This window comes from Sinohyriopsis cumingii, chromosome 2 (genome assembly GCF_028554795.1).
Source record: "Sinohyriopsis cumingii isolate HCF-2022 chromosome 2, ASM2855479v2, whole genome shotgun sequence".
Taxonomy (NCBI): domain Eukaryota; kingdom Metazoa; phylum Mollusca; class Bivalvia; order Unionida; family Unionidae; genus Sinohyriopsis; species Sinohyriopsis cumingii.
In genome coordinates, this window is record NC_142962.1 from 62145 (window position 1) to 206323 (window position 144179).

A 144179-nucleotide genomic window follows, 5' to 3' on the forward strand; every position below is an offset into this window, starting at 1 on the left:
CTGTAGCTACCCACCAGTGTCTGTGCAGTTACTCACGAGTGTCTATGTAAGTCTGCAGTTACCCACCACTGTCTATGTAAGTATGTAGTTACCCACCAGTGTCTATGTAAGTCAGTAGTTACCCTCCAGTGTCTATGTAAGTATATAGTTACCCACCAGTGTCTATGTAAGTCTGTAGTTACCCACCATTGTCTATGCAAATCTGTATTTACTCACCATTGTCTATGCAAGTCTGTAGTTACCCACCAGTGTCTATGTAAGTCTGTAGTTACCCACCAGTGTCTCTGTAAGTATGTAGTTACCCACCAGTGTCTATGTAAGTATGTAGTTACCTTCCAGTGTCTATGCAAGTCTGTAGTTAACCACCAGTGTCTATGCAATTATGTAGTTACCCACCAGTGCCTATGTAAGTATGTAGTTACCCTCCAGTGTCTATGCAAGTCTGTAGTTACCATCCAGTGTCTACATAAGTCTGTAGTTACCCACCAGTGTCTATGCAAGTCTGTAGTTACCCACCAGTGTCTATTCAAGTCTGTAGTTACCATCCAGTGTCTACATAAGTCTGTAGTTACCCACCAGTGTCTATGCAAGTCTGTAGTTACCCACCAGTGTCTATGTAAGTATGTAGTTACCCACCAGTGTCTACATAAGTCTGTAGTTACCCACCAGTGTCTATGCAAGTCCGTAGTTGCTCACCAGTGTTTATGTAAGTCTGTAATTACCCACCAGTGTCTCCATAAGTATGTAGTTACCCGCCAGTATCTACATAAGTCTGTAGTTACCCACCAGTGTCTATGCAAGTCTGTAGTTACTCACCATTGTCAATGCAAGTATGTAGTTACCCTCCAGTGTCTATGCAAATCTGTATTTACTCACCATTGTCTATGCAAGTCTGTAGTTACCCACCAGTGTCTATGTAAGTCTGTAGTTACCCACCAGTGTCTATGTAAGTACTGTATGTAGTTACCCTCCAGTGTCTACATAAGTCTGTAGTTACCCACTAGTGTCTATGCAAGTCTGTAGTTACCCGCTAGTGTCTATGTAAGTAATGTACGTAGTTACCCTCCAGTGTCTACATAAATCTGTAGTTACCCACCAGTGACTATACAAGACTGTAGTTACCCTCCTGTGTCTACATATGTCTGTAGTTACTCACCAGTGTCTATGCAAGTCTGTAGTTACTCACAATTGCCTTTATACGTATGTAGTTACCCACCAGTGTCTCTGTAAGTATGTAGTTACCCATCAGTGTCTACACAAGTCTGTAGCTACCCACCAATGTCTGTGCAAGTCCGTAGTTACTCACCACTGTCTATGTAAGTCTGTAGTTACCCACCAGTGTCTCTGTAAGTATATAGTTACCCACCAGTGTCTACATAAGTCTGTAGTTACCCACCAGTGTAAATGAAGGTATGTAGTTACTCACCATTGTCTATGCAAGTCTGTAGTTACCCACCAGTGTCTATGTAAGTCTGTAGGTACCCACCAGTGTCTTTGTAAGTCTGTAGTTACCCACCATTGTCTATGTAAGTCTGTAGTTACTCACCATTGTCTATGCAAGTCTGTAGGTACCCACCAGTGTCTATGTAAGTCTGTAGTTACCAACCATTATGTCTGTGCAAGTCTATAGTGACTCATCATTGTGTCTGTTTGTGCTGCCTCGCCTGGCGTTCAGCATTAAGAGGTTAGTGTTAGGACTGGTCGGCCTGGATAATATGACTGGGTTGTACATCATGCTACATGTCTGCAGGATGATGCCCCAGTGCTAGGCATCACTATAAACTGCCATATTGCAGACATCATAGTGATATGACTGAAAAATTGCTAAAGCTACACTAAAAATCAAAATCACATCACACATACACACCATTGTGACTATGTATATTACCCAATTAGGGATTTAAAGCTGATGAAACAGGGTTCATATACTTCCACTGAAAATGAATTCAAGGCCTTTGTCTTGATTCTAGGGCCTCAAAAGTAAATTCCCTTGACTCAAATATTGTCAATAAAAATGAAAATCATATAAGGAATGACAAGTCTTATATTGCTAAAATGTTGAAACACCTGGTTTTGGCAATTCCATTGAGAAAGATCATCAATTAACTTAACATGCTAATTTTCCCAAAACCATATGATAAGAAAAAAGTCAAAATTAAGTTTATAGGAAACAAAATTGATTCAAAGAATTATAAAACTACAATGTTGATTTGGAAGCGTTTCAAGGGCTTAAATTTTAAAAATAAGTTCATGTAAATGTATGAACCCTCATAAAAGCTGGGTATTTGACAATTCCAGTATGTATGTAGGTAGGTAGGTAGGCATGCATGTATGTATGTGCATGTATGTATGTATGTATGTATGGTTGGATGGATATAACAGGCTCTATGGTGTAAATATAATGTAAGTAATCAATCGGTCTAATTCATCTTTATTCATCATTTGCTTGATGTATACAAATATTTTATGAAAAATACAATATGCAACATTTTATGGGACTGTGGGTAGACTAATTAGCAATTTAAGTGAAACTCTCACTCATCCCTCAATATAAGGGAACATTTGTTAAATATAATCCATGTTGATTAAGTTAGTATTTTCAGTTGACAATTGTTGACAGAGATAATTTGTTAATGACTCATGCTACATACCTAACAACTGTCCCATCTGACTTCCTCCCACTCATTAGTGATTTCAGACTGACACTGTGTGCTTGTGAACTCCTGACTCTATAGTGATTTCACACTAACATAGTATGCTTGTAACTCCCTCCCACTTTGCTACATCATACTGACATAGTATGCTTGACTCCCTCCCACACTTGGACTTCATACTGACATAGTACTTGTGACTCCCTCCCACTCTGTACTGATTTCAGACTGACATAGTATGATTGTGACTCCCTCTACTCTATAGTGATTTCAGACTGGTGTTGTATGCTTGTGACACCCTATTCTCTATAGTGATTTCAGACTGACACAGTATGCATGTGATTCCCTCTACTCTATAGTGATTTCAGACTGATAGTATGCATGTGACTCCCTCTACTCTATAGTGATTTCAGACTGACATACTATGCTTGTGACTCCCTCTTCTCTATAGTGATTTCAGACTGATGTAGTACGCATGTGACTCCCTATTATCTATAGCAATTTCAGACTAACATAGTATGCTTGTAACTCCCTCTCACACTGTGACTTCAAACTGACATAGCATGCTTGTAACTCCCTTGCACTCTGTAGTGACTTCATACTGACATTGTGCACTTGCAACTCCCTCACTGTTACTTCATACTGACATAGTATGATAGTGACTCCCTCCCATACTGTAATTTCATACTGACATAGTCTGTTTGTGACTCCCTCATACTCTATAGTGACTTTATACTGACATAGTGTGCTTGAAACTCGCTCAGTTATTTCATACTGACACAGTGTGCTTTTGACTCCCTCCCACACTGGGATTTCTTACCAATCAAGTGTGATTGTGCTTCCTTCCGATACTGGCACCTTATACTGACATAGACTGTAACTCCCTACCACTCAATATTGACTTCATACTGCCATAATATGCTTGCAACTCCCTCACTGTTACTTCATACTGACATATTGTGCTTGTAACTCCCTCCCACACTGTGATTTTATAGACCTGGTGTGCTTTTGACTCCCATCCCAATCTAGAGTGACTTCATACTGACACTGTATGCTTCTGACTCCCTTCTACTCTGATACTTCATACTAACATATTATCCTTGTGACTCCCTTTCAGTTACTTCATACTGATGGTGTACTTGACTCCCTCCAACTTTTTACAGACTATGCTTGTGACTCCCTCCATTCTATAGAGACTTTTGATTACATGGTGTGCTGTTGACTACCTCCCACTCCATATGGACTTCATACTGACAGTGTGCTTGTGACTGCCTCCAATTTTATTGCAACTTCACACTCAATTATGTGCTTGTACAAGTCCTTATGTTGTAATATATAATTTATTGATCAGTAATCTCATCACATACACATAAAAATCTCATTATGAATTTTATTACAAAATCCTGGCACACATTACTAAATGTACATAATTACTTAAAAGCAGGATTTCATATAATGTAAAGTTATAAAACCTGAAAAACATAAACAACCACAGTGTACTGAGATTTTGTTCATGTAGAGGGTGTGATGAAAACCAAATATCGTAGGAACAACCACCATATAGTGAGAGTTGTTCAAGCAGAGGGTGTGATGAAAACCAAATATCGTAGGAACAACCACAGTGTAGTGAGGGTTGTTCATGCAGAGGGTGTAATGATGAAAATGAAATACCATATGAACAGCCACAGTGTATTCAGGGTTGTTCATGTCACGGGTGTGATGAAAACCAAATACTGAATGAACAACCATACGGTAGTGAGAGTTGTTCATGCAGAGGGTGTGATGAAAACCAAATGTTGTATGAACAACCACAGTGTAGTGAGAGTTGTTCATGCAGAGGGTGTGATGAAAACCAAATACCATATGAATAACCACAGTGTAATGAGGGTTGTTCACACAGAGGGTGTAATGAAAGCCAAATACCATATAAACAACCAGTGCATTGAGGGTTTTTTTATGCAGAGGGTGTGACGAAAACCAAATACCATAGAAACAACCACAGTGTATTGAGGGTTGTTCATGTCGTGGGTGTTATGAAAACCAAATACTGTATGAACAACCACAGTGTAGTGAGAGTTGTTTATGTCGAGGGTGTGATGAAAGCAAAATATCATAGGAACTACCATAGTGAAGTAAGGGTTGTTCATGCAGATGGTGTGATGAAAACCAAATACTGTATGAACAACAATCATGTAGTGAGTTGTTCAAGCAGAGGGTGTGATGAAAACCAAATATCGTAGGAACAACCACAGTGTAGTGAGGGTTGTTCATGCAGAGGGTGTAATGATGAAAATGAAATACCATATGAACAGCCACAGTGTATTCAGGGTTGTTCATGTCACGGGTGTGATGAAAACCAAATACTGTATGAACAACCATAGGGTAGTGAGAGTTGTTCGTGCAGAGGGTGTGATGAAAACCAAATGCTGTATGAACAACCACAGTGTAGTGAGAGTTGTTCATGCAGAGGGTGTGATGAAAACCAAATACCATATGAATAACCACAGTGTAATGAGGGTTGTTCACGCAGAGGGTGTAATGAAAGCCAAATACCATATAAACAACCAGTGCATTGAGGGTTTTTTATGCAGAGGGTGTGATGAAAACCAAATACTGTATGAACAACCACCATGTAGTGAGTTGTTCAAGCAGAGGGTGTGATGATAACCAAATATCGTAGGAACAACCACAGTGTAGTGAGGGTTGTTCATGCAGAGGGTGTGATGATGAAAACCAAATACCATATGAACAGCCACAGTGTATTCAAGGTTGTTCATGTCACGGGTGTGATGAAAACCAAATACTGTATGAACAACCATAGGGTAATGAGGGGTGTTCGTGCAGAGGGTGTGATGAAAACCAAACACCATATGAACAACCACAGTGTAGTGAGAGTTGTTCAAGCAGAGGGTGTGATGAAAACCAAATATCATAGGAACAACCATAGTGTAATGAGGGTTGTTCATGCAGAGAGTGTAATGAAAGCCAAATACCATATAAACAACCAGTGTAGTAAGAGTTGTTCATGTCAAGGGTGTGATGAAAACCAAATACTGTATCAACAACCACAGTAGGTTAATGAGAGCTGAGGCATTGGAATAAAGTGCTTTGCCCAAGAACACACCACAGTTACTAACTAAGCTGACCCCGGTTGGTCTGATGGTAGGACTCAATCCCACACCCTTACAAAAGATATACCTCTCTTCTGGAGTCAATGTACAAAAATATATACCCGATTTCTGGAGACAATGTACAATTTTCCAGAGACAATGTACAAAACTACACCTCTTTTCCAGAGACAATGTACAAAAATACACCCCTTTCCTTGAGACAATGTACAAAAGACAAACCTCTCTTTTTGGAGTCAATGTACAAAATTATATACCCGATTTCTGGAGACAATGTAAAAAAATACACCACTTTCACACAGACAATGTACAAAATGCACACCTCTTCTGGAGTAAATTTAGAAAAAGTACACCAAAGTGCAACTACTTCCCAGAGACAATGTACAAAATGTTCACCTATTCGGAGATGATTTGACTAAAATTGTGAAAGCCATGTTAAAAATCCAAATCACATATACACACACATCACATGACAGGACATACATAAATGCTAGTATAAATGGTGGAGGAAGAACCCGGGAAAACCCTAGGTAGATCACAACCCACAGGAAGCTACTGGCAAACTTTTCTACATTCCCACACTGGCCAAGCCCGAGATATGAATATACCTAGACAGAGATGAGACAGCAGTGATCTATGAAGGGGAATGCTTGAGACCACTCAGACACGCGGGGCCCCTTCTAGAATGTAGAAAACAACAATGGCACATTAGATAGAAAAGCATTTTGAACTTGCACAGCATAAGTTTATGGATGAAAAAACCAGGGGTAATACAGACAGCAAATTCAAAACCATCACCAGTCAGTATGACAATATTTATACTTTTCAAATTTAATGTAAAGACGGTATAGTAATCATGTTAACTGAACAATACATTATAGTTTTTCTGGACATAACATTATTGGCATAAAAGTATGTAACAGCTGTAGAAACTATTACAAAAAATAATCCACAAATTACTCAAATCAATTAATATGAAGAAAAAAAATTACACCACACAATGAAGCAAAATTCATTACTCTAATCAGTATGCAGCTGTTTTCACACATACAAACATAGTTATATAAAGAGTAAGTAATTCATAACAGTGTATATATATATAGGTTAATAGTATTTTCTTGACTGTGCTGCTTGTATTGGGGGACGTCCATTAATTATGTCAACAATTTTTAGGCAATTTTTTTACCCACCCCCATTGTCAACAACTGTCAAACAATCAGTGACCCCCCTAATAAAAGTATGTCAAAATTTTTTTAACCCCCCCCCCAAACTAACAATATTTTATACGGCTGGCTTTTATGCTAAAAATAGAATTATGGAAATTAAAAGGTCTACAAATAAATTTTAATACATTTTTTTTACTTGATAACAGATTTCAAATGACTATAACATTTTGAATTCATGAAAAAATCGAGACTTTATATTCTAGCTTCTATCATCTTCCCATGGGGAAGCCAAATGTTCCTCAATTGTTATAATGGGCATAGTGGCTGATTCATTAATTTCTTCAGATTAATACCGTATGTGGTTAATCTGTCTACAGTCTACATTGAATAAAAACAAAATATGATGATGCAAGACTATGACTTCCTTGGCAAGAGCTCAACCGGTTTAGGATTAAACTGGTGGGCTGTTGACGGGCGAGCGTGTGCTATACCAATGCACCGACTAATTTCCTATCTTTTTATTTATTAAATTTATTGTCAAAAATAACATTGTTGACATCAATTTATCTTGAACTTCCCCTCCCCCATGTCAACAATTGTCAAACTTCTTCAACCCCCCCCCCCATTTTGTTGACATAATTAATGGACGACCCTTTGATATGCAGAGATGCTGCCAGAAATTTTCTTTAGAGGGGGAAATCCTCCACAATTCCACCAGCATACCTCCCCCACCGGGGTTAGGAATCATTGGATGTCAATTATTTTGTTTGGAGCCCTGCGCTCATCGCTTTCTGCATTGGGCCCCGCACATACTAGGACTGGGCCTGATAACCAGTGAGGAAAACCTGACCGCTTCAATGATATAGAGGTTAGTGCGTCCGCCTCGAATGCGGAAGGTCGTGGGTTCGATCCCTGGCCGAGTCATTCCAAAGACATCTTTAAAAAAATGGCACTAACAGCTGCCTCGCTTGGAGCTCAGCATTAAGAGGTTAGTGTTAGGACTGGTAGGCCTTGTGTCAGGATAATGTGACTGGGTGGGACATCATGCTACATATTAGTCCTACCTGTAAGACCCGACGCTGATATATAAAATCAAAATGTGCTATGTCTTACATGTAGGACTAGCTACATATCTGCGGCATGATGCCCCAGTGCTAGACATGATTATAAACTGCCACACTGCAGACATCGTAGTGATATGACTGAAAATTTGTAAAAGCACGTTAAAAATCCAAATCACCCAGCCACCACCCCCAACCCCACACACACCGCGGAATTCTTTTTCTTTAAAAGACTGGGCCTATGCAAAATACTAACCATTAGAGCGCCACCTATAACGGACGACTTGAACAATAATCACAACTGCGTAACACAACGGAAGTGTAACCTTCAAACTTAAGCGGCAAGACATTGCAACAGAGAAGATTCGCATAACAGTGATTATTAAATGGTCAGTCAAGTATTTTAATCGTACATTAGAAACAATTATGGGAGGTCTCCTTTGTGTTTATATACGTTACCAGTTCCTGAACATGCTGACAAGATAAAATAATTGGCGGGGAGGGGCTGATTTCAAACCATTAGTTACAGTCACCTTGTGTTCGAGTGGGTGTTGTTAATAGATTTTAAATTTAAAAAATAACTGACAGAAATGAGTGCATATGTCAGAGTGAGATGTCTCGGGTGAATTATCAAATTAACGAATAAAAATGCAAACAACTGGTAATTATTCACCATTGGTACAGAATAAAGTACATTGATGTCGACTTCGCGTCACCACACTTCCGGATTGCAAAGTATATAGGATGAGCGCGCATATTTGTTGGCTTGTTTACGTGCCGACTCCAAAATTACAGATAAATAATAAATATTTGTAAATTAAGTTTAATGAAGGATGGGAGAATTAAAATGCATCTCCCAAATCCTTACTCCCGGTACGTAGAAACATCTAAAAGCGCCGAACATCAGAACGCTTTAAAAACGCCGAAGCACGTTCAATTATATTGTATATACTATAATTTACAATTGTTTGTGTTTGTATAATTCAGTTAGTTACATAACAGAGGAACACGGCGTGCTTTTGTTACTGACGAAAACCAATGCAACAGTAAATTCTTCAGGCATGAAATTTAATTAGAGAGCAAATTGATAAGAAGCTGGAAATTAACTTAAAAATGTGAGTTGATTTTTTTTTTTTCTTTTTCATCTCCTGTTTTAATTAAGAATAAATAAAACATACAATCTATCAATTTGCTTAATGTTTGATTATTATGGCAAAGAAAGTTAATATCAATTTAGCAAGGGGAATAATTGCACAATTAGTTCTTGTGGATACAGGCTAATTTTGGCCAAATTACAGCTGATTCATGCGAAAAGTCGGGTTGAGTTGGGCCATACTGTACATTATTGTGTGTACCGCTCCGGTGGCCTAGTGGTTAGAGCGTCCGCCTCGGATGCGGGAGGTCCTGGGTTCGATCCCCGGCCGAGTCATACCAAAAACTTACAAAAATGGTACTAACAGCTGCCTCGCTTGGCGCTCAGCATTAAGAGGTTAGTGTTAGGACTGGTCGGCCCGGTGTCAGGATAATGTGACCGGGTGGGACATCATGCTACATGTCTGCGGCATGATGCCCCAGTGCTAGACATCACTATAAACTGCCGCATTGCAGACATCGTAGCGATATGACTGAAAAATTGTTAAAGCTACGTTAAAAATCAAAATCACATCACATCACATTATTGTGTCCCAGGTAAATTATTTAGTGGAAACTTTATTTATGGAGACAATTACAATTTGGATTAAATTACATTTGATTGACAGGAAGCAGCAACTGAGTGAACATGAAACATGCGTATGTAGCAGATGACTTCATACCTCAAGAATTCTAGTGTATGATTCTTATGTAGCAGATGACTTCATACCTCAAGAATTCTAGTGTATGGTACTTATGTAGCAGATGACTTCATACCTCTAGAATTCTAGTGTATGATACTTATGTAGCAGATGACTTCATACCTCTAGAATTCTAGTGTATGATTTTATAGCAGATGACTTCTAGCCTCCAGAATTCTAGTGTATGATTCTTATGTAGCAGATGACCTCTAGCCTCCAGAATTCTAGTGTATGATTCTTATGTAGCAGATGACCTCTAGCCTCCAGAATTCTAGTGTATGATTCTTATGTAGCAAATGACCTCCAGCCTCCAGAATTATAGTGTATGATTCTTATGTAGCAGATGACTTCATACCTCCAGAATACTAGTGTGTGATTCTTATGTAGCAGATGACTTCTAGCCGCCAGAATTCTAGTGTATGATTCTTATGTAGCAAATGACCTCCAGCCTCCAGAATTATAGTGTATGATTCTTATGTAGCAGATGACTTCATACCTCCAGAATTCTAGTGTATGATTTTTATGTAGCAGATGACTTCATACCTCTAGAATTCTAGTGTATGATTCTTATGTAACAGATGGCCTCTAGAATTCTAGTGTATGATTCTTATGTAGCAGATGACCTCCAGCCTCCAGAATTCTAGTGTATGATTCTTATGTAGCAGATGACTTCATACCTCCAGAATTCTAGTGTATGATTCTTATGTAGCAGATGACTTCTAGCCTCCAGAATTCTAGTGTATGATTCTTATGGATTTGTATACATGTAGCAGATGACTACATACCTCTAGCCTCTAGAATTCTGGTGTATGATTCTTATGTAACAGATGACTTCATACCTCCAAAATTCTAGTGTATGATTCTTATGTAGCAGATGACTTCATACCTCTAGAATTCTAGTGTATGATTCTTATGTAACAGATGACTTCTAGCCTCCAGAATTCTAGTGTATGATTCTTATGTAGCAGATGACTTCATACCTCTAGCCTCCAGAATTCTAGTGCATGATTCTGACCACATCTCTGGATGCAGTTGCAGGTGATAATATGACCAAATTGCAGGTGTTAATATGACCATAGAATATTGACATGTTTATTGCTGCAGTCAGGCATATAATGTATATGTGCCACTGCAGAATATGAATTGTTGACAGTGGCACCATGAACCAGTTGTTTGCAAAAGCTGTTTGATCAATGCTTTTATAACTTTAAATGAAATATATATATGTCCATTTAAATTTGCACAATGTGTGCAATACTTAAAGGGTAGTATGAAAATAAAGTAAGTTGGCTTGCTGGTTCAAGATTTTACTCCTAAGATAAACATTCAACGATAACAGCAACTTAAACTAAATTATTGTGTTACTCATCAATAACTCTTTACACAGTGTTTATTATGTACAGATTTTGGCTAGAAATTTACAAAACTAGCGTAAATTTATGAGCTAAAGGCCAGCCCATAAGACTCAGCCAGCATTTATTCAAGTATTCTTGCACTGAAGTGTTGATTATATGATCAATTGCTGTTGACTGTGATTGGATTAACACATCATTTTATTGTTTGTTTTATGTGCTACAATGTTGAAATCTGCACCATATAATGAACTAAATGAGTTTTATGAAACTTCATAATTTTGGAAATTGAAAACTTTATTCCATTTTGCATGCCAAATTATTTCGCAAACCGCAAACAGCGAATTTTATTAGTATTTATTCATTTTTTTAATTTTAAGCCATAGGGATCTTATGTACTGTTAGCAAGAAAAGCAGAAAGAAAGGAAGAAGGAACAGATAGGTTTTTTTCAAACCAAATAAAAAAAAATCTGCTTAAATTTGTGTTGAAATAAATAATCTGTGTTCATTTTGAGGAGGATATTGTATTTTATTATCTTGCAAGCATAAAAACAATGTTGTGAGTGCAAATGACAATTAAGAATAGTTTGAAATTTGTCATTATAAAAGATGTAAAATAGGAATAATACAATAAAAAATATAAAAACATCACTTAAATCCTCTTTTTTCTCAAATGCAGAAGAAATTCATTGATATCATAGATTAAGTTTTAAGTTCTTGTTGGACATATCAGTACAATGGTATCATTTTGATATTCCAATTTACATATACCAAATGGAAATTTAGTTATCTATACTTAGTCAGTAAAGAACGTAGCCAACTGAACAAATATTTGTAGGTTTTAAGAATTTTTATAAGAAAATCCATTTATTGTTTTTTTAAAAATGTAACAAGATGATGAGATAAAGGTAAATAAAAGGTGGCATGAAAAACAACAATGTTTGATTTTATTTTCATTTCATTCACTCATTCTAAATCCATCTGCCTTACTTTATATCTAATGTTAAATTATAAAAGTTGGTAATTATATGTAATGAATGATACACTATGGCAGGCAAAATGTAACTGACGTGCACTGAGGTGTTTTCAGTGCATTTTGGTGTTTTTCTGTGCCATCTGCTGACTTAAGTTTGAATAGACCATATTATCACTACAGTAATTACCATATATTAAACAAACCATGTTAATTTCATTAATTAAATCAGTTACATTGTCTAAACATGCATCAATCAAGCTTAAACCAATCATAACTAGCTTGTGCTAATCAACACCTGCCAACCAAGTTACATGTATGCCATAGAGGATAAATGATGAGTGGAGGGTTTATTTCCAACATTGAAGTATATGGGGTTGCCATCTCTTAGCATGAATTTGACATACCTTGTAAAATACCTAAAGTGGTGTCTTCTTTCATTCTATGTGCTTGATGGAATACATATCTTGGATTCATGGTACATAATAACTAGTGGATCCATTATTCATCCCATCTGTTTTATTGCCTAAGAGTAGTGAATTAACTACTTAAAGTTTCAGGGCAGTTTTATGGAATCACACATCATCCTTGCTTGCATAAGAATGGACACTTTTATGACAACACAATTCATAGACTGTTGCCTTTATGTGTAGGCATATGGTTGACAAACTTTTAATTAGAGTCCAAATCGCATTACATAAGAAGAAACATTAGCTCGTTGGAGCTTTTTGTTGACTGTAAATAGTAATATTAGAACATACTTCAACAATCAGAAATATTATTATACATTTGTCTTTTTTTTAGTTATAAAATGATGCTTCTTTGCTAAAACTGCATACCCCTGCCCTTTTATATCTTAATAATCCATGCAGGAAATTTATTTTACATGAAAAGATTCTGCTCTCTCTCTCTCTCTTCAGTCACATGTACTGTTAAAATACACGTGTAATGTCTGTACTTACAACTATGCATTGTTTTGTTCTTTTTAGTTATAAAATTAGGCTTCTTTGCTAAAACTGCAGTCCTGCCCTTTTTATCTGTCAGTACATTCTGGGGTTTAAAAAAATATGATTTTCCACAAATGATACCCATTTAGTACAGATGAAGTATCAATACACTATTTTGGTGTCTTTATAAAGATTGAACAAGATCTGAAATATAGTTAAAAATAGATAACCTGAGTTCTGAAAGTAAACTGATGGAAAAAAAGTAACTGAGTCTGGGGTGATGTAAAGTATGTTTTGACAACATAACCCACCCCCACCCCCCAAAAGAGTAAAACAGTAGCTAATATAAATGTGCTAATCAAAATGCTGTATGTTAAACTATTTAAAGTAGGCTAATATTATGTATTCAGAACAGTAGCACAGTGATTTCCTGAATGGGCAATTCACCATGAATATCTGTATTAATGCTGATTCCCAATTTGAAATATTCCTATTAAAGATTTTATATTTGTTAAATTCACCTCTCCCACCACCCCTGCAATAGACATTATTAAACAACCCTGTCTTAATTTGTTTATATTCTATATGTCTTTTTATTTAGCACAGACTTGGTTCCGCATGGAGTCATGTAGATACCATGGTGTTTAAATTACAACTATGTTCACAGCTGACTCTAAATAGACATGTTTGCATAAGTAAATTATGCAAGTGGAATCAATAAAAGGAAAAAGTACAAATGGCACTTGTTACATGTTAGAAGAAGAGTTAAAAAAATGTATGTAGAGTTTCAGCAAGAGAGGATGTTATTGTTGCTTTACTGTAACACTTTAATGGTAATACATCAGCTGGGCTGGAAAATGGATATCTGCTACAGCAGAACCATGATTCCTCAGTCTCATGGTTGTTATCTCCAATCTAGCATGCTTATTCTATATTAATGTAGCAGTCAGCTAACACACTTATTCTTCATTAATGTAGCAGTCAGCTAACACACTTATTCTTCATTAATGTAGCAGTCAGCTAACACACTTATTCTATATTAATGTAGCAGTCAGCTAACACACTTAGTCTTCATTAATGTAGCAGTCAGCTAACACACTTAGTCTTCATTAATGTAGCAGTCAGCTAACACACTTAGTCTTCATTAATGTAGCAGTCAGCTAACACACTTAGTCTTCATTAATGCAGCAGTCAGCTAACACACTTATTCTTCATTAATGTAGCAGTTAGCTAACACACTTATTCTTCATTAATGTAGCAGTCAGCTAACACACTTATTCTTCATTAATGTAGCTATCTGTCTGGTACAGAATAAGCCATGGATGACATGAAGTGATTTATATGCATATAGAGATAAAAATGTATCTATATTGCTTGTGATAGAAACAACTGAAGATTAAAAAGTACAATAATGCAATATTTTATTACATAAATATTTGGGCCCCAAGTGGTTGATTGGGTTAAACTGCTAAATTTTCCAGATCACTGCTCACTCGTCTGCATTGGTTCAAATCTCAGACTCCGCTAATGTGGGTACATGATAAAGCTTGCCAGGTGCTTCTCATAGGTCAGGGTTCTTCTTGGGCTTTCCACCAGATCTTTCTCCACCAGAATTATACTGTGTGCCTTATATAGCCTATCTAGTGTGGAAAAAATGGTATTTAAACCATAACAACAACAACATAATAATTCAGGATCCTGGCATCAACTACTCCAGTTATGTATCAGGTCTAGAATCAGTTGACAGTTCACAGCAACATTGCTAATTTGTGTAGAGGTCATGTTTAGATAAACAATACATATTTAACATTCATCACCTAGTTGGAGAAACTAGACAAACTCGGTTTAGACTATACAATGGTTACGAGATTAGGCAGAGCAAAACTGACATGATTACTGACAAACTATCAATATTCTTGTGTTTAATTTGCTTTTGAAATTGTATTTCTATCATACTTTAATTATCTAATGACAAACCTGCGGTTTATGATAATAATAATAATAATAATAATGAGGACTTTGTATAGTGCATAATCTTTAGAAGCTCTAAATGCTTTACAAAATTAGACAACACCTATAAGACAAGAAACATAATAATGATATTACAAAGCAAACAACATGAAATTAGAAAAACATTAAAAAAGAAAAAACATACTGAGAATATTTCAGGTAGGAAACTATTAGGTCTTTAAGTTTGTTCTTGCAGTCGAAATAAGTGAGTTTTGAGAGCCCTCTTGAATGTGATCACTATGTCTTTGTGTCTAAGTTCAGTGGGCAATTCATTCCACGTTGCTGGGCCATGGTATGCAAAAGAATGCTGTCCATATGACTTTGTTTTCATAGTGGGAATAATGAGTATACGATTGTCAGAAGAGGAGCGTAAGTATCTTGCTGATGTGTACACATGGGTGAGGTCAGATAGGTATGTTGGACTGGAGTCCGACAGCGAAACGTAGCACAGAGAACAAATTTTGTGTTTGATTCTGGATCAAATGGATAGCCAGTGTAGGGTACAGAGCAGCGGGGAGGTGTGCTCTGATCGTGGTACTCCAAGTATGATCCGAGCAGCTGTGTTTTGAACTTTTCGAAGTTTCTGGAGTAGATATTGAGATGAGCCAGACAAAATTGAGTTACAATAGTCCAGTCTTGAAAGTACTAATGAACACACAAGTGTTTTAGTGGCATCAACTGAAAGATATTAGCGAATTGAGCTGATGTGTCTCAGCTCAAGATGTGCAGCCTTGCATATGTTCATGACATGTTGGTGCAATGTGAGAGTACTGTCCAGAGTAATACCTAGGTTTTGTACTGATTGTGTGAATTTAATGTTGGTGTTGCTGATATTTATTGTTTGAGGTAAAGGATGTGAATGAGAATGTCTTTGTGTTGTGATCAGAATGGCCTCAGTTTTATCATCATTCATCTGCAGCTTGTTATAAGTCATCCATGATTTCACATCAGAAATGCACCTCTCTACACCTTGGATGGTAGCATCAACTTAAGTTGGGTGGCTAGATTTGTATATTTGGGTGTCATCAGCATACAGTTGGTGAGACACTGGATGATGATCTACGACACTTGAGAGCAAATGAGTGTACAGAATGAAGAGAACAGGTCCAAGAACAGACCCCTGTGGAACACCACAACATAGATCAACTGGGTTGAAGTGTATTCCATTTGCAGATACAATTTGTGTCCTGTTGACCAAGTAGGACTTGAACCACAGTAAGGCTGTATCATGAATGCCAAATACATGCTGGAGACGGTGAAGTAATATATCATGGTCTATTGTGTCAAATGCTGCAGACAGATCAAGGAGGGTGAGGACTGTAATCTTTCCGCTATCCAACGCAGAGAGAATGTCATTAACTACTTTTAGAAGAGTAGTTTCAGTACTGTGGCAAGGGCAATATGCAGATTGTACATTGCTAAAAAGATTATTTGAATTTAGATGAAATACAAGCAGGGATAGAACAACCTTTTCTAAGATTTTTGAAATGAATGGGAGATTAGGAACTGGGCGGTAGTTCTTTAAATCATTATGGTCTGGTGTTGGTTAAGACACCCCCACCACCTTCACAACACATGCGCACTTAAAGTAAATTTGGAGAAGCTGAGCATCTACAATTATAAACAAATAAACATGGCAGACCACCAGGGGCTTATCATGAGAGAAATAATGTACTAAATGGTATTTAATGGTACATAGAAGACAGTGTTCTTACTAATTGCACTAAATTATACTTATTATATAAACATGTAAAAAATGAACGCATTGTTTTATGTGGGATCCCAGTTTTCAAGGATTTTGTGGGTGCTACAAAATTTTGAATTCATAGACTTTGTGAAGAACTATCTTTCTGTTGAAAAATTATGACCGCTTTCCCAGTATACAGTTGTAAATACAAATTGAAATATCTGTTTTTGGAAAAACTGCAAAAGTTGATCTTCATAAATTCGTTAACAGTAACTGATTGATTTCATGTTTCTATATGGAATATCAATAGTTAAATTAGAACTAATACAAAAGGAGAATACTATTTGAGTGCATGTTACTGGTGTAGTGCCTGTTACAGTATTTAAAATTTAGGGGTTCAGTTCCATCAAGTACTTGAAAGAAGGGGAAGATTTTAATGCCAAAATTAAGATAGGGCTTGAAAATGTGCTGCATGATTTTTGTGCATTTTGTTGATTATTGTGTATGAAATATATGTATATATTTGACTTGAATCCTGCAGTTCCATGACCTGGAATTGGACATGCAGAGCAGCGGTGGGTCAGTGGTCAATTTCAACTGACAACCAAATTTTGTGACCTATAATTGTCATTGCGAAGACTCCCTAATTAAATTTAGACAAGAATGATGTTTTTTTAAACCAGAATTCACCTTCATGTACCTTCACTTGGTGACCACTATTTTTTGTGTCATATTTACCCCCCCTATATTTAGTTTTCTCTCTTACCCTCATAAAGCTCGCATAATTTCTGTTATAGTAATTTGATGTTGTTGTTTTTTAAAAAGGAGAATCGGAAAATGTATTGATGCTGAACTACAGTGATGATTTATCAGGGGTCAGATTGCAAAAATACTTATAAATGTTTTAATTTAATTTTATAAAATGTGTAAAGGATAAAAGATGTTTATAAAAAATTAAAATTCAAATGATTAAGATTCTGTTCAAAAATTCTAAATTCTATGTCACATACATGTACTTTGTTAACTTTTGTTCATTTGAATAAAAAATAAGAAATCTAATAGCATGCAGTACTTTATAACTTTTGGCACTTAAGGCAGTTGAATAAGATTTGTGATGAATAATATATATGGTTGTCTGAAATAAAAGTCAAAATATGACTGGTATTGTAATTAGACCCAGCATCATTGTCAAAGATCGATTTCTGTAGCCCAGGAAGGATCTTTACCGTTACCAAGAGAATAGAAACATGTTTCTGCTGCAAAAGAAGTTGTAAGGACTCAAAATAAGTTTATCTGTCATTTTCGTCAAATAGAACCTTACATTTATTCTGATTGCAGTTGAAATAACCTTTCTTTAAGATTCAATATTTCTTCAATACACCAGCATTGAATGTATGTGTGTGTGTGTGTGTGTCTGTTGTGTTTTTTTTTTGTCTATTGTTTTCTTTATCATCTTCACTGACCTCCATGATAGTCTCACTGTCAGAGTCTATATCCATGGTTTCTAGTGGGATTTCTGTTAGTTTTCTTTCCATGGTCCAGGCACTCTATGTTTGAAATCTTTGGACTTGCTTACCTTTGTTTGTAGATCCTAGCTGGAAATAAGGTGTATATTGATCCAATTCCAACATCACTGCTGCTTGAGTGCTTAGATCCAGTATTGCCTTCACTAACTGATGTTATTAATACCTCTCTCTCATCTGGGGAATTCCCATCATTTTTCAATGCTGCCATTGTAAAGCCTCTGCTGAAAAAACAATGCTAGACCATAATGATTTAAAGAACTACCGCCCAGTTTCTAATATCCCATTCATATGAACAATCTTAGAATAGGTTGTTCTATCCCAGCTTGTATCTCATCTGAATTCAAACAGTCCTTTTAGCACTGTACAACTTGCATATCACCCTTGCCACAGTACTGAACTACTCTTCTAAAAGTAGTTAATGACATTCACTCTTCTTTGGATAGTGGAAAGATTACAGTCCTCACCCTCCTTGATTTGTCTGCAGCATTTGACACAATAGACCATGATATATTACTTCACCGTCTCCAGCATGTATTTGGCATTCATGATACAGCCTTACTGTGGTTCAAGTCCTACTTGGGCAACAGGACACAAATTGTGTCTGCAAATAATGATGAGGACTTTGTATAGCACCTAATCTTTAGAAGCTCTAAGCGCTTTACAACACTAGACAACACCTATAAGATAAGAAACATAATAATAATATTACAAAAACAAACAACATGAAATTAGAAAAACATTAAACAAATAAAAAACATGCTGAGACAGTGAAATGTAGCACAGAGAACAAATTTTGTGTTTGATTCTGGATCAAATGGATAGCCAGTGTAGGTACAGAGCAGCGGGGAGGTGTGCTCTGATCGTGGTACTCTAAGTATGATCCGAGCAGCTGTGTTTTGAACTTTCTGAAGTTTCTGGAGTAGATATTGAGATGAACCAGACAAAATTGAGTTACAATAGTCCAGTCTTGAAAGTACTAATGAACACACAAGTGTTTTAGTAGCATCAACTGAAAGATATTAGCGAAATGAGCTGATGCGTCTCAGCTCAAGATATGCAGCCTTGCATATGTTCATGATATGTTGGTGCAATGTGAGAGTATTGTCCAGAGTAATACCTAGGTTTTGTACTGATTGTGTGAATTTAATGTTGGTGTTGCTGATATTTATTGTTTGAGGTAAAGGATGTGAATGAGAAAGTCTTTGTGTTGTGATCAGAATGGCCTCAGTTTTATCATCATTCATCTGCAGCTTGTTACACGTCATCCATGATTCACATTAGAAATGCACCTCTCTACACCTTGGATGGTAGCATCAGATTTGAATATTTGGGTGTCATAAGCGTACAGTCAGTGAGACACTGGATGATGATCCTTAGATTACCATGATCAGAGCACACCTCCCCGCTGCTCTGTACCCTACACTGGCTATCGATTCAATCCAGAATCAAACAAAATTTGTTCTCTGTGCTACATTTCACTGTCGGAATCCAGTCCAACATACCTATCTGACCTCACCCATGTGTACACACCAGCAAGATACTTACGCTCCTCTTCTGACAATCATATACTCATTATTCCCACTATGAAAACAAAGTCATATGGACAGTGTTCTTTTGCATACCAGGGCCCAGCAATGTGGAATGAATTGCCCACTGAACTTGGACACAAAGACACAGTAATCACATTCAAGAGGGCTCTCAAAACTCACTTATTTTGACTGCAAGAACAAACTTAAAGACCTAATAATGTTTCCTACCTGAAATATTCTCAGCATGTTTTTTATTGTTTGATGTTTTTCTAATTTCATGTTGTTTTCGTATGACTGGAGTACTGTAACTCAATTCTGTCTGGTTAATCTCAATATCTACTCCAGAAACTTCAAAAAGTTCAAAACACAGCTGCTCGGATCATACTTAGAGTACCCCAATCAGAGCACACCTCCCTACTGCTCTGTACCCTACACTGGCTATCCATTCGATCCAGAATCAAACACAAAATTTGTTCCCTGTGCTACGTTTCACTGACGGACTCCAGTCCAACATACCAATCCGACCTCACCCATGTGTACACACCAGCAAGATACTTACGCTCCACTTCTGATAATCGTATACTCATTATTCCTACTATGAAAACAAAGTCATATGGACAACGTTCTTTTTGCATACCAGTGCCCAGCAACGTGGAATGAATTGCCCACTGAACTTAGACACAAATACAGTGATTCCATTCAAGAGTGCTCTTAAAACTCACTTATTTTGACTGCAAGAACAAACTTAAAGACCTAATAATGTTTCCTACCTTAAATAATTCAGTATGTTTTTTTGTTTTCTAATTTCACGGTGTTGTTTTTTTTGTAATCATAAAAAGTCCTCATTATTATTATTATTAGAATGAATTGGATCATTAGCTCTTTCCTGAAAAAAAGTGAAAATAGAAAATAGAAAAAGTTTTTTATGGCCTACCACAGAAAACCCATACTTTTCATTGCATTATTAAAGCCCGCCCCCGCCATTACTTATCGCCACCTCACTCCTTTAAACAGTGACCAGAGTGACATAGGTAAACTATGTAAAATGTTTGATGAGTATTCCTCTTGTTATATATCTGTACATTGACTACTACCTGGGATGCCAGGCGCAGGAATCATTAATGACACTCCTCTAATTAGACCCTGCCACAATATTTCAGGAATTTCTATCCAGTGGTTTTGTGTGGAGATGTATAATGGATAGACACAGGGTTTCACAATGTCCATGATAAAAATGACATTTTTGTTATTTGTTTGAAAATCATATTGTTACTTTTCAGAGAAAACAAAATTTTTAACACTATTGTCTCTCAGGAATATTTTCAGTAATTAGTATTACATGTTACATACTTTATTAAGTGTTTGTGTGTGCATGTGTGTGATTTGGATTTTTAACATAGCTTTAATAATTTTTCAGTCATATCACTACGATATCTGCAGCGTGATAGTTTATAGTGTTGTCTAGCACTGGCGCATCATGCTGCAGACATGTAGCATGATGTCCCACCCAGTCACATTATCCTGACACAAGGCTGGCCAGTCCTAACACTAACCTCTTAATGCTGAGTACCAGGCTGTTGATAACATTTTTGTAAGCCTTTGGTATAACTTGGCCAGGGATCAAACCCATGACCTCCCACATCCAAGGCGGACACTCTAACCACAAGACCACTGGAGCAGTACTTTATTAAGTGTTGTGGATGTTTTCTTCAGATGTGACTCCTATTGTCCAAATTTTACAGGAATTGAAAATTTGATCATTTATCATGAAGCACCCCTTTTAGAATTTTTGTTGATTAAGGGCATGCAAAATAATGGTAAGCAAAAATATATATTTGGAACAACTTAAAGTAAGATGCCAAATTTTAATTTTTTCATATGTATGTTTTTGATGTATAATAGTATATTGAATGTGGAGATGTTTAAGTGGTTATTTGTAAAGTGCATCAGTTTCAAAACTTACATTAAAACATAGTTCATGTCTGTTTTGCTTAAATAGTGTACATCAGCATGGGATCCTGAATAACAGGAAAACTTTGCTTCAGGCATACATCAGTTTGTACAGCCAACAGCATAACAACTTTGTTGTCAATGTTAAGATCTTGTGTACAAGTTTTTAACACATGTTGTGGTTTTGCAAGTGTGAGGCTGTGTTGTGCAGATGCAGGTGAGACTAAGTTGTGCAGATATAGGTAAGATGGAGCATTCTGCAGAATCCTTGTTGCTACAAAATGTATCTTTTTACAAACTATGACCTTTAAAATTTGCATTTATTTCAGGCTGAAGAGTTTCGAATTGAAACAGACAGCTTTGGAGAGATCCAAGTTCCAAGTGACAAATACTATGGAGCGAACACGGCCCGGTCTCTACTCAACTTTGATATTGGCGGTCCAACTGAGAGAATGCCAGTAAAGGATTCCATTGCTTTGTTTTACAGTATAAACACTGGCTCTGACTAAATTCTACACAAGTAGTATTTCATTCTTTCCTATACATTTACCAATCAAAACTGATTATTTATTGTTTTATAATTTTTTAATGTCACATTTATCCTCATATATGCTAGCTCAGTGTTATGCAAAATGTCCCACATTATTATATGTTGAAGATGGATGCTAAAAATAAATTCAGAAAGCTTGAGAAATAATAATCCACCCCTGGAAAAGTGGTGTAAATGGAGTTATTGGGTGGCTTAAAGTCACAAGACTTCAACTGACAGCCTCAAATATTATGGCATACTTGTTTAGCAAGACATGAAAACAGGTCTGATTTCATCACAGCAGTAAAAAAAAAAACATCTCCGTTATAACATGACTGATTATTAAGTGACTGGTACTTATGTTTCGGCAGGAAAATATGTTGCAAATAATTAAAAGAAGAAAATTTCATTGAAAATTATGAACTTGCAATGCAATAAATTTACAAGTTGAGACAGTATTCTTTAAAAACATACTTGCTTTGGCAGGTATTCAGTATGTGATTGATATTCATAAGATAGTAGAAATCAACGTCAAGAAATATGACAAAAACCACATATTTTTGGGAATATTCTTTGATTATATTTAAAATCAAAGGATGAATTGAACATCATTTGTAGCCAGGACAAAAGTATTATAACAATATTCCTTCAATGTAGATATGAAAATAAAACTACTTTTCATCACAGCAAAATCTGACATCATCATAACATGGCTGATGGTAGATGTGCAAAATGAACGTTTTCATGTGTGCCCATGCTCATGAAGGGTCAAAGTTCAACAATTTGACACTGGTCATTTAATGCATGGCTGATATCAACCATTGAAAGAAAATAATATATTCTACTAAAGGGAAAAACTAACAACTACAGCTTATATCTTGTGCATTATGCATTTATAAATGAATGAAAGAAAAAAGTTTATGAAGTTCATTATGGACATAGTTTTAAAAAAAGTTTTAAACATTATTCTGTAACACTCGTGACCGCTCCGGTGGACTAGTGGTTAGAGCATCTGCCTTGGATGCGGGAGGTCATGGGTTTGATCCCTGGCTGAGTCATACCAAAGACTTGCAAAAATGGTACTAACAGCTGCCTCGCTTGGTGCTCAGCAATAAGAGGTTAGTGTTAGGAATGGTCGGTCTTGTATCAAGATAATGTGACTGGGTGGGACATCATGCTACACGTCTGCAGCATGATGCCCCAGTGCTAGACATCAATATAAACTGCCACACTGCAGACATCATAGCGATATGACTGAAAAATTGTTGTTGTAGGGTTTAATGCCATTTTTCAGCACACGATAAGCTATACATGGCAGCCAGTATTAATGGTGGAGGAAGAACCCGGGAAAATCCCGGAAAGAACCACCGACCCATGAGAAGCTACTGGCAAGCTTTCTCACATACCCACATTGGCTGAATCCAAGACTCGAACCATTGCAGACAGAGGTGAGATGGCAGTGATCTGTAACGGAGAGAGCTATAGACCACTCGGCCACTCAGGGCCCCACTGAAAAATTGTTAAAGTTACGTTAAAAATTCAAATCACACACACACACACTGTAACACTTGTAACAATTTCAAAAATGCAAAACACATTGCTTCATGTGGTTGTAAATCACAGATACTTTGATGTTGTATACCAAAGTTGATTTATTTTGTAATGTTGGTATATTTTTAACATTAAGATTGGATCTTTTACAGTACAAGAGTTTGTATCCCTCCCCAACCCCCACCAACAAAAGTTGATGGGAAGTTTGCAGTTATAAGGCAGTGATGATGTCAGTCTATCTGTTTCCCTGTTGTGGCCTTGAAGGGTTATGTGTGCTTTATCTATAAGCAGAAGGCAGTGATGATGTCATTCTGTTTCCCTGTTGTGGCCTTGCAGGGTTATGTGTGCTTTATCTATAAGCAGAAGGCAGTGATGATGTCATTCTATCTGTTTCCCTGTTGTGGCCTTGCAGGGTTATGTGTGTTTTATCTATAAGCAGAAGGCAGTGATGTCATTCTGTTTCCCTGTTGTGGCTTTGCAGGGTTATGTTTGCTTTATCTATAAGCAGAAGGCAGTGATGATGTCATTCTATCTGTTTCCCTGTTGTGGCCTTGCAGGGTTATGTGTGCTTTATCTATAAGCAGAAGGCAGTGATGATGTCATTCTATCTGTTTCCCTGCTTTGACCTTGCAGGGTTATGTATGCTTTATCTATAAGCAGAAGGCAGTGATGATGTCAGTCTATCTGTTTCCCTGTTGTGGCCTTGAAGGGTTATGTTTGCTTTATCTGTAAGCAGAAGGCAGTGATGATGTCATTCTATCTGTTTCCCTGCTTTGACCTTGAAGGGTTATGTGTGCTTTATCTATAAGCAGAAGGCAGTGATGATGTCATTCTATCTGTTTCCCTGCTTTGGCCTTGAAGGGTTATGTGTGCTTTATCTATAAGCAGAAGGCAGTGATGATGTCAGTCTATCTGTTTCTTTGTTGTGGCCTTGCAGGGTTATGTGTGCTTTATCTATAAGCAGAAGGCAGTGATGTCATTCTGTCTGTTTCCCTGTTGTGGCCTTGCAGGGTTATGTGTGCTTTATCTATAAGCAGAAGGCAGTGATGATGTCATTCTATCTGTTTCCCTGTTGTGGCCTTGCAGGGTTATGTATGCTTTATCTATAAGCAGATGCAGATTAACTTTTTGATCTGAGGGCTGCTATATATAGATCAAGGTCAAGGTCAAAAGCTGAGAATGTGATTCCCTTTCTGTATAACAAGTCAAGTTTCCTTGGCCTGATTTTCATCAAACTTCATTGGTAGACTACATTTTAGAAGAGGAAGGTCCTTATTGTTTTTAAGGTCAAGGTCACAATAACTGGAGTCAACCTTTTTGGTTTGTGCACAGTAAGTTGTGGTTCTTGGATCCATTAGGCTTCATAGGCTGTCTACACTTGGCCAGAGGCACTTTTCTGCTGATTTGGGTCCAGAGGTCAAAGTTACTGGAGTTGAAATTATCATAGGGTTTTACATGATAAGTCCACTTTCCTAACATTTCCCTCTCTCGGTTTTTGACCATCATATAGTAGAAGAAAGTGAGACACTAGTCACTTTATTATGAAGTTGAGACAATTCATTAGGTGATAAACATTGTGAACCCCTTTTATTTAAGGGTCAGGATCACAGTCATCAAAAATGTGCATTATTGATTTGTTTAAAGTTTTTCATTTGTTTGCATTACTTGAACCCCTTGATAGATTCTGATCATGTTTGGCATGAATTCTTATGACGCAGGTTCAAGTCATTCTGTGGCACACTCACTTACCCTATAACTTTTGGAGTCAAGGTTGCATTCATAGAAAAAAAATAACGTTTTGTATTCAAGTTTTTATTTACTTCTGTTTCCTAAACCCATTGATGGATTTATTTTTGTTCTTTAGATGAATCATTATGAAGCTAAGACAGTTCATTCTGCAACATGCTCACTCAACCTTTTGATTTTTGGTTCATGTTAATTTTAGTGGTTTTGTTTGTAGCTTCCGATTATCAAAGCGTTTGGCATTTTGAAAAGATGTGCAGCTGAAGTCAACCAGGAGTATGGACTTTCCCCAAACCTTGCCTCCTACATCATTGCAGCTGCTGATGAGGTAATACCTTGCAACTTCATTTTCTTTTTTTAAAAGCAAAACTAACATCTACTGAAACGTTATATTGCTTTGAGTGCAAAAGTCCAAGGCATGATCTTTCAAAGGTTTCTGTGGAATATAAAAAATCTCTTAGAGGTTAAAATGACAGACTTTGAAAACTAGTTAGATACTTAAAATGCTTAAGTTCCTTTTAAGAACTGAGCAGAAAGTAAAGATCACGAAACCTACAGGTAAAGAAGAAAATTAACAGTATTATATGACACAAGATTTGTGTTGCCAGCATGTAAGTAATATTATGATTTAAATGTACCTAAGAAATATGCAGCCATGCTTGTAAGTAATATTATGATTTAAATGTACCTAAGAAATATGCAGCCATGCTTGTAAGTAATATTATGATTTAAATGTACCTAAGAAATATGCAGCCATGCTTGTAAGTAATATTATGAATCGAATGTACCTTGGTGATGAGTACAAACCTGCATGTAAGTAATATCAATCTGGTGTACAATAGTAATATACAACCCTGCATGTAAGTAATATCAATCTGATGTACCATAGTAATATACAACCCTGCATGTAAGTAATATCAATCTGATGTACCATAGTAATATACAACCCTGCATGTAAGTAATATCAATCTGGTGTACAATAGTAATATACAACCCTGCATGTAAGTAATATCAATCTGATGTACCATAGTAATATACAACCCTGCATGTAAGTAATATCAATCTGATGTACCATAGTAATATACAACCCTGCATGTAAGTAATATCAATCTGGTGTACAATAGTAATATACAACCCTGCATGTAAGTAATATCAATCTGATGTACCATAGTAATATACAACCCTGCATGTAAGTAATATCAATCTGATGTACCATAGTAATATACAACCCTGCATGTAAGTAATATCAATCTGATGTACCATAGTAATATACAACCCTGCATGTAAGTAATATCAATCTGATGTACCATAGTAATATACAACCCTGCATGTAAGTAATATCAATCTGGTGTACCATAGTAATATACAACCCTGCATGTAAGTAATATCAATCTGATGTACCATAGTAATATACAACCCTGCATGTAAGTAATATCAATCTGGTGTACGATAGTAATATACAACCCTGCATGTAAGTAATATCAATCTGATGTACCATAGTAATATACAACCCTGCATGTAAGTAATATCAATCTGATGTACCATAGTAATATACAACCCTGCATGTAAGTAATATCAATCTGGTGTACCATAGTAATATACAACCCTGCATGTAAGTAATATCAATCTGGTGTACCATAGTAATATACAACCCTGCATGTAAGTAATATCAATCTGGTGTACCATAGTAATATACAACCCTGCATGTAAGTAATATCAATCTGGTGTACCATAGTAATATACAACCCTGCATGTAAGTAATATCAATCTGATGTACCATAGTAATATACAACCCTGCATGTAAGTAATATCAATCTGATGTACCATAGTAATATACAACCCTGCATGTAAGTAATATCAATCTGGTGTACCATAGTAATATACAACCCTGCATGTAAGTAATATCAATCTGATGTACCATAGTAATATACAACCCTGCATGTAAGTAATATCAATCTGATGTACCATAGTAATATACAACCCTGCCTGTAAGTAATATCAATCTGATGTACCATAGTAATATACAACCCTGCCTGTAAGTAATATCAATCTGATGTACCATAGTAATATACAACCCTGCCTGTAAGTAATATCAATCTGGTGTACCATAGTAATATACAACCCTGCCTGTAAGTAATATCAATCTGATGTACCATAGTAATATACAACCCTGCCTGTAAGTAATATATCAATCTGGTGTACCATAGTAATATACAACCCTGCATGTAAGTAATATCAATCTGGTGTACCATAGTAATATACAACCCTGCCTGTAAGTAATATCAATCTGATGTACCATAGTAATATACAACCCTGCATGTAAGTAATATCAATCTGATGTACCATAGTAATATACAACCCTGCATGTAAGTAATATCAGTCTGGTGTACCATAGTAATATACAACCCTGCATGTAAGTAATATCAATCTGATGTACCATAGTAATATACAACCCTGCATGTAAGTAATATCAATCTGATGTACCATAGTAATATACAACCCTGCATGTAAGTAATATCAATCTGGTGTACCATAGTAATATACAACCCTGCCTGTAAGTAATATCAATCTGATGTACCATAGTAATATACAACCCTGCATGTAAGTAATATCAATCTGGTGTACCATAGTAATATACAACCCTGCCTGTAAGTAATATCAATCTGATGTACCATAGTAATATACAACCCTGCCTGTAAGTAATATCAATCTGATGTACCATAGTAATATACAACCCTGCATGTAAGTAATATCAATCTGGTGTACCATAGTAATATACAACCCTGCATGTAAGTAATATCAATCTGGTGTACCATAGTAATATACAACCCTGCCTGTAAGTAATATCAATCTGATGTACCATAGTAATATACAACCCTGCATGTAAGTAATATCAATCTGATGTACCATAGTAATATACAACCCTGCATGTAAGTAATATCAATCTGGTGTACCATAGTAATATACAACCCTGCATGTAAGTAATATCAATCTGATGTACCATAGTAATATACAACCCTGCATGTAAGTAATATCAATCTGGTGTACCATAGTAATATACAACCCTGCCTGTAAGTAATATCAATCTGATGTACCATAGTAATATACAACCCTGCATGTAAGTAATATCAATCTGATGTACCATAGTAATATACAACCCTGCATGTAAGTAATATCAATCTGGTGTACCATAGTAATATACAACCCTGCATGTAAGTAATATCAATCTGATGTACCATAGTAATATACAACCCTGCATGTAAGTAATATCAATCTGATGTACCATAGTAATATACAACCCTGCATGTAAGTAATATCAATCTGATGTACAATAGTAATATACAACCCTGCATGTAAGTAATATCAATCTGGTGTACAATAGTAATATACAACCCTGCATGTAAGTAATATCAATCTGGTGTACCATAGTAATATACAACCCTGCATGTAAGTAATATCAGTCTGATGTACCATAGTAATATACAACCCTGCATGTAAGTAATATCAGTCAGGTGTATAATAGTAATGGATAGCTCAAATATAGCACATAAATGGATTGTCTGTTACTGACTTCATGAACAATATACAATATACATTAAACTTAACTTAAAACCTACTATTTTGAAGACCATCTGCCATGAAAGGACAGTGTCTTTTAATGCACAGATCAACTGTATTGTAACGTAATAACCTCTAATGAGATAATGCCATTCTTGCAAGACCATTGTATTGTAACGTAATAACCTCTAATGAGATAATGCCATTCTTGCAAGACCACTGTATTGTAACGCAATAACCTCTAATGAGATAATGCCATCCTTGCAAGACCACTGTGCTCTGTGTTCACTTCTTGTCAAAGTTTGTGTGTATGGCTTTAGTACATTTAAGTGTTTTTTGTGTATGGCTTTAGTACATTTAACAGTTTGTGGGGGCCCCGAGTGGCCGAGTGGTCTAAAGCGCTGTCCGTTACGGATCACTGCCATCTCACCGCTGTCTGCGTGGGTTCGAGTCTCGGATTCAGCCAATGTGGGTATGTGAGAAAGCTTGCCAGTAGCTTCTAGTGGGTCGGTGGTTCTTTCCGGGCTTTTCCCGGGTTCTTCCAACACCATTAATACTGGCCGCCATGTATAGCCTATCGTGTGCTGAAAAATGGCGTTAAACCCTACAACAACAACAATAACAGTTTGTGTGTATGGCTTTAGTACATTTAAGTGTTTGTGTGTATGGCTTTAGTACATTTAACAGTTTGTGTGTATGGCTTTAGTACATTTAAAATTTGTGTGTATGGCTTTAGTACATTTAAAATTTGTGTGAATGGCTTTAGTACATTTAAGTGTTTGTGTGTATGGCTTTAGTACATTTAACAGTTTGTGTGTATGGCTTTAGTAAATTTAACAATTTATGTGTATGGGTTTAGTACATTTAACAGTTTGTGTGTATGGCTTTAGTGTCCATTAGTATTTTGCATAGTTTTAGTGCATATAAGTGTTTGTATAATTTTAGTGCAAATAAGTGTTTGTGTGTATGGTTTTAGTGCATATAAGTGTTTGTTTATATGGTTTTAATGCAAATAAGTGTTTGTGTGTATGGTTTTAGTGCATATAAGTGTTTGTGTGTATGGTTTTGGTGCATATAAGTGTTTGTGTCTATGGCTTTAGTGCACACAAGTGTTTGTGTGTATGGTTTTAGTGCATATAAGTGTTTGTGTGTATGGTTTTAGTGCATATAAGTGTTTGTGTCTATGGCTTTAGTGCATACAAGTGTTTGTGTGTATGGTTTTAGTGCATATAAGTGTTTGTATAGTTTTAGTGCATATAAGTGTCTGTGTGTATGGCTTTAGTGCATATAAGTGTGTGTATGGCTTTAGTGCATATAAGTGTTTGTGTGTATGGTTTTAGTGCATATAAGTGTTTGTGTATATGGCTTTAGTGCATATAAGTGTTTGTGTATATGGCTTTAGTGCATATAAGTGTTTGTGTGTATGGTTTTAGTGCATATAAGTGTTTGTGTGTATGGTTTTAGTGCATATAAGTGTTTGTGTGTATAGTTTTAGTGCATGTAAGTGTTTGTGTGTATCGTTTTAGTGCATATAAGTGTTTGTGTGTATGGTTTTAGTGCATATAAGTGTTTGTATGGATGTATGTATGGTTGTAGTGCATATTAGTCTTTGTGTATTGTTTTAGTGCATATTAGTGTTTTCGCATATGGTTTTAGAACATACAAGTGTTACTAATCATTTTCATTTTTGTAGGTGATAAAAGGTAAGATGGATGATCACTTTCCTTTGGTAATATGGCAGACAGGGTCAGGCACACAGACAAACATGAATGTAAATGAGGTCATTAGCAACAGGGCCATTGAAATGATGAATGGAAAGCTTGGCAGCAAGACCCCCATCCACCCTAATGACCATGTCAACATGAGCCAGGTATTGCACAGTTTGAATGAAATTTTGGGGAAATAATCAAAAGATGTTATTAAACTTGAACAGATCTCGACAGTGGAAAAATACTTCTACTTGTTCAGTACGGAAACCTTATACAGTGTGACCCTGCTATACCACGGTAGTTGGGAGCCATAAAACCTGACCGCGTTATATACCGAACTGTGTTATATGCAACCAAGTCAGTTAGCTGAAGAAAATGTCCCCCCCCCCACCAAAAACAAAAATGGGGGGGGGGGTAATAAATGGGAGCGGTAAAATACGTGCTTCGTCGGCACAGTTACCATCTTGAATTGATGCATATTAAATGAGAAATACACCTGTAGTGAAAACAGAGAAGACATAATATAATAGTTTACTTTATTTAGAGAACCATGAATTAGTATATATACGTGAATCTTGTTTATATATAAATGTCTAATGTATAGCATGAATAGAGTATCAACACCGTGTACGCACCTGCTAACCTCATCATATACATTGAATTCAAAATACAAGTGATTCCATCGAAAATATGCACACACAGCTTTAAAATATTCATTAATTTTGTGAATTAATATTCATTAAATTTGGTCTGAATTCAGTGGAAAAACATAGCACAATCACGTAACGAATGACGAAGCACATTTACAAGTCGGTAAAAGTTAGTTTGAGTTTCACGCTATCGTTATAAACTTTTTCCCTACAAAAAGGAAACTTTCACAGCACAGCACAATTAACGTGTTCCAGTCACGTTGGAAAATGCAAACATCCATCAGATTTCCATCACTTTTATTTAAGTTTGTTACTGACTTCCTTTGAAGAAAAGTTCTTTGCTGTTATTGAAAGATTGTAGTTGGGTTTCTTTGATGAAGGGTGCATGCGCTATTGAAGTCATCGCTAAAGGACAGCTTTGGAGAACCAAATGAATGTCCATTTCTTATTGTGGCGGCAACATCAAATAACTGTATTGCATGATTGAGACTGGTATTTTTTCCATTTGCTGAGTACGTTTTCATAACAGTCGGTGCTTCAAAGGTAATCTGTTTCCTTTGAAATTTCAGCAAACTATTTTATCTGGGTACATTTTTAAAAAGGAATTGGCCGTCTTTTAAACTATTCTAGTTACTGCCCCTCCATGCCTACTAAATAAACCAATAAGTAAGATGTATTTTTTTTTACATTTGCGGTAGTAGCGTGATGCTGCCTACCACGCATGCGTCTGAAAATTAAGAAAGGGTCAACTGATGATAGAGACGCAGGTGTTCTGATGACAGGGATTATTACAGAAAATGTGAGCGTTTTGAAGGATTTAGTTCTGAGTGAAACGAAGATGAATTTTACTTACCATCCACATACAAATGTCAGTGTTTGTAAATATATTAATTATACAGAACTCATGCAAGATGTCAGGATAAGCGGATTATGCTATAACAATACACTCTTTAGATGGTTTGTCAGTATGGACAAAGAATTTGTTTATGTAACAATAGATAAATTTCAGCGCATTTTATATCCAGTTTGCGGCTTCCTTTCATGGGGCATCTGAATTTCTCCACTCCTAACAATGTCACCAACAAATAAAAAAGCCACATGGTATATTTTGCAGCCAGTAAGGAAAAACAATCCAAGTTTGCGACATTGGTGAAGACCTACGCGATCCCAGAATAAACTTTTTATGCATTTTTTCTTCTTCTTACTTTTAAGAAGAAAATTTTTTACTTTTTCGTGTACGAGAAAAATACTTATAAAATATCAGGAGCCAGACCACGATCGTCTTGTATTATTCATACGTGATCACTTCCCCAAAATGATAAGCAAATTTTTACGGGTTTTTTTGTACTTTTTAAGAATTATTTTGTGCACAAGAAAAATACATGTATATGAAATTTCTGAAGCCACGTCACGACCACGTTATATCCGAATTCGCGTTATAATGGAGCACGTTATAGCGGGGTCACACTGTAATATTGAAGTATTTTAAAGGGGTGTGGTATTAGGAATACTTACTGCTATACTTTAGTCACAGAATATTGTAATACATTTCCTTTTACCAGTCCATCTGTCCGTAACACTTATATCCTTCTAAACCACGGACTGGAAATTCACCAGACTCTTTATGTAGGATGCCATTGTAACAATCAGATTGGTATTTGTTGGTGCTCTTTTAGGTCTGTTATATAACAATTGCAGTGACCTTTTATAATTTTTTTCTTGACCAAAAGTTTATACATTTGGTCATACACAAGGATGCTTAATATATGTAACAGCTTTGCTATGAGCCCGGGCCCCCGAGTGGTCTGAAACGCTCACCGTTATGAATTAATGCCATCTCACCTCTGTCTGTGTTGGTTCGAGTCTCAGATTCGGCTAATGTGGGTATGTGAGAAAGCTTGCCAGTAGCTTCTCTTGGGTCAGTGGTTCTCTCTGGGGTTTTCCCGGGTTCTTCCACCACCATTTATACTGGCCACCATGTATAGCCTATCTTGTGCTGAAAAATGGTGTTAAACCCTACAACAACAACAATGCTATGAGCCCCAGAGTCAAGGATTGGTTGGTGATGGAAGGTTGTGTAATCAAAAGCAGAGATTTGCCTTTATGAATTGTAATAATAATTTTAATAATAATAATATTAATAATAAATAATATTAATAATTAATAATATTTATTGTAATGATAATGGATAATTAAGGGCATAATAATAGATTCTGTTTTCAATATTATATAGTTTTACTCGTTTCTGTTTTTGCCTATTGACATTGTCGGGGTGAGTAGGGGGGGATAATGCAGCATGTATACAAACTCAAAAATAGGTGATTATGAACTTACCCATTGAACATTTTATATGTCACTCTTAGATGATTGCAGTGTATACTTTTTTAATTTATTATCCTACAGTCCTTGTAGTTACATGTCATCTTTTTGTAAGATTCTTTTTGGTAAGAATCATATTTTTTAGGGTATGAAATAGGTGAAACCTGCTTATACTAGACCAGCATGGTATTTGACAAAAATTAATAGACATCCTTTGGATTCTCGTAATGTGATATTTCTATGCCCAGGCAGCAGTAAATGCAACTTTTATTGAAATTTTTAATTATAAGCTTGACATGATTTTCACATACTGAGAATTGTATTTTACTGTTCAGTGCTAGAACTTGTTGTGGTTCAAACTGCTGTCACAAGGGATGAATGTGGGAGTTCATACTAGCATTGATGACTAAGACATATTTCTTTAGGAAGAATGCTACAAATGGAGTATTCCAACTTGGTAAGGATTAAGGCCCTTTGCCCAGACAGTCTCCATTGATCTGCAGATGCATACTATCACATTCCCACCACTCACAAAATACCTACAGTTTTATCTGAATTAAGAGGTATTTTAGTTATGAGTTCTTTCATTTGGCCTTACATGTGCCCCCAGAGTCAAATGAGGGTGATGGGGTTAGTAGCAGCCCAGTTAAGGTCTTTAGGGATCTCCATCCTCCAGAATATTGATGACTGGTTGATGTACAATGTCTTAGAGGTTCTCTTTCTTGAGCCTCTCTTTCTGGATCTTGATTGTGACATGTCTTTGTCTTATTCCCAACCTTAAGAAGTCAGAAATCATCCTTTCTTTTGACTTTATATATGTGAGAATTAATTTCCTTATTGGTGATGGGAGCTTATTTGTTCTTTTGGCAGGATTGTTCAAAGTCTGTTCCTTGTAACAGCTTGTTTGGCCAAAACCATATCGGTTTGCCATTACCTATCCAGGGAAGTCTGAACTCATCTGCAGGCTTATTACACCTTACTTGCACCAGATTCGGTTCCTGCTTCAAGCATAATGGAAACTACACACAGATGCACTTCCATTTTGGATTCCCAAATGATTTGACTTCCTACACCGCCTGCATTAGTGGTTGAATTGGGATCGGTTTCTGACTTGAGTCTCAATTCACACTGCTGAAGGCCACAGCTTCTGTTCACCGACACATTAGATTCACAAAGAAGCAACTCTTTGTATAAACAACTTGAAAATGTAGGCAATGACCCTTACCTTATAAGGGTATGTCAACTTTAGAAAATTTCATTGGTAGCATGTCTGTGACCTCAGGAAGAAACACATGCTTCTCTCTGCATGGAAGTCTGGAACCTCCTCCAATAGGAAACCTTGGAGCAGCTCAGTCTCTGAGTCTCCCATATTTCAGGCTAGTGGAATATCCTAGCAGACAGTCTGTCCATATGGTACCTTATGGTGCTCATGGATTGGTCTCTTCACCAGTCAGTATCAATCAATTTTACATCTATGAGGAAGACCTTTGATATACTTGTTCACCATGAGACTGTGCAACAAGCTCCAATTGAATGTATGTCCAGTACCAAATCATAGGGCCTGGTTGGTGGATGCCTAAAGTGGGACCTTCTGTATGATTATGCCCTCCATCTTTCAAAATAATATTGCAGGTGCTCCACCAATTCAGGATCTCCAATTTTTGGTTCATCCTGATACTCCCAGTGGCTACAGATGATATGGTTCAGTGACCTACTCTACCACGTGGTAACAAGTCCAAAAGATTATCACAGAGGAGAGACATACAGGGGACCTCTCCTCCACAACAGCTTGCAGATTCTACTCCCTTAATAAATCAATCCATCAGGTCCCGTTTTCAAGAAAAGTTGATAACTGTATCATCCAGGCCAGTAGGCAATCCACTTCAGAGTTTATTGGTGCAGATAGGAAAAGCATTGACCCAGACTATCCCCATTAAATGCAGTTTTAGACTTCTAACCCTTTTCAAGGAAAGAGAATGTTCTATGTTCAGTATTTAAGCCTATGAGGCAGCCCTTTCTAACACGTTCTTTGAGTGTCAAAACATGCTTTATGAACCATTGTGTGAAGCTTCCTTTGAGAACATTACCTGTAAGATTTTTTTTCAACTCTCTTTAGTGTCAGTGAGGAGGAGTGAGCCCTGTAGCTTGTTAGAATAAAAGGATTGTTTACAGTTCAGCAGTAATTATGATTGAGTTTCTCTTCACTGCCAACTAGGATTTCTGGTTAAGAATCAGCTACCATCATTTGATCCTTGTTATCAGTCAAATCTGTCTTGGTGATGATCGTGATAGGTTTTATTTTGCTTCTTCTAAAGGGACAATAAATGTTCAGAAACATATTTCTACCGCATTGGGATTATTCTGATATTTTATTGGGGCCATTTCCAGGAGAATTGTCCCAACTCTCAAAAGAGCTTATTAGCTCTCTCCTAATTGGTAAATTCTTCAATGTGTAACCAGCAGCTAATGCATTATTGCAACTAAAAATACGTTTTTTGTGTGTGAGGGTAAAACTAATTAACTTTGTTTATCACTGCAGTAGTAGCAGGGAAGTAATACATAATTATAATTTGTTTTACACCTCCCACTACATTCAGAATATTTTAATGAGTCATTTGTTTTATTATCATTAAATTCAAAGAATTAATACAATATGAGTTATAAGGTTTTATTCCCAATTTTCTAATAATTGGTTCTTGAGTTTCAGAATGACATTTTAACACCACTCCACCCCAATCCCTGGATGATATAAATTTACAGTAACCTTTATCTTCATAACATAGCCTTAAAATAAATATGCCTTTATATACACAGAATGAAGGAAAAGAGAACACTTGAATTCTTTGCTTAACAAATAAAACATTTAAAACCAAAACTTGCTTCATCGGAGCACTTCAACCATGGCTGCATGTCTTAGTATACTAAATGTAGTGACTCTTTTTTATTAAAATAACCAGAATTTTACTGGAGGCACTTATCGTTTGCATCATCTTTACCTTGCACTCAGGTATATTATACTATCTTCCTATTGTTGTATAATTAATAGAAGTGTCTGTAGTGAATTAAAAGCTGAAAGAAATGGTGTCACAAAAGAAAAAGTCTAATAAGATATCAACAGTGTGATCACTTTTGGTAAAATAAGCATACTGGCAGAAACAGAAATGATGTCAGGGAGTACATTCACAAATATTGATGCTATTTATAGCATGTGCAGTGTGATCATGTGAATGTTGTTTTGATCTGCTGTGTCTAACTGGTAAATGGACTGGATTTGACACTATGTACTGTTACATAATTATCTCTGCTATGTCTAACTGGTAAATGTACTGGATTTGACACTGTGTACTGTTACATAATTGTCTCTGCTGTGCCTAACTGGTAAATGTACTGGATTTGACACTGTGTACTGTTACATAATTATCTCTGCTTGAAAGTGAAAAAACTTAATTACATATGGCTGTATAGCCAGCTGTGTGGATTAGGAGCTGAAATACATATGTTAATTATTTGAATATATTCATACATGGTTGATACTATTAATAATATGACATGAGTAACAAAGGTGATACATTGACTGAATATATTCATACTTGGCTGATACTGTTGAAAACTTGACATGGGTAACAAAGGTGATACATTGACTGAATATATTCATGCTTGGCTGATACTGTTGAAAACTTGACATGGGTAACAAAGGTGATACATTGACTGAATATATTCATACATGGCTGATACTGATGAAAACTTGACATGGGTAACAAAGGTGATACATTGACTGAATATATTCATACTTGGCTGATACTGTTGAAAACTTGACATGGGTAACAAAGGTGATACATTGACTGAATATATTCATACATGGCTGATACTGATGAAAACTTGACATGGGTAACAAAGGTGATACATTGACTGAATATATTCATACATGGCTGATACTGATGAAAACTTGACATGGGTAACAAAGGTGATACATTGACTGAATATATTCATACTTGGCTGATACTGTTGAAAACTTGACATGGGTAACAAAGGTGATACATTGACTGAGTATATTCATACTTGGCTGAAACTGTTGAAAACTTGACATGGGTAACAAAGGTGATATATTGACTGAATATATTTATACTTGGCTGATACTGTTGAAAACTTGACATGGGTAACAAAGGTGATACATTGACTGAATATATTCATGCTTGGCTGATACTGTTGAAAACTTGACATGGGTAACAAAGGTGATACATTGACTGAATATATTCATGCTTGGCTGATACTGTTGAAAACTTGACATGGGTAACAAAGGTGATACATTGACTGAATATATTCATACTTGGCTGAAACTTTGAATGTTGAGAATAAAACTATTGAGGCAGTTTGACCTTTGGTCATAATGTTTTTCACATATCAGGTAAAGATAAATATATATCAATACCTGGTATACAGTGTGGAGGACATTCTATCCAATTACTTTTATTTTCATGCAAGTGCCATCTATATTTGCTCAGCTAATCAGACCCAGATCTGCAATTTCATTATGCACTGGCAGGTCTGGGCTTGTGCAGTTTATTGGGAGTAATTGGTAGAAGTATAGACCATGATGTGGTTGCACATTACATGACAGCAGATCAGGGTATATGTTGTTTGTTCTACTGATTACTCCTAACAAATTGCACAGACCCAGATCCATCAGCACATTATGCAAGAGCAGAATGGGTCTGTGCAGTTTGTAGTTGGACTGATATTATTCGCAGGTATATAGTACAGGTATTTTATTGAACTTCAATTAAAGTTCAAATTGTCATGTCACTTTAGCTGGACTTATTACCAAAAAAAATTAGGAATAAGTCATTTTTAATTTTTTTTCTTCTCTTAATAGTAAAGTCTACAGCTTTTCTTGAAGGAATGCATTGCATGTAGGATTAATTGTTGTACTTATCCAGTGGTAGGCCTGTAGTTGGTGATAAGGCCACCCCACCCCCAGCCATTTCTTTCTATCAAAGTTGGCAATATTTACTTAGGATGTCTTTCATAGTTAACTTATTTATCCTTTCTGACAAATTTATTATGTTAGCCTATGGGTCTTATGCAAAATGCCATTTCTAACAAATTGTATTTACAGAGTTCCAACGATACCTTTCCCACTTCCATGCATATTGCTGTTGGAATGGAGATTAATCATCGATTATTGCCTGGCTTACAGTTGTTACACAAGGCGCTTGACGAAAAGTCCCAAGAATTCAAGGACATTGTTAAGATAGGCAGAACTCATTTGCAGGTATAATTTCATATTATTAATTATCATTTGCAGGTATGATTGTATATTTGTTAATTATCATTTGAAACAGAAGAGTCATTGGAGGTCTTTACATACGCTATTCTCTTTCCATTTTCGACTGCTCTAGTCTCAGATGTGGGTTCAAACCCTGGCCGAGTCATACCAAAGAATTATAAAAATGGTACTAGCAGCTGCCTCACTTGGCACTCATCATTAAGAGGTTAGTGTTAGGACTGGTCGGCATGGTTTCAGGATAATTTGACTGGTTGGGACATGATGTCATTTGTCTGCTGCATGATGTCCCAGTGCCAGACATCACTATAAACTGCCACACTGCAGACTCATAGCAATATGACTCAGATTGTTACAGCCATGTTAAAAATCCAAGACACACACACTTTCAGCTTTCATTACCGTATGTGGTTATGTATAAATTGGGTCCTCCTGAAAAATTCATGGACCTTGATCTGCTGCATAATGCACCAACAGATCTGGATTTATGTATTCTGTGAGACGTAATCAGTGGAAAATACAGTGGAACCCCGCTATAACGCGATGATCGGGGTCCATAAAATCGGATCGCGTTAAATCGGGGTCGCGTTAATGCGGGGTTTTACAATATTTAACTTTTTTTCCGAGAACATATACGTGTATACATGTACAATGATCAAAAGTCGGCTTATCATCAGATGAATATTAACCGGAATGCATTAATTAAGATATATTCAAAATAATCGATGGCTAATATATTTATAGGTTATTAATGTGCATTAAAAACATTTACTAATTTTTATTTGTTTGAACGATAATACAGATTGACCGATAATACCAGACTATTGCTATATCATGAAAAGTGTATCAACACCGTATGCTACCGTGCCGTCATGGCATGCAGTTCATCCATAATGGATGTAATTTCATTGAAAATCGTACAGATTTAAAATATTCAATAATTTTGTAATAGTCTGAATTCGTCGTGTAAAATATAGGATGAACAAAATATTGAAACCATTTACTTGCCGTCTGATATCGTATGGTCATTGCATGCAGCTATTCCCGGGTCTACATACGGTGTCTGTACAAATTTCATACCGCTAAAATTTTATCATATGCGACAACTGCAAGAATAATTAACAATCAACGCATGATTTAAGCGTGCAAATAACTTTTATTTCAGATTTTGTGAACATCAAAAGAAACATGTGAAAACTGCTAAATTAATCGTTGCGCAAAGTGCAAAGTCACTGTGGTTCCAAATTTAAATTTCATCATTTCTTGAAAAATATATCCAATGACATTTTCTTCTTTGCCGCAGACTGTTGGGTTCTAGCAAAGTCAAGAATGTTTCTTAATTGAAGGACTTTGACGCTGTCAACATCTTGTGTTTCCAGCCACCTTAAACTTGCTTCTAAATGTACTACTGCTTCAGACACTTTTGGTGGGGGAGTTGGGGTGCCATCGTCATCGTTATCATTATCGTCACTGGTTTCAGGTTCTGATTGTACAGCTTCATTCTTCCTGCTGACATTTGTAACAATTTCGCCATCTGATATGTGTTCGTATATAGGGCAGATGTCATCTACTGAATACCAGTTAAGGATACCATGATGACTGTGCTCGTATTTTTTGAGTGCTTCTTCTGCTAAACGTACGTCATCTTCAGTGAATCCTGTAAATTCAAGCTCATCGTCACTATCATTTTGTGTCGAGGGCGTAAAAGCTGGCCCAAGACCCTTTATCCAGCATCGTTCAATGCAGCGTGCAGTGATAGCATCCCAGGCTTTACCTCCAAGGTGACATACTTCTTTTAAGTTGAGTAATGCCAATGATGTGTCGACGGATGCGTTATTATCTGCTACCATTCCCTTTATCATTTCACGGCGATAATTTTGTTTAAATACGGAAATTATGCCTTGGTCAAGTGGCTGGATTTCTGACGTAGTGTTTTTCGGGAGGTACGAAACTTTGATCTTGCCATCACTGCTGACAAGATTTTCCGCTGGGGGGTGGGCAGGGCAATTATCCAGCAGGAGGAGAGCTTTTTCCTCCAGCTTGAGTTTTTGTAAATGAGCCCGAACATCTGGAACGAATGTTTTGTGAAACCAGTCGTCAAATATGGAGCTATTCATCCAAGCATTCTTGCTGTTAGTGTACTGAAATGGAAGTGCCTTCATATTTACATGATGAAAACATATGGGAGCTTTTGATTTTCCAATCATCAGAGGTCTGACTTTGTGGCTGCCAGACTTGTTAACACAAAATAAGAGAGTCACTCTGTCCTTCCTCTTCTTGAAACCTTCTCGTTTGTGACTGTCAGTCTTGGTTGCAAGGGTGCGATCGGGTAACATTTTATAACATAAACCAGTCTCATCGCAGTTGTAAACTTGGTCGGCTGTGTAGCAACCGTCCTCCAGCAACTTTTTAAGCCCAATCGGGTAGGAATTGGCAGCCTCTTTGTCAGCGGAGCAGATTTCCCCAGACACAAGAACTTGGCTGATAGCGTGCCTTTTCTTGAATCTGTCTAGCCAGCCATTACTCGCCTTAAATTTGGAATCATCTCCATTGATACGGCGATCAAATTTCTCTGCTTGGGCTTTCAGAATTGGGCCAGAAATTGGAACACCTTCTGAGCGAGCTTGTACAAACCATTGGTACAAAGCTGAATCTAGGACATTGTCATTAGCTAACTTAACCCTTTTACACTGTAAACCAGTTTCCTCTTCAAGAATGTTGGGTAGACTACGGAGCTTTCCTTCATCTGTTTTCTACCCTCGCAAAGTGGACTCGCTGATTCCTAGATCTCTGGCAAGCTGAGTTTGTTGTTTGCCCTTCTTTAGTTGATCTAGGGCATACAGTTTCTCTTTAGCAGAAAACGACTTGCGTTTTTGAACTTGCTTTTCCATAACAGTAAAATATTTTTTTATATAAGCAAACAACGTACACAGATAAAGCTCGATAACTAAGTAATGAAGGCCTGCAATGGTTACGAATCACTTTTTATATAAAACAAAATTAAGCTGAACAGATGTACAATTTCATACCCTTTTAATTTACAGATAATAAAGTGGATATTTACTTTCAACTGTTTGTTGTTTGATCACACCGCCAAGCACAGCATACATGTTGGCGGCTTTCGTCCTTTGATGTTTATTAAATTGTGCGACTCTTGTATCAACCACAGCTTTGTCTGCTGCTTGGCTGTGATTGCAGTTAAATAAGAAGCCCATGTCGGCTATTGTTTGAGCAACGACTGTATACATAATTCATGGAAGACAATCACAAAGACGATTTATTGGCTTTACTCATGGATCCGTAATAAGTAACACTTCCGATAATGTTTACTTCGGCTTAACAATTCAAAAACCTAATGAAACCAGTTTTCTCTTCTAGAGTAGAATACGGAGCTTCACCACAACCTGTTCAAATTGATAAATTTCAGAAGCCAAGCGTTGTACACACTATTTCTCGTACGTTATATATATCGTATTATTTTAGAATTCATACACGATCACTTCTCCAAAATCACTTAAAGAACCTGGATAAATTGTTAAGTTCCGATCGTTTATTATTAAAAGTCATACGCGAATTCTTCCACCAAATTATAATAAATGTTTTACACACTATTTCTCGTACGTTAAACAAATATTTTCACGGTCCGATAAAAATACACGTAAATGAATTTCAGATTTCAGGAACCATGCCACCATCATATTATTTTAAAAGTCACAACTAATCTCGTGCCCAAAATGAAGTTAATTTCTTGTTTTGTTTTTTTTTACTTTTCTCCAAATTTTTTTTCTCCATGTGTGAATGAATATACGAAATTTCGGGAGCCATGCTACGACCGCGTTATATCCGAATTCGCGTTATGGCGGGGCGCGTTATAGCGGGGTTCCACTGTACAACATTGTTCCTGTTCTGCTGGTACATCATGGGATGGGTCTATATTTGCAGTTGGACCTGACTTACAAGCGAGTACAGTTCCACATTTCATTTAATTGCAAAAAGCACAGTAAATGTATTTTCAGTAAATCATTCTGTCAGTTTCCTTTAAATTTAAGAATTCTTATATTCTTCCCGTTTTTATATTTTGAATTCCCAAAAATTCCTGTAAGTTTTAATTTTCAAAATAGCAATTTTTAAATGGTTGATATAATTTAATGATTGTATCATTTGAACTCTGTGTTTACACATCTGGGACTAACACATTTTGTTTCAGACTACTTAACTGTAAGATTCTAAAACCTGCAGGACACTCTGATATGTATTTTTGTGTTTTCTTAGCAGTGAGTAAAATATATAGTCCTGCAATGCTAGACATCAACCCAAATATTTATGGTTAACATATTGTTACTTTTCTCTAATATGGCTAATTACATTTTACTAAATGTTCTTGAGAGTTTGTTTTTCACTTTATTTAAAATGAATTGGTACTTAGCAGTCAGTGCTCAAAACTTTTAAAAGACTTTTTTGGAAAGTTGAACATTTCTGTTTTTGACAAAAATGAATGTATATTGTCATCATATGGACCAAGCTGTTCTCCATCACAGACCTTTTTATTCAGGTTTACAATTTTATTTTCATTGGATTTTCAGTTTAAGCTACACTGTTTATTTCATTAATGTTAATTTGTTTGTAAGAAACAAAAATCGCATTTCTAATGTTTCAAGCCAGTGTACTTTCTTGTAGCCATCAGGCAAAAACAATATCACACGATTGCTTGTGAATTTTAAGTTAAAGTTATTTGAGTACTGAATATTTAAAAAAACATAATATGAACTGTTTTATTTTTCCACTCTACAATTTTAACTATGTTTTTAATGGCATGTTAAATAGAAATGTTTATTGATTGAAAAATTTAGGTTACCAAAGTTTGTTGTGGTGTTACAACTCTTTGGGACCGCTCTGGTGGCCTAGTGGTTAGAGCATCTGCCTCGGAAGTGGAAGGTCATGGGTTGGATCCCTGGCCGAGTCATACCAAAGACTTACAAAAATGTTACTAACAGCTGCCGCACTTGGCACTCAGCATTAAGAGGTTAGTGTTAGGACTGGTCGGCCTGGTGTCAGGATAATGTGACTGGGTGAGACATCATGCTACATGCCTGCGGCATGATGCCCCAATGCTAGACATCACTATAAACTGTCACACTGCAGACATCGTAGCAATATGACTGAAATTTTTTTAAAGCTACATTAAAAATCCAAATCAAACACATACAGCTCTTTGGTCTTAAAATAAGTAACAAGAAAATCAAAACCAACAAGTTTTGTGGCTTTGAAAATACAATATATTTCTGTAAAATACAAGTGCTAAAGTTAAAATAACTTACAGTATGGTGAATGAAATCCTAAAGACCTAAATGTTAAATCAATTCCAAGAGTATCAAGTAATGCAAAGTGCTTTCAAGTGGTATTTCAAATGATGGTCAGTAGTGTGCTGATGTATCAGCAGTACAAAAGAATTACTGTCATATAATCCCAAAATATCTTTAAATGAATTCATACTAATCCTTTGACAGCTACAAATCCAAATAGTCTTTAAATGAATTCAAAGTATTACTGTACAGCTATTATTCCATTTAACCTGAATATTTTGAGCACTGTAATTCCAATGAATGATTAAATTAAATAAATGAATAAATCCTCCCAATATAACTGAATAACTTCCAAGACTGGTGGTACTACTAAGAATGCCTAATGCTAAGTATTAATTCTCTTATAAGATGTAGTAAGTAAAACCATAAAGACAGTTCAATGACTCATTTACATTACACATCAATCCAGAAAACAGGATCATGTCGTTTACACGAGCTAATTAAAAATTTAAATCAGTCTGACTTTTCAGAAAAACCCATGACCTCCATTCACAGCAGGGGATGTTCAATGGATTCAACCTTAGAACTTTTGAATAAATCTTTGCATTTGATACATGACTCATCACCAAAGTGCACAAACTATGAACATAGGATATTAGTATTTGTCACAAGATGAAGCCGGGTTGGGACTGGATTAGGGAAGACACCAAAAGCAACTGTGTTTACAAGATGTTTATTTATAAATGCAGTTTAAATATTAACAAATCTGACACCATTATAAACAAAAAGATAAGGAAAATTATAAAGTTCCTAACATGGAACGATCAACAATAATTAACTCAACGAGAAAAAACTCAACATGAATTTAACAAATGGAATTTCAAAACTAATGTGAATTCCTTTCACTGATCAACAAAATAAAAGTGATTACACCGCAGTATAAAGAGTCTTTAATGTATCATTCATACAATGATATTGAAATGCAGGTAAATTTGAATGTATTGTTCAAATAATGATTTAGAAAAGAATGTAAATTTGGATGTATTGTTCATATAATGATATTGAAAAGCAGTGTAAATTACGAACCTATCGATCATTCACATAACGATTTAGCAATAGGAATGAATGAAATTACGAAACTATCGATCATTCACATAATATTGCAATAGGAATTAATTAAATTACGAACCTATTGATCGTTCACATAACAATATAGCAATAATAATGAATGAAATTATGAACCTATCGATCATTCACATAACGATGTTGCAATAGGAATGAATTGAATTATGAACCTATCGATTGTTCACATAACGATATAGCAATAGGAATGAATGAAATTCTGAAATGCAATAGTGGAAATAACATGGAACACTATATATAACTATCGTGGCGCCCATTTGATGTCAAAGATGTGACTTCGGTTCCACGTACTCTAGTCAATGGCCAGCAAAGCACCCACGCGTAGTCCGCTTCTCTCAGTCTGTTGAAGGATCCCTCGAGAGTCCTCACATCACAGACCCAATGGTCGCGAAGCCCTGGTCCCTTGCATCGAGAAAACCAGTCCACTGTTCCGATCCAACATCACTATAACACAGCATATATGTTACACGAAACCCCACAGAGTTCTGTGACTCCACATCAAACGATGTATAAGGCATGACAGGCATGTATAAAGCAGCTCTACAGCTGGTGACTCCACATCAAACCATATACAAGGCATGGCATAAGGCAGCTCTACAGCTGGAGATTTGCTTCCATAAAGGGTAAGCTTTCTGAAAAGACTCTGCGTAATGTAATTTGGTTATAGATAATTTGCTCTATATGTACACTAGCTGTGACATATGCGCAGCTAGGTACTTAGGTTTTCCCACTGCAGGCAATTTGCTCGTGCAGCATGGTCTGAGTTTTGCTCAGGATTTCGAAATAACTAGAGCCACAAAAAATATACCACCCTCGGGTGACACTGTACATGGCAACGAAACCTGAGTACATTTTTGGCAACATATACATATTGATATAACTCATACACAATTCCATGACAATACCTCCCCGCTTAAAAAAAGTGGAAACACTTAGAAAAACACGGAATTGTATCAAAAATATAACTGAAACGTTACTTACATTTGAAGAAGAAAAAATGCAAACCAGACTCGGCTTAAGTAATCGTCCCCTACGTTTTCTGACCCTCTGATTGCTTCGATCCAGAAACAATATGGCTGCAGATTCAATGCCCAACGCATCAATCTTGTGGTGGCAACTTTTGCCTTGTTCAAATATATGAGAGCCTGTTGGTCCGTTTCAAGGACAAATTCCCTTCCGAAAAGGTACGTGTGGAATTTCCCTATACACCACACCAGTGCCAAACACTCCTTTTCAATCATGGAGTAATTTTGCTCCCTAGGCAGCAATTTCCTACTAGCATAAGCTATGGGTAATGTTACCCCCTCTTGCTCTTGTAGCAAAATTGCTCCTAATCCCGTGTCGGAAGCATCAGTTCTCGATATGAATGATTTATTTAATTCTGGCAACTTTAGGATAGGTGCACTGATCAGTCTTCCCTTAAGAGCGTTAAATTCTCTTTCCTGACATGAACCCCAAGAAACTTTATTGGGCTGCCCCTTCCTAGTTAAATTCGTCAATGGACTAGCTATAGCAGCAAAATTTGGTATGAACTTCCTATAAAAACCTATCAACCCAAGAAACAATTGGATCTGGTTTTATAGCAATGATGGTGTTTTTTTATTCTCGAGTAGTGATCATGATATGTAACCCAAACAGTGGGAGATAACCTGGTGTCCAAAATGACACTCACAGGGTACCTTCAGTCCCACCACTGTCAAATGGTAAAGGAGCCACCACGCATGGCCCACCACTCCCACCTATCCATGGATCCTTTGTACCCTGCAAGCCTGTTGGTTCCGGAGCCCTGGTTCCTCTACACGAGATAACCATAATCTCCATATGAACCTAACGTCACCATCGACAGCAGCACACTAGGTACATATCAAGTCACAAAGAACCACCACTTGACACCCAAACCAGCACCATGGCTTAAACCTCCCCTCTAACATAGTTTCACAGCTGACAACACAAACACCAACAGCTCTACAGTGATCTAACAAACACGGACAGTCACTGGCTTTCTCATCAGCTCCATCACATACATCACAGACAGTAAAGTTCAGACACAAAGACAGACAGCATCGACTGCTCCTCCTGAACGAGGAATCTAAGGGCCTCCCTCTCATACCCAAACTGTTTGCCCAACTCCACTAGATCTTTGAGTGACGACATAATAAATACTGTTGATAAGAACACCAATCCTAAGTGCACTATCATATAACACATACAATTTTGGAATTACATGAACCAACCGTATATTCCTTCTAATATATGCAATATGTATATATAATAAACAGATGGCAAATAAAACTGAATAGGGGTGAGGTATTCACTCACCCGACAGAATTCTCTCTTGTCAGAAAGGTCACATTCTGAAACAGATAACTGAAAAATCTTACAGGAGTCAAGACCTGTGCAAACTAACGTCCTTACTCCTCCTCATCCAATAATCCCACTTCTGACACCATTTGTCACAGGATGAAGCCGGGTTGGGACTGGATTAGGGAAGACACCAAAAGCAACTGCGTTTACAAGATGTTTATCTATAAACGCAATTTAAACATTAACAAATCTGACACCATTATAAACAAAAAGATAAGGAAAATTATAAAGTTCCTAACATGGAACTATCAACAACAATTAACTCAACGAGATAAAACTCAAACATGAATTTAACAAATGGAATTTCAAAACTAACATGAATTCCTATCACCGATCAATAAAATAAAAGTGATCTACACCCTAATATAAAGAGTCTTTAATGTATCGTTCATACAATGATATTGAAATGCAGGTAAATTTGAATGTATCGTTCAAATAATGATTTAGAAAAGAATGTAAATTTGGATGTATCGTTCATAAAACAATATTGAAAAGCAGGTAAATTTGAATGTATCGTTCATATAACGATATTGAAAAGCAGTGTAAATTACTAACCTATCAATCATTCACATAATGATATAGCAATAGGAATGAATGAAATTATGAACCTATTGATTGTTCACATAACGATATTGCAATAGGAATGAATGAAATTATGAACCTATCGCTCGCTCACATAATGATATAGCAATAGGAATGAATGAAATTATGAACCTATCGATCATTCACATAACGATATTGCAATAGGAATGAATGAAATTATGAACCTATCAATCGTTCACATAACGAGATAGGAATGAATGAAATTATGAAATGCAATAGTTGAAATAACATGGAACACTATATATAACTATCGTTGCGCCCATTTAACGTCAGATATGTAACTCCAGTTTCACGCACTCTAGGCAATGGCCAGAGAAGCACCCACGCATGATCCACTCCTCTCAGTCTGTTGAAGGATCCCTCGAGAGCCCTCATGTCACAGACCCGATGGTCGCAAAGCCCTGGTCCCTCGCATCGAGAAAACCAGTCCACTCTTCTGATCCAACGTCACCATAATACAGCGTATACGTCACACAAAATCCCACAGAGTTCTGTGACTCCACATCAAACGATGTATAAGGCATGGCATGCATGTATAAAGCAGCTCTACAGCTGGTGACTCCACATCAAACCATATACACCACTCCCTCAATAACTCGCGCACATCGTGGTCCAGAAACATCGACCGCACTTTAAGTGAGGCGCGAGTTATCGAGGGACCTATAAAATAAGCCTAAAACCAATAAAGTGATTGACGACATAAAGGGAAAAAAGGGGGGGGGGTAGACAGATTATACTGTTGAATACTCACTTTATAATCGTGCTGAGATTAACTGTGAATAAATATCTCTTCATAATGGTGTACTTATTATTTCCTCATAGGGCAACATTAATTTCAGGATAAATTACAGTATTTTGAGGTGATCATCAAAAATATTATTCCACGTGGTTTCCGTTCACTTAACATGTGTACCACTTCACACGTTGTGTACTACGTCACTAATTTTTATGTTGAATTGGATACATTCTAGTTTTATTGTTTGATCCAAATTAGACGTTTTTTTATATACAAAAGATCAACTCTTTTCGAAAAACAGTGTCGATCGAACGATAGATAGATTTGAATGCGATAGAAGTAAAATGGAAAACAAAAAAAACAGGTTAATCAGTACTGACATATTTAGTTGGTCTACAAATTTAAAACAACATAAATTAGAACAAGTTAATACTTGCTGTTTGTGCCATGCTTGACAAATATCAATTCACTTTTTGAAAAAAATCAGTTAATTTTTTGTGTGTTACTCCTTGATTTCTCTGCCGCCTTAACAAAATCCCTCAGATTTCTCAACTGCATGAGCTTTACGTAGTCAACATTTTGGGTCTACAGCCACCTTATGGCAATATCAAAGTATCTGGTTGCTTCCTGTGCAGAGGGGTGGGGGGGTGCAACATCTGCGTCTGCATCACTTTCAACACTTGTTGTGCTCCAGTTAGAATCGTCTTCTGCTGCAAATTTGTTCATTATAGAATTAATTATTGTTTCATCTGGCATGTATTCGGCTGTGGGCAATCATTGTCAGCACAAATCCACTCCTCCATATCATCAAGAGAAACGCCCATCTCAGGACCATGAGTCTGTACGAATTTCTACCAAACAGCCTCGGCATTAATGACATCAGTTTCACTGAAACCTTCGAAGTCACTATCATCGTTGCTGTCTCTGTTACTGTTTTGCTTTACGTCAAAGGCAGCTCCAAGACCCTTAATCCAGCACCCCAGTTCTCTTGTAATCGATTTTTTTTTTAATGCAACAAACACTTCCCCAAGTTGTTGATCAAAACAAAGCCGGCATGTAATTAGGTTCTCACAGAAGTACTCACGGGTTTCGATGTGACGGTCGATTGACTCTTTTCATCTTTTCAATGAACAGAATATGTTGTGATTATTATGTTTACAATGAAACGGATTAAAGGATTAGAATGTGACTTTCACACAGGAACACGTTTAATTGGTGTTTATTTCATTCTCTGTTGCCACCTGTTAGCATTTCCCAGAAGTTTTCATTGATAGCTATTTCACCAGACTGGTTATTTACAGTATACTGACAACTATTTAACATAAAACTTACATAATATATGATATCTTTAAACAGAGGTCTCGCTAGGATTTTAAAACTGGGTCTTTCTGCCTCTGAATTCAATCACTAAATATCAGTACATTTTCTCACCTGGCCGCCCGTCAAAGCCTTTGAACTAGCCACCTAGCTATTGCATCATGTTCTTTTTTTAAAAAGTACTCTTATAAAGTGGCAACATGTATGTACATCAAAGAGTCTTTCAGTCACTGAATTCTGTAATTGTAACTCTCAGCACAGTTAACTGATCAACACATTTTCCCACAAAGCAGGTGGCTGAAACAGGACCGGCAAATCTTTGAATTTTCCCGCGCACCTATTACATGCATACAGAGGACTCCCGCCTTTGATTTTCTGTGTCCCATATCAAAAATTGGCGTCCAAATATGCGTAATTAAGCATTTTCGAGATCTCTGAAATTAATTCTTATTTAGAACTTGCAAATTTCAAAATATGGATTATATTTTTACGGGCATTAATCATCATTTTCGATGATAAAACGAGCAATGTATCAAGGTTTATCAATTTATCAATTCTTATCATAATTTTTTCATGTTCAGCATATTTTAAAAATATTTTAAATACATTTTCTCTGGAAAAATCGGGAGCCAAGACGGACACCGCATTATAAGCGGATCGCGAGTTATCCGGGTGCGAGTTATCGAGGGAGTGGTGTACAAGGCATGGCATAAGGCAGCTCTACAGCTGGAGATTTGCTTCTGTAAAGGGTAAGCTTTCTGACAAGACTCTGCGTAATGTAATTTGGTTATAGATAATTTGCTCTTTTTGTACACTAGCTGTGACATATGCGCAGCTAGGTACTTAGGTTTCCCCGCTGCAGGCAATTTGCTCGTGAAGCATGGTCTGAGTTTCGCTCAGGATTTCGAAATAACTAGATCCGCAAAATATATGCCACCTTCGGGTGACGCTGTATGCAGCATTGAAACCGAGTACATTTTTGACAACATAAACATATTGATATAACTCGTACACAATTCCGTGACAGTATTAAAATTTTCATAAACTAATAGTATGAAAATAATACACATAATATAGATATACATATCAGTGGGCTACCATAGTTTACCATTTGGTAGTCCATCTGACTATAAGTGCTTTATCCACCCCTGGTTTGAGTTCAAATAAACATATTGTTTATCTCAATACATTTCATTACTTTTTGTGTATACTTTTATACCAGTAATTTTTATTGTTTTCTGCCATGGTGATGATTTTGAAATGGTTATTTTTTGTTTTATCATTATTAGCAATTACTCCTTAGACAACTCATTTTTAAATATTCATAAAATTGTCACTATGTACTGCATATCATCCCAATTTGTTAATCCCTTGAAGAGAAGCAAATGTCAAAGTGAATCAGTGGATTTTATCCAAGAAGCAACCAAACAGCTTGTACTTTTCTAGTTTGATAAGGGCCACTTTTGCATTGTTCAAAATAATTTGCATCAGGTGTTATGTGTTTCCAAAATTCAAGCATCTTTACTAGGTCAGGGTCAGTGTTGTTTGTTGTACTGGTTGCACCTAGAAAATTGCATAGACCTAGAATTGCCAACACATTATGTAATGGCAGATCTGGGTCTGTGCAGTTTTCAGTTGGATCCAACTAGTGTAAATGCATGGCATAAAAACTGTCAATGTTTTGGCATCTGCAAAATAAATTTAAATTTGAAATTAGATGAGTATCTGTAGTTGTGATTCAACTGTTGAATGACCATCTGTGTAAAGTCATCTAAAGTTGTTGAATGACCATCTGTGTAAAGTCATCTAAAGTTGTTGAATGACCATCTGTGTAAAGTCATCTAAAGTTGTTGAATGACCATCTGTGTAAAGTCATCTAAAGTTGTTGAATGACCATCTGTGTGAAGTCATCTAAAGTTGTTGAATGACCATCTGTGTAAAGTCATCTAAAGTTGTTGAATGACCATCTGTGTGAAGTCATCTAAAGTTGTTGAATGACCATCTGTGTAAAGTCATCTAAAGTTGTTGAATGACCATCTGTGTAAAGTCATCTAAAGAAATATATCCATATATAATAGAAACATTTAAAGCATATATCTGGATAAAAGGAAATCTGTGTTGTAAACTTGTACACTTTCATGAACTTGATTGCAGATGATGTTTGAGTACTCAGTTATCTTTAAACACTCCACATGGCTGGTGGCATTCTTCATACTGATTGGTTAATGCCTTTGACAGTCACAGTCTATTGAAGGGTCAGCGATTCTTGGTATACTAAAATAAAAACCTTTTGGAAGTAAAATTTGTGTACATTCAAAATAAAAACATTTATAGATTGGTACAATCCTATTTTTTATTCTTCAACAGTTTTTATGATGAAAGCAACTTTTACTCTATCCATTGTTGTTAGCACTGCAAAATATATACCACTTTATCACATGATATTGTGTTTTTTATGTTAATAAACCTATTTAATAATTTGTGTAAACAGTCAAACCTGTCAGTGGGAAAGGCAAAATTGGCCTTTGTCCACAGGTGACCTATGTACGTAGTTTCACCTTTCAGAATTAGTTTCTGAACAAATACATGCACATATTATTATCAAGATTTTTGTGTGCATTGAATAAAAAAATCATAAAATATGAATACTCTTTGTTTTCCCCCAAAGTTTTTGATCCACATAGGATAAATGTATTCTGCTCAGTTTAATCCATTCTATAAAATAAATCATCACTGGCTTAAAATAATCCTTGTACTTGGCTTTGTGCACCATGACAAAGGAATAATTTCACTACTGATTTACTCCAACCCTAATTTAAAGGGATGTAACTCATCTCTCTTTTCAACATTTCTAATCAGAGCTTTAATTCAGTCAGGTAGCTGAAGGTATCAGTCTATACTTGTCAGAGGTTGACTTCCATTTCCCCATTTGTATAAATAGAGCAGTCATTATTCATATGATCCAGTGACCACTTAAGGCAAGGAAAGACCTTGCTCCTGACTGAAGAAGGTAGGTAACCGTTACAAAAATAACAGTGGAAATTTGCCAGGGGTGGGGGGGGTAGAATGAGTATTTTGAGCAGGTGACCATTAGGTGACTGATTTGATCATATGTAACATATAATAACACCTCATGCAGAATAATGACAATGGCATCCAAAAGTGTTTAATGATTTAATGTATAACAGGATGTAACGGGTCTTGATGGATGGTGTGTCATTAAAGTTTCTGTAGTTTGTTGGTTGGTAGTGATGGTTTTGTTAACATTGCAAATGTATAATTAAATCCAGATATTTTTTTTGTTCTTTTTCCAGGATGCCACTCCAGTGACACTGGGTCAGGAGTTCAGTGGCTATGTTCAGCAGATTTTCAATGGCATTCGGAGGGTCAAAGACACACTACCTAGTCTTTATGAACTTGCAGCAGGTATAGTGAGTAATGTAGATACAAAATATGCCATCTGTGAATTAAATCAAGTCAAACCTGTCATAAATAGTCACCGGTGGCAAGTGAAATGTTTGCCTCTTGTGACAGATGGCTGCTTGGAAAAGGTTTGTTTCTACAATAATTGAAGGGAGCACAACAAATACCTAATCATAGTAGCTGGTAATGTAGGTAATTGCATTTTTGAGGTGACTTTTAATGCAGGTTTGACACTGAGTCAGTTACAAAATTACTCAATATTCAAGGAACAAATTTGTTCAGGAAACAAAAGCATTAGACCCATGACAAAGCAAACTCTGCTCAACTTGCACTAACTGGTAGTGCATAGTTATCACTGTAAAGAAGGATTTGTCTTTAGAGAAATGTGTTTCCTTACTTTAAATTGTTATTTAATGTAACACATAATTTTAAAATCATTTATAATATGTTGAATTTGACAAGACAGTTGATATCCCTAAGTGTTTGAATCAAGCATTGCACAGTTTGAAAACCAATTGTTACATGTAAATTGCAAATCAGTTCTACTTTTATCCATGTTTCACTTTTTTAAATCTCAGCTTTTCAGAGATCAGCATAAACTTATTTCTGAATCAGTAGCATTTTCAACTGTTGCTAAGAACACATTTTAGATTGGTGACCGTTATATCCAGATTAAACTTAACATTTGTCTCCATATACTAAGACAGGGGGATGATACAAACAAAATTAAGAATACCCATCAATGGTTTGCGAGTTGGGGTGGCAGTTGTTCAGCCTGTAACAATGTGTTTTATATTGTTAGAAGTTTTCCTCCTCCTCCCCCCCCCCCATCCATTGATAGATACTCTTAATTATATATTAACTTGGCATATGAATCCTTAAAGAGAAGCTCTTCATATCAACCTTTTGGAAATGAAAGCCATACTCAATGCTTTCCACACATGCAACATTCATGAGACCTGGTCCTGATGACGCCAGATAATTTCCTTCTGATCACATACCTTTGCAAGGGCTGGAATAATCACCAGAAGACCTTTTCCTCTCACTAGGGGAATGCCTTCTTGGGTACCAAGATTTGGAAACATTAAATGCCAACACATTCCTGTCTGGCTTCAGGGCCCCGAGTGGCCAAGTGACTTTGTTACAGATCACTGTCATCTCACCTCTGTCTGTGTGGGTTCGAGTCGCCGATTCGGCCAATGTGGGTATGTGACAAAGCTTGCCAGTAGCTACTCCTGGGTCGGTGGTTCTTTCTGGGGTTTTCCCGGGTTCTTCCTCCACCATTAATACTGGCCGCCATGTATAGCCTATCATGTGCTGAAAATGGCGTTAAACCCTACAATAACAGCAACAACAACAACTGTCTGGCTCCATGTCCTTACCAACTCAGTATAAAGGGAGGACAAATGCTTATTACAAAGTTGTCCCTCCAGGAATCCTCCATCACATCCTTTGCCCTTTGGGGCCATCCAATGACCCCAGAGGCATGGGCTGTAGTGTTTTTTTTAATTATCAGGAGGGTAATGGGGGCATACACCTTCCCTCCATTGGTTGTTATTGTGAAAACAGCTAATTATTTGTGACTGCCCACTAAAATGAAACACAGTGGATCAGTGTTCAGCTCAATTTAGCAATAGATGTTCCTAGATGAAATATAGCTAACTCCACTCCACTCAAGCAGTTGAGATTGTAACTAATTGATGTGTGTACAAACTTCTCCTTCACTGCTGGCTCCTTTCAGGGATGTCCTGTTTGATAAGGAGTTTGGAGCTTCAATCCTGGAGGGAATCACAACAGTCATGTGACTGGTGTCACATAAGTGAGGACTCGGATCAATTACATGATCAGGCACACAATAAAGATTACAGCTCATGAAATATGAGCAACTTCATGATCCTGGCCCACTCTGCGTTCTCTAGTTCCATTGGCATGACATGGCCTTGCTAAGGAGAGAACTGCATTAATAATGAAAGACATGGCCTTTCTAAGGATAGAACAGAATCTTGTTGGGTTGTTGGTAGCTGCAGTGATCACTCCTCTTTCATGAAGGTGTAACCTTTGATCCAGGCATGAATTTGCCAATTTTGCTGGAATTGCCTGAGAAACTTTTGATTGTTAGACAATAATTAAATGTGGAATCACACAGGGATATCCTTTGCATGTGTATAAACAAATCTCATTGTGCTAAACTAATATTAGGAGCAGTTCATATTTTTAGTAGAGCAATCATACTTCTGCTAGGTAGAGGGAAATAATCAGCATTTGCTCTTCCTTTATCTTTTCTTCTGGTGTAATGTGATCAGGTAAAGTATTAAATGAAAAAAGCAAATTGTTTAGTTAATGGTTCTCCAGTATTATTTACCTGATAACATTACAAATAATCCCTTCCGCCTTCCCAGCAATGCGGCCATCCTTTAAGGCAGGGGTCTCAAACTCAAACCCCTCCCCCCCCCCCCCGAGGGCTACACCACCTTTGTTATCTCTCATGACACCTGTGATGCCATTCATTTTGTGGGCCACAGTATATAACTTGACGGGCTGCATGTGGCCCGCAGGCTGTGTGTTTGAGATCCCTGCTTTAAGGTGTCACTTAGTAACTTACTGGTTTGAATTGGATATAATAGAAGCCACCTAACAGGTACAGGGGAATTAACCTGCAAGAGTTTCCTCCCTTTGTCTATCTATTATTATAAACCAGAAAGCCATTTTTCCATCTTTCTGGTAGGACTCGATTAAGAGGGAGCAAAGAAATAAGAACAAAGATCATGCTGCATGAAGGTGTGAATATAGTAAGATGTGTGACACTGTATCATATTAATTTGAGTTTCATGATTTTCTTAAATTTGAAGAGCTTTAGATTAACAGAGAAAGTAAAAGTAATTATAATAATTTAGGGATTATTTTTGTCTGTGCAATCAACATATGGGGAAAATAAAAGTAATTTTGTCTCTTTGTCACAAGTACTAAAAGGCACATAATATATAAATATCTGCCATACTAATCATGTGATCATTTCAGATTATAATTTTCTCCCTAATCCACAAAATCACATGAAAGATACCTTTGTTCTCTTCATTGCTTCTGAATAATTCAGACATTGACCGTGTGACTTTTGAAGAAATTTTTTATGTTTAAATCATTATAGAGCAGTTCATCTTATTTCTTAATGATAACTATATGATTTGTTAATACTGTTATTCAGTACATAAGCTACATAGAAAGGGAACTCCCATCACCTTTGTCCCATATATCCCAGCTTCTGTTCTTCCTACTGGCATTACCACATTGTCCAATTCACTAAAATACATTTTTAAGACTGTGGCATGTTCTATTACTAACATATATTTTTATGTTTTATTTCATATAGAATATAATTTAAGTGTAAATTTGTTATTTATTTTTAAAAGGATGACATCTCAAATTTTGTGACTAACAGTTTTTGTTCTTTATATACCTCTTTGAATGTCAAGTTTTATACAAGACAGCTTATTCAGTCAATGAAGCCTGATGTTTTTCATTTTACTCACACACAAAAAGACACACTGGGGACCACTGATGATGTACCACATTTGGATGCCATAAGATTTAAGTTTTGGTTTCTTTACAAACTGAGAAGAATAGCTTTAAATGCACTGCAAGATTTTCATGTTGGAGCAAACTTGAAACAAGTGGAGCTTGTATGTAATCATAGTCTCATGTGTTATGGTGGATGCCTCAAGTTCAAAACCAAATTTATATCAATTCAACAGACTTTAACTGTGCTATTTCAAATGTGCTATTCATTCTCCAAAATTATTACATGGCATACCTCAAGCCATCACATCTGCACAACAAATGATTAATGAATCCAACACAGTTTGTGTGTGCCATTTCATAAGATCTTTTTGTTTACAGTTCTTTACTAGGCTGCTCTCCTATAACTAAAAATGTTGTGAATAAACCTTGTTAATGCAGGTATGCAAAAGATTTCACAAAAGCAATACAGTAACACAAATTCTAAAATCCAGTCTCTGATACTAGTAAATATGAGAGCAATGAATAAATTAGGAAATTTCAAATCCTGTAAATAAAAAGCTTAAACTAACTTTATTATGTTCCACATAAACTAACTTGGAAATAAATGCATGACATTGGCAACAAAACTGAGACGTAAATTACTACTAATATCATTCTGTCAGGTATGAAGAATATTATGGGATGTTTGTTTTGTTTCTTCAGTTGAGTAGCACATGCTTGTAATATTCCTATCATTATTATATCAGATAGCATAGTATGCAAATAATGAATCATTTTTTCTTATGAATTAATTTTTTTTTTAAATGGCTGTAACATCAGTTGTCAAAAGAATAAAAGAAATTGACTGGCGTCAGTTGATGAAATAAATATATGCATTTTAAGATCAGCAAGTTGTGCTATATGGGTGTGTGTGTATGTATATATATATATATATATACCACTATGTACTATGAGCAACTTGATATCAGTCATAGGAGCTCTAAAATATTATTATATCACATTGTCTTTGAACAATCCCTTGTGCCATATAGTTTTTGTTGAGGTGTGTCAGCACATTACATCTTTTTTAGCAAAATATATGAAGCCTAACCTTGAAAAAAAATTGATAGCTGCAACTAACTTTCATTACCATCGTCAAAGACTTTTTTGGGGATGTGATTAAGTATGTCAATTAGGTGTTACTATTTCCAAGTAGCAAGTCAGCTTGTCATCAATTATAAATTAATTTTTGAAAACTAGAATAAATTAAAGTACAGTTGTTGGTTTAAATTCTTTTGCATCGTTTTCTCAAATAAAAAATGCATTTTATAAATAATATGTTTGAGAGGAAACCAGTCAATCATGGAAGGATAGTAATAACACTAACACCTGCAGCAAAACTGAGAACAGAAAATGGAATAATTTTTTGGTGTATTTAATAATTAGGTATATAGATGTTTTTTCTTTTGTCTTAACTTTTGATATTTACTTTGAATGTTTTATATTAAATTTCACAAACATATGCATGTCACATGCTTTTCAGGGAAAAATGTTCAGCAGAATCAGTTTTTTTAAATCATGCAAACTCTAAATAAAACTTATCAATAGAGAGATTTGTAAGGATGAACTTTTTATTTTTTGAGATAATTAATAGCTTTTGAATTTGTTTTGAGGTTAAGATGTGCTCAATGAAAGGATGCCATAGGTTTTTACACACCTTCCACCTTTGTAGGCAGTGCTGGCATTTATTTTTAGGCTCAACAATTGTGTTTTGTGGTCCAGTGGAAGGGGATGTAGGTGGGGTCAGCACTTGTGACCCCCATCTACTTTTAACTACTTATAGAAAATAACTGGATATTCTAATTTGAATAAAAGAAAAACATGTTTTCTCACCCATTTAAGTGACTTATATACATAGTTGGTAGACTTAGAGTTGCCATGTATCATCACACACACATGCATTTATGTGCATGCACACATAATCAACAATCATACAGACATTTAAAAAAGATGCTCAGTCTTTTAAATCCATTGAACATTGGATTACATTCTTAAGTAGATGCAGATCTCAATAGTTCAGTGGAGGGTTTGGAGGTGATTGACGTGACATTAGTGACCAACTATTTAATTTGGGTGGTGGTGATCAATCATTGCTTTTACAGCCATGGTATTTATGTTGTTTTTATCTCTAGATAATTTTTATTGTCAACTGATATGATGGATACAGTTTTCTTTCAAGCTATTTGGTTGCCAAAATTCCACCCCACCATCTCTCCAGCACCTCATAAAATGAAATGGGTTGATCCCATAGTGTTCATCTTTGTGCTCACTAGAGAATGGGTGGTACTGTTGTTCAAACTTGCCCCAAAAGTTTGAAGCTTTGTATCTGACTTTCAAAGCAATGTTGTTATCCAGGAACATTTCCATACACTAGTCTGAAAAATGATCCACAACTGCATACAACAGATTTGTGCTATGTTACGAACTGTGAAATAGCACTTCAGCTCTTTTGACATGGTCTGTTGCTGGATGTGTAAACATGTTAGTTACTTTAGGACTGCATTTGTGCATTGTCCCAGTGCTGGGTGGTATTACTATGTTGGCAGATGTACACTCCAGAACAACTAATGTTTATATGGTGTTTGCAGTATGTGCAAAGAATAAAATGCTTCCACTTGCTTCTGTGCATCACAAAGTCAAAAACTTGCAACCAGGAGTTGTAAAGGTAAGGCCTTGCTCACTTCACAGATGGTTTACCCTTCCCTGATTCACAGCTGCATTTTGAACATTTTGCCACCATAAATGAATCACACATGTACACTATTGCATAGTCACACCTTGCTGCGAGTTTAGTATATTTCCAATAAAGACTTGCTGTGATAATGTGACTGTGAGCACAACACTTTAATTGCTAGTTTGACAGACAATAATCTAACATTAGTCTTTTGATTATACCATGTGTGATCAGTACATGTAGTAATTTGGAAAGGATTAAAGATGTAAATGGATTGTGGTTGGATAAGACGTTAAAAAAGATGTTGGGTGACATAAAACAGGACATGTTGGTATCTGTATTTAATGTTTGTTGAAATTAAAGCATGTGTGATCTCCGAATGTTAAAAAGTCAGGATCTAAAACAATTCAGATATCACACAAAGTTCAGTAATAGCTGGAAACAGGAATTTCATTGGTTGGAATCAAGTTCAAACAGACATGAAAATACATTCTGTCATTCCTATAAAGTTGAATTTTCAAAGGAACTTCCCAAATTCAGCCTTGATAGCTCCAAACTTGAGAAGTTCTGGCAGGCAATCAGTGACCTGAATAGATTAATAGGCAAGAAATAGTTAAAATTCTTGTTCGATTCGGTGGAGTTCTATTAATGCTGCCACATTCCAAAGCGGACATTTAAAGGATAATTTCCATTCTCAGGAATATTAAGGCTGACTGCGAGAGTAAATATGGATTTGTTAAGAACAACAATGATGAGGACTGCTACAGATATAATCCAGACAATGATGTCCTAAAACATGTTAAACTTGCATATGATACATATAAGGAAACTTATGAATGGCAACAAATTACTGTGAGAGAGCAGATTTGATGGCCTGCTGTGCATATATTAATATTTAAAAAATGAAAATTTGTTCAATAGTTGTTTGTCCATTTGCATGCTAAAATCTAATAAATGAAAATCCTCCCCTTTTGACATCAAAACTCTGATCCGATTGTGCAGATCTCCTAATCTGTCCTAAGCTGTTCTCCTTGTTTTGTACTATGACTCTGTGGTCTTAAACAAAGTAACATCTGTCATATGTATTGTATGTCATAATATTAAATTTGTCTTTCAGGTGGAACTGCAGTTGGGACAGGTTTGAATACAAGGATAGGGTTTGCAGAGAAAATAGCAGAGAAGATAGCAGAATTTACAAGTAAAAAATAAATTATATTAATAATATTTCTTTTTTGATCATAAATTATATAATTATTAGAATTGACATTAATGTTTTGACTGTTGTGATGTAGACTATCACATAACAGCAAGCAGTATTAAACTTCCAGAAAATATTTTTGGTTGCTGTCCAATTACTGTATTTGCTGGTCTATAAGTCAATGTGGAGTATAAGTCGAATCAGCAAATTTTGCAAATTTTCTATCTTTCATTCATATATAAGTCGATGCTGAATATAGGATGAGGCCAGATAAATATCTCAGAATGTGTTTTTCACTTTGTTCAACACAGCATTGCGATTTTTATCCTAATTTTAACTCAGTAACCTTTCCAGTCAGGATCATTAAATGTAACTAAAAGTACCTAATTTGTTTCACACAAAGTATTTTAAGTGTATAATGTACTTCTAGCTACATATAATGATGCAGACTGGAAAATTTATTGAGTTACAGAGAGGATAAAACTTGTGATGCTGTGTGGAATTAAATTATAATAACTTCCGGTATGCTATTTAAGATTACCAGCAATAGGGAATTGAATTATTAATACTAAAATGCTTTTTCCAGTTTGTTTGTTAGAGGGGTTTGGGGAGAAGAGAGATATAAAGAGAAGGATGCTCCTGTATTCCATTGCATTTTTCATCTTGCACCTTGTGATCAAAATAAAATATGGTCCAATATAAGAGAGAGAGAGAGAACATTTTTATCTTTGGTTTCTTTTTTGTTTGTTTTTTTACTTTATTGCCCCAATATTGCTGAAGTTTTTGTTAAAGAGAAAAAAAAACATTAATAAATGAAACAGTGTATTGTAAACTATGACAATACATACCATACTCCTTCAGGGTTTAAATATTCACAGTAGTTATATCCATATAGTCTCCATTAGGTTAAATCCCAAGAATGACCATTTTGCATGCCAATTTTATTTGCAAGTATAATGACCTCTCCATTCCCAACAAATAAGATTTTGTTTAAAGTGCATGTACTCTTCCTGTACTTAGGCGACAATTGTTTTTGATCTTTGCTCATGCTACATGTACTTTAAATTGCTGTCGGTTCTGTTGGCAAGTTAAAAAATGTCACTGGCTGAGAAATTTACACGAGTAACCACCTGGCATTCCTTTCATTAAATGGTAACAGTATTCATAATACCCATGGGTAGCCTCATAATCCAACCTGGTCTGCCTATTCTTGACTTCCAACAGGTGTTAGCTTGAATTGACTGAATACAGCCATAGCATATTTAATTAACATGTAAATACCATTTCAAAACATGCCAGTAGCTTCTCGTGGGTCGGTGGTTCTTTCCGGGGTTTTCCCGGGTTCTTCCTCCACCATTAATACTGGCTACCATGTATAGCCTATCATGTGCTGAAAAATGGCATTAAACCCCACAACACCACCAACCATTTTTAAAGCCATGTGATTCTTTTAATAATGGAAGTGGCAACAAAAACTAGAAGGAATTGCTTACCTAGAGGTATTAATTGATAATGGAATATGGTACTGCACTTGTACATGAGTAAGATCAGTCATCAGGTAAGTGAACAATACAGATTTACAATCGTGGCGACATCTGTCTGTCTCTGTCTCTCTCAATGATGCATACATTTTGCTTGATCATTAGTGCAAGAATAAAATTGTGATGGAATATGTCTTTGTCATGGTTATTCATCTTCTAACTTGTAAATTCTAACGCACATATATGTAATCAAATTTAAACAGTGCATATTACAAACACCATACATTACTGGTGCATGCTGGTTTGGCGCAGTTACATCTGATTTATGTTAATTTTTAATACTGATGATCATGTAATTGTTTAAAATACTCATTGTGGGATCCTATATTTTTTATTCTTCGCAACAATGAAATATTTTTTACACATTATTTTTCGTACTCTTGGAGAATTACTTTCCATGCAAAAAATAAAATAAAGCTATTTGGATGAAATAATCCATATGTAAGTCAATTCGGAGTATAAGCCGAAGCTAAGATTTTCTGGTCAGAAAGTATCGTCTTATAGGCAGGCAAATATGGCAATCAGCTAACCTGGCTGTAAGGCAAAGTGGGCTTAGGTGTGACCCTGCATCCATCATATTTTGTTCATATGTCTGTCAACAATTGTTTGTTACTACTCTGAAGTCCATATTTCTGATCTGATTTCAATCAAACTTGGAATGTGGGTTTATATCATATAATAATGAGCAAGATCAGCTGATCTTGCACCTGACTGGCTAACTGTCTTACCACTCTGGACATCATGTTGCTGATCTGATTTTGATCAAACACTGAATGTGGATTTATATCATATAATAATGAGCAAGATCAGGTGATCTTGCACCTGACTGGCTAACTGCCTTACCACTCTGGACGTCATGTTGCTGATCTGATTTTAATCAAGCTTGGAATACATACTTATCCTGTCAAGATTTTGGATAAATTTGATAAAAAAAAGCCATGCATATTAATTATGTGATCTTGCATTTAATTGGCTGAGTTTGCTAACCCTGTGCCAGCCATATTTCTGATCCAATTTTGACAGAACTTGCCATTTAGGTTTGCATCATCAAGTTCTAGCTTGGATTTGATAATCAGCATGATCTATCCATATTAATAAATAATGATGCATCTGATTGGCTGGTCTTGTTACAAATCTGGAGGCTGTATTTCTGATCCATTTTTGATCAAATGTGGAATATGTAATTGTATCATTAAGATCTTGTACAAGTTTAATAATGAGTGAGAGCCGTGCATATGAATGAGGTTATCTTGCATCAGGTTGGCTGAGTGTGTTATCCCTCTGGAAGCTATATTTCCAATCCAGTTTTGATTAAATGTGAAATATAAGCTTGTATCATAAAGATATTGGATGGATTCAGTAATGAGTTTGCTCCATGCATGTTAATTAATCTTGCATCTGGTTGTCAGAGCTTGTTACCACTCTAGAGGACAGATTCCTGATTTATTGTTTTTATGGAAATGAAGAAAATCAAGTGATCTTTTTCAGTTGCACTATTTGTCTTGCTTGGCATGTCTATGTCTATTCCACCCCCATCCCACCCCTCGGCCCCTTCACCTAATCCCAATTATAGCAAAGCCAGGAATCTTTGAGAAATAGTTGTATACCCAGTATGTCTCATATCTTATAATAGTTCTTGCTTCAGAGGTTAAGAATAAAATCTAGAGAAACCGAGTAAAAAATCAAGCAGAAAGTGAAATTTCCAATGAACAACTGGGTTCCACAATGGTGAAGAAATGGAGAACATTATGACACATAAAGAAATTGCTTGAATGCTGAAACTTTACAAAGACTGATGACTGTATTGTTATACATTTGTAGACTTCTTCTCCTGAGCGTGGTTGGAGGGAGATCAGTAAAGATAGCTATGTATTTTGCTTTTCATGCAAAAAACATGTAAAATATACAAATTAAAATATATCTCATATTATTATGTGCTTGGTGATATGAAATTACCAGTGACCCACTTTATCAAATGAGGGGTGTCAGTTGACCCTTTTTTTGTGGCAAACCTGACTGAAACACTGTGTTGTTGTTCATTAAAGTAGGAGTTTAAGCCAGGTGCTAAGGACAACACTTTGTATTTGTTTAAAATCACACTTATTTGCAAACCCATATCTATTGACACATATACAGTATAACTGGATGCATGCTGTTGACCGATAAACTTGGGTGGTATACAGATATTGTACCATTCTCTAAGAGAATATAGACCATGTACCATTCTCTAAGGGAATACAGATAGTGTACCATTATCTATGTTCTAAATTCAAGAACCAACTTCACTAACCTTTTCTAGATAGCAATATTTACTTATTAAAGTTTCACTATAATTATGGAAATGGTAAATGCCAGTCCTTTATTAAAATCAAAACTAGTGTGTTTCAATCAAATGACACTATAATAATGGAAACAGTCAATTACAGTCCTTTTTTAAATCAAAACTTCTGTGTTTCAATACAAATATTTGTTATAATGATTCTTTCCCAAACTGGATTGTGTAGGGAAATAAATTCCTGGCCATTTTTTTGAGATTGCCAGTTATTGAAGAGTTGTCTCCTCTGCATTGTTCGAATGTAAGTATTTATGCTGTCAATCTTTTCACAATTGCTGATGTTTCATTACAAAAATGCATGAATGCATGCAATTTAAATACACTGATGAGGAAAAGAGGAAATGAATTTATTCATATACATGTAGCAACAGTCGAATCATTTCCCAGAAAAATTGTATATGCTAATACATGCTAATTACCAGAGTAATGTTGACATTCTAAATATAGGCCTTCTGTTGGTATCAGGCTTGCATTAAATACATTACCAATATAAGAAAAGTTTGTACCTTATTATCCAATCCAGATAGGCTAAAGAATGATCAACACAATGAACAAGGACTGCTTAGTAATATTAGAAGTTTCTGATGAGTCTCTTATATAACATAGTTACTTATTATTTATAAATTGCTCTGTGTCTGTCGCTTTTGTTATTTCAGTGAAGAATACATTACCTGATCCTAACTGTAGTTTTCAACCCTCATGGAAAGACCAGAAAATGTTTTATTCGTTGTCTCTATATTATATAGACAATGAAAACAGCTTTGTAGAAAGAAACTCTTCCAGATAGTACTATAATTATTAACCCTGGCTGCTGCTAGATGTCTAATCAAATAACAGACATTGTTTAAAGTTTTGTGATGATAACACTGAATTACATTGTCTCTCATTGTGCATGAAAATTCATTAGTGTTTGTGTCCATGCACTTGTGATGTCAATATGGTATCGATAATTCAGGTTACTTCAAGACATTGGTGATTTTTTTGGGGGTGATACTCACTGTTTTTTCACTTATCTCATGAACACTGCTTAGAATCATGTTTATGTTTCAATTAGATGATTGTGCTGTTATTGATATAGTTTGCACCTTCAAGGTTTCATTTCCCATTATTTAGTTATTTCAGTTGTGCAATCATGACTAAATTTTCAGAGTGTAAAACGTTTTGGCCTTAAATGAGATGTACACTTAATATGCAACTGGTACATGTGTACAGAATGGTGAGGAGATGTGGTATAACTTCTTGTGTTATAATCTGAAGAGCACAGAGACAGATGGACAATGATATTTTGAGCCCAAATCCTAAAACTGCATCCATAGCCAGCATAGTGGGGAATGCCAGAGTAGCCTCTTTTCCTGCAATGTTTCATTGAATTTTACCTGATATGTCCACACTACATCCACCCAAGTTGCTGCTTAAACCTGCGATGAAATAATTTACCCAGGAGATAATGATGTAATTGTGGACTTAGTGGAGTTGGCATCCCATCTTTCACTGTGTTTCTCCAGTACTGACTTCAAGATGGGAAAGTTTGCTCCCACATTATGGTAGCCCAGCGGGCATAAGTCTGGATTTGTACAGTTTGATTCACACCTCACAGACTGCTATCACCAGCCATCTTTGCCATCATGCATGCCAATTAATTAGCCCAGATGTCTGGCCACTCCATTATATACAGTGAATCATCCCAGATGTCTGGCCATCCCATTATGTACAATTAATTAGCCCAGATGTCTGGCCATCCCATTATATAATGCATGTTACAGGGACCCATGTAACAAGTCTATCCACATAACTTCCTAGCTGTCCATCCAACAGGTTATCTCAGTGAGAAAAGCATTGCTGGTTGCCCATTTGCCATTTTGATCAGTATGTCCAGTATTAGGGCAGGTACCATAGAATGCCTGACAGTAGTATGGCAGGAACCATATTATGCCTGACAGTAGAAAGATGTGCCAGCAGGGGATACACACTTCCCCATGATTGTATAGAGAACCTCAGTAAGGTCAAACCCCATGATAGAGTAAATTAAGTTCGATTTTAAGGCCACATTTGAGGCAATGATCACATTTTATCAAATTTTGAGTGCCTACCACAGCCATCCTTGAGCTGGACCTCAAAAGGTCAAGACCTCATTAGATATTGATGATGAGGATGAGCAGCTCTTTTGTTTACTGTGGAAATCTGTGAAGAGTAGGGTTATCTCTGACCATCTGTGACACAGATTCAAGACCCAGTCAACTCCATGTACTTACATTTAGAGAGACAGTTACCAGTGTCTTTCTCCTCCTGCTGACACTATACTCATTGAGACGCATATCACGACGGTGAACAAGACCACCCCTTCATTTTGAAAGTAACATCAAAACTTCTGCATAACATGGTGGTACTTTTTTATTGCTTGACCAAGCATCTTTTGTTACATTTTGTTTCACCAAAATATCTGGTAGTCAACAAACTTGTCACAATGCAGAGTTGATTAAAAATGCTGCACATCAGTCCATGTAACCTGCACAGGGTGAACAGTATGTGAAACTTACCAAATCATCCTGCATGCCCACAGGACCAGTAACATGAAAATACATTGTGTCCTAATTTCATAATACAAGAAGACAATATGTAATCAATGACTCAATGGTAAATGAAGCTAGACATAAATATAATTCCTTAGTACACTTATTTATATAATGAAATATGGAACATAAAGAAAAACACAAAATAGAGCATCTATATTATATGTCACATTATTAAATGCTATTAAATCCAGCACAACATGACCACTATTTACTGACCAGGACAATTATGCTCACTGTCCAGCTGATGCAGATCCATATACAACTGGGTATCCACATCCATTCACAACTGGGAATCCAGATCCATACACAACTGGGTATCCACATCCATACACAACTGGGAATCCACATCCATACACAACTGGGTATCCAGATCCATACACAACTGGGTATCCACATCCATACACAACTGGGTATCCAGATCCATACACAACTGGGTATCCACATCCATACACAACTGGGTATCCAGATCCATACACAACTGGGTACCATAATCTAAGCAGTGATGAACAGACTGACTTGAAGCCTGAATATGAACCAGAATCTTCATGCATCAATAACTGACAGTATCAGAACCAGACCCATCCTCCAAAGATGTATCTATGGTATCCAGCGTACATATGCTCATGAGATTAGATCTGCAGAAAGATGAGGAAGAGCATTGGATTGCTGGAAGTGGAACCTAATAAAATGTATCCACATCAGCAGAATGCAGCTTAACAATTATAGTTCGTCCAGCTCAGCATCATGAATGATATCAGAGTCTGTAGACCAGTGATTTGCAGATAATTTTACCTAATTTAAACATCTACAATATCTAGTTTTCTTTAACATACATTTTTATTTAATGTATCCTTGTGACATAATTTGTCTACTGAGTAGACCCTGTTTGTGTGCCTGTGTCATGTGACAGTTCCCATAACTGCTTAGCACTTTATCAAAATGAACTCTTTTTCCATAACTCCAGGTCCAACATGGCTAGTTACAAGTACCACCTTTTTTCATGATATATCAAATGAGTAGTGTTGCTCTGTATGTTGATACAATTGGTGTTGGAATCATTCATGCACAAAATAAATTCCATAACATTAGCTACAATTTAAGAGGCTCACATTAAATTTACTGAGCTAGTCTCAGATATCATTCAAGATGCTGAACTGTATGAATTATAACAGTATTGTCATGTTCTTTGCATGCATCCTATTTCTATATTTAAGCAAATTCTCTAATTGAGCTATTGTTTTTGTACGATAATGTATTATTTCTATTGAATAGTTCTTTTTTCTGTGGCTGTGTTTTTTGATTTTTCAGCCTCTTTTGGCTTTGGGGCATCCAAATAACCCCACATGTTGATGTTAGGAGTCAGAAGTTGGACAGTCGGAAGTGTCATTGGACATTGCATGAAGTTTTTATTTGGAATTATGGCCAGACCTGCTAACCCTTAGGATTTTGCTGTATGTCTTAAGAAAATTACCCTTAAAATATGGACTTATGGCATAAAAGCAATAACTTCTGTCAAATTTGTTCATCCGTGTTTGATTTGAATCCGAGTTTCATATTAAAATTAGTCAGGGAACCAGACTAACTTTACAGCAGCGCCTCACCCTCTTTAAACTGCACCTATTTGTTCATGCGAAGCATCTGCATGATCAAACTGTTGATTATAGAATTTGTAAAGAAATCACATACAGCAAGTGATGCATGTTTAAGACGAAAGAGAAAATAAGCCTCTTGAAAAGTGTTAATAATCAACACAGAAATAAAAAGGAATATTCAGATTCCTCTGAATAAAAGCTGGCAGGGACAGAGTTACATTTATTGGATGTCATGTGCCAATTTGAGTATGACTCATGGTGGGAGATATAATTACCGTTGTCATGTGCAGTGGAAAAAGAATTTTAAAGAATTACGTTAAGTTGAGAAACAGCAACAAGCCATTGAGCTGCATAGGGTTTGGAACTAAAGTTCGTGCAGCTGTAAATAAAGTCTATGCATACTTTACAAACTTTTCATAATGTTTATTGTCTTTGCATGTTTAGAATACCTAACTTTTAATTACGTTTTCCAGCTTAACAAAAGCAGTTTATGATATTTTGTTACACCTTACTGCAAACTGGTCAAACTTGTGGAAAAAAATCAACTGCCTTACTGAGACAGACTCATCAGGGTTGGCAGGTCTGTTACGGGCATCTAGTAAACACATAATAAAAGCAAGTTATTTATCTTCTCATATCACCGTTATTTACTTTAACTATATAATTTGTAGATTACATTTACTCCATATGCTTACAAATCAGCTGACCAGATGGACTGGCTACTCATTATTTGCACCAACATGCCATGAAATTTACTGGCATTGGACAGTCGGGTCACAGATAGCTTTGCATGCAGCTGAGTGAGATGAGATGCCTTTCCCTGCACATTATAATTTGCTTCTCTTGTGCTGGACTGTCTGGTCACAGATAGCTTTGCATGCTGCTGAGTGAGATGAGATGCTTTCCTCTGCACACTTAAGGTGCATCACTTGCTGGCTCAGCATTCATTATAATTTGCTGTTTGGCAGTTGTATTAAGGATGTGGGGAACACTGCCTGTCTAACTCTCTTTAATCCTTTCCTCAGGTTTTTAACCCAAATTGTTCTGAGCTGCAATGGAGATCTGATCACAGGCAGAAGGACAGAAGGTAGTTTTCTGCTTAACAACAGCAGCTTTACCTGATGTCAAACATTTCATGGTATCAGGACTTTCAGTTTTGGAGGAAACCTAATAAAGGGGAAAGAAAGCCATGTTTATCTGTCAGATGCATTTCCTGATGACATTAACATCAGAAAATTACTCACTGCTCCCTCTAAAACCAAGCCCTACCTGAAAGAAGAAAAAAAAAACATCTTTCCATGCAAATATCATCTAGACAAAGGGAAGTAACTCATACAGTTTACCTCCCCTTTTCATGCAATGCGACGGTCTGTATCCCAGATGTTTAATAGTTTAAACTGTAGCTTGTGAGTCTGAACATTACCTCTAAAGGATCAATTGCAATTTAGAATCTATTTTGTACAGGCAACATTTATTTTCAGAAGTATATTAAGTCAAAAGGTTGATGTACCTGCTCTATGCAACATTTTGCATTTGTCCTATTGAATTGATTCATATTTAGAGGTGCGCAGTATTAATGGTTTACCTCTGTATTTTTTCCAGTGGTACATACCACGGTACTTTTTCACTGTACTGGTACTTGGGTAGTTCAGTAAGTAATGTACTGAAATTCCCAGGTAATCTTGTTAAGAACTTAATTATTATAATCACAGTACGTTTTCATTTTTTTATGACAAATAATTAATTTTTTTTAAATATTGCTTTACAAAACAGTTGTATTTGTCATAATTAAGTTTTGAATATAAAAATAAAATTATATTTATGATCATTAATCAAATATTTGACACATGTCACGTGGTGGTCAAATGGGATGTTGTGAAAGATACTTGGGCAAATTTTAGATGGAAAAAATGACATTTGAATATTTATTGGTGTGTGGTAATGTCTTATGTACAGATATTGCTTTGTAAGATCATCCTAAGATTTTCAGGAAAGATCAGTTGTTTACTGTTTGAACTTTATATAATTTCTTTAATCCGCTAAATATTTTCTCATTTGTTGAGTAAGTTTGTTTTATGTTACTGGCCCTATTTCATAAATATCTTACCTTGGTGTTTGCATGCCACTCAGAGTATCTCAGACAAATATATAAGTAGTATAGCTTGTAAACTGTAGATTTCACTGTCAATACTTCCTATTTTTATCAGCAAGCTCTTTCATTTCAGCACCATGTCTTTTAAATCATGTTGTCTGTGTTATAAGCTTTTGTGTCCCATGTTTGTTACAGCTATTTGATTACAACTTGTGCAACAATTAACACACACATAGCAAATTCATCTACTTAATGGTACTTCTGTTATTGGTGGGACTGCCATTTTTTTTTATCAGAGATATTTTCTTTTCTTTTATCTCAAAATAATTAAGTTTTTTCAAATAATTTAAATGGATATAATACGATGTTATTTTGGCTATAAATCAGAGCAAGATATTTTTCAAGCTTTTGACAGATGGAAATTTTAAAAGAGTCCCAGGCCCTTGCTTTAGAACATTAAATTTTTGATGGTCCCTAATATAATTATGGTATTGCATTATGTTTGAATAACACTGCAGTACAGAATTTTGTGGTGCCAAATTCTGTTCATATTACTGCACTTTGTTACCAGCTGTCCATGTGATATCGATTGGTAACACTCAAGATGTCACCAGTGTAATTGTATTGTGCATTTAATTTCAGTTGATTATGGATTTCATGGCTTTCTTGATAATGTGACTTTGCCTATTTGAACAGTTTGTATACCTGTTGCATGCACTTTGTTTTTTCTTCTTCAGTTTTTACATATTATTAAAATGCAAGATGTACAAATGCATGAAAGCCATAGTTGACAGCCATGACATGTGCCTTGCGTACAAAATGTTCTTCCTCTCATTAACGTAGCATGTCCAATATGGGCAGCTGATAAAAAGGGCACACTGTAAATTACCGGAACATGAAGTATTAAGCATTCATCCAAATTTGGTATTATTGACCAGTTTTAGTGGAGACATTGGGGAGCTGCCCCCACCTCCAACAGAGATAAGTAAAAAAAAATCATGTTGCCTATAGCAACAGTCACGTTCTGCATTGTTTCATCATATTTCCTGTTGCTCATAAAGCATGGTCAATAACTTGGATAAGCAATGGTAAATTAAGTTTTTAATGACCAACCAGTCTGGGACAACTATTTGCTAATATACAGTTTTGGTAGCAGACAGTTTTATGAATTCAAAGTATTACAGAAATAGAACAGATGATTCAGGACAAGTTAAAAGATCTAAAAGAAGGTGATGCCTGATATGATGTGGAGGCATTCCCTCCTATCTACTTGGGTGGTCCAGTCATGACCATGACCGCCACCACCCACCCCCTGGTGACTCACCAGTTTTGTTACCTTTATAAGTCATCAGAGGGAAATGGAATGGTCTTGCTGATTCATTTTTTCAACTGACCTAATCAAAGGATATAACTGGTCTAGAGGAGATTGGTACTGTATTTGCCTCTGTAAAAGAAACACCCAGATATGAACAGTGTTGACCCTGATTTATTGTAAATTGCACAGATCTATCAAGGTCTGTTTTGTTTTTATGTCAATAATTTCAGGCTGATGATGATCAGCAAGTGCACTGTGATGCAACTAATCTTGATTCATGCTATCTAGGGTGAGCATTATAATTTAGTGCATATGGTATACACAGAGGTGAGCATTATAATTGAGTGCATATGGTATATACAGGGGTGAGCATTATAATTGAGTGCATATGGTATACACAGGGGTGAGCATTATAATTGAGTGCATATGGTGTACACAGGGGTGAGCATTATAACTGAGTGCATATAGTTTATGCAGGGTGAGCATTATAATTGAGTGCATATGGTATACACAGGGATGAGCATTATAATTGAGTGCATATGGTATGCACAGGGATGAGCATTATAATTGAGTGCATATGGTATACACAGGGGTGAGCATTATAACTGAGTGCATATAGTTTATACAGGGTGAGCATTATAATTGAGTGCATATGGTATGCACAGAGGTGAGCATTATAATTGAGTGCATATGGTATAAACAGAGATGAGCATTATAACTGAGTGCATATGGTATACACAGGGATGAGCATTATAACTGAGTGCATATGGTATACACAGGGATGAGCATTATAATTGAGTGCATATGGTATACAGAGGGGCTAATCATAGAAAGTACTTATTCCCTCGCCAAGAAAGTTTAGGAAGGCATATAGCATTTTGCCCTTTATGTCATGTTTTTTTCAGTTTTTTGTATTTGTTCCTTTGCACATGTGTTCAATAATAGATTGTTTAGATATGCAACCTACACAAGATGATTACTTTAGTGTTCAGTACATTAAGAACTTTCTAATATGGTAAACGTATCTTGTATTTTTAAAATTTCTTGAAGGAAGCAAACATTTATTCTTAAATATAGCTTGTGTGCAGTCCTATTTCCTCTGAGTATAGACCGCTCTGGTGACCTGGTGGTTAGAGCATCCATCTCAGATGCGGGAGGTCATGGGTTAGATTCCCAGCCAAGTCATACCAAAGACTTACAAAAATGGTACTAACAGCTTCTTTGGTTAGTGCTCAGCATTAAGAGGTTAGTGTTAGGACTGGTCGGCCTGGTGTCAGGATAATGTGTCTGGGTGGGACATCATGCTACATGTCTGCGGCATGATGCCGCAGTGCTAGACATCACTATAAACTGCCACACTGCAGACATCGTAGTGATATGACTGAAAAATTGTTAAAGCTACATGAAAAATCCAAATCACACACACATCCTCTGAGTTTTTTTTACCAACATGTGTACTATTAATCACACTAAGTATTTTTGACCAGCATGTGTACTATTAATCACCCTGACTGAGTATTTGTGACCAACATGTGTACTATTAATCACCCTGATGTATCTTCTAATTACACACACCATTTACATCCCTGTTTTAGTACTTTTATCACTCGGTAATAAACCTTCATGAAGCATACTATTTTATCATATAAACCTCTTTTGTGGCACTGTATAGTGTTACATTGTTGGCACACCATAAAATTCACAATCAACCAACCAACCAATCATGCATTACCATCTCAATATTTCATTACCCCCACCCCCCGCCCAATATTTCAGGCCTTATTTCTCTTGCAAGTAGTGACATGCAGGTGCATCACAAGAAGAGTAACTCAGGAATATCAAAACTAGCCAACTGTGACATACTTTGCACACTTGATTGACTTTTGTATTTTCAGCTATTCATTTGTGTCACCCTCAATATCAGGCAGTCTATTTCACCTGCTAATAATCATTCATGAACCCGTATTATTGTGGATCCTATTTTCTAATAGACATACTTGAGTGGATGCATTGACAGCTACTCCTTATGTACTTGTGTTGGCAAGAGGAGTCAGGTTTACCTTTTTAAAATATATGTACTGGTTTGAAAGTATTGTTTTTATATAGACAACTGATATAGGCACCTATACTTTCTACATAATTATCCAATTTTCCACAAAATCTTATATATAACAGAAGATTTGGTCATTGACAAGTATTTTCATTGCAGGGTTATTTGACAAAACTGTCTATTATTCTGCATGCTCTGTTTACATTTTTATTGATTTAATATGGTCTGGTTTTTTTTGTTCTTTTAGAACTACCCTTTGTTACTTCTCCCAACAAATTTGAAGCACTGGCTACCCATGATGCAATGGTTGAAGTCCATGGGGCCCTGAATGTTTTAGCCTGCAGTCTGATGAAGATTGCTAATGACATCAGACTGCTCGGGTCAGGTCCACGTTGTGGTCTGGGGGAACTAAGCCTGCCTGAAAATGAGGCTGGGAGCAGTATTATGCCAGGTCAGTCACTGTTTTGTTGCTTTCAGTTGCCCATCTCGAATTGTAAGAATGATAATTTTCCAGATACATCCAGAAAAGAGTATGATTCCTTCATTACCCAAGTAAAGGAAGTATTGTAAGGCTTACTTCCCTTTCTTGTTTATTTATGTATTGTAAGTATTGTAAGGCTTACTTCCCTTTCTTGTTTATTTATGTATTGTAAGTATTGTAAGGCTTACTTCCCTTGCTAGTTTTTTTTTTATGTAGTGTAAGTATTGTGAGGTTTACCTCCCTTTTTAGTTTATTTATATAGTGCAGAGAGTCTCATTCAATCAGTTCACTCACATGGCTCAATAAGATCTCCATCAAAAGATGGTGCAGAATTATGCCCCATTTTTCTTTAATGCCAGGACAAGGTTTTCCCAAAATTGGAAAAGTAAATACCTTTTTAAAAAAAGGATGAGATGAGGTGACATTTGTCATTGTGATGATGTTTGATCTAAACATTGACCGTTTCAATGACTGATTTTGACATACCTTCAGCATCAACATCTGTTTTAAAATGATGTTTAATGTTGAATTGAATTTTTGTTTGAATGATCACAGAAAGGATATTTAGAATAGTTTTTGAAATAGCAAGAGATGTTGTAGTTGGCTCATACAAAGTTCGTAACAGCTTTCAGTATATCACTTTACCAGAATCTCATATTGCCAAAATATCATGGTGCCATGTGAGAGTCTCTTTGAATGGGATAATACAAGCTATGCATAAAACTATTACCCAAATCAAGGTTCTTTAGAACAAAAATTGAAAAGATTTGATTTTGTCTTGTTTACAAGTAAGAGTTAATTTTAGAAAGGTTCTGGGACAGCATCGCAGAATGTAGAAGGGGCATGAAATATTATCCATCCTCCCATACCACCGAAGTGTTGTTTTTAGGTCAGTTTCTACTTGTCTTCAGATGCGTGCATATTTTCCATGTGAATGCTTACTGGATGCCACTGATGGTGGCAACAATATTTCATGCTTTTATGACTGGTTATATTTCATGTTTTGGTCAGTTCTGAAGTACCTTTGGCTGCAGAATATTATTATGGATTCCTTCCGGGATTTCAACACCCATCCATCTAATGAAGGCCACATTGACCTGTATTTCAAACTTTAGTAACTTTGGTTAAATTTCAGAAGAGAAATGGCTGGGAATTTGTTTTCCATGTCATGTGGAGATAAAATGTGGTTTATATATTATATTTTTTAATGAAGAAGATCAAGCCTAGATGTTTATGTAGAAAAAAAGCCAACACTGATTGTCTAGACTCAATTGAAAATGCTGACTTCCCCTATATATTTTATTTCATTTAAGCATCTCTTTTGAAAATTCATCAGGAAATTCAGCATATTCTTGAAATAAATATTAGTTATTTGCTCATGGGCAATGCACATATTTTATGCTCCTGGTAGTTCTTCTCAGTCACTTCTCTGTATCAGCATACCTGTCAACTTTTCAAAAGACAAGTAGGGTGATTAAATGAAAAAAAAAGGAGATTGGGACCTAAACTCGGTAGGGTTTTTTGTGGTCTTTTTAAACCTTCCTTTTCACTTAATGTTGACAGATATTCAGGGTCCAATACATGTAAAATTCTCCCAGGACATGCCTTCTTCATATTCTGGCCGTCTGTGGCCAAACTGCACAAGAGCTAAAGGTTAGTCTTAAGTAAACAAACAATAAAGGGGGCCCCAATTGGTTGCATGGTCTAAAACGCTCTCCATTATGGATCACTACCATCTCACCTCTGTCTGCTTGGGTTCGAGTCTCAGATTCAGCCAATATGGGTATGTGAGAAAGCTTGCCAGTAGCTTCTTGTAGGTTGGTGGTTCTTTCCAGGATTTTCCCGGGTTCTTCCTCCACCATTAATACTGGCCGCCATGTATAGCCTATTGTGTGCTGAAAAATGGCGTTAAACCCTACAACAACAACAACAAACAATAAAGCTAGTATGACTAATTAACAGTTTATCCTTATTATTGCAGTTATCTTGTGAACTGGACCGGCCCTCTGACATAATTTGAAGAAACCATATTCTATTGCATGTTATGTAAGCACTAGCAATTGATTGGCAAATAAACGATGCCCAATTTTGTTTTTACTAACAGTACCTAAATATGCAGTCTCAAGCTACATGTACTGTACATGTGGCAACTTATTTTCCCAAGTTTTATATCCCTTTTTTATTCTCAACTGGAAGGCATTTATCATCGTTTACTAAATAATATATTTATTCTGAATAATTTTATGAGGGCACATAAGCTGAGTGATATGTTTCTCCAGTCCTTCTTTTAATTTTATGATGTTAATTAATGTTTGTGTATATAGTAATGTAATGCCAGGTGCTCATTCATGTAACTTTCTTTGGTGGGAATGGAGATGCTACAGCATCACAGTGGTCATTCTTGGGATTTAAACTAATTGATGACAATTTTATTGTTGTGGTTTATTTTCTGATTTTAATATTATTCATATATTGACTTGAATAATGTTTAAATTTAACATTCTTTTTACTGAAGAAAAATGTAATAATCAGGAGTTTTATGCAAAAATCGGGAGATAACATGAAATTCGGAGATAGGCGTGTAAAATCAAAAAAATCAGGAGTTTTGTTCTCCTGCCAGGAGAGTTGACAGGGGTATATATCAATGACCCATTGTTGGGACCAATTAGAAATTGTATTTTCAGGCTGGTGGTCTTTATAAACAGGTAAATAAACATTATTATGTATAAATGGAACTCAGCCTTGATACATAGGTGATCCTTATGTACAGGTGGCTGCTATAGTAGGTTTTTCTGTTTAAAAAATGATCACATGAACATTAGAAATATAAGCTTCACTACCTCTTGAATTTAGTAATTCCAAAACGACAATAATTTTCTTTCATGTCTATATATCATTAAAGGAAGAAGCTCATACTCATTACCTCCCCTTTATTCCCACTTGGTGGCACTAGTTTAAGCTGAGTAATACATCAACACAGATGCTCGCATTTGTGTTGAGATGTGGAAAGGTTTTCTAGTACTGAAATTGGGTTAGTATTCTTGGAGAAAAATAATATAAAAAATCATTTGCTTTCTCCTTCCAGAACATTCCTCGATTTAATAGGGCCAGGAGAATCGGTAAGAGGAGGAAAGAAATGTATGAGATCCAATCTCTACCATCTGTCTTCTTCAAGGGAAGAATGTCTGTGTGCTGTTACCATTGGAACAGTCACTTACAGTAGCCCTTTAGATTTGTCTCCCCATTTTAACTCTTCTTCATAAATATCAGTTTCCTATTTTTGTTGTAATACGTCCAGGCAGGAATGTGAACATGCCTTCACAGCTCTTTTCGTTGAATCTGAAGCCCACCACAGTGTGAGTAACTTTGTGAATCATTTTTAATGACTCGTTGATTTAATTTCTGATATGGATGTTAATTGAAAATGACAATCAGTTCCGACATAGGAATGGATAACAATACGCAATGCTACGTGTCTTGCAAGTGCATATGATACCCTATATCTGTGTCACATTCACTATAAACATTCTTTTTGTGTCATCATTTAAACCTTCTTAGTAACAATCTTCATTAAGCCACGGTGTATATGTTAAATGGGACATACCTTATAGTGAATTTCAAAGTATGGAAGCACATAATGGACATTAATTCATTCATGAATTGAAAAGGCTGGAAAGACATAAGGAACTTTTTATTTCTATATATGTGGGTTGTTTCGCTACTACGTTTCTTTAATTTAATGTAGATGTAGTAATTTCATATTTTGTAATGGTTGTATTTCCATTTATTACAGCTTTGTACCCTAATTTGATGAGAGTTCTTGCCTACGAATTAAACCAGTATTTGAACATAATTTGATGTCTTGTGTCTTAGATGCTAGAGGGCTCAAAGGTTTTGCTAACTGTAAATCCTCCAGAGCAAAGACAGTATTGTCTGAATTCCTTGTAAGGATAAACCACTTTCCTGATATGATGGTAGCACAACTGATTGTCACATGACCTGTGACCCCAACTCTCAGATAAATATACAGGATGACCTTCCCTTATTGAGCAAAAATAATTTGAGCTAATCCAGTGAAAGCACCAAATGCATGTCCATGAAAAGATTGTGCAGACCTCAGAAGGGTATGGTGGCCATTTGGGTTGCAGCCACTAGACCTACCAGTCTCTGATACTGTCTCTGTGATGCTAGATTTTGGAGATGTAAGCTTGAGGTTGATTGTGAATGCCAGCCAATGGCCTCTGTTATCAGGGTATATCTCCGATTGAAATGTTTCATTTGAATGTGAGACTCACCGAGTCTAATCTGATGAGCAGAGATTCTCATGTGGCATATCTGGTACTGAGATAATTCAGAACACTGAGCATATTGTCAACCTTTTGTCAGCCACCTGGCGGGTTATATTCTCCTTTCCAGCAACAAGATAATGAGATATTTAGGACCCACAGCTCTTCTCTATGTATGTTTCCATTAAATTATGAGAGCAGGGGCCCGGTTTTGCTTAACTGTCTCTTTCAACATGTCATTAGATGAAAGAACTTGGATACACACCTTTTGAATGCCCAGAGACAGTAACTAGTTGCTAGATATAAATTAATTAACTTATTGCATCATTAACATCCAAAACCGTCCAAACATTAATCGGATCAGGTAAGTATTCCCAGAGAACATAATTTACAAAATGTGCTTTCTTTGCTCTTTAGCTTTATTAATCAGTTTAAGTATTTTGATTTTGGAAAAGGTTTCATTCAGCCTATGATGCAGATTTGCAAATTTCTTTGCAGGAAAAATAAACCCCACTCAGTGTGAGGCCATCACCATGGTTGCAGCACAGGTCATGGGGAACCATGTGGCCGTGACAGTGGGAGCAAGTAATGGACATTTTGAGCTCAATGTCTTCAAGCCAGTGATTGTTCGCAATGTTCTTCAGTCTGTGCGATTGATTGCAGACTCTTGTGTCTCATTCACCAAGAACTGCATTATCGGCATTCAGCCGAACAAGGACCAAATTGAAAAACTCTTGAATCAATCTCTGATGTTAGTGACAGCTCTCAATCCACACATAGGTTATGACAAAGCTGCTATAATTGCCAAGTTTGCACACAAGGAGGGCTTGAGTTTGAAACAGGCAGCTCTTCAGTTGGCCATGTTGAGTGAGAAAGACTTTGATAAATGGGTCAGGCCAGAGAAAATGCTAGGGCCAGATTGATGGTATGATGTAGTTAGTTACATTAACTATAAACAATGATATATGATCTTAAAAATGAACAATGAAATTATAAACATAATTAGTAGGGTAATGGAGTTATATTTCAGATCAGATTCAGGAATTCTTTGGTGTTAATCCTTTTCCTCCAGAGAATTCAGAAGAAAACCCAGATCCCTCACTGTTGGCGCTTTGTGGGGCAGTAGTTTGTGAACAAAAATCAGTATTTCTAAATTGAATTAGCTAAAACTAATACACCCTTTGTAATGCTATATGCAGCAAAGAAAATCCATTAAAAGTTTGTTAATGTATAATGCATATATATTTTCATACACTCAATTCCATGACAATTAGTTCTACTGGTATTAGACCAGGAGAGCTTATGGGATGGATTGTCATTCATCTGTCCATCTGTTATCACAAATTTGTCATCGCTACTCCTAAACTACTTGGGGATTGCCATTGGTGCCACTCAGAAACCCAATATGGCTTTCAAAGCAGTCAGCTTGAAATCTTGTTATTGTTATTCCTCTTGAAAATGGATTGTTATATCAACATGGAGTTTTCATGAGAAGACTTGTTATGATGTCCAGTATGGTTGCCTTGGCAGTCATCTTGGAAATCTTGTCACTTCCCTTGATTGGAAAGTCATCTTGGAAATCTTATCACTTCCCTTGATTGGAAGTCATCTTGGAAATCTTATCACTTCCCTTGATTGGAAAGTCACATTGACATGAGGTTTTCACCAGATGACTTCTTATGACTGGTGGTCCTAGTGCTGATCTGATAGATGCCACAGTGGCCATCTTGAAATTCTTATCATTACTCTTTGCCATTGTAGACTGGGTATTTGAATAACAATGATTCATTCTCTAGTCATGATAGATTTATCTACTGAGGTAGGGTAGCAATTAAATCTACAACAAATAAAACATTCAAGTATAAATACAAACAAAAATTAAAATAGAGACAATACACAATTTAAACATGGTAGATGTAAATATATATTCTACAAAATGCTACTTATTAGCGAGAGTTTTGCAACTGCTCTTTGTGAAGACTGAGTTGAATAATGCACAACAACATCCAATGCTGTTATGCTGAACTCTGCCTATTTACTTATACACACTATATGAGAGGATCTCCACAAATGTATTCTACTACACATACTAATACAGTCTAGCAGGCTGTACAATGTAAACATATAATGGCAAGACAGTACATAACAACAGAGAAAACATTTATGCTGAATATAACACTGGCTACACCTAAATGGATGGCATAACAACTTGGGGATTTTACTAAAAGACAGATGTCTAGTTGGTGCGGCATGAAAATGGTGCCAATCTGACATTCAGTCTGGAAAATCTTATCTCCTCAACAAAGAGTAATATTGCAATGGATTGTTCACTGGTAGACTTCTTATGCTGTCTGGTTGGTCCTACTCGGACATCCATTCTTATGCTGTCTGGTTGGTCCTACTCAGACATCCATTATGACCACCACTGTCTTAATTTTTAAAATATTGTTATCACTACTCCTGAATGAATCCTCATGGGTTTTCACTGAAGTACTTTTTTTTATAATATCTACTTGAAAGTAGTGCCAATCTGACTTCAATATGGAACATTAATTGTCATTTTGAAAATATTGTTATCACTACTTCTTCAGGATGTCTGGTCGTAATATTGTGCTTTCATCAAAAGGTTTTGAATGGACCCATGAAAATCTTTTTATCATTACTTCTCCAAAACAAAAGGATGTATGGGGTTTCCACTAAAAGACTTATGATGTCTAGTTGGTCCTAAATATTGTCTTGATGGTCCTAAATGAAAATGATGCCAATCATATCCAGTATGTTCAAGATGACAGCTAATTTGAAAATATTGCTATTGCTAAAGAATATCATAGATTGTTTCAACACAAAACAGTAAAAACGAAGAAATGGTCTTTCCTTGAATTACTGGAAATTCTTTTAGGTCAGTAGAGCATCAGGGACTCAAAGGGTTAGGGTGTTGTTGCAATTAAACTGTGATCAGGTTTGCAGTAAAAGTAAAGACAGGAATTAAACAGCATTGGCTGTCATGGCAGGCAGCTGCCTTGCTGTTTGAGCTGCTGCAGATAATGAAGATACAGACTGATTTAGAACTACATATAAAAACATTTACAATGTAGCTGGATGCTGTGAATATTTTTTATTTCAATGAAATGAGTAACGATCAAATTAATAAAATACTTTTGTATATGCCTTGAGTTTACCTTATTCTTTAGATATATTATCTGAACATCCCCCATAGTGATGAAAGTCTTATGACAGAATATTAGCAGATTACCTTTTGTTAGCTGACTAGTCTTAAACACAAAGAGTTTGTTGTCTGTCATCCCTCTGTCAATCAGCACAAGTTTGTTTTAGCTACTTCCCCCTAACCTATGGTTGCCAGGAATCAGTCTGAAATGAAAATGGTGCAACTTCGATCATCTAATATGGCTACCACAGTGGCCATCTTGAAATCTTGTGATTGCTGTTTCTTCTGAATCGATGGTCATATTATCACAGGTTTTTATTAAGAGTCATGTTGTCTACTTGGTCTTAACTTAAAATGGTAGAGACCTGACATCTGATACAGCTGTTAGAGCTACTATTTTGGAACAGAAAGTCATAATGACAAGAAGACTTTTTGTGTCTAGTTGTGAGTGAAAATGGTCTTGCTTGAACTTACAATGTGACTGCTTGAACTTACAATGTGACTGTAACAGCAGCCATCTTGAAAATCTTGTTATGCTACTCCTGATTGGATGGTTCTATCAGCATGGAATTGACACCAGAATACTTCTTATGATCCCTAGTGGCTCCTGAATGAAAATGGTGCCACTTAGATGTCATCACAGCAGCCATCTTTAAAATCTTGTGAATGGATGGTCATATTAACATGGGACTTTTACTGTGATTTTTATGATATCTAGTTGGTCTTAATTTGAAAAAATGACACAGACTTATTGTCCAGTATGGCCACCATGGCAGCCATCTTAAAAATCTTATTACTATAACTAATCCACTGGATTGGAAAGTCATAACAAAATTAGATTGTTACCAGAATTTTTTTATCATGTTTACTTGATCCCAGAGTTAAAATGGTGCCACTAGGATATCTGGCTTGACTGCCACATTGACTATCTCTTAACCCAAAAATGGGTCACTGTGATCAATCTTATTTATTAGAAATGTCATACCCAAGTGGTATTTTAGCATTTGAAAGTTGGAAAGTGATGGGCCATGAGGCTAACACCACAAACTTAATCTGGGTCACCACCCTAAAAGTTTAAGAACCGCTGTTCTAGATGGACTGTCATATAGACAATAGGTTTTCAACATAACACTTCTTGTGATGTCTAATTGGTCATAAATGAAAATGTTATCAGTCTGACACCCAATATGGTCAAATTCGTTGCTATTTTGAAAATCTTGTTATCACTTCTCCTAAAAAGAAAGTCATGTCAACATTGATTTTCTTGAGAAGATTTTATGATCTCTTTTTGGTCCTAAATAAAACTGTTGCTCATCTGGCATCCAATATGGTCACATTGGCAGCCATCTTGAAAATCTTATTGCTACTTATTGTAAATGAAAAGTCTAATCAACACGAGGTTAATATGATGTCACATTGGGCATAACTAAAAATGACACAAATCTGACATCAATCTTGCTTCGCTAATCTTCCTGAACGGATTTTGGTCATATTCTCCATGTAATGATATCTTGTTGGTGCTAAATTAAAATAGTGACAATCTTGCATCCAATATATCCACTAGAATAGTTAATATGAAAATCATGTTATTGCTAAAAAAAAATATGATTTCAACATTCAGCAGAAGAAATGGTCTTTTCTTAAATTACTGAAAATTCTTTTCATTCATTGGAACATTAGTCCTTTAAAGGGACTCTTGCTTTTTAAATATATTTTGTTTATAAACTAATTAAATGTCTACTCACAAGTCTTATATTTAAGGCAACAATTCTATGACAAGATGGCAATATCTCTGGTTTGCCAAACAACATATACAAATGTGTCACTCAATCCTTTCTAGTTCCATGGTTGTTTTAATCCAGAAAACCAAGCCACATGTACACAAAGTTAATAAACAAATAAAATGAAAGAGAAAATGAACAGGTAAACAATATGAATTCTTTGGGTTCTCAATTTGTAAAGTATAATACTGCAAGGAATATTTTTAAAAAATTGTCAAGCAACTGCTGTTCATTTACTTTACCGGCAGTGCTTCTGCAATTCCATATTGATACTACAAAACAAATAAAATGATAATGCTCGGCAGAATTTGCAAATATTTTAAAGATTGTTATGCAACATTGCAGCATTATAATAATTTGAACACCTAGCATGTTCATGTCCACGAAAACCAAAGGTTTAAGTACAGGTTCTATTTCCCCTACCAAGACCATTACCACATTTGGGCTCATTTTCAACTTCATTGAAATGTCTAGCATCATTCAGTGGTGAGTAATTTGTTTTCTTAGGGTAGCCAGCTTCTTTTGGAGGCACATCCTTCTCTGCAAACTGGTTCATGTCGATTTTTGTATATCTGTATTTATGTACAGAGATAATTATTCCATTATGGTGGGGTCTTTCCTGCACCTAGGGCTCTTTATATGTTAACTACTTTATCAAAATAGTTGAACACATCATTATTATTGTAGAATGGCAGAGATTTGTGTTTAAGGATTGGAAAAGTCGCACCACTCCTGAAATACAAATTCCTGTCACTTGTCCTTGAGGTAACTCTGGTTCGTGTCCGTGGGTAGTTCATACTCCAGCATCACTTCTTTCCAGTTATTGGGTATGTCAGCGGAAAACTTAAAATGGATTGTCAGAAATCATCTACAATGCCTATTAATTAAAGATTTCAGGTGCTACTGACAACTTTCATTGGTAGATGGATGATTGTTCTTGAGGAATTACCTCTCCGACATCCTCTCTCATTTCATGTAGGCTTTGTAAAATTTTCCTAATCATGTTGGCACGGGCCCGATCGTTTCAGAGGTTTATATCATGCCTTTCTTCATATCCTTGGCGTATTTGGTTGTCTTAACAATTGGACCCGGTTTTTCACGTTCCCATTATCGCTGATATTTTTGCGGTCGAGGCTGCATTCTGTCTTGTTGATTCGAGCAGTGGTGCAGTGTTTGTTCAGTACCAACTGTGAGGTCTTCCGTGCAGTCTGCCGACTGCATTATATCGTTAACACGTTCGTGGACGTTTATATAATCGCGGATACGTTCCAGATGTTTGAGGGCAGCTTTGCGGCGACGGTCAGCAGTCTTGCTATGGTGTCGGTTTCGTCATTGACTATTTACGGTGTTCGTTAAAGTGCTTCACACGTTCACGTTTAAACCTGCACGATACTTGTATGGTCTATCATCTAAGTCAATCGTGATGAAATTTTATTGGTTCCGTGTAACCTCCGTGAAAATATCTCGAAACTCATCCTATGAGAGGTCGATGGCACCCCTGATCCAATTAATGTATGCAAAGCCATGAGCATCAACCCTGCGAAATATTTTCAAAGTGTTGCAGTTGGGACACTTTAGGGCACGTGTGCATATCTTTCTTTCACATATTCTTGATGGGTTAAATTGCGGGTCACATTGTTTACACGGCAAGAATATTATGCTCTCGGTGAAGGTCATCGCTAGCAGTGGATTCATCAATCGCGGTAAAGAACTCAATGGTAAAATCAACAAGGAATTTATTTCCTTGTTTCTCCTCACTACTAACTTAAAATTGAAGAAACCCTTTCAATCTTGTAATTTGAATCGCAAACTATCCTAAATATCTTGTAACAAGTCCAAAAATATAGAATGTTCCGAATGAATTCCAATAGTCTTTAATATAGCACAATGATGCAATCCAGAATGTCTTTGAACGGCTTCACAATACTGCCAAATAATGCGTTAATCCAAAGCGAATGAGCACTTAATAGTTCTAATGAACAATTTAAATAAATGAATAATTCCTTTCGAAATATATCTGAACACAATTTTTGATTCTGATCAAAAAATATTCTCACAGACTAAGCAGAAAAGGAATGAATTATTTATTTACTAAGTCTATGTATGTGTGTGTGTGTGTGTGTGTGTGTATTCACTTGACCTATAATGTAATGGAATGTGAAGACTTTACAACAAATAACCCTAGTGTAACTGTCGAGAAGAACGACATATTCTTGCTGCGTAAACACGGTGTTTACAACATACAATCATAGACCAAAGGTAGCTATGTAAATACGTGGTTTACAAATGACTATTGTCTTAAAGTATACTATTCAGTTATGGACAAACGTTAAACACACAGTATCAATATATACATAAAACAAAGAAGTTTATGTTTGTAAGAACCTCATGTTTTGGACCTTCTGGGCTGAAAACAATGGTGGAGATATCACTGCTGCGTTAAATAGGCTACCTGGGGTACCCTAGAGCAAATATCCTATTCACAAGCATATGCCTGGATACAATGACTGAAACACGGTTGGATATACGACTGGACTCTTAGTAACAGACCGAATCCTGGAAAAGAAGCTGTAAACCGCGTCGATGTGGCATATTGCATGCTATTGACATGATCACGTGTCTAAAATATAAAGTGATATACGTTCACATCAACGCGCCAACGTGGATCTCATCCATGACTGAAATGCGATTAATCCTATACTCGGAGAAAGAATCGCTTGATGGATTGTAAAAGGATGCGTGAAGGTCAAATTTGCACTTGAGGTAAAGCCTCGATATAATAAATATGTCTGTGAAAATCGTAGCTTCCGTACTGACTTGGTCCGCGATATACTACAGACTCTGCGGTTCTTGGAAGAACGAGGCAGCCGTTTAAAAGTTTGCGAGTGCGATAAAATCTACCAAGGGCTCCGCCAGAGCGTGAGTATGCGAGTGCGATAAAAGCTACCAAGGGCTCCGCCAGAGCGTGAGTAGCCAAACATGCCTTGTGGCCTATCGCCCAGGAGGTTTCCTTATAATCCAAAATCAATGTTGATTTTCGATCCCATGGCCTCTCACCCGTATCAGATATAATTTGCTTGTTTCGGTTGATGTTAGGACCCTCAAAGAAGTTCGCCAGGCTGACATGTTGTTTATCCCACATGATCGTGTACGCGTACGCACATGCAACTACATACTAACCATCGAAGTTGCTGATAGAAGATGCAAGGAAGCCGATTCGTTACCACCTAAATATTCAATAAATGTCACAGTCGCATTCAAACGTATCTACGCACGTGGGCTACTAACATGGCAGGTGGATCGATGTAAAGAACCTTCGGAGCCGTTGCTGCGTTGTTTGCGAAGTATCATTTCCGGATGCATCGTGGACATGCCTGTATATATTGCGATCAGGCCATTGTGAAACTATTCAACCATACACATGCAGAACACATATTCTTGCATCAGTACACGCAGGAATTATTGATGAATCATGAAGCACGCTCACAGAATGGGTGACACGGCTTCGCTAGGTTATAACAGCTTTGAATAATTAAACTTTAGGTCTAATTTGGCTGAAACCCGCTGATCCGATTCGGCAGAAGACTATCGTAGCCCATAACTGTGGAACGGTTTCGCAGCCACCGGCATTAGGCTCACTTAGTGAAAAAAAAACTTAGTTCGGTTTATGTATGCTTCGATGAAGTTAGAAGGCGAAAACGACATCGTGCTACTGACCCGGTAGATTTGTCTATATATTTGCAATCTCAAAACGAATTGATATCCTGAAGTAATCAACACGCTACCATTTGAGCCACTAGACGAATAAGCTGTCAAGCCAAGTGGATTTAGTCCACTATAGAGAGCATTATGTGAGAGGAAATATGGGTCGTTCTCGGGAATACACAATTACTATCAAGATTTTTTTTAAAAATATCTACGCATGCCCATTCGGCCAACAATCTACGTCACGGAAAGAGATGCACAGCGGGAAGTTTGAGCAGCCATATCTGACTGAGCTGTCGATTCGAGTTTATTTAATGCATACGTATTTTGAAGAGTTTTCGTACAAAAATTAATAGTGCATCAAAGTCGGTAGGATCTCAAGAGTATTATTGTTGTGAAATATTTTTGCAAGTGCTTGTTCTTGATTATATCAGGGAAAATCGTGCTCTTGATTTTACCACGGAATATTTTGTTCATGATTTTACCAGGGAAAATCTTTTGCTTGATTCCATCAGGGAAAATCTGATGATTGGTATTCAGTGGGGACATACCTACCTTGGTACAATGATACACGCCCATTTGAGGTTTCTTCGACCTAATAAGATTTTCCGCGTGTGCGAATTCATGGGGTTTCCCAAGACACTCCTAATATGTGCTGCTTGAGATCTACAGCGACCACAACACGGGGATCTCCTTTCGCTTTCTTAATATTTATGCCGGCAAGACCGCTCTGCTGCCCAACCAGAATCGATTACGTTTTAGGTATCAGTACCCCGTACCCCTCGATGGGTTAACCCGCGTATTGGTTAATGAATATCCCCACGAATTTCTTGTTTCTGTCGCTGAACAGTGGATGGTCTTTATGGTGCAAACTTGTGTCAAACTCGTTCATAAGCGATGTCTCGCCCCATGTCCACGTAGACGACATTGGCAATGATTTGCATTATCAGCGAGTAAGTATTCATGTACAACATCCTGATGTTTCCACCGTACCTACGCTTGATCCAGAACTCGTACGAGAGCATCTTTGACAAAGCCAACAAGGATGCGCCAACGTAAATAGATTTCGTCAACTTCACCAATAATTACCCTACGTGACTCAAATGTTGGGTCGGCAATCAACCTGCAAAGCTTTTGTTGATCGCTGTCCTGGACAAGATTGACGCGAGTTCCTTTTCGTGGATTATCCATGGTTTTCCCGAACACGGCATTGTACATCCGTCCTTTTAAAACTCGTTTGTGGCCACCGTTTGCAGAAAGGTATTCATCAGAATGTAAAGTGTCATCCACGCGCTCTGATGAAACAGTATTACCCGGTGGATTTTACACACACATTCTCAGCTGTAGCTACAAATGAAAGTTTCATACATGGACGACCTAGCTGGGCTTGAAACGCAAGTTGAAGACAAGATTCCGGAGCTTAGTGGATCATCATTGTAGGAGCTTTGAAGTTCCTCAGGACATTCTAAGTCAGCTTCAAAGAAGTATCCATGGTCACTGTTTTTATCATACCTGCTTGTTTGTTTGTGTATATTTGCATCTGCGAGATAGATCCACTGAAATTCATTGACGGGCATTGGTTACATTATCGCCTATCCACACATATTGCTTTTGGTCAAGATACATGATGTAAATGTTTCAGAACGCATTTATTGATGCATATATTGTTAACTAGATCGTGGCGGCGACTTGCCATAGAAATCCTGCCGCAGATACCACGTTTAATAAACAAATGTTGATCGATGTCGATGAACATTTCCAATTCGATCTTGGTTTTCAACAGCAACGAATTCCATGTCATTCCTGGTGATGTAAAATAATGTACGAGGTCGAGCTTGTACACGTGAATGGCAGTATCAGGAGAGGTCTAAAAAATATAAGCGAGCAGTTAGACATCCTTACGCAAATACAGGTTGTGGTAGTCACCGAAATTTCGACAGTTAAACGCGGACCAGATAGTTTTTGCATGCTCGTTGTTGTCGACGTAAATGCCATATCGAGATGAATATAAAGTCGCAATCGGTAGCAACCGAGTTTCACAAAAGATCTCCTGATAATTCATGTACTCAGTTACGCGTAACCACTAACCTTTCAGGTGCATCGGGTGAAGAAACACGGTGTCGACGAGTGATTGTAAAGCGGTGCGTCGCATACTTCAGCAAGATTGTCGATGTTATTGAATTTGGAATTGCGAAACTTCAGCGAGTCAATTAACTTTAGATGCCCCATCTAACAAATTATGTTGTATTTTGTTTTTTTTTTTTTTTTTTTTTTTTTTTTTTTTTTTTTTTTTTTTTTGATTCTGTTGGGAATAACACCTATTGATGCATGCGTTGCTGGTGAGACCCCTACCATGGTCAAGTGGCCATAATACCTGCGTAGGTTATGAAGCATAACCCGGAATTCTCGTTTTGACTTTAAATTCGCAAATGTAGGTTGCGCGCGTTGTGTGCGGCTCTTCTTGTATATTTTTAGACTTGTACTAGGACATTTAGGATTATTTTGACAATTTACAACACTTCATGTGTCTTTTGAATTTTCATTTTGTAATCGAACGAAATAAATTATTTGTTGAATTTTATACAAAATGTTGCTTTCACTTCCTTCTGTTACATAGTTTAAGGCCATAGAGTTGTAACACAATAGTGTAGCTAAACCCGCATGGAACTTGTTCAGTACACTGCGTTGTATTTGATTGAATCGTAGCTTCCACGGGAGCATTAATACATGCTAACTCTGCGTAAATACCATATGCGACTTCAATCTTCCGTTACACCGATGTGAATTTCAAAGCATTCTTGTCAAAGACTGGCACAATCGTGCGCTGTAGCTTTTCACTAATTACACCACAATAAATGCCATGGTCAAAAAGCAACTTTTGCGTGCAAAGTACCTGTAGGTAACTTCGAGATAAAAACTTTTCCCACTGTGCTTTCTATACCGGTAAACCATTCGAGAAAGATCTTTTATTCACACGTAATGATACCACACCTGTGGGCCGTCAATGTTAAATAATAACAGATCAAATTCAAATTTGTGCATGTGTTGAAGTTGTTTCATCACTTCAGCTGAAGGATTTTGTTCCAAGTATACACCTAAACAGCGATATTGGGGTTGATCCGTTCAAACTTGCTGATGTCAGTAACCTGTACAGATCTTTAGTTCTCCCAGGTGCTGTTAATATTTTCGAGGCTAGTCTGTATGCTGGCTCACAGGATGCAACGCAGATGAGAACATCTATTTAAAAAAGCAACTGTTATCATTGCTTGTTACATGTATTATTGCCCGCAGTTGAATACATGCTGGTGATGGAATTTAACTCGACACGCTAAAAGGCGTGTACGGGGAAATATGAAGATGAACTTGAGTATATCTGTCAAGGGTCAATCCCGAACCAGTGTTGAGGTATTATTTTGCAGCTTCTCAAGAATCTTTGCAACAGCTTAGTCGATTCCAGTATTAATAGCCTCATCACTCCAATACCACGCGTTTGCGATTTTTAACACAACGTTGTCTTGTGAATTAAGACTTTCTGCCAGCTTAAGTGGCATAATCGCGTCCTCACAGATAACAGTGATCTCCTTTAACCCCGACGTGTCTGCACGTTGTTATGTTAATACGATTCTCTGACGCTTGTATGACACAAGCGTCACAGTGTCTTTATCTGGCTTGTATTTGTTTCAGATATATACCCTATAATCTTGTAAATCACAAGAGTGCCTGTGTGACGTAAACTCTGGAGTTTAGGCTCGTCGAGCTTGTGCAGGAATCGCAGTGGCAACGGTAGCAACTACAAGTGCTATTTCGGTCCGCCTGACACTTGGAGAAATCTTAATATGTAATTGTGCTGCTGTTTCACGAAGTGCCTCACGGTCGGACGCGGCTACGCTAGAGGAAGTCCTAATAGCTTATGTATGCCTGGCTTTTTTCTACATCTCGGTATCCTTATTCCATTTTCTTACGCGGATTGCTCAAGTTAGTTACAGTCTGCTTCGCAACCAGCTATGGTTCAGTTGTGGAAAGTTGTATCACAACCAGCCCTGGCTTATCTGCTAGTCCTAATAGTTCAATTATACCTTTCTTATTCACAATGTTTGGTATTCTACGGTATCGCGGGAATTGCTTTAGCTGTTTCACATTCGACATGCCGGTATGTAAATGATAAACCATTGTCTAATTGCTTGTTTGCCATTAAACGTTTTTAAACAGAATCTCTCTGATCGTTGAAAACATCCTCGGCTTTTTTTCCTTGACATCAGTGGGTTATTTCAGTGAGCTGCAGCAAGTCTTCGTTGCCGTACACGATAATATTCAGCATTGTAGACATAACCGAGCACCAGGAACATCACATAACGAGAGCAAGTGGGATGTACAGCATTCGTAATGACATGTTCTTTTTTAAGTTCCCCTTTTCCAAAGCACGCGTCGTTGCATCGAATGTGTCCCAGTGCCATCGAAGTTTCTATATGTACAGGAAAACTGTATTCTTTGATATGAAATAATGTTTATTTGTCATTTCGATTTGTTGTGTGTTTAACCTAAAACGGTGCTTTTTCACATTGTCATGCACTGGATAAAATCCGATGATACTAATGCCATATGTAAAACACGCTGGGCTCATGATGGTAATGGTCAAAGGTAGAATAGTGTCTTGTAAACAAGCTATTTTACCAAGCGACAGCCTCGCCATTCCTGTTTATGTATGACTTTCTCTAATCTATTTCTTATGGCTTTTTTTTCTTTTCTTTCGCACATTACACATATACCCTTTTGTACTTGAGTCATCGTAATTTTACGGCCTTCGTCTGTTTCATAATATTTCTTAATCTTTTCCCATTCGTTATCTGATATGATATAACTATCGTGTACCCCCAGGTGCTAAAATGCTGCTTGTGGCGGAGGCCAGAGATGCCGCCATTTTAGGGCAGCGGCATTATCATTTCGACATAGTGTGCGTAATCTACGATATTTTGTAATCAGGGTTGCAGATCCTACGCTAATTCATGCCATAATTCCAATAAATCAAACATTATTGTCAAATATCACATTTTTTTCGAATTTTGTGTTGAAATCTATTGACCTAAGATTTTGTTCACGTTAAAACTGGTTGAGGAAAGGAGTTACTATAGTAATGTAAACCCCGAAGACTACCCAGTTGGACTGATGCAAATACTTGTAGGGTTATACGATTTTAGTAGCCACCATTCAATGAACAAGCTGCTACACTTTAATTATCCAACTAGTAATTAGACTGTAGTCTGATTCCCTACTTTGTATACTACACGTTATGCAATCCACAATGAAAAGAGCAGATTTAGAAGCAGGGAACCAGACTAGTTATTAAAGGTTTGGTCTTCCCTCCGTGTCTACGAACACCATTGGCACAAAGTGTTTGCATGTGTCCGTCACGTTTATTGTGGCTAAAGTGCTATAATACAGGTTTGCTACAATTAAATGACTTAAGCAAATTGTGATCTACAGTAGATAAATATAACAATCAGTACAGAACAGAAAATGTATTTAGTATTGTATGACATTGACCATTAATACGAGACATAAAAGAAATTATTTAACAGTGCACCAGATGCACATAATACTTTATTTTATTATTTCATAATCATAAAGCACCAAATATGACTGAAACATTCCCATGGAATTCCGTAAGGTTAAAGCTGTCTTTATAGATTTCAGCGTTATCCTACAATTATTTTTAAAAAGCATTCGTTTGTATCAAACAACTGTATACAATGTGAGTCAGCAAAAATGTAAATTTTGTATTCATTGTTGTAAAAACATTAAAATATTGATCAGTACATTTTTCGTGCTTCATTTATCTGGAGAAATCATACTAGTTTTCATTTCATTTATGTTTATTCTGAAATTAAAGTCGAATATCAAATCCTGAATTATACCATATTTAATTGGCAAAACAAAATTCACAGATATAATACAAATTTATTCTATCTTTTACAATGTGCTAAAGTTATTAATGAAATAAATGACAACATTAAAATCCCAAAATGAAACGCTCTTCCTTAGCTAGAGGCTGTCAGTTGCACGTGTATTTGGAAGTTATCTCCCCTACACTACCTGAATCTAATTTCATTTCCAACCTAGACTTAAAATAATTTCCTGCACACACACACAAAACAAAACAAAACAAAACAAAAACAAAAAAAAAAAAAAAAAAAAAAATTAATAAAACGACCACTCAGGGGAGCAGTTAAAATTTGCCTTTGCGTTTTGATTGCCTCAATATACGCATATTCTTTGAAGTGGTAAGAGTCAATTCGGTACATACAAGAAAAAAGGAAAAAAATACCAGAAAATACAGACACATTGATATATATATTAGACTGTAAAATTCTAAATGGTACCGAATGAAAGCAGGTTTTTCAAAAAAGCCATCGAAAATACGTTATTAATTTTAGGACAGTCTTTTTTCCTTATCTTATTCCAAGTTATGTGCTTTCATGAATATAAACTGCTTTTTACAGTTAATCAAACATTGCAGAGTAGCCATCTTGGCTAACATGTATAAAAAGATCACACCAAAACAAGTTAGCCATTCTCTTATTTAAAGCTGAGTTAGATATGCCAATAATCCAGTAAGCAAATACCCGTTTACTTCAACAACTTCAAAAAAGAAACAAGCCCATAAATACCAGTATGTAACAAACGAAATCAAATAAAGAGGATAGGCGTCTTCAGACAAAAAGACATTTCCTTAGATGGTGAAGCGAGTTGTAGATTGGAGATAGGGTGATGATGTAAGAGATTAAACAGCTTCCGTCAAACCATGAAAATATAATTATTGAAGGAATAATCATATAATAAATAGAATTTGTGCTTTATCGTAGCAGTTCTTTAAATTCCAGGCTTATTGTGATCATATTTTGTTCGGAGTATAGGTTCTCAGCTTAGCTCATTAGCCCTTTTACTTTTGCTTTGTAAAAATAAATTTAGAAACTAAAATTCAGATTAGCATTTATTTGATGACTATAAGTTAAGTGCCCCTACGACATTATGAAAATGGAATCATGGCTAATTGCTCCGCCCCAAAAAAGAGAGAAAAAATAGAAGCATGTTTAATTTGCAAATTTGATGCATAAGCGAATGTATTTCCTTTACACTAAATTGTTTAGTTAACTTTTTGTTTTTCTGACTTTGTTCATTAATTGCCAATTAAGCTTCATCAATAATTTGAATCAAGCTGCCTACTTGTTTTTCTTTAAACGTCTTTGAACTCTACGCTTATCTTTAATCACTGTTTCCCAGAAGGCGATATTTTTTCTCTCTAATCTATTGGAAGGTTTGTTTCTTTTGTGTCCACGTTTACCAAGAAACTTACGCCGATTAAGTAACAATACACGTCCATCTTCGCTTGCATGAATTAGAGCACGAAAAGTTAGCCAAGGTATTGGATTAAAGGGTGTTGTCACGGAATTTCGTCCACGAAAGCATTGTCTGAGTGTGAGTGTGATTTGGATTTTTAACGCAACTTTAACAATTTTTAAGTCTACGATATCTGCAGTGTGGCAATTTATAGTGATGTCTAACACTGGGGCATCATGCCGCAGACATGTAGCATCATGTCCCACCAAGTCACATTATCGTGACACAATCTTGACCAGCCCGAACACGAACCTCTTAATGCTGAGCGTCAAGCGATGCAGCTGCTTGTACCATTTTTATGTCTTTTTTATGACTCGGCCGGGGTTCGAATGCGAGTCAGAAGCTCTAACCACTTAGGTCACCGGAGTGGTCACCTTCTATTGTATTGTATCTGAACATTAATATAGATTTGAGATTTTAGCGGCACCCATTCACTTTCGAAGTGTTGACTGTAGGGACACACTTACCCCAAGTTCTCCAGGCGTTTGTTTGAGCATGTCCAAGGACGTATAGTGCTAATTGTCTATACATTGTTACGATGTGTAGGAGCCTTGTCATAGTGATGTCCGCTTTACGGAAGCAAATTTCAGTTATATAGGTTCTCGAAAGTGTTTTGTTATCTTTTCTTGCTTTCCTCTGTATATGATATATTGAATATTTTGGAATTTATTCTAAATCTGTAGATAGTCAGAGCCATGTCATACGACGCTGTGTTGTTGGATATTATATTATGTTTCAGAGCAGACATGCATGTATTGGAATAGAAAAGTTGAATTTAATTATATTTTTTATGTAGTAAATTATGAAATCGTCCGAGTGTTTTATATTCCAGTGTTAGTATTCTTAACGGAGAAAGACTCGTATACGAACGTACTTATATTGTTCATAAACTTGTTGTTCTTTTGGAAGAACAATTTCATGTGTAACCAGGTCACTTCATGTGTGTGCGTCACACTTAAATACATTCTGAAGTTTTAATGGTGTGTTATTCGGTAAAGTTGTTCTATTTTCAACTCTTCTTGGGAGTTTGCTTGATCCTGAATTTCGTTGATGATGGAGAATGAATGATGTTGATGATGGAGAATGAATGATGTTGATCGACTAAGGGTATGGAACCAAATTTTCTGTACTAAGTTATCCAGTGGATAACGTGGAATAGCTGCACTATATCTCTTAAGGAGAGATATATTTTGTCCGTGTTATATGAATAACACTCTAATGCAACATGGGGCATGTTGATGAGCTACACATTTATCATATCTGATGAGGAAATATTGATATATCAACTCATGCCTGTTGACGATCTGTCAGCATCGGTTCAATCATTTTTATGTATATGTGGACAATTGTACTTAATTCAAGCTGCATCTCATTTCTCCACGATGCAGACAGCTTCATAATGTCATCGTCGTTAGAAGTATTCATTTGTGTACCTATGTAAGTTATGTCTTTCGGTCTTCAAGTTTCATAATTTTGTGTTAGACTGAAAAAGGTTATGATTTATGGTGTCGGGAAAGACATTCATTAACTTACATATCATACATAAGCATATCATTCTCGTTGACTTGCCGTATCTTTGCTAGATTCAACCCCATCGTCTTCTTATTACAGAGGGAGGTTATTACACAGCTGTTACGCATTTCCATGTACATGGTGGATATAGGAATAAGAACGGAGTTTGAGAAACAGCTAACTAGTGAAAGGCTTGTTCGTGATGCGGCTTCTCTACTGACCCTAATTATCCCTAGACCTTAGCGGGGAGATATTGTAATATCCTACATCTGTCTATCCTGTTCGTCCATTTGTCCGACTGTTCCTACGTACGTAACTCTATATCCTCCTTAACCGGTTGCAAACAATTCATCAATGTGGCATCTATCAGATAGAGAAAAAATTATATTGGGTCCCTTCCCTTGGAGTGGTCAAGTAAAATATGCAAACATTACACTTATAGTCATGTTTTTTTTAAAAATATTTCGCAACCAAACTTTGCACCTACATTCGTACTGGGAGAACACGTTATATATTTGACTTTTATGTGCCACTGATTTAAGGTTACAATATCATATCCCGGATGATTGTTAGAATCCTTGGGGTGGGTGTATGGATAAACAAATAACTGGCGATTTGCCATGCGGACCATGAAAGTAGCTCGTTTCTTTTGAGGTGATTATTCTTTTACAAAAAAAAACTGATTGTACAAAGGTAGGCTAACTTTACTGAAACGATGCACTGCTATCATCAACGAAAGATCGTATAAAATCCTACATGGATTTGTATAATTCTTCTAGACGTATGTTCTTTGTGATGCGTTCCAGAAGTTCATTCTTTATCAGCTCTTTTTTTTTTTTTTTTTTTTTTTCTTTCTTTGTTGTTTGGCTATCTACCGCACGCCTTTCCTAATAAATCTTATTATCTAAATCTCATTTTTCTGACATAAGCCACATAGTTATCATGGGGTACGATGTCGTAGACCAGATCTGGATTGTGTGGATGCTTATCAAGTTATCTCATCCGGCCTACTGAACTGTCAACGGCTGAGATATAGTTAACAGTTACACCTACAGTCGAGCGTTTACGCGATTTGCAAGTTCCTATGCGCATTTTTTTTTTTTTTTTTTCTCTTCAAAATGATACATGAGAAAGTTTTTCCATATATACTTTTATCAATAATAATAATAATTAAACAACGAGTGTATACGTTACGTAAAGGTTGGCTTATTAATGTGTTGTCATATTTGTTTTTCTGGTGTTTGATTAGTTGTCTGCTTTAACCAGTCGTCATTGACTTTGTATGTAGCCTTTGAAATTTTGGTTTTCGATTTCCAGATTTGTCTTTAGATCGTAAAGCTAATTAGGTTATGATACATATAGGTCTGTGCCACGGTCTCCGACAAGTTAAACTAGCTGTTTGTAATATTTGTATGGACAGATGAAAGCTGGACAAAATATATATTGTAGCTGTTTCGAAATCTAGCTTTTAACATTTTTACAAGTGAATGGGAATATTGAACATTACAATATGATTAAAATAGTTGTCTCCCCTATTTAATAGTTCACTGTATGATAATATCAGATTACAGTCAATCTGATTCTATAGTTAGATATCGGTGATAAGTTTATCTTTACCTTAAAATTGGCATTACACCAACTGCAATCTTTTAATTAATAAATAATTCCATATAATTTTTATCACCTGATGTAATTTACATTAGATTGTCTGCAATACATTATATCGTGAATTGATTTGTTTTTATCAAAATTTCTGTGAAATTATTCTTAAATAACGACTTCTACTGATTGACATGCTCTTGCATTGCAACACGTTTCTGGATTTGGTATGCATGTATTCCAGGTCAACATTTCTGTCTATTTTGTCAGTTGAATACCTGTTTTCAGGGGGTTTTAGCTTCTTTTTGTTTTGATTTAAACAACAACTTTTTAAAATGCAAAATCGAATTCTATGAAAGCACAAGTATGATACGGTTGACCCTGTAAAAATACGACCTTGGTGAAAATAAATCATACTGCTTATATCAAACGTCAAACATTATGTACAGACGCATTTCTCTTTTCCCTGCCTTATGGAAAATTATCCGGCAGTTGGGAATATGTTCCAGTTCTGTTCTTTGTGTGTATGAATGCTTGACTTATGGCTGTGTTTCTCACGTTCCTCTATGTAGGTGTACTGTTGTAAAATAAATAGTTACTTTAAATCAAATATGTCTTAACAAGCTGACATGATCCATACCAATAGTACAAAAGGTCCAGTGAGCTTGATTTTTTGTTGTTGTTTTTTTAATTATTATTTATAATATCGCTACTCTTCTTTCTTTTGCTCTTTTTCTTCCTTTCATCTCGGTAAGAATTATGTTGCTTAGGTTGGTCGGTATCTAGACACTTTCAATTGTCCTTATTTGCAGCATTTCTATATGTACTGTCTGCCTTTATAAGTAGTCCTTTCTATGTGTACTGACTGCCTTTAAAGCTAGTCTTTTATATGTGTACTAACTGTCTTTAGAAGTAGTGTTCTATATGTGTACTAACTGCCTTTATAAGTAGTGTTTTATATGTGTACTGTCTTTAGAAGTAGTGTTCTATATGTGTACTAACTGCCTTTATAAGCAGTCTTTTATATGTGTACTAACTGCCTTTATAAGTAGTGTTCTATATGTGTACTGTCTTTAGAAGTAGTGTTCTATATGCGTACTAACTGCCTTTATAAGTAGTGTTCTATATGTGTACTGTCTTTATAAGTAGTGTTTTATATGTGTACTAATTGTCTTTAGAAGTAGTGTTTCATATGTGTACTAAGTGCCTTTATAAGTAGTCTTTTATGTGTACTGACTGCTTCTATAGCTAGTCTGTTTTATGTGTACTAACTGCCGTTAGAAGGAGTCTTTTCTATGTGTACTGACTGTTGTTAGAAGTAGTCTTTTCTATGTGTACTGACTGCCTTTAAACCTAGTTTGTCCTATATGTACTTACTCCTTCAGAAGCAGTTTTTCCTGTGTATACGGACTTCTTCACAAGCAGTCTTTTCTATGTGTGTTTATGGCATATAAAAGTATTTTCTATGTGTAATAGCTACGTTAGAAGTAGTATCATATATTTGTATTGGATGTTTTAAAAGCAGTCTTTCTATGTACACTGACTCCTACAGAAGCAGTCTTTTCTAAGTGTACTGTCTGACTTTTAAAACATGTCTTTTCTACGTGTACTGACTGACTTGAGAAGCAGTCGTTTTTATGTGTACTGACTGCCTTTAGATGTAGCATTTCCTATGTGTACTGGCTATCTTTAGAATTAGTATTTCCTATGTTTACTGGCTGTCTTTCGAAGCAGCCTTTGTTATGTGTACTGACCGTCTTTAGAATTAGTATTTCCTATGGGCACTGGCTGTCTTTAGAAGCAGTCTTTTTATGTGTACTGACTCAGATGAATTTAGACGCAGTATTTTATATGTACTGACTGCCTTTAAAGGTAGCCCTTTCTATGTGTATTGACTGCCTTTAAAGGTAGTCCTTTCTGTGTTTACTGACTGCCTTTAAATGTAGTCCTTTCTGTGTGTACTGTCTGCCTTTAACGGTAGTCCTTTCTATGTGTACTGACTACCTTTAAATGTAGTCCTTTCTATGTGTACTGACTACCTTTAAATGTAGTCCTTTCTATGTGTACTGAATGCATTTACAGGTAGTCCTTTCTATGTGTACTGTCTGCCTTTAACGGTAGTCCTTTCTATGTGTACTGACTATCTTTAAATGTAGTCCTTTCTATGTGTACTGACTGCCTTTACAGGTAGTCCTTTCTATGTGTACTGTCTGCCTTTCAAATTAGTCCTTTCTATGTGTACTGACTACCTTTAAATGTAGTCCGTTCTATCTGTACTGAATGCCTTTACAGGTAGTCCTTTCTGTTTGTACTGACTGCCTTTAAAGGTAGTCCTTTCTATTTGTACTGACATCCTTGAAAGGTGGTCCTTTCTATGTGTACTGACTTCCTTTAAATGTAGTCCTTTCTTTGTATAATGTCTGCCTTTAAAGGTAGTCGTTTCTATGTGTACTGTCGGCCTTTAAAGGTAGTCTTTTTTATGTGTACTGACTTCCTTAAAAAGTAGTCTCTTTTAAGTATGTAATATCACTCTTAGTTTTAATATTTGTGTAATCTTTAAAGGCTACAAGGATTTTCCCCTTAATCCCCTTGCAAAAGATATTTTTTATAATTTTATATTATTTATTATAATGGTTTATTTTGCACCAATATTAAGCTAAATATCTGTTATCACCATAAGGTTGTTAAGATAGAGGTCTGTCCCACACTCAGGAATGTGTTATACAGCCATGATTGATTCCCGGATAGGAAGTACAGTTTCACGATTTTTAGATCGCTTAAATGACGATCAACGTCTTTTTTATATGTGTCTATATTTTTCTTTCTTCCTTTACAATTTTGTATCTCTTCAATCCATATTTCGATATACCTTTCACTAGTAATAACTACTTTATTATTATTATTATTAAAAGACATTTCAGACATCTCATTCAGAGATAAAATATATTTACTAAGAGCCGTTATCCACATTCCTCAGCGTTCTTTATTTGTCTTGCAATATGCAAAAAGAAAACTTTTCTCCTGTTGAGAACATTTCATATCTGCCCCTCCCCATACGCAGTGAATTCTCTGTTAGAACACAAAAATGTCTTATTCTATATGTTGCAACAGTTTCGCACACGTAACATACCACATTTTTGGTAACTAAGTTAGCAAATAGATCGTGCGGGCTTTGAAGATAGATACTTGAATATCAGTTTGTAGCAAAACAGAGTTTTCATGTGCAATTACAGATTGATCTCGGTGACAAATATTCAAATATAATAATAACAAATTGCATTTTAACCCCCGTATATTACCGAAAACTAAAAATTGGCTAATCGCACCCTTCTATGAAACACATCTCAACCACTTTTTTTTAAAAAGCGGTATAGATAAAAACAGGTGGATACAAGATTTATTATGATATCTTGTACGTCATTGTTTTCTTCTCTTTTTCTTTATTGTATCATTTCTTATGTAAATATAATGTGTTTCCTCTTCAGATGAACTGTGTTTGGTCTGTCTCCATCTTTATGGTCCTGACACCACAACCTACGGAAGAGGGGCTTCAAGTTTCGGACAAACAAACAAGAAAGAGGGAATCAATTCCACTATGGAAATAAGCTAGTAACTGTTTGCGACTATTATTTGCAATTGTATTTCACAATTAGCTTTGTGACTGTCATAATCAACTTCGGGTGGAAACTAAACCCCCAACTAGCAAAAGCTGTTCCCATCTGAACCCTTAATATATTGATTTCCCCAAAGATATTTAACTTAGATTCTAATTGCTAATAAAGAATTCTTCTGAAGGTATTTAGTCTTGTTTTAATGATTCTATTCGGAATCTAAATTTTGTCCTTCTTAAGTAGATGTGTATTTTTGAAAAAATAGATCGAGACCCATTAGAACGAGGCTGAAAATATCTTGTTAAATAGAAAAATAAATCGGACCTCTCTTTTACTGAGAATTCAACTCTTATTTGCGTTCTATGTCTGTCTTACAATAAAGAAACCCGAGATTTTTCTGCTTTTTAGAAAATTCCAGTTCCGTCTCCTTTCTCCCTCACCTCCCACTGAATGTTTTACTTTCAGGGATATAACATAATGTTCTTATTCAACTGTATACATACAGTGTGGAGCACGTTGATTACATTTCAAGAGTATATCAGACATTTAATATTTCCGTGTTTTTTAACACACTGGATCCAGTTTTGATATCTTCAGACTAAATTTATATTCACTTTCCTGATGTATGTTTACATTTCCAAGATCTAACTTTAAGATATCAGCAGTTTTAAGGCTTTTATATGATTTAACTTGTATCTTTTATTTAATGTGCCTAGTGCGTAATTCTAGCATCGTTACCTTTTATAATTTATATTATTTACATTTCTGTATGAGTTTATTTTGCTCAAGTTTGTAAAATTCTGTATTTTGTCATTTTTCTAGTTTTACCTTGAAGTGGCACTATGTAGCAAATATTGTTCTGAGGTATTGTAATCCCTCTTATATGTACGTACTAAATCATTCATAGACCAATTCCTCTTATATGTACGTTCTAAATCAATCATAGACCAATTCCTCTTATATGTACGTACTAAATCAATCATAGACCAATCCCTCTTATATGTACTAAATAAATCATAGACCAACCCCTCTTATATGTGCGTACAAAATAAAACATAGACCAATCCCTCTTATATGTACGTACTAAATGAATCATAGACCAATCCCTCTTACATATACGTACTAAATCAATCATAGACGAATCCCTCTTATATGTGCGTACTAAATCAATCATATACCAATCCCTCTTATATGTACTAAATAAATCATAGACCAACCCCTCTCATATGTGCGTACTAAATAAAACATAGACCAATCCCTCTTACATATACGTACTAAATCAATCATATACCAATCCCTCTTATATGTATGTACTAAATCAATCATAGACCAATCCCTCTTATATGTACGTACTAAATCAATCATATACCAATCCCTCTTATATGTATGTACTAAATCAATCATATACCAATCCCTCTTATATGTACGTATTAAATGAATCATAGACCAATCCCTCTTACATATACGTACTAAATCAATCATAGACGAATCCCTCTTATATGTGCGTACTAAATCAATCATATACCAATCCCTCTTATATGTACTAAATAAATCATAGACCAACCCCTCTTATATGTGCGTACTAAATAAAACATAGACCAATCCCTCTTATATGTACGTACTAAATGAATCATAGACCAATCCCTCTTACATATACGTACTAAATCAATCATATACCAATCCCTCTTATATGTGCGTACTAAATCAATCATATACCAATCCCTCTTATATGTGCGTACTAAATCAATCATAGACCAATCTCTCTTATATGTACGTACTAAATCAATCATATACCAATTCCTCTTACATATACGTACTAAATCAATCATATACCAATCCCTCTTATATGTACGTACTAAATGAATCATAGACCAATCCCTCTTACATATACGTACTAAATGAATCATAGACCAATCCCTCTTACATATACGTACTAAATCAATCATATACCAATTCCTCTTATATGTATGTACTAAATCAATCATAGACCAATCCTTCTTATATGTACGTACTAAATCAATCATATACCAATCCCTCTTATATGTACGTACTAAATCAATCATAGACCAATCCCTCTTACATATACGTACTAAATCAATCATATACCAATCACTCTTATATGTGCGTACTAAATCAATCATAGACCAATCCCTCTTATATGTACGTACTAAATCAATCATATACCAATCCCTCTTATGTGTATGTACTAAATAAATCATAGACCAATCCCTCTTACATGTACGTACTAAATCAATCATAGACCAATCTCTCTTATATGTGCGTACTAAATCAATCATATACCAATCCCTCTTATATGTATGTACTAAATCAATCATAGACCAATCCCTCTTATATGTACGTACTAAATCAATCATATACCAATCCCTCTTATATGTACGTACTAAATCAATCATATACCAATCCCTCTTATATGTGCGTACTAAATCAATCATATACCAATCCCTCTTATATGTATGTACTAAATCAATCATAGACCAATCCCTCTTATATGTACGTACTAAATCAATCATATACCAATCCCTCTTATGTGTATGTACTAAATAAATCATAGACCAATCCCTCTTACATGTACGTACTAAATCAATCATAGACCAATCTCTCTTATATGTGCGTACTAAATCAATCATAGACCAATCCCTCTTATATGTACGTACTAAATCAATCATATACCAATCCCTCTTATGTGTATGTACTAAATAAATCATAGACCAATCCCTCTTACATGTACGTACTAAATCAATCATAGACCAATCTCTCTTATATGTGCGTACTAAATCAATCATATACCAATCCCTCTTATATGTATGTACTAAATCAATCATAGACCAATCCCTCTTATATGTACGTACTAAATCAATCATATACCAATCCCTCTTATATGTACGTACTAAATCAATCATATACCAATCCCTCTTATATGTGCGTACTAAATCAATCATATACCAATCCCTCTTATATGTATGTACTAAATCAATCATAGACCAATCCCTCTTATATGTACGTACTAAATCAATCATATACCAATCCCTCTTATATGTGCGTACTAAATCAATCATATACCAATCCCTCTTATATGTATGTACTAAATCAATCATAGACCAATCCCTCTTATATGTACGTACTAAATCAATCATATACCAATCCCTCTTATATGTGCGTACTAAATCAATCATATACCAATCCCTCTTATATGTATGTACTAAATCAATCATAGACCAATCCCTCTTATATGTACGTACTAAATCAATCATAGACCAATCCCTCTTATATGTACATACTAAATCAATCATAGACCAATCCCTCTTATATGTACATACTAAATCAATCATAGACCAATTCCTCTTATATGTACGTACTAAATCAATCATATACCAATCCCTCTTATATGTATGTACTAAATCAATCATATACCAATCCCTCTTATATGTATGTACTAAATCAATCATATACCAATCCCTCTTATATGTACGTACTAAATCAATCATATACCAATCCCTCTTATATGTATGTACTAAATCAATCATAGACCAATCCCTCTTATATGTACGTACTAAATAAATCATAGACCAATTCCTCTTATATGTGCGTACTAAATAAATCATAGACCAATCCCTCTTATATGAATGTGCTAAATAAATCATAGATCAATCCCTCTTATATATATGTACTAAATAAATCATAGACCAATCCCTCTTACATGTACGTACTAAATAAATCTTAGACCACTCTCTCTTATATGTATGAGCAGCAGAGAGGGTGAACAGACCACTTAAGGGAGTGGTCACCCTTGTGTTTGACCAAAAAAAAATAGTGACCCTTCATAGAGGTCAATTACCACGTCTACGATTATTGTTTGTCCCAAACAGAATTGTAGACGAGCCCTCTCTGCTGCTATCAGTCTTGGGAATCATCATCTGAATCATGGGAATCTTCATCTGAATCATGGGAATATGTTCTATGTTTCAAGTAATATTCAAGTTCTGATGGTGGTTTTTCTATTTTTGGATTTATGTTCTTTCTTTTTCTGTAATAGTTCATCAAACTTCTGTATCGATCTCCACCGCAATTTTTACAAATCTGATATAATCCTCTAACGCCGTTGTTACATCCAACACAACCTCGTGGACCAGCATGAGGATTTTTCTTTATAAGATAATTATGTTTCTTGCAATATTCTCCACGGCATTTTTTATTACAATTGTTAGTGGTTCCTTGACGTAACCACGCACAGTTGTTCATTATATTAATGATATCTGTTTAATTCAATTTAATTTTATCATCACCCCTGTTACCCAAATATTTTATCAATACCCACACGATATCTTGTTCTTGGATCATGTAAATTTATTGTTATAAATCCATGCGGGGTAGCTTGCGCTCGTGAGAAGAAATTTTTGAATTTAATTATATCCATGTCACCACCACACCAGGTTTGATGAATATTTCGCAACGTGTGTGTGTCTACGCCATTAAACACAACTAAAATGTTGCAGTTGTCTCTGATCACCTTCGGAATTTGTGTATATCGTTGAGTAACATAGATCACGTCTGTATTTTTATGTCTCCCTCGGGAAAATATTCTGGCTGGATTTGATTGTTTATCTAGCATCACATCGTCGTATACAACTAAATTATTAATAAATCCGTCTATGGAATCTACGGATGGTGCTTCATCAATATCGGTTATAAACTCTATAACATCATTATCTTCATCCAGTAATCGCGCGTTTTCATTGAAATCTTTAAGTACATCATAACATCGCTGATCATCAACGGATGGTGCTACTAAATATAATTTATCCCATTTCAACCATCTCATTATCAGATTAAGTAATAATTGCGTCTTACCCGATCCAGATGGTCCTATGATAATCATTCTGATGGAGTTCGGTAGCGCAGGATGATGCTTAACTGGCTCTCGTTGCCGAGTTGCTGAGAAATCAATTATATCCATATATATTATAACATGAATTTATATTGTTTACGCTGTAGAGTTAAAACTCCAACTACTGATTTAGCCACAGTTATAACAAAAAATAAAAAAATAGCGTACGGTGGAAAATGTTCTATATGCGGTAGAAAGAAATTTTCATTTTTACCTAATAAGCGCGGTGGTGATATTGCTAATTTGATGTCAAAGTTTCCAGGTGCTCCATGGGCTAAATACAGCGGAGAAAAACATCTACCGGGATATAATTATTGCGGTCCTGGTACTCGACTCGATATCAGGCTCGATGATCAGGATCAACCAAAACCAGGCGAGGAACCAATAAATGCTATTGATCGAGCTTGTCATGCTCATGATGTAGCTTATAAAAGTCAAAATCTACAAGATAGGCATATTGCAGATGTAAAATTAATTCATTCATTAAATTCTATAAAAAATAAAAATATTAGAGAATCATTAGCTAATTGGTTAGTAAGATCCTCGATGAAAGGTAAATTAGCGATTGGGGCTGGTAATTAATAATGGAATCAATTTATTATTCACCGAGAGGATACTGGAGAGGCAAAGCAGCAATTGGTAAACTTGCTGATGCAGCGGCGGTTAAACATTCTACTGCTAAAACGTGGTTGTCCAGGCAGGCAATATGGCAAATTTATCTACCACGTCCTAAACAAATTCAGTACTCGTATTTCGATGTCAGTGTTCCTAATGAAGTTCATCAAGCAGATATTCTGTTTTTACCGCATGATACTGTGCGTGGAAAAACGTACAAGTACGCGTTAACCGTAGTTGATGTTGCAAGTAGATATAAAGAAGCAGAGCCGCTATCAGCGAAAACATCATCTGAAGTAGCCGATGCGTTTGAACGAATTTATCAACGAGGTGGTGGACCACGAGGTGGTCTACGATGGCCACAGCTACTACAGGTTAATCCTGGTAAGGAATTTCTTGGTCCAGTATCATCGCTGATGAAACAACATAATACCAAAATACGACGAGGTCATACTGCAATTCACCGTGATCAAGCAATTGTTGAGCGATTTAATCGAACACTTGCTGAACGGTTATTTGGATATCAATACGCGAGGGAATTTATTCAGGATAAAAGATCTCGCGAATGGGTTGCAAGATTACCAGGCGTGATAGCTGCATTAAATAATGAAATCACACGAACAACCAACATGAAACCCACTAGCGCGGTCACAAAAAAAAATATACCAACACAACGAAAAGATGCTGGAAAACAAAAAATATTAGGTGATGTCACAGTCAGATATTTATATGAGCCTGGTGAACTTGAAGGTGGTAAAGCGAGAGCGACTGATCCTATTTGGAGTGTTACCACACACAAAATATCTACCGTGACAAGATCCACTGGAAGAAATGTAGGCGTTTCCAGACCCGCAATCTACAGATTAGATTCGGCCGCTCCTCAACGTGGATTTACACGTGAACAACTACAAATAATTCCCGCGGATACACAACTACCACCGCGATCACTCCGGTGATTTCGATCACTTAACTAGCACCCAAGGCGCTAGCGCCAAGGGTGCCTGCACTCAAGGCGCTAGCGCCTCTACGTCGATTACACTCAAGACAGGTTAACATGGTATTTTCTCGTGTATGACCGCGACTATTATCTTTTCTATCTACGGTAAATTGTCTTGAATCATTACTCGAATACCGCCATAACATTATACAATTACAACTGGTGCAATGATTGTTCTGCTGCTGTTTTAACTCAATAATAAATTCAACATCAAGATCAAAGTCACGTTTATTTTTTTTGTCAGATTGTTTGTATCCGATTAATTTTTTTCTTATTATATCATCATCGATGATGTTAAATTTATCAACGATTTCAGGAATTATAATTCTACGTAATTGAGATATATTTCTGACCCTCGATACCGCTAAATAAACTAAATTTGACCACTCGATGCGATCGTCTACAATCCAGACTCGTGTGTCAGAAATAGTTAATCCCTGAGACGAGTGGATTGTCATAGCGTATCCCAACACCCATGGAGATTTGTTAGCGTGTATTGCATCTTCGACCACACTGATATCAACGGCGACAATATCATTTAATACGAGAATCTGTTTCCTTGACTCTGTCAAGGGTCCTGGAATATCAACATTAATATTCTGTTTTCGTGTATCTGATGGTCTATAACATAACGGAACGGGTAGTTCTGAGTATTGTTCTTTATGCAGCTGAAATAACTGTTGTTGTAAAGCGTCTCTGATTATTTTTCTACTTGCTACGATCAAATCGGTGGGTCTCCATGAGTTCAAAAAATCACTCATTGAGGTCTCTGAGATCACTCCACGTATTATTTCACACTGAATTTTGTTTGATTGTAATCTGATTAATTTTTTAAACTCCTTCAAATTTGCATCAAGAGCTCTATGATCATCATCTATTTCTTCGTAATAATCAACGAAATTTTTTAACCAATCATGTGGAGATGGTCCAACAAAAGGCGGCGGTTGACCATGATCGCCACACATTATTATGGCGGTATGTTTCGTCAACAACCAATCAAGAAACATTTTTAATGTATCCAATGAGACCGTGCATATCTCATCCCAAATAATTATTTTAGGTATATATTTTTCTCCCATCCGTTCAGGAGTCCATGTATCTCCGCGCCACCGAAAGAAACTATGATACGTACACGATTGTACTTGCCGCTGTTTCATCTCACGTGCAAGTCTATGTGTGGGTGTCAGCACGATTATATCTGAATTTCTAAAAACATTAATCGTTCGAGTTGTTTTGCCGCATCCACCAGGTCCATTGAGATATACTGTCTTATATCTGGTTATTGGATCACTCAACGATGGTGCTTTCGACATTTCTGATATTTTATTACCCTCACGATAAAAATCTCTCACTGGAACATCTGCTGATTCTACATAATTGTGTAATAGTTCCTTTTTTATTCTCCACGAACCCCATCGTTCATCATTACTTGTAAATTTCATAACAGGTTCTAAATATTTACTTGAAATATAAAACGAATCTGTTGCGACTCTGACTGCGGTCTCAGGAAATCTATTAATCATCGATAATAAATTTATTGAAACATAAGCTAACATGGAAGATCTTAGATGAGTATATTGCGGGGATACGTCATTTATGTAACTAACGATCGTACCTAATTTTGTTCCGTCGGATAAATAAACACTCTCTCGATTTACAAACGTATTTTTCGCCGTTGTATCAGCGATTATAAAATCGTACTCGGCATCATCTAAAATTAATCGTGCGTGATGTCTTTTATAATCATATGCACCACCTTGAGTAAATTTTCCTATAATTTTTCTACCGAGATCTTTTGCGGTTTTGAGTTTATTAGGAATATCATCTTCGGAAATATCAGGATATTTTTCCTTAAACTCGCTGATAACTTCAGAATCTGATATGGGCAACCAAACTTTGGTCTGTGCATGATATGATATAATTGCCTCACTGACCACCAACGATGTCAGTATCATACAATCTAGCATATATCGCAACAAAACTATAGGCACCCAACGTTTTTCACAAAAATGTCTGCCAAACCAAACATAACAAATCCTGTGAAGATTTTCATTAAACTCGAATGATTCAACACAAGCGAATCCAGTTAGATCAAAAGCAGGTAATGGTCCATTAATTGCCACTCGCGTCATATCGTTTGTAGGATGACCGAATCTTTCAAAGTACGTAGAACAATCTCCGTATCCCAGAAAACTTCCTGGATAACATGCAACCATATCAACCGAAATAACATCATTGTAATTATATTTGGTATTCCATAATCCGCCATGTCCATATTCGACGCAACTTGCGCGTACGTCCTCGAGTAAATCAAATCGTGTTGGTTTCCATGAATTTCGTTCTCTGGCGAAATGAGCCGCAACAGATGGAACGGTAAAACAATTAGTTAGTAATTTGTCAGTATTTTCCGCGTGCTTGCACTGTAAAAACGTCGCAAGATTTTTCATCTCGTCATGGAGGGATTCTGTGCGATATATTTCACCGTTCGGTTTGACAAACTGATCAAATTCACCCTCCTCATTACTTTTAAATAACCATACCGATACAGGATCGGTTTTACTTATTTCGTTGATAAAATCAAACATACTATCTGCCCCAGAATTATCTGCCCCAGAATTATCTGGGGGGTAAAATCTAACAGTTCGATCACGTGGAAATATTGTTACTGCGTTAGTCCATGCGTGCGCGTTATGATCGATAATATTTATTGGAGCTCCTTTCGATTTATATTTCGACTGGTACAGTACTTCTCCCGTTATTGTCGCCACAGTTATTGGAAATTTTAATATTTTTCCTAACTCAGCAACATCTTTTATTGTAGCACCGGTATCCTTAACCGAATCAGCCCACGAGTTTATTTTTTCACGCCTTAAATCAGTTAATCCATTTCCACGCATCGCGTTTGTAAAGTGTTCTATTACTCGTTCAGCCACACAATTTAACCTTGAAAATTTCATCGGCGCTAGTTTATCAACGTTGGTTTTTTTATTTATCTCATAAATTCCATAAATAACCGCTGTTACAGTATACGCTCGTTCATAATACGGTCTGTCAATACCCGTCAGTAGACCCGGTCTGGAATTTTTACTTAATATGATAGTTTTAGTATTACCAAGGACAGGATCATATTTGTCACGGATAATCCAACTACCTGTTTCTGTTAATACAATAAATTTTACTCTGAAGAAATATTTTTGATTGCCCTCGTATTCAGCGATGTAGTTAATGATAGTTGCCGCTCGCTTGTCGTTCATTGTGGCGTCCGTGACAGCTTCCTTGACTCCGTCGACACTGACTTTGTCAGTGTTGCGTATAATCTTGAACGTTGACCATGTATAAGATGCACCATCCGTGTAAAATTCTTTCTTGGCGTCGTGAATTTTCGAGATCAAACTTTTATTTTTCGGATCAACCAGATCTCGTACTGGCAAGTCAGAAGATAATCTGTCAAGGTTGAATTTATATTTAACAGGCCTAGTTTGGGATAATCTCTCAAACTCGTTCATATAATTAAAACAAATATTTAAATAAAGAAAATTATATATATATATATATACAATGTCCCAATGCAGATGGTTGATGATCGGCTCGGTAAATCGATGCAACAAATCCTGTAGAAGGGAATTTTGTTGGATGCACTCACAAAACATACGACGAGGAAGTCTAGGACCAATACCATGTCTACGGTGTGGTATTGGAGTGCGAGGAAAGACAGAATTATGTGGAAAGTGCGGCGGGAAACGGTTCAGAGAACTTAAAAGATATTATGACAAAAAAAATAATAGCGGTGAAAACGCTATAAAATCCGTGAGGGATTATATATCAAGATTTCAGACAAACAATGATTTAAACGTATAATATTATTATAATGGAGCAAAATATATTTGTCCCACATCCTGTCATAACAAACTATGAATCAAATATTAATGGTATCATCAGACACTGCAAGTTGAAGAGACAAGTTGGTTATATTACTAATGTTGGTTATCTAATGTTCACATGCGGGGGGGGGGGGGGAAAGAAACATTATCTGTGTCATAGATTTACGTATGAATGTTTCTTCGGAGTGATCAATGACGGTCTTGTTATTGATCATATTGACGGGGATACTCAAAACAATAATTTATCCAATTTACAAGCTATCTCTCACAGCGAGAATAATACACGCGGTAATACAGGAAGATGTAAGACAATCGGAAAGAGGGCGGTAATTTCCACAAGCATAGAAACTGGCAAAGTAATTATGTTTCGTTCGATGTGTGCTGCTGCGAAATATTTTGATATTCACTCGCATTCAGTACAAAAAGTCGCAGAAAATATATATAAAACAGCTTTTTCGAAAAAATATAAACAGAAAATTATCTTTAAGTATCAATAACTATCATCACCACATTATTAACTATCATCACCACATTATTAACTATCATCACCACATTGAATTAATTTTTTTAATTTATGTCACAGTAGGTCCTCCATACACTACTGAATTTTTGATTATATAAGGGGAGATTACTTTGTAATATATAGGTTTCTTCGTAGATGGTTGGTTTTTTATGATCGTAATTAGTCAGTTTAACTAATTACATCGTAACTAATTACATCGTAACTAATTACTCGTAGAAGTATTATTTATGTTTTTTAAATATTTCCCCATCATACAACATTACGAGAGATCATGATAATGTTATTGATCCGTAGGAAGCTGTGTGTGGAACAGAAACCGTTGTCATGGTAATCGACCTGCAGTTGTGTGTTCATGCCACTGTTATTATTGATTCTCAGTCTGCTTAGGAAAACCGCTACAAATACAGAAACTGTTGTTATTGATTCTCAGTCTGCTTAGGAAAACCGCTACAAATACAGAAACTGTTACTATTCAGAAACCGCTGTTATAAATACAGAAACTGTTATTATTTAGAAACTGTTATAAATACAGAAACTGTTACTATTCAGAAACCGCTGTTATAAATACAGAAACTGTTAAATACAGAAACTGTTATTATTCAGAAACCGCTGTTTAGTGTAAATATTGGTTCCTTAGCTATATAGCTAGCTATATATTAACTTCCGAAACATATGTTCGTAACAATGTTTGATAGCTCGATCAGTATGGTATTGGACTGTGACGCTCGCGGTCCAGGATCAAACCCCCATGGCTGACAATTTGTCGGTGGTGTACGCATAATTGCGATTTTTATAATAGTGGGGGGAACCGCAAAAAACCCCCCGCTCAGCAAATTCCCAACCACAATATTGACTTGTGGTTGATACCTATTTTTCGTATCACCCACTGGATTAATTATTATGGGTGGGTTTTTGCTGAGCGTACCTTAATTAAGTTATATGTTTGTGCTGTCCTTGAAACATCCCGACGAACTCGAAGGGGTTCTGGGATATTTTTTTTTATTTTAAAGATTCATATATTATAAAATGAACCATGAAAATGTCAATGATGTAATTGTCGCTATTAAAAAATTGAAAAAAGATGGAATTAATATATCTGATGAACTTAATCCTGAAAAATAGTTTCTGACTTTGAGATTTTACAAGAACGTAAAACCATGGGGACACACACACTATCATCTGAATACAGGCTCATGAAACGGATTCAATCGGCAATGTTTCAGTCGCTAGCTACCGTAGAAGATGATCATGTGAAGGAGTTCGTTCCTCTTTCTACCGCCGTAGAAAGAATTAAGTCGTTATTATCCCACGAGTATGAGGCAAAGAAAACGATTAGTACCCGTATAAGACTATTAAGAAAAATAATGTTAGATCGTGAAACGATCCAGAGTAACCTCGTTACTGGTGAAACGATCCAAAGTAGTAATTTTGAAGATGACTGAGATCTTTGATCAGAAATAATATTTCTGAATTTGATGGGTTAGTAATTTGTTTCTTTTTACTGAAATTTAACAAATTTGTACAAATTTCTTAATTTTGACTACCATTTACCCCATCAAAAGCATAAAATTGTACAAATTTCTTAATTTGAGTACCATTTACCCCATCAAAAACATAAAATTGTACAAATTTCTTAATTTTGACTACCATTTACCCCATCAAAAACATAAAATTGTACAAATTTCTTAATTTTACAAATTATTTATATCTGAATTAATTTATTTATTTACTGAATTAATTTTTTTTTTTTACTAAATCAAGAAAAATGCACGAATTACTTGATTCTGACGGGGTAGTTGGTAGTCAAAATCAAAGAAAAATGCACGAATTACTTGATTTCTGACGGGGTAGTTGGTAGTCAAAATCAGGAAAATTGAGCAATTTCGTTGTATTTTAGTAAAAAAAAAATAAATCCTCAGTAAAAATAATATTATTAATAAATAAAATTAATTTATAATAAATACAATTAATTTATAATAAATAAAATTTATTAGGAACAATTTGACAAGGTTAGAACTTTCTTATTTCTGACGGGGTAGTTGGTAGTCAAAATCAAGTAATTCGTGCATTTTTATGTTTCTGACGGGGTAGTTGGTAGTCAAAATCAAGTAATTCGTTCATTTTTATGTTTCTGACGGGGTAGTTGGTAGTCAAAATCAAGTAATTTGTACAATTTCAGTAAAAATCAGGAAAATTAATAAATCCTATTTTTTTGTGATAGAAATTTTAATTTTACTTTCATCGACCAGCTTTTTTAGTTGCCTGGGCCGATTAATTTGTACCAAACACAAATTTGTGCCAGTAATAATAAAATATTTTTTTATTTATTTTTTTAAGTTGATCGAATTTGATTCTGATCTCTGTTACAAATGTTCTTCTAACTGTTAAGAAATCCTCGCGTGTAAAAACCCTCCATTACATGAAGATCTACGACAAAAGTCCTTAGACAGAAATCCTTAGACAGAAATCCTTAAGACAAAAGTCTTACGACAAAAGTCTTACGACAAAAGTCTTACGACTTTACATACAGATTTATTACAAGCTCTTCTTCACGTATGTCAATCAAGCGATTAAGGTGGTCTGTGAGTTTAAAATTGATTCGCGTTAACATATTATTGTGACACCGCAGATACACAGGATTAGTTGGTTCTTGCACGATTAAACTTCCAGGGGGAACTTGTGGTGTGAACGTGTACAGGATGTATCCTTGTTGAGCCTGATTTGATCTTCCGAGATCTATTTGATAGCTGCCATCGATTACGTCACAAACCAGATTGACCGCGACCGTCGGTGTTATATTAACGATTCCCGGAGATATGTGTCTTCCGCCGCCATGTGGATTATTATCATATCTAAGAACGGTTGCTGGTGGAATTAATTTTCTCCATGCATGGAGTATTTTAGGAAAAAACTCATCAATGACATCATTGATAGATTTTCTTAACTCGGTTACACTATACCCGGGAAATTTAAAATTTGGTACATCGGCTTCTGTTAATTTATATTTTTCTAGCCATCTTTTTGCATCATATCCTTCAAATGATTCTAAACTAACCATCGCTTGAACTATTCGGTTATTAAAATATTCCATATCTGATATAAGCTGATTTAATATTTCCACACGCGTGATGATTTTTTCACGCGATGACGCTGATATGTCAAAAATATGTTCGTTAAAATATTGATTTAGTTGATCTAGTTGTTTTTTACATTCTTGATTAATTTCCTGAAAATATTTAATAATATCACTCCGATGAAGACTAAAACTATTTGCTTTTTCCCCGGAATTGTTAAAAGCCCATAACTCATCATAACTGAAAACGAAAAACCTGCTGAGCATCGATTTACCTTTTAAAATACGTAGTTCTTCCCCGTATGATGGATTAATTTCATGATATGATTGTCTATCCGTGACATAATCAGACTTTTTCGGTTCTGGTGGTATCGGTGTTATCGGTGGTGATATTTCAGGCCAACCTAGTACGGATCTTATCGTGGACTGATAAATATCAACGGCATAATCAGGCGAGTTTATTTCAATCGTCGAGGACAGGGTGGGTTCATGAACATTAATTGATATTTTTGATTCTTTCCCCGTTATTGATTTTATTCTACGCGCAAATTCCTCACTGATCTCTTCAATCTCATAACTGCCAGTTGGTATTCCAACAACAACCCAGTCAGGTGTTCCATCGGGTTTGTTCTTGTTAGTAAATACGAGCGAATTATTTGCTGGTGTACCATTAAATGATTTTGATCTGATATTTGGCCAGCTGTAATATACTCGTAATTGTGCTAGTGCTATTTCTTTTACTGGAATTGCAGTAGGAAAATTAACACTAAATTCAGGATTAATTGAACTTACCGAGATCATCGTTATCTTTGGCGGAGTTGTGTTGGTCACGATCTGCTGGAGTAATTCTGTCATTATTGATACTTGTATCTTTAATACCGATACCTTCGTCGTATATTTTGGTTATCATTGAAAATTCGAAATCAGATATAATTCCATCACTGAGACTCGCTGATAACAACGAGGATAATTTCGAGTATGCTACCGTCGCTGTATGTAATTTTATTTTGCAATCGGATAATTTTTCGTTCGTACAAGTACATATTTTTTTTGTGATGATACCAAGCACACCTGCAATAGTTGTTGCTGCTGAAATACAAATAGTCACAGCTACTGGTGCCATCGTTGTCAACGCTGATAATATTACACCGGTTCCAGCAACAACAGCGGATACTGAATAAACAATCACATCAACGATAACCAATCGTCGTCGATATTTTTTTACTTTTACTGTATATTGATCAACTTGATCTTTTAGCGCCGCCTGCCATTCACGCGCTTGATTGTATCTGTATTGTGCACCGTCCATATATATTTTTATACAGTAACCAATTGAGGTGTTTCAGCTACAAATTCCAAACACCACCAGAAGGATGTTGCGGTTAATTTCTTATCAGCTGCTTCCAGAATAAATATTTCTTCGGTTCCGCTATTTAATACAACAGATACAACCCCGGAAAACCTGTCGGTGGAATGACGCCATGGAAACGTTGTAAATATTTCAAATTTTGCAGCACTAAACACGGACAGCCTGTACACGCCAGTGACTGTTGCGGTATATTTGATAGTATTATTTTGCTGCGACCATGTTGCAAATCCCGATGATACCGTGCATACGATGTTTGTAATATGCCCGGGAGTTATTCCAGCTGGAATTTTAATCAAATTGGTTTTGCTGACAATCTCAGGAATTCCCGCTACGATGTCTTGCTGTTTTTGTTTGATCGTGTCTAGGTCAGTTTTGATATCAACGAGTTTCATGTCAATGGCGCGTGGAGTACCGAAGAATTTATCTATGGCATCATCGATTTTTTGAAAATTTCTTCGAAATCTTCCAAAAGCTCCTGCGTGAACGTCATACTCAGCCCGTAACGTGGATAATTTACCGTCTACGGTGCCATAGTTGACATCGACGTATTTTTTTGTTGCTGCGTCTTCGTCAGATGTTGGATCTTTTAAAACTACTATTTTGTTCCCGTTCATGCTGAGTTCACCCATCATTGTGTCACCGGTGTTTCTCACGCGATTAGCAACACTTTTTGCAATTTCATCTCTGATGGTTTTAAGTGACATACTTGAATCTCTGATTCTACCACCGTCAGTAAACACGGGAATATTATCCGTAACTGCACCAAGTACTCGTCGAACTATATCATTCCATTTGATATTGCTGGTTTTTAGTTTACCATATCGATCTTGAAAAATAACAACTTCATCTGGGTCAACTCCAGCCAGGTTCATAATATCAGCGAGGTCATCCTTAGTCACATACTTCGACAGATCAACGTCGCCGGGCTTTTTCTTAACACGTGAAGAAGATCTTCCGTAAATATCAACCATTATATAAGATCCTTCGGATCTAAGATCTGTTTAAAACGCCTTACGCGCAACAAATCGGTTGCTTGTATAATCGTGCACGACTTTATGTGGCGGCCTGGATGATTTTGATATAGCGTCGAGTACATTAATTACTTCACGGCCGCATATTGGCGGATCTGTCATTGTTTGTGTGGGTAGCGTTGAATACCAAACTTTACAACCAGAGGTTGTTGCGTGAAGTGGTGCGACATACTTGATAAATTCAACAGGTGGAGCTAACCCGTACGAATCAAAATAAACGATTCCACGTGGATCAACCGCGTATGATACCCAATGAGTACCGGGTCCGGAGCGTTCGTCAAGATTAATAATACCTGTTTCGAGTTTGTTTGGTTGTTTCGGTAATTGATCTCGCATAAAAACACCTCTAAAGGCAGATATTTTTAATTTTTTAGCAGCATCAAGTAAATCAAAATTTGATGCTGGAACGTCTAACGAAATGACCCTGGAAGCCTTAGGCCTCTCCCCCAACGAGATCCTGGCAATCTTAAGCCGCGTCCCTTTTTTTGTATCCTTGCCCTGTTGCTTTCTTTAGTGCCATTCCAGCAGCTGTTCCAACAGCACCTAACGCGGCCGCTTTTGCTACGGCTGGAGCAGCTGCAGCTATTAATGCCGGAATGGCCGCAAGTAGTGGGAATATACCACCCGTTTTAACCATGTCTTTGATGGCGCTCAGGGAGAGATGAAATTGAACTCCAGTTTTTGATTCTAGGGCTTTATTGAAATGTTTAATCTGATTATTTGTCAGCGATAATTTGTTTGGACCACCACTAATATGATCTCGTTTTAGTGATATTTTAGTTCCGCATTTGTTGGCGGTTTTTGATTGAAGCTTTTTTACCTGACCAGGAGTCAGAGTAACATTAACATGACTATACGACATTTTTATATAAATAATATTTTTCTAAATAACACGATTAAAGATTTTCCACCGGTGCATCAACGACCCTCATTCGACCACTACCACCTTCAAGTAACATGGCCTTGTCGCTAAGTATGACCGCGATCGCTCTGTAGAAGCCGGGAACAATTGGTGGACCGGGTATATCAGGAGGAGGGTTAGTAACATGAGCTCGAAAGTGTATATCAACAACAGATTGTTTGGATAAATCAAGATGTTCTAGTGAAAAATAATAAATCGGATATAGACCTGTAAAATCTAGTTGTGATATTTGCAACCCGGTATCTATATTTTGATCACGTCCCATGAATGACATTAAACGATGATATGCGCGCGCTACATGATTTTGATCAAAATTTAGTTGTATATCCTCGGCTGGTTCTTGATGTCCATTTATCCGTAAGGAAACTTCATTAACTCCAAGGTTGTCAAATATCATATGTGAACGTTCTTGATTATTCGTCCGAGCATTATCTTGTAGTGCAATAAAAATATGTCGTGGTGCAGAAACACCCTGTTGTGATGCTATATGCCATGTAAATAAACCATTAATATTGCTTTGAGCAGCATCTGTGGTTACTGTTAACCATGATAGCAATGATTTGCCGCCTTGATCCATAAAAGATAGTAATTTTTGTTCCTCAGTAATCGATGGAGTCATTACTGGCATCCATAGTGAAAGTTTTGATATATTTACTTTACCCTCGGCAACACCAGCACCTCGCCAGATTGCATCATTATCATCACCTTTTCTTACGAGCACAATTGTGTGTTTAGCTCCAAAGATGACTTTTCTAACATTTCTGCAAAATCCAAAGATGTGAGATAATGGAATTGCACACGAAAAATTTCTATCACCTCCCGACAGCGCTGATCGGCGTGTTGCAAATCGCAGGTTGTAAGTCGCATTAACGCTTCCTACAATATCAAAAGCAGCACCTGGTCTGTCTGCGTGTTCAAAATCAACTGGTTGTGGATCAGATGCAGTACCTACTGGTGTCCGTACTTTGGTATACTGAACATGATCAGCGTTGTCAGTAATATCCTTAGCAAACATCATTGTTGGACCAGCTGATCTTGTAAAGTCGTCAGAATATCTCGCCAGACCAATTATTGTTGTAGCAACGTCGACATCATTCTGAACTGATTCAATATTTTTTCCATCAATCATATATGTGGCGCCACTAAATAATGCCATGATCCCGTTGTTGACAAAACCAACACGCAAATTAGCAGCATATGGCGTATTAGCTACAACATTCGTTACAAGTCTACCTTCTACTTCAATAAACGCCTCGGCGGGCAAGAAATATCTACTTGTATCATGAACCTGTAATTCGATTCTCCCCGGCTGATTTGGTAGTCTTGCGTCATAAGAATAAAATTGATAATCACGTACCGACTCGTACTTAAGGACAGGTGCCTCCATATCAAATGCTGGGTCTGATTCGCGCCTGAACATTTTTATTATAGTTACCATTTTTCCAAATGATGATCATCGTCGACGAAGACCGCTCCCTGCTATTAAATTTGCTGTTATATTTTTTTCTGCTTCTTCAGATATCGCCGCTAGTTTTTGATTTGCAGCCTGATTTATTATTTTACTTACGTCTGAGGGCATCACCTCAGTACTTGCCAGTTTCACCGGTGGTTGTTGTTTTCGTCGCAATAATCGTGCTAGTCTTTCCTTGATCGCCGAGAACGCCTTACCAGCAACATTGACAATTGCACCAGGAGCTTTATCACGAACAATATCAATAGCCTTCATCGATAATTGTTTTGCAACAGGTGCTACTTTTGGAGCTATCCTCGTGAATAATCCCCGAATGACATCACCAAGTCCATTTCCGTAAATAACACTATAGATTGGTAATCGTGAGTTTACCGCTCTAACCTGTGTGGGTTTACGATGATTATCATGCACAATCATCTTATTTTATTTACCATTTATCTAACAACTAGTCATCAACGAGCTCATCAATAAGTTCTCGGTAAACGCCAATATCCATGATACCACCTTGAAATAGTCGCCGACAAATATCAGCTGCTTCATTGGTTATTTCTGGTGAATTATTTCCAGCTCGTTTTCCTCCTATGAGAACTTCTAACCGTGACACGTCATTGATGATATTATCAGGACATAAACCACGTCCTGTTTTAGGTTCATCTTGGGGTGTTTTAAATACTGGTGGTTGCATTACCGGAGTAAGTACTTCAGTGGTGGGCGAGGGTGATCCAGATGGTGAATCTGTCGGTGTAAATGTCATTTTCGGTGCAGAAATTTTACGTAAAGGTGAAGAAATTTTCTTCGAGGAGGATGTTTTTTTAAGTGACTCTTTAGTCCTTTTAAGTTCCGACCTCAACCTTTGCTGTGGCGAAGAAGATTGTTGTTGTTCTATTTGTTGCAGAGGTGGAGGAAGCTGATACTGGGAGAATTCTTCTTGTTCTAGTTGTTTCAGTCTCTCTCTATAAAGTCTTTTTACTTCTCTATCAAGACTTTCGTATTCTAGACCTCTAGCTTGGTTTTTGTTGTAATATACGCGATATATCCATTTAATGAAATTATCATCATTTGTTTTTTCATGACCGGGTTTTAAAATACTAGATTTATTAGATATATTATCTAATATCATCTCAGGTAATTTCTCTCTTTCAATATTTCTAATTTCCTCAACAACTCCTTCGTTAAATTTTGCAATTAATTCTACGTTTTCTCCTGCTGGTTTGGATTTAGATGCAAGTTTTTTTCTCACATCGGCGACTTCAGTACGAAGTTCTCCAATACCTTCAAGTATTTCCTCAACAACAGGTGGAGGTTGAGCTGCAGCTATGTCAGTTGGAAGGTCTCGTAAAATCTTCTTTGCCTGTTTAGTTCTTCTTGCTATTTTTTCTGATACCGGAAGAAGATCTTCTTTGATGACAGTTGTAACTTGTTCAGTAGCTGCAGTGACGGGTTTAAATAGTTTTTTAGTTCCTTCTTCAAACTCAAATTTTGCTTCTTGCCGCGCTTGTAGATTTTTTCTGAATGAGTCTTTGACAGGAAGAAATTTTTTAATTGCTTCTAATCGTTCTCGAGCTGTTCTTGCAGTATGAGATTCTGGATGTACCATTTTATTATAACATAATAATTTAATTAATATCAGCAGAAGAGGAGCAGCAGAGAGGGCTCGTCTACAATTCTGTTTGGGACAAACAATAATCGTAGACGTGATAATTGACCTCTATGAAGGGTCACTATTTTTTTTGGGTCAAACACAAGGGTGACCACTCCCTTAAGTGGTCTGTTCACCCTCTCTGCTGCTGTATGTACTAAATGAATCATATACCAGTAGTATATGGGGATACTAGAGCGTCAATGGGACTTAGCATTAAAAACACCCCTGGGAACATATAGCGTCAAGGGAAATTTAACATGGAGAAAAATCGTGGGAACATATAGCGTCAAGGGAAATTAACATGGAGAGAAATCGTGGGACTGTTGAGCGTCAAGGGGAATTGAACATGGGAATAGGGACTGTATAGCGTCAAAGCAATTTAAACAGGGTGGGACTGTATAGCGTCAAGGGAAATTAAACATGGGATTTTTTTTTTAAATTAAAAAAAGGGGGGGTAGACAATGGAAAGTCATTCTCATTTCGAGATATGTGGGTGGCCCTGAAAAGGGCCTTTGGTTTCATCATTATCTTCTTCTTTTATTTCCTCCACTTCTGTAGCCATCTTCTAACTTCTGCCATTATTCCTGTCTTCTTCTTTATTTCTGATTCAGGCATCCAGTCCGGGTGACCCATAGCTCGGAATTTCTCCTGTATTCGTATCCAGTTATTGTTCAGTTTCTCAAAGCTTTCTTTTCTCTTTCTATTTTCTTCTTCTTTTCTTTCTTTATTCCATCTCTCTTTAATCTTCTTTACCTCTACCTACATCACTTTTCTCATCAACTCCTCTCCTTTCCTCAGTCTGTCCTGACCTCTCTCCACAAAAGAGCACTCTGCCCCATGTGACGTATTTTCAAGAAAGCACCTGACTTTGCTTGCATTGTCAAATACTTCCTTTAGGCTTCCCACTCTGACCTAGGTGGAATTTATCATACCTTTCAATCTCTTTTCCTCCTCTTCTATCATTTCTGCTATCACTTCTTTTGCTACGTTTAGGCATTTAGCGTAGTCCAGATACTCTGCTATCTTCCATTCTTTTTCTAGTCTCTCCACTACATAGATACCATCCATTATCCAATTGTATATATGTACCAAGTTGTTGAACAAATCACTTGCAACCACCATCTTCGTTTTTATTATTCCGTAGAATGGTTCGAACATCAAACTTTGTGGGTTCTTATAGTGAAAGCGCGGACGTGATTGAAAACATCCCCCTAAAAACATAAAATTGATCTTGCCTAGATCATGACCAAACAACGCGCGGACGTGAAGGAAAACATCCCCCTACTTTCTCATTTCATATAATAAAACCCAAACTATACTCTCCACATACGCTAAGAAACAATAAAGAAACCCATAATCTACTATTCACACAAACTTACGTGATCAGTTACAAACACAAACACAAACACCCAAACACATACACTCACACTATGAAAAAAGAGTCAGTGTTTATATTCGCACTACTCTACCTACACACATTGGCACATTGATGGTTATTTCTTTTTTAGAGTATTGGGTAGCCCTGAAAAGGGCTGGGTTTTTTTTTAACTTTATGGACACCTGGTTAATGGTGGCACCTTCCAGGCCTGGCGCCACATACACATCTTGTTCCCCAGTTGCTTTTTACTTTTTTGGGGGAGAGAGCAGAGGCAGGATAAATAGCTTCAGAATCCCAATTTTCTGTCTCTGGGATTCTGAAATTTCTTCTTCTTCTTCTCTCCTTTTCCTCCTCTTCTTTGTTTCTTCTCTCCTCCTCCTCTTCTTTGTATCTTCTCTCCGCCTCTTCTTTGTATCTTCTCTCCTCCTCTTCTTTGTTTCTTCTTTCCTCCTCCTCTCTCATCCTTCCCTCTTCGACAATGGCCTCCGCGGCCAGTTCGTTCAACAGGCGCCTGGCATATTCCAGATGCACATGAAGTTCCAACAGTTTCGCTAGTCTGGTGTTCATTCTGGTGTTGATCAATCAACAAGGGTAGCTGGACTGCCGAACGAGTTTCAATTTATACTAAAAGTGCGGACGTGAAGGAAAACATCCCCCTAAAAACATAAAATTGGTCTTACCTAGATCATGACCAAACAACGTGCGGACCTAAAAGAAACACTCACTCACTTTTTTATACTGCCCATTACTCATTTAATAATTTTCATTAATCACTTCAATATACTATTCACATACGCAAAGCAATCAAACCCCAAATCTACTCTCCCCACACGTGAAACAGTAAAAAAAAAAACATGATCTTAATCTACTATCCACACAAACGTACGTGAGCACTTATAAACACACAATCCTATTCACAAACACATACACTCACACTATAAAAAAGAGTTAGTGTTTATATTCACACTACTCTACGTACACTCATTGGCAAAAGGATTGTTATTTCTTTTCTAGAGTATTGGATAGCTCTGAAAAGGGCTGGGTTTTTTTTTTGTTGTTTGCTATGGCAATCTTTTAGTTTCTAAGAATGCGACGTCCTCTGAGGATAGACTTTCTGACGATAGGTCTGCTTCTTCGGAAAGAGAAGAAGAACTCTTTGGTGTCGATGCGACAATCGACAAAGCCTCTGTCAGGTTCAGGTTGCTGCTGTTGCTGCTGCTGCTGCTGCTGCTGCTGTTGTTGCTGTTGCTGCTGTCTCTGAAGTCTGTACTTCTCTGTCCATTCTTCTTTCTCCCTGTTCACTTTTTCTCTGAAGAGCTCTTCTATCAGGTCTTCAGTGACTTTTAACATTCTACATTCTCTATCTCTTCTGGCTTCGGTATCAGACTGTGTCTGACCCTATGCAAATTCACGTAGGCTTCGTTTAGCTTAGCTAGTTTGGAGCACATCTTCGTAGGAGCATGAGTCGACAATGGATGGTTAGACTGGAAACTACCCGGTTCTTAAAGTCAAAGCGCGGACGTGAAGGAAAACATCCCTCTACGGTTTTTCGAGCCGCAACGTTCAATGAGTGTCATGAGAGGGATAGTAAGAAGTCAAAGAGCATGAATCAACATTCTTATAGCCAAACAAAAGACAAAGGCATTTTTTTCAAAACACAACATTGTTTATTCAAAATCACTTAACACTAACAAACAACTCTAACATTGTTAACAATAATCCAACAATATAACATCAAACATTTTTTTCAAATGGCAAACATTTTTTTTTCAATTCACAATCTACTTTAAACAGGGCTGACAACGTTGTGAATGAAATTGTGATTTCCACTGTTGGAAGTAATTAGGCCATTGATGGACACTACGTTTCCTAGCTTGAGACGAAAGATAAGCATAATGGTCACAAAACCATCGATCTACTTTCACATCGTTTCTAGAAGAAGAACGAGGATCAAAATGAGTCACTAAATGTTCTAAGGAATAGCCCAGGCTGCGATGATGCAGAAAGTACACACAATATTGTCCACACACCAAGGAATCTGTGCCTTGTAATTTCACATCATTGAATCGGGTGGTCTGAGCATTTCTTCTCATAAAGTCAATGATATCGTCTTCCAAACGAGGCAATCTGTACGAATCGAAATATTCCAAACATCCTTCTTGAGGAAAGTAGACGGCTACCCAGTGGGTTCCTGGGAGATGACTGTCGTCCGTGTTGATCACATAAGCTAGATGGTCTTGAGGTTTGCGATGAGGGAGTTCATCTTTAGCACAGACGACAGGATTCCAAGAAGCCGTATACGAACTGTGGTTCAAAAGGTAATAAAGTTCCCAGGAATCCATGTTTTGTGTGTTTTTTCTTCTTCACAGGTAATAATATGTCATCAATTCGATCCTGACTTTTTGCTTGAAAATGTCTGACAAATAACCGTTTCTTCCTTTCGTCTCCTCACTCTGATTCAGGAGAGCTTCGATACGATGGATCTCTTGAGTGGTTAATGGTGGACAAGAATGTTCAAGTAAGTCTTTATACCACTGATGCAACACGACTTCGTCCGAGATGAGACTCCAGGCTTCGTCCAGATACTCGTCCAATTTTTCTTCTTGACTCAGCATCAGGCATTTGTCGTGTTGAATTTGACTGGGATGATCGTTTTGACATCCATAGCAATTTTTCTTGATCAATTCCGTCATTTTTTCGACCAAGTGTTTGGCAAAACAGGAGACTAAATGGGCTTCTTGTTCTGGCCATCTTGACTTCATCATGATAACTTCTTCTTCCACAGTCTCCTCACATGTCATGTCCAAAGTTTCTCCACTAGGTAAAGAGGGATAACAGTCTTCCATGGCTTCTAATAGTCTAGAATGACTTCTCTCAAACTGTTGATTTCTATCGTATTATCAAATTCTGCATACAGGATGACGTTCACTGTGTTCCCTGCATCCAGTGGACTCGCAAACTGAATTTCCACACGAATTTGGCCTGATTTTATAGGGTGGAAATGTCCCTCGTCGCTGCCTTGGTCTGGAGTGAAATCGAAAGCCCACAAAGCATAGCCTCCTGCATAATCCTCGTACGTAATACCGTGACTGGTGTTGGTTCCTAACTGTCCGGTGGCTTCGTACAGCGACAAGTACGATCTCAAATAATTCCTGTCACCAAAGTTAGGTTCAAAGGGTCGGGTACACAAGGTCTTTCCATCGCGACTGACTTCAATCTTGGACACATTGTAATGATGAAAGTTGAAAGGATTTTCATGGCAGGCTCCGTTTAAGGCTGAATTCTTGACGATACCAACAACCAAACGCTTGGGTAACTGTCCTTGGAACAGATGATCGTCGATCATGGATCTCTGTCAGCAGGAATGGTGAAGGTTTTCACTTCCACGCGACGTATCGGATACTTGGCGGTCGTTCTGCTCAACGTCTGACTGACGTCGTTTCCCACTTTAGGTAACACTTCCACACGACGTACGTAGAGTCTGGCTTCTTGGATGATGGTTCTGTAAGTGGAACCATTAGCACCATCAAATGGAAAGCGGCACTGCTGCGATTCAGTCTCAAGCGGATATCCACCCCGTTCAGCAAATACTTTTCTTGTAACCACATGTCTAGATGCAAGCGATCCATTAGTTCTAAACTACGACTTAGATGAATTTTCGTTCGTCGTTCTACAAATCCCGTTGTATTTGAAGCATCCCCGGCAAGTGTAAGGCCGTTGAACTTAGTCGCTTTGTCAGGTTACCATACCACGCAAGCATCCAGATGAGTGTTCTTGGCTTCTTTTCCGTACGTCAAGAGATTTTCCAGGTACGCTCGGTAACGGTAAGAATCCATGCTGCTGCTGACCAGTTTGTTACTCAAGTACAAGTCCACTTCGCTAAACAAGGAATGCATGAAATTATTGACGGGAGCTACTGCATCATCATTGTCTAGGTTAGCGTTGGGTGGTTCTATCACTTTCACTTTCAAGTACAAGTAACTGTTATTCAGATCGATGTAATCTTCGGGCTGTCCTTTGATTTCAAACTCGATGGGAGCGGAATCGGTCAATGAGGAGACCGGATGAAATTCCACCCACTGGGATTCTTGCATCGTCATCATGGTGGGGGGCATGGCAAACATATCCAGTTCCGACTTGGAACAAGCGCAAGACTCTCGGTGCATCATTTTGTTCTGTGTCTCAATAATCGAAAACGTCTAAGTCTCGAACGGTTCTTCTTTTCTTTGCCTTTCTCGCTTTAGACGTGTTAAGTCTGGTGAAAGGGTATTTTCTTCGTCGTCTCTTTCTGCCTTGTCCTTGCTGAATGCCTGACTCGGTAGCGTGCAGGGCATTTATAGGTGTGTCTCGGCGGCCCAAAAGGTCTTTACCCGTTTGCAGCAAGACATTTTTGCGATCGGTTTCAACACCGGGGCCACCGAACGAAAGGCCGATTTTAACATATCACCTAAACCGTGTCCTCGCTGTCGAGCAAACCCTCGGTACACTGGATACATGACTTACGAGTCGTGAGAGAACCGTTTTCGAAAATGGAGTTTCACCGTGACTTTTCCTTTGGTGAATGGAATATTTTGTCCCAGATCTCCTTTTATAGCAATGTTGACCGTGTCCAAATACGACTTGCTGACAGGCAAATAGTGAGGATGTACAAATTCGCGGTGGACGTGATAAGTGTTTCCACCTTCCTCGTCAGCATTCGTGGCAGAATCTACTTTGAAGGGAATGACACGCAGTAACGGTACGGAGGTGTGTCCCACCACGTTATACTCCACCACATCGGAGTACACAAACATCAAATTTAGTCCTTGGTTCAGTTCTACCCGGGCACGAAATAACTTCCTAATAGACTCGTTGTCGTAAATGACTGGTAATTCGTTTTTCTTGATCATGGCCTTTCTCATGTCCATGTCTCCGCCTAACATGTCAAACAATTCAGGACAAAATAAAATGGACACGATTTTACTCCGCTCTAATTTCATCAAGAAGCGTCGAGCTGTTTTGTGGTATTCAATGGTGACACTTTTTTGGGCATGCACCAAAGCTTTCAGAAACACGACATTAAACCTGGAGCTTATGGTGCTGACCAAATGTTGACCACTAAAATAATAGCCTGGGGGAATAAACTTGTTGTAGGTCCACGTTTGAGTTTTGTCATCATAGGTTTTATTGTCATATTTGACATGGGTATTCAAGTACTGTTGCATTTGCTCGTCATGAACTTCCACATCAAAAAAATTTTGATTGGGAAGGACATTGAGGACTTGGGTCGGGCGAATGATTTCCACTAAAGCCACTTCCCAATGGGCTTCGTGACCTAACGGGATGGCCTGAGGTAATTTGGCCGTGTAACAGCACAAAGTGTTGTTGGGAAACACCTCCATGGAACTGTCACTGGGTAAGGTTAAGTAAAATTGATTTCGGTGACTCATAATTCCAGAGTTCTGTGGCTGTCCGAGGGGTTACTGGACGTCAGAGGCGTGTCTCCGCCCAAAATAGGGTCGTTGTGGTTGTTGTTGGAGTGGTGACTGGCACTGGCACTGGACACAAGGTTCCCGTGGTTCCCGTTCGAGGTGAATTTCAGGGAGGGATTGGGAAGCAGGTAACCGATGCAACTGCTCAATAAAATGGTCCACAATTGTTTGTCTCCTTGTTGCAAACTCAATGACACAATACACAATGACACAATACACCACGAAGATTTGGCAGAAAAAGACGATTTGCGTTTTAGGCACACGTTCTCCACACCACACCCACAAGGGTTGTTTTTGTAAATCTTGCACAGAAGAACTAGGTGAAGGAGTGGTCGACGTAGCTGCGTCTGTGTGAAAGGGCATGATGGTCACTTCTTTTTATAGTCGATGACTTGCGATGCGTCGATCCAAGAATCAAAACTGGGTGGATATCCTTTCCAACGTACTTTCACTTCTTTGACACGTCGTTTGCCTACTTTACGGGTTTTGCGTTCGAGAATGCTTTCGATGTCGTACACGTCGTCTTCTTTTTTGGTCACACGTTGTAACTCGGGCAAATAAAACGTTCCTTTGAGCACTTCTCCGTTCATGTCTTCCAATTTATAGACGGCAGGATGACGGCCATGCACTCGTCCAGTGATACGAAACAATTCGGTCGTCCAGTTAGGTAAGCAACCTTTGTCGAAAGTGCGTTTGGTTTTGCCAATGCGCACCCAATCTCCTACGGCCAACACTCCACTTTTCTTGGGGACAGCCCTCGTCGGGGACGTACCAAACAGGCGCTCAAACACCAACACTTCGTTCTCGGGAGTCACTTCTTGGGGGGCATGTCCGATGCTTCGATGGTAAGATTGGTTGTACGCTTGCGCCAGGTGCGGTAAGATGTCGATGTACTTTAGAGTGTGATGATGCGTAATTTATTTCCACATGCGTTCTTTCAAAGTGCGTTGAAAACGTTCCATGATGCTGGCTTTGGTTTCAGGATTCTCGATGGTAAAAAAATGAATGTCACGTTTCTTTATTTCTTTTTGGAAAGCTTGGTTCAGAAATTCGGTGCCTTTGTCCGTTTGCCATCGAAGAGGGTGACGACCGCTTTGTTTCAACACCCGTTGCAGGGCTGGCACTAACTCGCTGCTCGATTTGGAAGTCAAGGGCACGATCCAGGCAAATTTGGAAAAGACGTCGATGACACAAAACAAATATTTGTAGCCACGATTGTAGCTGGCCAAATGAGAGACATCGGCTAAATCGGCTTGCCATTGATGATCGATGCCTTCCACTCGGGTGCGACTTCTGGCAAACTTGCGTCGAATGGGTTTGTGTAAAGTGTAGGTAGCTTGTTCTTGTAACCATCGTTGCACTTGAGGTAAACGGAGACTTTTCAGTCGAGTTTTGGCAGCACGATATAATTTTTGAACTCCTGCGTAACCTGCAGGATGGGAGGGATCGTAGTAAATGCTGGCTAACACTTTTTCCATTTTTTTGTGTTGGTTGGTGTGTTAATAAGACACCCACTCTTGGAGGATGCTACTCTTTTTCTCTTGGGGTATTTTCTTGGATTGCAATGCTTTGCGTGTGCGAACGGCAATAGGTGTTGAAGAGGAGGATGTCTGAGCGGGGGATATCGGTTCTTGTTTCACTTCTGTCTTCACTTCTGTCTTCACTTTCTTTTTCTCTTGTGATGAAGAAGGGGTGGCCATCATCTTTTTAATCCATCCAATTCTGGAGGTAGGTGGTGTTGTTAACTTGCGTACTTTTTCTGGTGGAGTTTGAAACCCTTCTTCTTCTTCTTCTCCTTTTTTCTGTCTTGGTCACTGGTACCGGTACTGGTGATGGTGCTGGACTTTTCATCAAGGTCTTAAAATCTTTCAGAGTGGGTAGAGCTGTTTCGTCTAAAGCTTTTTGGTGAAAGAGTTGCAGTCGTTGCAAGAGTTGACCGTACTTTTGCGATTTTTCTGTTTCGGACAAATCTTGGCGATCCATCAAGGACTGCAATTCGTGTTGTAACTGGGACATCTCGCTCAAATGGGGATTGGGAGGTAAATGCGGGGTGCGTTGTTCTTGCCACCGATGGTATTCCATCCATCGTTTGTAAGGCACTAAAGCTAGTTTTCGTCCTTCCATGGGGTTGTCAGGGGTCGATTCTGAGATCTTGGGACTTCCGAGGGCCTTTTTATCTTGCTCCCACAGGTCCTCCCAACATGGTTCCCAAGACTCCTTTCAGTATGGGACCTAACAAGAGGGGTAAAATGCTTCCACGTTGGACCAACATCTTCTTCTTTTGACGAATGGGGATTTTTCTTTTGAACCATTTGGCGAAGAACGTGACGATGTTTGCTTAAGCATTGTTTCTGGTGTTTGGACAAAGGGATCGTGCCTTTCAAGACGTTCAAACAACATTCGCACACGGTATCGATGACCTCTTTGGAGGTCGATTGAATGAGTTTTTTCCGTAGAGGTGGAGAAGCTTTGTACAGGACAGATAACATGTCCCCATGTTTGACTAAACGTGGTGATAGTCCTTTCCTTTTCTTTCCTTGGGGTTTTCTGGAGGGTGACATCTTTGAGTCTTCAGGAGCACCAAAAAACACTGATACCCCCGACTTGGTCACAGGCCTTTTTTATACTGGAACGCGTCGCCACTGATTGTCTTTACGTCGTATTAGTTTGAGGACAGGCATGACACGTCGTGCAGGGGTACGCAACGAACTAAATCGAGCCAGTTCTTGCTTGGACAAATCCAGTAAACTTTGCAACATGCCAGATCTTTCTTGAACTTTGATTTTGGGAGAAGGTACTTTGAGAGCAGCAGCCACTGCCACTAAATTGGAGGGTCCTGCCACTGGGGAAGTTCTTTTTGGGGTCATCAACGGAGAAGTTCTTGGTGTGATCAACGTCTCCAAGTGCTCTTCAGTTCTTGGTGTCATCAACGGAGAAGTGGATGAACGTGAGGCTGCCGGAGACGCGGTCACCGCCGTGGCAGGTCGTGGTTTGCGAGTGTAAAGTTGCGTCCTGGCCGAAGTGCCTCTCTTGCGACTAGTTTTCTTCAGTGGACTTTTCTTTTTCTGTGGACTTTTTCTCTGTGTCTTTTTCTGGGGGCTTCTTTTCTTTTTCCGGGGTGGTGGTGTCTGGTAAGAGGAGGGTCCCGCCACTGGAGAAGTTCTTCTTGGGGACCTGGTCTTTTTCTTCTTCTTGGAGCGTCGTTTGACTTTTTTCATGGGGAGAAGTTTGGGCGCATTAGGATCCCATCTTAAGAGAGAGCGAATGACGACCCCTCCTAGAGTACCGCTCCCTCCAGGTTTCAAAATGATTTGTTTTTTTGTTTGAGTGTCGATGCGGAGATCGGCCAGTTGGGTCAAAGCAACTTTGTTTCGATCAAAAAAGCGTTTGGTTTGATGAGGAATCTGAATGATTCCTTGGAGTATTTGACGTGCCGTCACCGTAAACCATCGTAAGACTTATTTGAGACTAGCTTCTAAGACACGAGCTCGTATTTGTGGATTTTTTTCGCGACTGATGCCATACAAGGCACGAATCAATTTGACGGGAAGATGCGACTGAAGGGACGTCATGTTCACACTGTGTGAGACGGACGAAAAGGGTCTGAGGTTTTTATATATTTTTTTTGTGGAGTGAAATTAAGTCGAGGACGGAGACGTGTACAGGACAGGCCCTCCGTCTTGGCACCAGTGGTGAAACAAGTAGGTACGAAATCGCAAATCCTCGGGGGTCGTAGGTTTCAAATCGACGAGTAAATAGGCGTGTGGAGTTTGAGTGGCATCGTCGTACGCCTGAGTCAGCCAAGGCGTTCCTAACTGTTTGGCTAAGACTTGCACTTGCGATTTATCTCGAGGGCTTTTAAACAAGTCCACGTAATGCACATTGAGACTGATGGTGCGATGGGCTTTACTTTGTTGAAACAAATTTTGGGTGATGTAAACGACACTGACATTACGGTGATGCCCTTTGCGCGTGAACCACAGTTTAATTTCTTCTTCGTCTTCTCCTAACATGTTGTCGAAAATGACCAAATGGGTTTGACGGGAGTCAGAGACGATGCCGTCGTCTTCTTTAGGAATGCCTTCCACAAACACGATGGAATCGCCTTGACTTTCTCGCAAGAGGCTGTACGCCGATTGCCACTCTTTGTAACACCACACGATCCGCTAAGGTGGCCGATCGATCAAATGATGTTTATGTTCGATCAAACGTTTGACGAATTCGGTTTTGCCTGAACCGCTAGGTCCAGCAATGAGCATATTAAAGGGATGGCGAAGATACAAAGCCTCCCAACTGGCACGATCTAAGTGTTCGTCGATGACTTTGACAGTAGAGGAAGAGGGAGCAGAGACAGCAGAGGTAGCCATAGTGTGAGAAATGTCACTTGTGACACGAAAACAAACAAGACAAGAGTTTATATACTTTTTTCAGAACACGTTTATTGAATGTTTTAAACATGAATACGAAAGACAAAAATACATAAAAGCCAAAGGCTTAAGTACAAGGATAAAAGGCACATGATAACCATTAAAGTGGAATAAAAACAAGTGTCTGTACAACATGTTTTGGGTAATGTTCTAACCAGTTCTATAGTAGGGGGTAAGGTCACACAAGTGTCCTCCCGAAAGGGTCTTTCAGGCCTGTCCACGACAGCCCCGTCCTGGGTGACGGGTTCTTCTGGCACCGTCACTAACACGGGTTGAAAAGTAACTTTTTTCCTTGAACAACTCTCGTGCATACTGGGCCACTTCTTGGGTCAAAGCCTCAAAATCCCATTCTTTCCAGGCACGGACATCTATCCAATGGGGATGTAAGTCACAAGCTACACACACATCGTCATAAACGTCTTGGGTAGCTAAAAGTTGACGAATCTTTTTCTCCTGTTGAGATCGAGAAGTATCCAGATGAAAACGCAAGGCTTTGAGCAAAAGGAGTTTTTCGTGACCATTTAAGGCCATGGGCGATGTGGTAAGTACTGATCATAAAGAGTCCACAAAGAATCGGCTGGTAAACGAAATCCCAGAAAACAAGTCACTAAGACACACACCACTTGTCGACCCAAATTTAATGGATACAGTTCCTGTAATAATCGATGGTAATGATCCACGGTTTGAATATGGTCATTGAGTTCCTTCCACGGAATCTGTTCAATAATATGTGACATAATCCGTGGCATGGCAGCCTGATTTTATAGTCTCTTTGTTTCGGAAGCAATAAAGGTAATTTCTAACTAGACATGTTCGTTCTCCAGTAGGGAATTTAAATGTTACATACTGTAACCGAAACGTCAGAGTTTGTCTAGATGTTTCGTCTTCCGCTAAGCAGATTCCACGTAACAAATGTTGGTAATCCTTTAACTCGTCTTCCTCAATACGTTGCAGTAGGTGAATCTCGAAGTAACCAAACTTACGAACGTCTAGTGCATCATTCACAAACTGAAAGTGTTCAACAAGGTCTGACCACTGAAAGAATTTCTGACGAATCAGTCCTCTTATACCATTCAGGTACCAGTGGTTAAAGATCTGGTGACGTAACGGATGAAATTGTTCTTTACGTTTGACTTGTATTTTCACCAGCTCTCGGTAAATCCTTTCTCTCAACTCCTCAGGCAAGCCCAAAATGTTCTCTTGTAAAGTATCCATAAGTATATAAACTGTTTGTGGAATCCTTGGGTGGTGGCCAATAGCCTCGTTTACCTTTGTGCCTGATGTAATATCCACTCATAATCAGTCTTCTTATACTTTGAAACAGAGCATAATTTAAAAACGGTTGAATAACTTTGCGTTTGCGTTTCACTTGTATTTTGATCAGTTCTCGGTAAATGCGTTCTCTCAACTCCACAGGCAAGGCACGAATGTTCTCTAGCAAAGTATCCATGAATAGGTCATACTAAATCCTCTTTTGTCTGACACAAGAAATGTATTCTTTGCACAGACATGGTTTTACTTCAGTGTCGAATTTAAATCGTTTAGTTACTAATTTACACATTACAATTCGTTCAGAAGTTTCCTCTTTCACTAAGTTGACATTGTGAACAAGATGTTGGTAATTCGTTAACTTTTCCTCTGGAATTCGATGCAGTAAGTTTACAATGTAGTAGATAGAATCATCCAGAGCAAACTAATCCTTTTTAAAACTAGGGGATCGTTGATCAATGTCTGTCCAATGGAACACTTTCAACTGAATCAGTCCTTGTATAGCATTCAGGTACCAGTGGTTCAAACACCGGTGACGTAACGGATGCAATTGTTCTTTACGTTTCACTTGTATTTTGACCAGCTCTCGGTAAATGCGTTCTCTCAACTCCACAGGCAAAGCACGAATGTTCTCGTGTAAAGTATCCATGAACAGATTATGGTAAGTTACTTCAATGTCTCGGTCCCACTAAGGGTAAGTAATGACAATTCGGTGACCATCGAGCATGTTCTACGTAGGCCGAATCTTGCGGTTCCCAGTGGTGAAGTGACACACCGCAACTGAAGCACTTGACTTTATCTCCTTCGCCCAAGTAGAAAAATCCGGCTCTGGCTAATTCTTCAGGGGTCGGTCCTCCCAGATACTTAGGCCATTTTCCTTTGAACGATTGAAGACGATTTTCAAAGTCGCAGTATTCCGACAAACGCACAGGAAACGAATATTCGTCTTTCACAGGTTCGTTTCGATGAGGGTTGGGTGACATGAACAGGAGTTTGCTCAGGGCTGGATGACATCCGTAGGGGGGTAGACGTGAAGGTGAACATCCCTCTTTAAAACGAAACCCAGTAAAATGTCCAAGAGGACGAGCTGCATCACTTTCGCATCCCTCAGGTTTGACACGCACAGCATCGCTTTCCATGATAGGGGTCGTGAGAACAAAGTTCCCATGATCCTTTACGGCATTGCTAAGGTCACAACGTACAGCATCGTACCCATCGTAAGTCTCACAATCGACTCGTCTGCAAACTCCGTTACGCAATTACAATGGTAACCACATCGACAATTGCAGTTTCCTTCAGGACATTTTCCGTCTCAATGCCTGGGTCTTATCCATCCAGTATTAGTCACACTAGAGGAAGATACAACTTTTTTACAATCCCCAAACTGGAACGATGTCTCTTTCAAAGTATTCATCTTGTTCGCTCGGTCTTGGTAGTCACAATGAACTATCGATCTTGCCTAGGGTTCCTTTTTATATACAGACCAATACCGACGTGTCCATACGGTAAGGTGAAATGATTGGGAAGTCGAACTCGCTTCTGGTACACGATTTGATAGACTTTTTCCAAGGGCCGACTGACGATGTGGTGAGTGGGTAAACGTACAATCTTGTTCGGTTGATAGGTGGTCACTTTAAAGTTTCCATCCTCTTCCGATTGCAAGGTTTCTTTCAATACCCAAAAGTTCACCACACGACTGGTACGATAATTCAGAGTCAGTCCTTTCACTTTGCACGTCGTGTGTACTTCTCCTTGTTTGTCCCGGTATTCGTAGCCGTAATTTTTGGGACCGCCACTGACGAAACTTAGAATCTTGCCGTCGGGATGCTCGTCTGTCCAGGCTCCTAAACGGTCTCCTTCGATGTTAGGGTGCTGTCGACTCGGGTGATGGATGTAAATGCAACTGTCCGTGTCAAAGTACAGGACGCGTTCCCCTAACAGTTCTAAAGCTTCGTACAATTTTAAGCGAGCATGAGCTGTCACGTAAGCCGCAATGATGACATTTCCAAAAGGGTCGTCTTGTACAAAGTCCAGATCTTCTTCGTAATTGACCAAGATCAAATCCTCACGAACGACGTCCACGTGTTTCATGTATTTGGTTTTGTCGTGAATCATCTGGAAGTAGCGGGAAGGTTCTGTCAAATAGTCCGTCTTGGGTAAACACGGTCGTTGTGCCATTTTACCCCACAAGCAATTTAACATCACTTTATCAAACGATCGCCTGCCTTCGTTTTTCTCGATGTGATCTAAAGTGATGCCTTCTTGTTCATAGTATTTCTCTTTGAATGTCTTTTCGTCTTCGGGAGTGTGACACCAGGAAGGATAGCCGCTGGCTTCTTGTTTCAGTTTCAAAAAGGCATCCACGTAGTCGGCGAAAATGCCTTTCTGACTGGGGTCACCCTTGTGGTATTGTTGTGTCTTGGGAAAGTGGCAAATTTCGTACACTTCTAACAGTTAGTATCCCATGTCCAGAGCTTTGAACAATTCTACGCTGACCCAGGTTCTCGTCAAAGCCCGTTCTTCCTGGGTGTCCTGACAACGTTGGTCTTGGTTGCACGTTTCGGCACAAGTACGGCACAATGGAAACATCAGTTTGCCTTGGCAATGGTGAGGTAACACGGGATGGTACAAGTCCGTGGGCGGCAAAACTTTACACTTGATCAGACCTTCGTATTGTCGAATGTTTTTCAGGTCGATGTGTTCCGTGAACAATTGTGGGTGCCCTGTAGGAAAACGACAATATTTGCACACGTAGGGATACAGCGAACACACGTCCAAGTATTTGATTTCTTCTCCTTTCTCTTCGTCGGCTTGGTACAGCAAACAGGTGGCATTGGTCCTTCCTCCGTACAAACTATCCCTCGGGTTCAGCGGGTCCATGAATTGGTAGCTTCCCACGGTGCGTTTAAATTCGGGATCGGTTTTCATACGGTGATCGTACTCGTGTTCCCACATTTCCACCACTTGGTATCCTTCCTGTTCCAACTTTAGGCGTCGCTGACAAGTGTCCTGGTACAAGTCTTCCATGGATCGTTGTAAAAACTGATTTTTAGTGCCACGGTCAGGGTAACAGACGGGACATCCGTGAAATAAGCAACCGTTAAACTCGTACACGATCTTGGGGTTTTCTAAGCCCCAGCCATCTACCGAATACGTTCCGATGGTCTTTTCACCCCCCTCCGTTGCGAGCATGCTGAATCCACTTGTCTTCCTTGTCGCACAAGTAATGTAACCAGCGTAGGGCTTTGACCGAGTATTGACGTTTGACATAGTCTGTCGTTTGAGGACTGATGACAGCCACGGTGTTTTCAGGCATGAATCGTTGTCGATACACTAAGGAACACGCTTTGGCAATGGTGCAAGCTACTTTCAAAGGTTCGACCCCTCCGTGTTCCATGAACAGTTCTCGAAATTTTCCACAGCAACGTCGTAAAATGTCCACGTCGGAATGACAATACTTTAACATTTCTTCCTGAAAGTCGAAAGGGTCCGAGGCGTGAGCCTGGTACCAAGCGTAGAAAGCTTCTCGTTGTTCGGTACGCATGTTGTCGGGGTCGTAATAGTGAGCCTCAGGTAAATGGGGTAGAACGGCGTGTTGATTGGCTTCCGTATTGAAAAAGTGTGGAAAGTACCCTTTAGCCATTTCTGTCATTCCAAACGTTTTAGGCATTCGGCTCAAAGGCATGGCCAAGTAACTCATCGAATCCTTAAACTGTACTTGTCCCACTTGCATGAAAATGATTTTGGCTCCGTTCAAAGTCACTTTAGGACGCTCGGTGCCATGTTCCGTATAGTATCTGAGAAGAAACTGTCCATCGTATCCGGAGAAATTGTGAGCCATCACCGTGGCATGACGATGACAATCTCCGTAACGTTCGATATCCTCTTGGCTCCACGTCTTGTTGATGGGGTCTAAAACCCATTGGGCAAAATCGGCTAACGTGTTCGGTCCCCGAAAGATTTTTTCACGCCCTCCGGGAATCTTGCTGCAGTGAGGGCAATGACTGAAGATAGGTTCTTGAATGCACTTCTCGCACTCTCGATGAGCCACGCAGAAATTAGGAATGTGAATGCCGGTCTCTTGCATGCATTCGAAATCAAAAAAGATGAAATTGCCTTTCTTCTTGTGACCGTCCTCTTTCTCTGGTGGAGGTTGGTATTTTTGCACGTAGCATTGGTGTTTCAAGTCCACGATGTGATGACAAATGTGACATTTTTTCTTCCTGAACATACGTGTGCCTTGGTACTATTGGTACGTATGCCTTGTCCACACGTAGGGCACAATCTCAGGAGTTGACAAGCACATTTCTGCTGTGAACCTTGCGTCTTCAGATGTTGTTGGTAACAGGCAGGGCTGACAAACGTGCGCAGACAAGTGGAACAAGGCACTGGTCCTTCGCTCAGACAGGGTGGAGAGGCCAAACATCCTGAGCATTTCAATCCGCAATGTTTGTGTTGCTCTCGATTATTATAACCATGGTCACATTTCTCACAGTAATAACCGTATCCCAGGAATCCAGTGATACTGGTAATGGTATTGAAATGGTCTTCGTGTTAATAGACATGAATGTATTTTCCGTCCTTAAAGTCTTGGCCTCGAAACAACAGAGGTCCGAGCACTTCTTGAGGGTGCACTTTCAAGGTGTAGCGTGGAGCTAGGACATCTTGCAATTTTTGCATCTCAGGAATGCCACAGGGTGTGTCTTTGGATAGGCCAGCTTGTTGCAACAGGAGTTCTGCTTCGTTTCGTTGTTTGGCTCGGTCCGATTGTTGAATAGTTTTCCAGGCTCTTTTCCATTCTGTCGTGTCGTTCTTGTTGGCATAGGTTCGTCCCACCACGATGGCTCGGGCTAAACACATCTGGTCTTGAGGGTTGTGAATTTGGACGAGGCTACGCTTAATGCTGCGAAGCTCGTTCACCAATAACATCTTTCTGCGTCCGGTCCCTTGAGGAGGAGAGACGTGGGTCATGTCCAGCGTGGCTTTACCATCGGTGATGTCAAACTGATCATTAGATTGTTGTACGTGTTGAATCTTGTCCATGACTTTGGAAGCGGTCAATTCTGCAGGGGTGCTAAACTCGATCCAAACAAGGGATTTCAAACCGTCGTGTTGTATGGAAAAATTCAAGCGATCGTCTTCTTTGGGTTGACAATGTCGCTTGAGTGCGGCGAGCAAAGAATCCCACACCCCGGTGATGAACCCTTCTGCTTTCTCTAACGGCACTTCAGCCTTGAAATCTTTAACTTCACTGTGTATTTATAAGCCGTGGTTCTAAATTTTCTAGAGGAGCGCTTTTCCGTCTCTCGAATGGAATAGTATTTTTCAGGGTTGACTAAGGGTGGCGAACTTGGTTTAGAGGGTTCGGATTCTGGTTCACTCATGTCCTCTTCAAAATCACTGGCATGAATTTGTGCCAAGACTACAGTCCTGGTACGAGGAGATAGATCACGTTTCTGCCTCTTACTTTCTTCTTCTTCTTCTTTCTTCTCGAATGAATAGGATCTTTTCATCTTGAGTAAAAAACGTCAAATGACTCAAGTTTAAACACCATAGACTAATTTATAGTCATAGCAGACCAGCGTATATAAAAGGGTGTGTGTCTTGTCCTTTCACTATTCATTTCACTCTCTAACCGAGCACAACGATGGAAGAGACTAGCCAAATCGAACTTTTCATCAGAGCTTTGCGAGGGGTCATTAGAAAATTCTCTTCAGACCAGCGTACGGACTACTCTCCTTCCTTTCGAGATAAAAGTCAAGATACTTGCTATATCTGTCAGAAGAAAGGGCATTGGTCTTTAGAGTGTCCAGACCGTCAAAAAAGAAAAAAGGGGCTAGAAAAGACAAAAGTAAAGATACCTGTTATTATTGTCAAGAAAATGGACATTGGTCTCCAGATTGCCCAAAAAAGAAACAAGAGGAGTCAGAAGAAAAGAGGGATTCTTCAGAAGAAGAGAGGGATTCTTCAGAGGAAGAGAGGGATTCTTCAGAGGAAGAAGAGGAAGAAAGAAGACAATTCTATTTACAAGAGGCAAAGAAAAAGAAACCGGAGAAGAAAAGAAGAAGGGAAGAAAGCGAGGAGGAAGAAGAGGAAAAGAGTGTGACGGTGAAGAAATTAAAAAAACAGAGAGACTAAACAAGGAGACAGAAGAAGTGTATGAACTTTTTAAAGTGTTCTGTTGTGAATTGTGAATTGGATTGTAAATATTTATAAAAGAATAAATTAAGTATATAAGGTAAGTGTCTTTGAGTTTTGATTTTAGATAAGAAGCTACACTCATGCACTCATACACAGACACGTACTATAGGGGTAAAATGTTTTTTTTTTGAGTTATTGGCAAATTGAAAGGCTATTTCTTTTCGAGAAATGTGGGTGGCCCTGAAAAGGGCCTTTTGTTTGGTGTAGGGGTGAGTTTAAGCAATCAACTTTAACTGCCTTAAGCCTTTGCCACGGCCAAGGCCTACTTCTGGACTGCGTACTGTTGATGATGATGATGATTGGGTTGAAATCACCAAGGGTGGTAAGGTAGGCTTAGTCACAGGGTTGACGTGTTTAGCTCGGGAAGGTCGTATTCTCTTCGGTCGTAATAAAGAAGTCTGATACATTTGTTTCAGACTCCTTAACACCGCTAAAATGTCCAACAGTACCGTGACCGTTTGATTTTCACCCTCTTGTTTCTTTGCTGCTACTTGTTGTTGTTGTTGTTGTTCTTTTCTTACCTCTTCTTCTTGCTGCTGTTGCTGTAGGAGAAAAGCTTGTTCCGCTTCCTTTTGTCGTTGTATAAATTTCTCCAATTCTTCTTTCTGTCTCTGTCTAAAATTCTCCACCTGCGGTAATGAAGAAGGTAACGAAGGTTCCAGAACAAATTCTTGCGAGGTAAGAAAATCCACAAAATCCCAATTCACCTCTTCTGAAAGTAAGTCCGGGTTCCCTTGGGTGGTCTCCACTGCTGGTGCACCCCACTGGATCGTTTTCTGAGTTTCCGTCATGTTGAATCACTGTCGCATAGATTGACTGCACACAGGCGCCAGCGAATCTATATAGACCACGTGACGTCACAGACTGCTCTCTTCGGATTGGATGCGGGCTGACTGAATTTTGTAAAGCGTGTTCGGATTGGTGAATGAACTCAATCCGTTTCAATCCTTCCTGTACCTATAAATAAGCGCAGTTCACTGCATTGATTCACCTGTTCTCGTCGCCTCACGATGTGGACCACAGTTGAATCATCCACCCTTGTCTCTTCAATGATGTTTAGGACGGACATGCTCATGTATGTCCGGTCCAAGTGGACTGTTGTTGATAGGACAGATACTAGTCTATGGATGAGAAGAGTTTACATAGAAAGACAAGGATGTCTCAAGAGGGTACCTGTGTATGGACCTGCAGTTAGAAGGAGTTTAAGAAGAAGAAGAAGATGTGACAGATGCCATCTATGTTAATATTAATATTAACATAAACCCAAAGGCCCTTTTCAGGGCCACCCACATTTCTCGAAAAGAGAATGACTTTCCATTGTCTACCCCCTTTTTTTAAAAAAAATTTAAAAAAAAAAAAAAAAAAAATCCCATGTTCAATTTCCCTTGACGCTATACAGTCCCACCCTGTTTAAATTCCTTTGACGCTATACAGTCCCTATTCCCATGTTCAATTCCCCTTGACGCTCAACAGTCCCACGATTTTTCTCCATGTTAATTTCCCTTGACGCTATATGTTCCCACGATTTTTCTCCATGTTAAATTTCCCTTGACGCTATATGTTCCCAGGGGGTGTTTTTAATGCTAAGTCCCCTTGACGCTCTAGTATCCCCATATACTACATATACCAATTCCTCTTATATGTACTAAATAAATCATAGACCAATCCCTCTTATATGTACGTTCTAAATCAATCATAGACCAATCCCTCTTATATGTGCGTACTAAATGAATCATAGACCAATCCCTCTTATATGTACGTACTAAAGTCAATCATAGACCAATCCCTCTTATATGTATGTACTAAATCAATCCTAGACCAATCCCTCTTATATGTATGTACCTAATCAATCATAGACCAATCCCACTTATGTGTATGTACTAAATAAATCATAGACCAATCCCTCTTATATGTACGTACTAAATCAATCATAGACCAATCCCTCTTATATGTACGTACTAAAATCAATCATAGACCAATCCCTCTTATATGTATGTACTAAATCAATCATAGACCAATCCCTCTTATATGTACGTACTAAATCAATCATAGACCAATTGCTCTTATATGTGCGTACTAAATGAATCATAGACCAATCCCTCTTATATGTACGTACTAAATCAATCATAGACCAATCCCTCTTATATGTACGTACTAAAATCAATCATAGACCAATCCCTCTTATATGTATGTACTAAATCAATCATAGACCAATCCCTCTTACATGTATGTACCTAATCAATCATAGACCAATCCCTCTTCTATGTATGTTCTAAATCAATCATATACCAATCCCTCTTACATGTACGTTCTAAATCAATCATAGACCAATCCCTCTTATATGTACGTACTAAATCAATCATAGACCAATCCCTCTTATATGAACGTGCTAAATAAATCCTAGACCAATCCCTCTTATATGTATGTACTCAATCAATCCTAGACCAATCCCTCTTATATGTATGTACTAAATCAATCATAGACCAATCCCTCTTATA

At 37.3% G+C, this 144179-nt stretch overlaps 1 protein-coding gene and 1 non-coding gene across 6 annotated transcripts; both read left to right on the top strand.

The window, feature by feature from the left end:
• The first annotated feature begins 8240 nt into the window (after positions 1 to 8240).
• LOC149804191 (fumarate hydratase, mitochondrial-like) lies at positions 8241 to 102649 on the top strand. Of its 5 annotated transcripts, XM_089937696.1 has the most exons (10): positions 8264 to 8395; positions 22142 to 22270; positions 25853 to 25963; positions 30887 to 31063; positions 38988 to 39143; positions 53936 to 54047; positions 61391 to 61471; positions 75217 to 75420; positions 80235 to 80661; positions 102380 to 102518. In XM_089937696.1, exons 1-9 carry the CDS (start codon positions 8393 to 8395, stop codon positions 80657 to 80659), a joined length of 1398 nt encoding a protein of 465 aa, XP_089793822.1. In that variant the 5' UTR covers positions 8264 to 8392; the 3' UTR covers positions 80660 to 80661; positions 102380 to 102518. The 5 variants fall into 5 exon arrangements, with proteins under 5 accessions (XP_089793847.1, XP_089793822.1, XP_089793813.1 ...); XM_089937721.1 differs by lacking the exon at positions 80235 to 80661 and having other exon boundaries at positions 8241 to 8395; positions 102380 to 102649; XM_089937687.1 differs by lacking the exon at positions 102380 to 102518 and having other exon boundaries at positions 80235 to 82901.
• Trnap-cgg (transfer RNA proline (anticodon CGG)) lies at positions 9363 to 9435 on the top strand. The gene has a single exon. It is a non-coding gene; the product is annotated as a tRNA-Pro (tRNA).
• Positions 102650 to 144179: the final 41530 nt, after the last annotated feature.

What these genes read in the sequence shown, in the direction of transcription:
- LOC149804191 (XM_089937696.1), top strand. An exon ending in TCATTGCAGCTGCTGATGAG is followed by an intron (nt 25,964 to 30,886) that starts GTAATACCTTGC and finishes TCATTTTTGTAG; the next exon opens with GTGATAAAAGGTAAGATGGA. An exon ending in TCTTTATGAACTTGCAGCAG is followed by an intron (nt 54,048 to 61,390) that starts GTATAGTGAGTA and finishes TTTGTCTTTCAG; the next exon opens with GTGGAACTGCAGTTGGGACA.